Source organism: Littorina saxatilis, linkage group LG2 (assembly GCF_037325665.1).
Source record: "Littorina saxatilis isolate snail1 linkage group LG2, US_GU_Lsax_2.0, whole genome shotgun sequence".
NCBI classification, from domain to species: Eukaryota; Metazoa; Mollusca; class Gastropoda; order Littorinimorpha; family Littorinidae; genus Littorina; species Littorina saxatilis.
The window spans coordinates 38141531-38278444 of NC_090246.1; the positions used below are offsets into that span (position 1 = coordinate 38141531).

Sequence of the window (136914 nt, forward strand, 5' to 3'; positions counted from 1 at the left end):
GGGGAAGCTAGCTAGGTCTCGAGTGTATATCTAGTTGAGCAAGAAGAGGAAGGAGATAATAATTATGGGCAATCATATTCTGGCTGGAAACCCTGCAAATCTGAGAGCACTTCCCTGCACAGGAAGACGAGGAAAAAACCGAAAGCGAGGGCAAAATCCTAACAGTAAAAGGCCCAGTCTGCCTCAAATGGTTTACAGAACGATTTAAATCTTCTCACGAAAAAAGCAGTTCTAACCTTATAGAACACGCTTGCGATAGCGTTTAACAGCATTAAATAACACAGTTCGTTTTAATGGCTATTTAGCTTGCGTAAATCACACACCAGATTTCGTGGTTTATTTTACCCTTGAGCCATCGTGAACCCGTGTCACACACTTTCCTTTTTTCTCACAATTTCGTCGTCAGTTTGTGATTTCAATGCGACTCGATGTATCTGCAATAGCACATAATTGTGTACCTCTGAATCTAAAACACAACAAACGGCTGCGAGTTACACGAACTTATCGGCGGCGGGTGACTTCAAAGAAGCAAGCGATATGCAGAAAATTCGTCTGTTTGGGGAAACACGACCTAGCGTGATTTGCTTCCGGGCTCCCTTTTTTAAAACTTTTAAAACTTCGAGTTGTACTGATCTTGTCTTAATGAAAAAAGAAACCTTTTATGATTTAAGAATGTTTGTGTTACAAGCTGTCACTTTATTATTTAGATTTTAAAAGTTAGTTCCAGCGCCAAAACGAGGCGTCCGATTGTGGTACTAGACAATCCGGCTGGCCACTCAAAAATAAATACTGTAAAAAATGCTCGCTCTTTACAGAGGGTAGATTCTACCTAGGATGTTCTCAAGCGGTGAGTGCTTAAACAAAAGGGTGTTTTTACTATGTATAAAAGCCTGACAGTGTCTGTGACCAGAAATTGATGGTGTACGTGAAGGTGAGTGTGCCTTTAACGTTCAGGCAAGCAAGAAGAAAGAAAAGGGCAAATAATCAATAACACACACACGCACGTACCCACACACACACACACACACACACACACACACACACACACACACACACACACACACACACACACACACACACAAAATACGAAGATCCTGCAAAAGATCATGAACAGACAAAAATTAATTACAAATTAAACCCGTTTTCTTGCCTGCTCATTCGACCGAATTACTGTGAATAGTTCTGCATCCTTAATCCTAAATTAACGTTCAGGCAAGCAAGAGGTATTTGTGAAGGAAAGGGAAAATCAATAACACACACACACACACACAACAACAACAACAACAACAACAACAACAACAACAACAACAACAACAACAACAACAACATCAACCCGAGACAAAGAAGGAGAAAGAGAAATAAGTAATCAAATGCTATGAAAAATGTCGCGAAGCTTACGAAGAAAGGAAGGGAGTGGGGTTGGGGTAGGGGGGGGGGGGGGGGGGGGGGGGGGGTGGAGGGGTGGGGGGGTGGGGAAGGGGGTGGGGGATGGTCGGTGTGGAGGTAACTTGAGAGGGTGTTGATGAGGTCAAAAACAACGGACGAGGGGAGAACGTACTCTACATCTATACTCGCACACTCAACACATAACCACTGTAGCACGTCTATCGGCCAGGCAACACCTAATGCGAAAAGACCATGAATCAACTAGTACTTGAAATGTGCATCCCCGTTTATCCGGTACATTTTGCACCGGTCAACCCCATGTCGCTTTATTGGTTATTGGAACCAAACACGTTTTTAAAATGTGAAAAGAGGTCAGATTTTTTGGCAACATTATTGATATATTCTAACAAACAAATTGAGTTCTGTAACATTTTAAGATAAATATGCATATCGGTGCCGGAGAGAGGGCAGGCAAAGCGACACAGTTACCTTTATTCACACACACACCCACACACACACACACACACACACACACACACACACACACACACACACACACAGATAGGTTGGCAAATGTCATCCCAAAGACAGAGATCTCTCCTGATTAAAAAACCCATTTAAACGTACTTCTTGAGAACGGGTAAAAAGGAAATCTAAGAAAGAAGACTCCTCAGGCGTGTCACCAAACAGGCTTTGTTTCCTGTTTTAACGCTCATTTTCTGTTATTTCCTCGAGATAAGAACCTGAAAGTGGCTAGATAATTGTCCAAAGATGACGTCCTTCCCGTGTAAAACCATCACCTCCACCGCCACTGATCCGCCACCGATCCTCCAGGCTTTTACATGTTACAAGAGCCTCCAGGCTTTTACATGTTACAAGAGCCTACAGGTTTTTACAGGTTACAAGAGCCTCCAGGCTTTTACAGATTACAAGAGCCGACAGGCTTTTACAAATTACAAGAGCCTTCAGACGTTTACAGGTTACAAGAGCCACCAGGCTTTTACAGGTTACAAGAGACTACAGGCTTGTACATGTTACAAGAGCCTACAGGCTTTTACAGGTTACAAGAGCCTACAGGCTTTGACAGGTTACAAGAGCCTCCAGGCTTTTACAGGTTACAAAAGCCTACATGCTTTTACAGGTTACAAGAGCCTACACGCCTTTACAGGTTACAAGAGCCTACAGGCTTGTACAGGTTAAAAGAGCCTCCAGGCTTTTACAGGTTACAAGAGCCTACAGGCTTTAACAGGTTACAAGAGCCTACAGGCTTTGACAGGTTACAAGATCCTACATGCTTTGACAGGTTACAAGAGCCTACAGGCTTTGACAGGTTACAAGAGCCCACAGGCTTTTACAGGTTACAAGAGCCTACAGGCTTTACAGGTTACAAAAGCCTACAGGCTTTTACAGGTTACAAGAGCCCACAGGCTTTGACATGTTACAAGAGCCTACAGGCTTTGACAGGTTACAAGAGCCTACAGGCTTTAACAGGTTACAAGAGCCTACAGGCTTTGACAGGTTACAAGAGCCTACAGGCTTTGACAGGTTACAAGAGCCTACAGGCTTTGACAGGTTACAAGAGCCTACAGGCTTTAACAGGTTACAAGAGCCTACAGGCTTTAACAGGTTACAAGAGCCTACAGGCTTTAACAGGTTACAAGAGCCTACAGGCTTTAACAGGTTACAAGAGCCTACAGGCTTTAACAGGTTACAAGAGCCTACAGGCTTGTACAGGTTACAAGAGCCAGGTTACAAGAGCCTACAGGCTTTGACAGGTTACAAGAGCCTCCAGGCTTTTACAGATTACAAGAGCCTACAGGCTTTGACATGTTACAAGAGCCTCCAGGCTTTTACAGGTTACAAGAGCCTACAGGTTTTGACAGGTTACAAGAGCCTACAGGCTTTAACATGTTACAAGAGCCTACAGGCTTGTACAGGTTACAAGAGCCTACAGGCTTTTACAGGTTACAAGAGCCTACAGGCTTTAACAGGTTACAAGAGCCTACAGGCTTTGACAGGTTACAAGAGCCTACAGGCTTTAACAGGTTACAAGAGCCTACAGGCTTTTACATGTTACAAGAGCCTACAGGCTTTTACAGGTTACAAGAGCCTACAGGCTTTGACAGGTTACAAGAGCCTACAGGCTTTGACAGGTTACAAGAGCCTACAGGCTTTGACAGGTTACAAGAGCCTACAGGCTTTAACATGTTACAAGAGCCTACAGGCTTGTACAGGTTACAAGAGCCTCTGTGCACATGGACACATACAAATAATCTACAGCCTGCACTGTTAACTCAAGTGTAACACCTTTGAACACTCTTTTTTGTAACCAGTTGTGAACACTGTGTGACGAAATACATAATTCTACTCGAAAAAGTAGATCACATGGAAAACACTATTAAGTGTGTTCAAAAGTGGAACACTTCAGTTTACAGTGTAGTAGGTGTGTGGGAGGAGGGCGGAGGTGGGGGTGATGGTGGGAGTGAGATGGGGGGACCTGTATAGCTGATGTTGCCCTCGCTTTACCTCGGCCGCTTCGGAAAGCCCCAGGACAGACAAGATCCTTCGGCAAATGTCATCCCAAAGACTAAGTTCTCTCCTGATTAAAAAACAATTAGACTTCTCGAGAAAGGGAAAAAAGGAAACCACAGAAAGAAGAGTCTTCAGGCGTGTCATCAAACAGGCTTTGCTTTCTGTTCAATGGTCTTTGTTCGTGTTTGTACTTGGGACAATTGTCTGATAATTGGCCAAAAAACGAGTAAATTTTATCCTTGGAATCGGTCTCGCATGACCCCCCCCCCCCCCCCCCCCCCGCCAAGGTTCTCGAAACACGCGAAGCTACGAAAAACAACAAGTCGCGTAAAGCAAAATTAATACATTTAATCAATCTGTCGAACTCACATAACGAAACTGAAAAATCAAAGAGTGCTCTTTCTTTGCCTATTTTACAACATTGAATTAAGCTATTAAAACGCTTACTTTTGCGAAGTAAAGGCAGTCCTCCTGCGCGATAGCATTAATTGTAACGCAGAATCTTATGTTATAACGTTGGAAGCGATCTGAGGGCCTCAATTTATGGAATACCCAATTCCACACATCCGTTCTAGGTCCCGTTCCCGTAGCGACCAAGGAACGGCACGGGAACGGGAGGGATCGGGAGGGGACCTTAATGGAACGCCAATGGACGTTAACGGAACTCATTTGAACGGTAGGAACGGGTGAGTTCGGGCTGCATGTTCAAAATGTTAGCCATTCCCCGCCCGTTCCAAATGAACGGTAATGGAACCTTAACACATCGGCAACGGAACTCATGGATCGTTAATGGAACTTAACGCAATGGTAACGCAACGCTAGCGCTTACACACACTGCGTTCCCATTCCACACATCCGTTCTAGCTTTGGCGTTCCCAGCCGTCCTGAGGACGGCTGCCTCTACGGTCAGACGCTGCTCAAAGATGTCAAAAACGGCCGTTTGAGCAGCGTCTCATTGTTGTGGCAGCCTTCCTCAGGACGGCTGGGAACGGAAGCTAGAACGGATGTGTGGAATGGGGGTATTAGGTATTATCCCTTTTAACCGTTACTTCAACCGACATGGCAATGCGTGACCGATGCAAGTCCGTTTTCTTTCTCAGTTCACGCGGTAGTTTCCGTGTCTGAAACTATATTTACATTTGGGTCTTAGAACAGGAACCTCCCCCTCCCCCTTATGTCCGTGTGGCAAGAATCAGACAGCAGAGCACATCCTGCAGGCTTGTCCATACCACAGTGCTCTGAGGGACACCATCTGCGCAGAGGAGACAGCGCTACAAAAGAAGCTATACGGCCCCAGAGTGGACTTGGAGAAGACAGCACGTTTCGTCCTGCAATCCGGACTGACGATCTAACAGCGAACGACAAGAAGTAGAAGTCAGAACAGGAACAAATACTTTATTGTCTGTCTTTACAACACAGAAACTTGCCTCACAATTACAAAACGTCATTGCACAAGAAAATACAATGATAAAAAGTAGATTAAACTTCGCGTAACATAATTCAATATAGTCTGCGCGCGCACACAAACACACACACACACACACACACACACACACACACACACACACACACACACATACACACACACACACACACACACACACACACACACACACACACACACACACACACACACACACACACACACACACACACACACACACACACACACACACACACACACACACACACACACACAAACACACACACTTTCATTGTAGAATGAAAAAGGTTATACAAAATGCATATCTTTTCACACTTTTTACTTAACAGCTTGTTAAAAATCTTGATCTCTCACTTAGCAAAGCATTTATATATGAGCGTCTTATTACTGGGACACATACTAAAAATCTACTGCGCGGCGACTTTCTGTGCAGTACGAAATGTTTACGCTAAATTGACTGGGTGGCCGAGTGGTAACACACTTGCGCTCGGAAGCAAGAGGTGGCGAGTTCGACCCTGGGTCAGGGCGTCAGCAATTTTCTCCCCCCTTTCCTAACCTAGGTGGTGGGTTCAAGTGCTAGTCTTTCGGATGAGACGAAAAACCGAGGCCCCGTCGTGTACACTCCATGGGGGTGTGCACGTTAAAGATCCCACGATTGACAAAAGGGTCTTTCCTGGCAAAATTGTATAGGCATAGATAAAAATATCCACCAAAATACCCGTGTGACTTGGAATAATAGGCCGTGAAAAGTAGGATATGCGCCGAAATGGCTGCGATCTGCTGGCCGATGTGAATGCGTGATGTATTGTGTAAAAGAATTCCATCTCACACGGTATAAATAAATCCCTGCGCATTGAATATGTGCGCGATATAAAGTGCATAAATTTTTTTTTTTAAAAACCCTGCGCTTAGAACAGTACTGTACCCGCGGAATACGCGCGATATAAGCCTCATATTGATTGATATTGATTGATTGATTGATGTTGTGACTGACACCAATGTCAATCGGCAAAATTAATTCAGTGAAAAATCATTAATTCCAGCTCTGTACAGAAACCAGCTAGGCTGTTGAAGTGTAGTATGCATCCTAATGGAAGAAATACCATTATCCCATGTAAAATTCCGGATAGGTGCGTGATGAACGTGAAACTAATCAAAGTGTTTATGTGTGTGGGATCGGTAGGGGCTGACTAATAACTGATATATTGTTCTTTATGACTTCGCTTGGGCGGGGATGTAGCTCAGTCGGTAGCGCGCTGGATTTGTATCCAGTTGGCCGCTGTCAGCGTGAGTTCGTCCCCACGTTCGGCGAGAGATTTATTTCTCAGAGTCAACTTTGTGTGCAGACTCTCCTCGGTGTCCGAACACCCCCAAGACCAAGTGCGCACGAAAAAGATCCTGTAATCCATGTCAGAGTTCGGTGGGTTATAGAAACACGAAAATACCCAGCATGCTTCCTCCGAAAACGGCGTATGGCTGCCTAAATGGCGGGGTAAAAAACGGTCATACACGTAAAATTCCACTCGTGCAAAAAAAACACGAGTGTACGTGGGAGTTTCAGCCCACGAACGCAGAAGAAGAAGAAGAAGATGACTTCGCTTGACCTCGACCACTTCGGAAAGCCAAAGAACTGAAAAAATATGTCAACAAAGTTCATCCCAACAACACAATTTTCCGATTCCCGAGAAAAGAACAACATAGATCAGAAAAAAGACTACAATCTGAATACCACCAAGTCTCATTCTCTATTATCAACTCGGAATAATTGCACGAGAATTAGCCAAATTGGGTTCAAACTCGTTCAAATATATAACACCACCACCAAGTCTCATTCTCTATTATCAACTCGGAATAATTGCACGAGAATTAGCCAAATTGGGTTCAAACTCGTTCAAATATATATATAACACCTAAAACACACACACACACACACATACACACACACACACACACACACACACACACACACACACTGACACACACACACACACACACACACACACTGACACACACGCCCGCACGTACACACACACACACACACACACACACACATACACACACACGGCAAGATACATCTCAACGACACAGTTCTCCCTTCATTTTAAAGAGAGAAAAAAATACTTCTAGAAAAAGGGAAAACATAAATCAAAGAAAAATCTGCAGTCTGAATATCATCAAACCATCTCTTTGTCTACTCTCACTCGAAATAATGGCACGAAAATTAGCCAAATTACACGTTCAAATATATGACACTGTAAAAACCTGTCAGCATAGACCGGAAAGCTTTGTCTGAGTAGCCCCAATCAAGCCAATGACGAACAAAACCACACTTCATCAAATGCGTTCGATAACATGGAAAGTACAAGCATCTACGCGTTGAGTGTAAATTTCATCCTCGGCTTTTTGCACGGAATGGATATTGGTAAACATGGTCTACTTTATTCATAATCGCTATGTCTGTTTATAGCATCAAATAATATGGGCTAATAATCGGTGGGGTGAATCAGGTGTATGTATTAATATCACTTGCAGAAATTCCATCGACAAAAGTATCGCTCGGATTATCTTGCGATTACAAAACATGATCGAAAAACAAAGAAAAACAAACAGGACAAACCCCCCAGAACCCCCACACAAACGGCGATCACGAACAGTATGGATCATCTGATCAGGGAGAGCGCGCGCGCGAGACAGAGACAAAGACAGAGAGAGAGAGAGAGAGAGAGAGAGAGAGAGGGGGAGAGAGAGAGAGAGGGAGAGAGAGAGGGGGAGAGAGAGAGAGAGAGAGAGAGAGAGAGAGAGAGAGAGAGAGAGAGAGAGAGAGAGAGAGAGAGAGAGAGAGAGAGAGAGAGAGAGAGAGAAAGGCGCAGACGTAGATGGTTTGTTCATTAGGCCATTGCCCCTTGTGAAGGGGTGTGAACAAAAAGTTAACATTGCATATATATAATTGCAACAAGAGAGAGAGAGAGAGAGATCAAATCAAATCAAATCAAATCAAATCAAATTTTATTTTACGAGGGTTGTGGCATAAGGAATATAAACGAGCTTCTTTTCAACCAGCCCTCGCCCAGAGAGAGGGGGATTGAATTGAATTGAAATTTATTTTACGAGGGTGACAGAATAAGCAATCTATACATGCTTCTTTTCATCCGGCCCTCGCCCATTGAGGGGTAACAAATAAGAAGAAATAAAACATAAGTTTAACAATAGTACAAATGACATATTTACCATAATTAACATGTCAAGCAACCAATAAGACATTTTAAGATGCATTAGGATTCTTTAGCTATGTTTGAAAATTATATATAACAGAGAAATATGTGTTTGTATCAACAACAACAACAAAAAACAAAACAAACAAAAAATCCTTCATGAATTATATTATAATCATGTTTTTCAATATAATCAGAGAGTACAGTTATATGTTGCCAGCTGCTTGATAATAGTTTTTATAAGTTTTGTAAAAGAAACAGCATGTAATATTCCTTGAATGATGTTTCATGAATTCGTAATTTAATTATATTTGGAATGGCGTTCCACATAATTGCTCCAGAATATGATAGACTCGACTTGTACAGGTCAATTCTTGGAGTTGGTGTAATTAATTTGTTACATTTTCTATAATGATTTATTTTGAAATTTGAGGCAATGAGTGTAGGGGCATTCCCTGACATAATTCTATGCATCATCACACCCTTGTTATATGCAAATCTATCTTTGATAGGAAGAACTTGCAATCGTTTATAATCAGTCATGGAAAGAGATGTATTTTTAAAAATAATTAATTTAACAGCTCTTCTATGTAAACTGCCCAAGTGTTTCAATGTATTTGCACTTGCAGAGTCCCAGACTGTGGAAGCATAGTCAATAGCTGACTGAATATGTGCCTAAAAAAAAGTTTTCTTGTGCGAAGGTCTAGAAAGTGTTTGATTTTTGATAACTGAAATATTTTCTTGGATGTGTTTTTACAAAGTGTATCTACATGTTTTGACCAAGACAGGTTATTGTCAATAATTATTCCCAAGACTTTATGGCTATCAACTTCGGTAATATCTTTTTTTTTTTTTTTTTTTTTTTTTCTTCTTTTTTTTTTTAAAATCTCAGTTGCATGCAGGCTGCTTCAACCCTTTCTTTTTTGCCTTTTTTTGTTTTGTTTGTTTGTTTTTGTTTTGTTGTTGTTGGCGGGGAGCATCCTTCTTCATTGATTTTTATTTTTTTAATTTTTTTTTTTAAGTAATGTTTTTACTATAACATTAACATTACTATATCTAAATGTATTTTAAGTAACTTTTCTATATAACAATTCCCTCTCAAAAATGCATACAATATCCAGAGGGGAGCCATATCTATAAATACCAACACACATTTTGGCTATCACAATCAAATAATTCACATAACTTATTAGTGCCTTGGAACTTTGTGAATTTTCAAATACGCCCAAAAAAACTTCCTTTACGGTAATTTTAATAATCATATTATATTTACAATTCACTTTATCCTCAACGCATTTCCAAATGGACATAATTTTCGGGCAAAAGTAAAAAAAATGTTCAATATAATCAATTTCGTTCTCACAGTGAGTACAGCAATTACTCACGGAAATGCCTATTTTATACAATAAAATATTTGTGGGGTAAATATTGTGCAATATTTTCCAATGCAACATTCGCAATCTTGTTTCAGTGGTTACTTTGTTTACCATTAACCATTGCTCTTTTCCCGGCCTGAAATCAAATTTATGTTCCCAAAATTTAACTACAACCGGCTCCACATATTTTTCCTTTATAATTAATTTGCGAAATTGACAAGGCTTACTCAGGTTCTTTAAATCGTTGAATCCACATACATTTCCATTTGCAGAGCGTAGTGTTGCTGCTTTAACTGCTGTACAAATCACCCTATATTCAAAGAATCTTGTGGGCTTACATCCAACCTTCTGCTGCATAATATTAAAGGGCACAATCTCATTACCAACATATACATCCTTTACTCGACAAACGCCTGCTTTAATCCAGTCGCTAAAAAACAGGGTTTGGCCGCAATAGATTATATCCTTGCTGTTCCATAAACACGTATCTCTTAATAACATGTCTCCACCTACTGCTCTCTGAATCATGTCCTTATTTTTCAACCAACAAATTAAAACTTGTTTCCAAAATACATTTTTAATTAATCCCAATCCTTTAAAATTTTTTACCGTGGTGTTAGATTGGAAGCAACACAACCTTTCACCAAGCTTCGAGAACATATGTATCGGTATTTGTTTCCAACTTTCCTGCTTTTCTTTCAATAAATTTGCCGCCCAGGACAACAAACAAGAGGACTGCATATCAATGACATCAATCATTTTTAAACCCCCATCAGGAAACTCTTGACACATCACTTTTCTTTTAACTTTCTCAAATGCCTTAGTGTTTGAAAATCGTTTTTTCCAAATAAATCTGTAAAACATAGTATTTATCTCAGTCAATACCTTTTCGGGTATTACCAGTGCTTGCAACGGATAAATAATCTGCGATAACAAAAGAGATTTCACAATGCATATTTTCCCCATGATACTACAATTTCGTTTAAACCATTTTACAATGTTGCGTCGTATATTTTCAATACGGCTTGTCCAGTTTTCTTCAATCTCAGAGACCGATGAGGAGCTACTGAAATAAATTCCCAAAATCTTCACTTTTGTAGTCCACCTTAACCCGCACTCATTTTCATTACCATATTTATTACTGCCCAAGGCCATGATTTCAGTTTTTTGTCTATTCATTGCCAAACCAGAGAATTTGGAAAAATAGGTAACAAGGGTTAATGCGTTTTTTAACTCATCCATATCGTTCAGAAATAGGGTCACATCATCAGCATATAATAATATCTTAAAGAACATATCATAATTATCATTAGTTTCTTTTGGCAGAGGCAGACCCTTAATTGAACCATCATTTCGAATTTTCAAGGCCAACAATTCTAATGCAAGGATGAAGGCCATCGGTGAAAAAGAACAGCCCTGTCTGATACCTGCGTTTAATTCAATACATTCCGATAACCAGCCCATAAAATTGATACAACTTTCCGATTTATACAATAGAATCTCTACCCATCTTACAAAGACGGCACCAAAATTAAATCGTTTAAATGCATACACAATATACTCTTTGGAAATCGTGTCAAATGCAGCTTTATAGTCCAGTGCTACAAGGAACCCAGGTTTATTATATTCGTTTACATACGATACTAAATCGTCTATTTGCCGGATCGCTGAACTAATGGTTCGACCCTTCAAAAAACCATACTGATCTTCACCAATAATATCTAAAATAACTTTAGATAGGCGAACTGAAAGAGTCTTCGCCAATATTTTATAATCAGTGTTTAATAGTGAAATCGGTCGCCAATTATTAAGGTCGTCCCTTGGTAATTGTTTACCCTTATGAATTAATATCATTATTGCCCGTTTTTGTGTGACGGTTAATTCTCCCTTTAAAAAAGATGCATGAAAGGAATTCAATACCATGTGTTTTATTTTACACCAGAAGAACTTCATAAAGGAGGTTGTAATACCATCACATCCAGGGGAGGAACCGTTTTTCATATTTTTTAAGGAAGTCGACAATTCTGTTAAAGTGATCGGACTATCAATTCCAGTCTTCTGCTGTTCTGTTAATTGAGGAACTTCAACACCATCCAAAAACTGTTCAACCAAATTTTCATCAAACTCAATATTTTTTTCGTATCTCCTTCTAAAAAACTGGACTTGTTCAGTCAAAATATCATCCTGATTTGTTATCACCTGACCATCTGCTTTAGCAAGACGATCCATAATTTTCGCGTTCGAGTGTGTTTTTTCCATATTGAGAAAATACTTTGTATTTTTTTCTCCTTCTTCAATAAATTTAATTCGGGACCTAGTTTGGGCTCCCTTAGCTTCCTGTATTGAATAAATTTCCAGTTCAGCTTTTACTTTATCTTTTTCCATCAACAATTCGTTATTATCTTGATCTAAAACAAGGGCTTTGTCAATCCTATTCATATTTTCCAACAATTCCCCATGTCTATTAAACTTACATCTATTTTTTCCTTACTGTACCGAATACAAAATTCTCTTATTTTAATCTTACACAAGTCCCATTTTACGTGATCCTCCCTTATTTCATCTTGTATCTCAAATTCTTCCAACATCAAATTCAATTCATCAACAAAGATATGATCCTTTAACAAACTATCATTAAATTTCCAATATGATGGACCACGCTGAAATGAACATAATTTATATGTTATGTTAACCGACCTATGGTCGGATTGTGCAACGGAACATATATTACAGTCTCGGTAATATCTTGATTTCGTATTAGCAATGTCGAAAATTTAGATGTTAGATTTAGGGAGAGAGAGAGAGAGAGAGAGAGAGAGAGAGAGAGAGAGAGAGAGAGAGAGAGAGAGAGAGAGAGAGAGAGAGAGAGAGAGAGAGAGAGAGAGAGAGAGAGAGAGAGAGAGAGACAGAGACAGAGACAGAGAGAGACAGAGAGAGTGAGACAGACAGACAGACAGACAGACAGGCAGGCAGGCAGGCGGATAAACAAACAGGATCAAGAAGACCACATTGACGCAGAGAGATATATTCATTACACAAACACTCAGAGTGCACATTTGAAAGCAGACTGGCAAGCTATAATCACTTCGTTCGACACGACAAAAGGAAAGGGGTTGATTTTCTTGTCAATGTAATTTCATTTCCCCTGTAACCTGTCAAGAAATGGACGAGCGATTTCATAACGATTGATAAGGGTGTTCATTCAGAGACTATACAGTCTCTGGTTCAGTTTCCAAAATTGATTTTCTGGCTTTGCACAAAGTACATGCACGTAACGAGCACCATACTGTATACAAGTCACTAATCAGAAGTATAATTATGATCATCAAAATGAATCGTTCTGGTGGAGCTGGAGGGTTTATCCGCATTTGTCTATAGCCTAGATTCCTTCATAGTCGACGAAAGTGTGCAAATTTGAAGAGCGGTTGCATGGGCGAAATCGGAAAGGAAAAGGCTTTTAACAGAATGCAAAATGCATAATACAGAGTATTGATTGCACATTGAAGTCAAGAATTAAAATGAAGACGGGTTAGTGTGTGATACAAATCATATGTATTCACAGTACTAGAAATAGTTAGTAATTTGTCTCTTCATGATAATTTGTCGGTTCGTTGTATTCTCTTTCTGTGTGTGTGTGTCAGTGTGTGTGTGTGTGTGTGTGTGTGTGTGGTGGTGTGTGTGTGTGGTGTGTATGTGTACCCCCGTTTCCACAGGTTTGGTTGCCTAAATCACCATAACGCAACCATCCACACGTGGATGGCAACCTAAACTCTGGATGGCAACCATAAATGTGTGGATGGTCGCTTCATTTAACACCGTTAAATTGACTTTTTTGACGGAAAGAATGTCATAACAATGTTCAAAATGACATTCTTTCCGTCCTCTATAGGCGACGAAATAGGTCAAATTTTGTGCATTTTTTAGTGCAAAATTCTTCGATGCCGGAGCGAGTACTGCACCCAGTGCTGTTGTAGTGCAAGTGCACTAGAAAGGCACTGCACCCAGTGCCGCCTCTTAGGTAACCATCCACACTTTAGGTGCGTGTGTGTGTGTGTATGTGTGTGTGTGTACATTGTGTATGTGTGTGGGTGTGTGTGTGAGTGTGTGTGTGTGTCAGTGTGTGTGTGTGTGTGCGCGTGCGGTGCGTGAGTGCGTGCGTGCGTATGTGCAGGCGAACGTGCGTGCGAACGTGCGTGCGTGTGTGTGTGTCAGTGTGTGTGTGTGTGTGTGCGTGTGTGTGCGCGCGCAGGAGCGCTTTGCTATTGCGGACACAGAAAACAGTTATTTATTTTCTACAACCAAAGACGCAGACAGTGTGCAAATTTAAGGAGCGGTTGCCAACCAGATAGAGAGAGATGGGTGGACAAGAGAAAAAGTGATATCAGCCAGGACTAATGAGATTTCTACAGATACACAAACACTGCAAGACAGCTAGACAATTGAACACCCCACCACACATAATGATAAACGTATTTTGACCATCAAAAAAGGCACACGTAAGAGAGAGAGAGAATTGAACTTTATTTAACAAGGATTAAGATTTAAGGCTACGCCTTTTCTTACAATCTGTCCTTGGGACGCACAGACACACAATGATAACATTGAAAAATTAAAAATTAAAAAGTTAAAAAGTCCGAAAACTTCAGCTCGTGATGATAAAGATGACGATGATGATGATGATGATGATGATGATGATGATGATGATGATGATGATGATGATTATGATGAAGATGAGGCATGAAGAGCATACATATGTGGTTATTCATAAAATCAAATGCATACTATGCAAGTAATTATAAGTACAAGCTGGTAGCAATCGAACATGTAGCAATAGTACAACAAAAATATGTTCAGAATATACAATGGACAGCATATCTTTGGCGTAGAGAGAGAGAGAGAGAGAGAGAGAGAGAGAGAGAGAGAGAGAGAGAGAGAGAGAGAGAGACAGAGACAGAGAGAGACAGAGAGAGACAGACAGAGAAAGATACAGACAGACAGAGACAGAGAGACAGAGAGACAGACAGACAGACAGACAGACAGACAGACAGACAGACAGACAGAGACAGTCAGACAAACACACATACAGACAGAGACTGTGAGAAAGAGAGAGTGAGAGAGAGACAGAGACAGACAGACACATACACACACACCGACAGACAGACAGGCAGACATAGAGGGAGAAAGAGACAGACAGACACACTAGTACACACACGCCGACAGACAGACATAATTTATGATATAATATATTTGGCATCACAAACAGCACAAGAAACAATTGACAAGTGGCTCTATCCCATCACCCCCCTTCCCTCCGTCGCGATATAACCTTGAACGGTTGAAAACGACGTTAAACACCAAACAAAGAAAGAAAGCACAAGTAACAGACAGACCTGATGACCGACCATCTAACCGACTGGTCAAAAGAGAGACACGCAGGCAGACACGCGGACAGAAAAACACACACACGCTAAAAAAATGTTGCTTCTTCAAAGATGTCAGGTAGAAAAAAAATATAAATTCGGGAAAGCTACATGACTATCTTTTCACTCTTTTCTTAGTTCGATCACTATAATACTCCAAGTTCCTCCAGTGCTATTTTGTCCCGATAATTTTCATTTTGAAGACCTGTAGTTTCACAGGAATTGCCCCAAAACCATGGAGACCGCCACAGTCCAGTAAACTCCACCCTGGGACAAAAGCAACAATTATTTAGTCTGCTTCGAGCTTCGTTCTTTTGACTTCAAAGAATAGACCATTGTCCGTGGCGGCTGCGCCTAAAGTGCATTAACTTGTTCTAGAAACTTTAAATTCAATTTACTGATCCGTCAGTTCACTTTTAGCGTCCAACCGTAACAGCCAGCAGATTTTCCGGTTCCATGACACTTTATCGAAAGACAATTTATCGAATGGACATTTGATCGAATAGACAATTACTCGTATGAACGCTTGACCGAATAACACATTATCATAAGACTTTTGAACATTGATCGAATGTATATTTTCTTGGCATGAACCCTTCATTGGTTGGACCATCCGCGACAGAGTTCATTCAATCTTGTGTGCATTCGATCAAGTGTCTGACTTCAAAGAGTCGGGCAAACGATTCTCCCTTTGACTGCACGAAACAAGCCGATTAGAAAAGTTACAGATTGCAGCACTTGTTGCTCTTAAATGGGAATCGAGGATTTATCGTCCAAAATTAAAAAGACATTTCAACTGAGTCTCTCAATGAACATAGACTGAGAAGAGCTGGAGGAAAGAGAGAGAGAGAGAGAGAGAGAGAGAGAGAGAGAGAGAGAGAGAGAGAGAGAGAGAGAGACAGAGACAGAGAGAGAGACAGAGAGAGAGACTCAGACTCAGAGAGAGAGAGAGAGACTAGATAGAGAGAGAGAGAGAGAGAGAGAGTTGGATAGATAGATAGATAGATAGATAGATAGATAGATAGATAGAGAGAGAGAGAGAGAGAGAGAGAGAGAGAGAAAGAAGAGAGAGGGAGAGAGAGAGAGAGAGAGAGAGAGAGAGAGAGAGAGAGAGAGAGAGAGAGAGAGAGAGAGAGAGAGAGAGAGAGAGAGAGAGAGGTGTGTCGAGCACGTGTAGAAAAAAACATTTTTTTAAGATAAATTATCATAATATGCTTAAATATGCTGTCTGCATGGATAAGTCTTGAGTTTGGGTTCTCTTTTGGCTTTGACTGGTCATGTAACCTCCCCCCCCTTCCCACCCCACCCCCTCCTAATGTCTTCTATTTGTAGGTCTGTCTGTCAGTCTGCCTGTACCTTTGTCTGTGTCTGTGCTTGTTAGTGTCTTTGTATTCTCTTTTTGTCTCCACAGCCGGTAAAAGCTTCTTTATACGCTGGGAGCTCAAAATGTCCCATAACTGAAACACTAGAACCTACAAAGAAAATCGAAAAAGAGACAATGGCCCACTTCTTCAGTCTTAAGGCCAAAAAAAAAAATAGGTCTGTTTACGGTAACCCGACCGACCCTAGTTTTTTCGCGCGACCCTAGACTTCTTTTTTGGCATTTGGGGAAAAAAAAAAATCTCGTTTTTTTTGGCAAAATAACGTAAAATATGTTTTTTTGGGAAAAAAAAATTAAAAAAATAAAAAATCCCGACCTACCGACCCTATTTTTTTGGCCTATGTTACCGTAAACAGACCTATTTTTTTTTTTTGGCCTAAAGTAACGACCAAAATTTCTCTTTCTCGGACTGTCTCCAAGTATCAACAGCACTGTCCAAGCAAAAGTCAGATGTGGCCCAAGAGAAATGTAAATCATCAATCTCAATCGGCCCTTCGGGGGGACGGAGACTGTACAGTGGTAAATGCGTGCGGGAGACTACAGTAGATAGAGTGCAAGGCGTCTACCAATAATTAACCCTGCCCCCAGGCGATCAGACAGAAAGCGGCGTTAATTGCTTTGCAGCTAGTTAAAGTACCACCCTACCCTGTGTGAACTTTCCCGGATACAGAGTGTACTTTTACGCGGACTCTCTTCGGTGTCCAAACACATCCGCGCGCACACATGCACACGACAAGGATATCATGCTTACAGTAAAAGTCAGAGCGTGGAAAACACGAACTGAGACTTTCACTGTTTAGCTTGATGTTTGGACACAGAAGAGAGTCTGCACAAAAGTATCCCCAGCAATAGTGAAAACACGCTCCGATGGCCCACTCGTTTCCATGAGTGCATTCGGGTGTTGACGTTGATCGCTACAGAAACCAATCTTTCTTTCTTTTCTTTATTTGGTGTTTAACGTCGTTTTCAACCACGAAGGTTATATCGCGACGAGGGAAAGGGGGGAGATGGGATAGGGGAAAGGGGGGAGATGGGATAGAGCCACTTGTTAAGTGTTTCTTGTTCACAAAAGCACTAATCAAAAAATTGCTCCAGGGGCTTGCAACGTAGTACAATATATGCTTACTGGGAGAATGCAAGTTTCCAGTACAAAGGACTAAACATTTCTTACATACTGCTTGACTAAAATCTTTACAAACATTGACTATATTCTATACAAGAACCACTTAACAAGGGTTAAAGGAGAAACAGAATCCGTTAGTCGCCTCATACGACATGCGGGGTGCAGAGAAATAAGGATGTGGAAAAGAAGACTTTTGGTAAGTGAAATAGGCTAAAGGTGATGGATCCAGTCAGGTAGAAATAAGACAACAAGAAAAGAATTGGAAAACTGCAGGGAATAGTAGGGAGAGTTTTCTTGGAAGGAAATATAGGTGAAAGGACTGGTAAGGCAGAAATAAGACAAAAGAAGAGAAGAAACAGAACCGTTAGTCGCCTCTTACGACATGCTGGGTAGCATCGGGTAAATTCTTTCTAGTCCCAACCAATATGGGACTCCCCCTAACCCGCGGGGGGTACAGAAACCAATAAAAACACAAACAAGCTGGCCTAAATATGTCAACCATCTTCTGCAGTAATTTGTTTTGAGAACGTCGGCACTGTCAGAATTCAGTCAATTCTGCATCAACAAGTGATTACTGCCTCACCTTAGCAGTTCAGTTAGTTTTACTCTTTGTAATGTGCCGTGAAAATCCAGTCGTGCTCAGAAGTTCATGATGCTATAGCTTAACATTTCACTTTTTAGTGAATAATGACTCACAGACATGATGTTATTTCCATGGTATATTTTCTGCGCAATAACGGTTGAAGCCAATTAGTAGTGTATAGGTTTTGCAAGGCTTACATAACCCGACATAATAAAATGTTCACCCAAGGGAAGTAATTAACATACAATTAGGTTACATGTATGGCCACGGTTTCCACAGGCCAACATAAACACAATTCTTACTCACAAGGGAGGTAATTTACTGATGGAAATGTGGTCATCCAATTATGCTTAGTGTGGATGAATACTGTCTCTATACTCAATATAGTCCTTAGCGTCTTGTACGTAGTGAATCAGCGCGTTTGTTTTTGTCCATTCTGAATAAAGTGTGTAATACTTTTACAACAAAAGTGTTGTTAAGATGTTCACATAATGCGTGAAGGGTTGTGCATTTTAATGTAAATCAACATGTGACTGGTCAGCAAATTAAGTGCATTATCAAAGCATGAAACTTCACACAATCCCCAAACATCATGCTCTCCGCAGACACATAATTTCACTTAGGTGAAAACAATGACGTGAACACCATTCGGTGCAACATGGTGTGTGTTACATGAACAAGCTGCAAGCCTAACACCACCAAAACATAATGTTAATATGCATTTAAGCATGCTGTAACACCAACATAAAATGGGGTGCTGCATGTTTTACTAGCAATAACATTATGTTAACATATATATCCAAGTATCTCTTAGTACGACTTTTAATTAGATGACCGAGAGTGTGCGGGGGATGGGAGGGTGGCGACATACTGTACATAAAGGGAAAGTTTATGTGCGCGCCTGTGTGTGCTTTTAATCTAAGACACATGTCGCCAATGTTTTCACAGAGCGTTAAATAAACGATTTTAAGATAATTAACAGCATTACAGGCAAGCTGCAGCACCACCAAAACAAGGAATTTGTAAGTTTAGTCTGTATTAACATGGAGTTACTTTGCGTTAAAAGAAAGCTTTAACACCATCATAACTTGACGTGTTGCATGTCTTTAACATGGTTTAACTGGACATTTAGACTGTCGCACATTTTCAAAGCAAGATCGCAGCGACAACTACAACAAAATCCAATCAAACTGTGGCATAATAGTAAGCTCACAATGGGATAAACGCATTGAAATTTGAAGTTTTGTTAGGTTCTGGAGTAATTTATTTTAAGTTGCAATACGCCAATTTTTCCCCAGTGTAGCATATCAAAAAAATATATAAACAATAAAACAGCATTTTAAAATTTGACAGAATGTTAAAAATCATTCCTCTGTTATTCATAGAAAGCCTGCCTGTTAATGTGTGGAGAAATCCTTTCTCGCGAAAACGCACACAAAAAGTAAGCAGATTGAATGCTGAGTTTTTGACTGTGACGGCACTGGTGCTTAAAAACAAATAAATGATAACATGAAGAACATTATTATGAAAAACCATAAAACACTATACAAATAACTGCCCGTATTTACTACATCATGCCTTTGTGCTAGCTGCATGTCAACGTATAAAATGAATGAATTGCATGATCCGCATTAATAAAATGAAAGATAAAACGATGTCAAGGTTCCTTCGTGAAACCAGGAGGACAAAAAATATCACTAAGAGTACTGTTACATAGCACAGCCTTGAACAGCTACAAACAAATGAAATAGGGAAAAAACAGCAATCGGTGAACTTCTTTTTCTACTTCTTCGTTCATGGGCTAGACTCCCACGTTCACTCATGTTTTTGCATGAGTGGGTTTGTACGTGTATGACCGTTTTTTACCCCGCTATCCAGGCAGCCATACGCCGCTTTCGGGGGAGTCATGCTGGGTATTTTCGTGTTTTTATAACCCACCGAACTCGTACATGGATTACTTGCCGTGCGCACTTGGTCATGTGCTTGCGTGTACACACGTAGGTGAACAAAGCACACACTGAAAAACACACATTACAGACACGTCGTCTCTAACCTTCGTGGTAGTCGTCAGAGTGGGAGATGTCGTGCAGGTTCTGGGGCAGGACCACGGAGGACAGCAGCAGGTCGCTGACAGCGATGTTACAGATGAGGACGTTGGTGGGGTTGCGCAGCTTGGGCGTCACGCCCACCACCACCATCACCAAGATGTTGCACACCACGGCACTCAACAGGACCAGCCCCACAATCACGATGAACGCCCACTCCGCGCCCGACAGCTCCGCCATCTTTAACCAGAGCCACCGCTTGTGAAGACAGAGCCACCTCTGGTGAAGACAGAGCCACCGCTTGCGAAGTAAGACGTCGTCCGTCTGCTGAGCAGAAAGAGAGATTTCTCCCTCCCCAACGTTTTTGTTTAGAGGCAGAATTTCAGCTAGATTCACGGCCAAGAAAGAGAGAATCTCATCCCAAATTTTTTTTCGGAGGCAAATTTTCAGCTAGATTCACCCGCGTAGAAATAGAGAATCTCACTGCTGCATTTGTTAAGGCAGAAAAAACCCACTTTATAACTCCTAGCTGCTGTTTCACAGATCTAAAGATTTTCACCCAAAATGAGAACATGAATTGATGAATAGACGGAAGACAACTGTAGATTTGCCATTCCAAATTTCTCTCCCGCTTTGGAACAGAGAATCTCAATGTTGCAGATGTTTGGAAGGCAGATCAACCGCGCGGAAAGAGAGAACTTAGCTGCTGTTGACAGTTTTGGGATGCAAAAAATCGATTATGTTGATCTTTAGCGTTGTAAATGCAGGGACGCTTTTCTGCTGCAATCTAAGCCTCTGAATTTTCAGAACTTAATCTTGTTAGCATTAAAGGTCATTTTAAAGAACGAAAGGGAGACAAATATAAGGGCAGAAAGTATGCGTTTTCTGCAAAGGGAGACAAATCTGGTGCCTCGTTTTGCTCGAGCAAACACACAACAAAATAATGGCCAAGTAATGCTCAATTTTTAAGCTCATTCCGTGAATTGATTTCACGAAAATTATTATTTGCTTTGAAAAAAGTGACTTATATCAAGTATACACTGTAACTCAATAATGCCACTGGATTGTGATCATTGAATTTACATCGCTAAAGTTAAAAATTACCAGAAAAACACACGCGCTAGGAATTGTTCACAACACTGGCTCCTGTTCACAGCTCTGACGTTTTAGAGCATGCTCTGTTCGCGACGGGCGATGCACACTGTTTTCATCATAGTCTTAGGATTGCCGTAGGGCATACTCACTGCCAGCGAGACCGCGCGACGCACGATGTCGTGGTAGCGCGTGACGTCTCTATTACAGAAGAGGGAAAATGGTTCGTTTACCTTTAATCAGATAGTTAATTTGAAACTGCAGCTATTCTTACAAAGCACTTTTAAAAGTGTAATATATAAGGAACTTGAAAAGTTTAAAAGAAGACTGAAGAGCTATCTTGTGGGGCAGCCGTAGCGTATTAACGAAGCATATGTCACTAGTTTGCCGATGCTTCGTCGTCTGGGGAAGCATAATCGTGTAATCTGGTATCGCCGAAGAAAGCTGCTTCGACAAACTGTGGTTTGCGAAGTGGGCGAGGATACTTTTGATGATCTACGAAGTAAACGTCAGCGTTGTCAGATTTCGGGAACTGGAAGCTGTGAGTAATCTTTGCTTCGGCAAACTCCTTTGAAAACCTGACAACCTTAATCCTTTTCTTTGTGGACTTGTTCAAGTTTCTGGGGTAAATTCTGCAAACAAAGAGATGGCAATCATTATGCTAATCAAAAGATGAATTTTTTTGAAGAATAAACCAGGAACAAAATGTATTTTTGTATATTCAGGCAAAATGAATATAAAGTTAAAAGACACACACATATGACTTGCATATTTAAAAATATTAAAATCATTTAAAAAAACCAAAGAGACACAAACACACGCACGCACGCACGCACGCACGCACGCACACATAGCTGGCATAGCTCTCCGGGTTATCGAGATACTCAAGCCCCCACCCCACGACAAGGAGTAGACCGTGTGGGGGCTGATCTTCTTATGCGTAATTATAATTGGTTGCGGCCTCCTACGTACACTCTTAGGCACGAGTATGTTTTTACGTATTTGGCCGGTTTTTTTCTCATACAATTTAGGCAGTCATTTTCCCATTCCAGGGTATGCATGCTGGGATTTGTTTGTGTTTGTGTATAACCTACCGAATAGAACTCTGGCACGGATTACAGGATCTTTTTCGTACGTATTTGATCTTGTGAACACCCGACCTTCGACGCGTAAGACCGACGTCCTACCCACAGGGCTACGCGCCCGTCATCTGTAATTCTTTAACCAGTCTTGTCAGTTTGGATACCCATGTAACATTAGACCTGATGTGAGTTCTGTGTATGTCTGTATCTTTTTTAAACTTTTTTTTTAATTTGAAAAAAAAGAAGTTTTTAATATATACAAATATTGATATTCTGAAAATTATAGTGTTGTTTGCTGCAGGAGGGGATGAAAAGGGAGAGATTGCATAATCTTTTCGCTTTCAATCCATAAACATCTTTTCGTTTCTGATCTAAACACAAAGGAGCGCTGAGGGGGGCGATGCTTTATCACGTGCACCGGGAATAGGCTGTTTGGACGTAACGTGCAAGGGAATGGGGAAATTCTCGTAGCGTGCACCGTGCACAGAGGTCCGGCGTGCACCGTGCATGGAGCTTTTTTGTAACGTGCACCGTGGATCACCGTGCATGGCACTTTTGGCCTCAACGTGCACGTGCACAGACCCCCCCCCCCCCCCATGGTGACCCTCATTTTGGATTTTTTTTCTCTCTCTCTCTCTCTCTCTCTCTCTCTCTCTCTCTCTCTCTCTCTCTCTCTCTACTTTGTCCAGCAGTGTAATCAATAATTCCAACCATTCTACTTTGTCTCCCTCTAGTGGCACTCTGACGGTAAGATGTAGAGGTCGACGCTTAATCTCTCTCTCTCTACTTTGTCCAGCAGTGTAATCAATAATTCCAACCATTCTACTTTGTCTCCCTCTAGTGGCACTCTGTCGGTAAGATGTAGAGGTCGACGCTTAATTGTAATCTGATGGGATACAGTGCAACCCCCTTTTAAGACCCCCTGATTTAAAGATGTCGTGCCGGAGTCACAGCATGGAGAGCAAAGATTTGGCTTTTTATCCCAGATTACGACATAAACAGCCAAAAGCTTCTCACAACTATCTCACAAATACCTTTAGTGTTGCCAGCCAAACGAAACTTCATGCGGTTTGTCAGTTCGCATCTCCCGCCAAATGATATTTAACATTTCCCGTGATGTTGTTCTGAGTCTGAAGGCTGTGTGCGGTATGTCAAAATAGACCCACATACCATCTTTTAAAATGTTCTTACGTAATCAAACACAATGTCTTGACGTACACTCTCCAAAATAGAAAGATATATCCCTCTCGCCGAAACTAATAGACTTTCATGTGGCCTTTTTATATAATTAGCTCACGTGCAGGAGCTGATGTGAGCCTGGTCGAGGGCGACTCTTCCCTGCCCGGAGACAGACCAGAATATTTATTGTAAAAAAAAAAAAAATTCAGTTTGTGACTCCTTGCGTGAAAGTCGATAAAACTTGGTAATTTGTCAAACGGAGATCTGCCTGTGGTATGACTGAAAGCCCTAGGGGCTCCGTGCACCAGAACGGTACAGGTTCAGTATTAAATACTTCTCCCCTTAGAAGACCTCCCTTTTGCACACGTTCTGTTCATAACGTCTGTAAACTTTACCTCCATTTTAAAGATACTGAACTTGTCAAATCCAGGTGCACGGAGCCCCTGGGGCTTTTAGTCATACCTCAGGCAGCTATCCGTTAGAAGAACTACCAAGTTTCATTGACTTGCACCCAAAGAGTCAAGAACTGCGATTTTTTTACGAATTAATTTTCGTAAGTCTTTGCCGCTTTATTTGATTTGCCCTATGTATCGGTAAGTGCACACCCAGTTAATTTTATTGACATTATATTTCACAGATATTGACATTTTGCATTCAATGTGAAATGAATAGTTCTCCAGTGTCTTTAATGTTTTGTTCGATTGCCCCCCCCCCTCTCTCTCTCTCTCTCTTCTCTCTCTCTCTCTCTCTCTCTCTCTCTCTCTCTCTCTCTCTCTCTCTCTCTCTCTCTCTCTCTCTCTCTCTCTTCCTTTTTTGTGTGTCGTCTATTTAAAAAAAAAAACCTGATCTTAACAGTCTAAAAGGCGATGAGACCTTCCTAAAGTTGACTTCTATGATTTTCAGTTGTATACGACATGTGCAACAATAGTGGGTGAGAGTTATACGGAACCAATCTCCTGGCACCTGAGATAATAACAATCATTGAAATGAACAGAGATTCCCTTCCTCAAAAAATAGATTTTTGTTTTGCTTATTGCAATGTTTGTTATTCTCGCGTGTGTCACGAGATTTGGATCCACATAACTCTCCCTTACTAATGGGTGCACACATCTAATACATTTCAGAGCGCTAATACCTATCTGATGTTATCACAGCGCTCTGCCTGGTTTGCTTGATTGTTGTCAATTCAGTAGAGAAGTAGATTTTTAAAAAAACACTGAAAATGCAGAACACAGATTCCATAGTCACCCTCTCTCCTTCCTTTTAAAGACACTATATGTTTCATTCCTTATACATGGCACATTTCGTTCTCACTTAGTCTGAACATGTTAATATTTTTGACGCCTTGTTTTGTTTAAAAAAAAATCTTTTACACGTTTCAGTAGATACATGTACCTAATTAATTTCATGACATGACTTCTGTAACGATGCTACATTGTTATTACTTGCAACGTAGTTGTTCCATTGATTCCTCAGTTCACGGAATTTTTCTTCTCTCGAAGTTGCACACGTTTTTGCTTGCTTGAAACAGTTTTCATTATGCCCTTGACAATAATATGTTCGTTTGTATGTATATTTTTGTTTGTTTGTTTCGTCTGTTAATCGTTTGTTTGTTCGTTTATTTTTATTTTTTATTACTTCTTTGATTGATATTCTAACATTTTTAAAACGTATTATCATTAGATTAAACCCTCCCATGGGCGAGGGCTGGATATAAAAAAAGCAGCTGTTTGCTTATGCCATTACCCTCGTTAATAAAGAATTTGTCTTGTCTTGTCTTGTCTTCCTCCTAACAATATTCACTCGTTCAACCGTGATCTCTTTTGAAAGTCGGTTGGCAGCACGATGAAGTGGAAAAAGCACTATTTTGTTTTGGACAGGAGTCAATTTGAAACTCTTTTAAGAATCCATAACAGCTGTTTTTCTCTTTACATTTGTGTTTTTTCTTTGAAATGATGGCGCACTTATCGTACGGTACCCCTTTCAAAATTTCAATCAACTAGTTTTATTAGACCTCGCTAAGGCTAAGCTTTATCAAAGTAATGGATAAAAGGACACGGACAACATACAGGTAAGAAGGCGGGGAGACAGACAGACAGACAGACAGACAGACAGAAAGGCAGGCCGACAGGTAGACGGACAGGCAGACAAAAAAAACACCCACCCACCATCTTGAAACTATCTAGCATTAGAATTAGTTTGTAAACGAGAAACAAACTCCGATTGACAACTTGACTCCCACAGCAGGCAAAGTTACATCACAAAACAACAGCAACAACAACAACAACAACAACAACAACAGCAACAACAACAACAACATAAACAACATAAAATACAACATAAACAACAACAAAAACATAAACAACAACATAAACAACAGAGGTGGAAACACGGCCATCGTTCAATAAGTTCACTCGAACCCTTTTCGCCGAAAGACGTCAAAAGTGAAACTGAATACTTTAACTGGGGTCATGCCAATACGTCCCAGTACCATTGTGTCCCAGTACCATTGCGTCCCCAAAAAATGCCGTCTCATTGCGTCCCATTAAGCAATCCAATTGCGTCCCGTACCATTGCGTCCCAACAAAATTGCGTGTCGATAGGTCCCAAGAAAATTGCATCTCGATACGTCCCATAAAGGAATTCCATTACGTCCCCGTACCAATACGTCCCAACACAATTGGGCAGTGTGTGTGTGTGTGTGTGTGTGTGTGTGTGTGTGTGTGTGTGTGTGTGTGTGTGTGTGCGTGCGTGTGTGTGTGTGTGTGTGTGTCTGTGTGTGTGGCATGGATATTGTACGACAGAGTAGGTCAGCGAAAGGATGAAAATGAACAGTGGATTTTATAAGTACGGAGTATCTTACCTTATATTATCCGAGTAATTTCAAGCTTCAAGATTGCATAAATTTACGTAGCAATAATGTTGAAGCCTGTATATGCACTTACTTGACACATTTATTTTTTTCTCTTTTCTATTGTGTTTTGTAAAAAAAAAAAAATGTTGTTGGTTGTTGTTGTTGATGTTGATGATGATGATGATGATGACCGGCACGGTTGGCCTAGTGGTAAGGCGTCTGCCCCGTGATCGGGAGGTCGTGGGTTCGAACCCCGTCCGGGTCATACCTAAGACTTTAAAATTGGCAATCTAGTGGCTGCTCCGCCTGGCGTCTGGCATTATGGGGTTAGTGCTAGGACTGGTTGCTCCGGTGTTAGAATAATGTGACTGGGTGAGACATGAAGCCTGTGCTGCAGTCCTATTCATAAAAATAAATTTTCAAGTATTGTGTATTGCTTTACTTATAAATTGTATATCAACAAGATGATTGAATGTAATTATTTATGTTTTATTGAAAAAAACCTTAAATGAGATTGGTCTCTCTGGCCTTTGGACTTTTCAAGAAAATATTCAATACTCAAGCGCATGGTTTAAAACGAAAGTAAAAAGAAGATTGTATGATCAGTATATCCATAAATGGTTTACAGAAATTGGAACAAAAAATATGTTTTGGAATTATCGAATGTTTAAAGATATTTTTGCATGTGAAGACTATGTCACACACCTGCCATATCAGCAATGTGTTTCAATGATGAAGTTTAGAACATTAAATAACAATTTGCCTGTACAGAAAGAACGTTATCTTAACATCCCGAGGTCAGAAAGAACTTGCACCAAATGTGTATCACAAGATATAGGTGATGAATTCCATTATTTATTTGTCTGTGATTTTTTCAAAGAAGAAAGAGCTGAGTTGTTACCACCTTACTATTGGAAAAAACCTAATGCACTTAAATTTAAAAAGTTGTTTGCTACTAAGAAAAAGAAATTGCTAAAGAATATCTTGGACTTTATTAATAGAATTTGTAACAGTTTTTCATAATTTTTTCATTTTTTTCATTTACTATATTAGTATATATTATGATTGTATTGATTGTATTTATTGTTCAAAATGCCCCCAGGGGTTATGGACTAATAAAACTTGAACTTGAACTTGTGAGCCAATTATGCTTATTTGTCGAGGCTCAGGACAGCAACCTTTCTGGTTGTCAAGAATATGCATTATCATTATGGTCTGTGGCCGAAATGATGTTTCTCAATTACTTTCTACTCTTCTTTCACCTTCTAAGGTCACCCCCCCTCCCCCCCCTCCCCTCTACTTTGCCTTTCTTTGTCTATGTCTCCTTCTCACGAAATCTGCTGCCCGGACAAACTGATACCAGGTTGGTGGTATTTGTATCTTGAATCGTGTTTTTTTCCCTCCGGCTGTTGATGAAATATCGATCGTATACCCTGCACGTCAAAGTTTAGCTACAACTTGAAACTGTTTGACCCATTTTGTGTGGACAAATAAGGAACAATTCGGTACGAAAGAGGACACAAAAAGAGTAGTGCAAGGCAGCGTGTACAGGGCCGGACTAGGCGAAGAGGAGGGGGGGGGTTGCCAGTGACCAGGGGGATGTCCCCCCTGGCGGCAGAGGCGGATCAGTTCATTTTATGACTGTTTTTTTTCAAAAGTATATTGTGAAGATATGGGTGTGAAGCGCCGAGCCGACGGTGCGAAGCGCCTAGCTTGCTAGGGGGGTCCGGGGGCATGCCCCCCCGGAAAATTTTGAAAAAAAGGATGCAAAATGGTGCAATCTGGTGCATTCTGAGGATGATCATTACCAGTTTCAGGCAGCAGATTTTGTCACTGATTAATACCCCAAAAATTGAAACTCAATGTAAAATAAAGAAATGCATACCTCATTCAATATTTTTATTTTTTGGCTGGGGGGGGGTCCGGAAACCCTAGAACCCACACCCACCCCCCCTCGTTGTGGGGGTCAGGGGGCGAAGCCCCCTGAAGCTGACGGGTAGGTCATATTCTGAGATAGGAAAATGGTCGCTCCTTGCATGAAACGGCATAAAATAAGCAATAATAAAAAAAAATTAAATAAGTAAGGTACATGTTTAGGCTAGGGGGGGGGGGGGGTTGCGCAACCCCCATAACCCCCCCGGTAGTCCGGCCCTGGTGTAAATTACAGAGAGAGAGAGAGAGAGAGAGAGAGAGAGAGAGAGAGAGAGAGAGAGAGAGAGAGAGAGAGAGAGAGAGAGAGAGAGAGAGGGGGTTGGGGAGACAGATACATATATATATGTATATATATACATCATTTAAAGAGAGAGAGAGAGAGTGAGAGAGACAGAGAGAGAGAGAGACACACAGAGAGAGACAGACAGACAGTCAGAGAGGGACGAGAGAGATAAAGAGAGAGAGACGGACAGAGAGAGAGAGAGAGACAGACAGACAGAGAGAGAGTGAGAGTGAGAGTGAGAGAGAAAGACAAGACAGACAGACAGACAGACAGACAGACTGGCTTGCAGACAGACAGAGACAATGACAAGAGAGGTGGAAGAAATCTATAAAAAAAATAAAAAAATTGAAGGAAAAGATAGAGGATGGAGTCATGTACTTTCTCGAAGCAGCTGGCATAAAATACATCTGACATCTGCAGCGCGGAGTTGAACAAGTTGGAACAAGGTCAACAGTTTTATTTTTCTTCGTGTTTATCTGTTAGAAAATAATGTGCAGAAAGAATAAGAAGGGGCGACGGGAGAAAGGAACGGCAAAGGGAGTATTTTGGGGATGGGGCAAGGGGAGGGGGGGGGGGGGGTCTTCGTCTATTTCACGGCCTACTACGTGCTTTTATTTCTACTTGCCTGCCTTATTCGGCTCGTTGATAGATTATTCTACATTTCCGTACACAGTTTTTGTTTATTTCGTGAAATAGGCTCACTTTAATGCAAAGGACAGGTCTGCTAATTTTATTTGATCACTGATTTCATTTAAAAAAAAACACCAGACACTGTTGGTTTTCTTTTGTGTGTGGGAAGGTTGTGGGAGAAAAAGAGAGACGAGGGAGAGAGAGAGAGAGAGAGAGAGAGAGAGAGAGAGAGAGAGAGGGAGAGAGAGGAGAGAGAGAGGGAGAGAGAGAGAGAGAGAGAGGGAGAGAGAGAGGGAGAGAGAGAGAGAGAGAGAGAGAGAGAGAGGAGAGAGAGAGAGAGGAGAGAGAGAGAGAGAGAGAGAGAGAGAGAGAGAGAGAGAGAGAGAGAGAGAGAGACTTGACTAAATGTAAAAAGAGAAAAAGCCTAACGGTTTTGAGATTTCTGTTTCTGCAACTGTTTTGACATGTGCAAGTTATCCAGAGAGGGTGAATACAGCGAATAAAACTTTTTTGAGCGCTCTAGCGCCGTTAGTTTGTCAGAACAAAAGGTGGTCCATATTAGGAGCCGGTCCATATTAGGAGCCCTTCCACTACGTTATCTATTTAAAACACATACAGCAAGACGTCTCTTTTTGGCTATCTCTGTTGAAATGAAATCTCTGACGTCAAAACCCAAACAAAATTCGAAAAGATGTCATAACGTGAATAATGGCTTCACGTAAAAGTTTTGTCATAGTGGGGCTCGTATGTTGCAGACGCACTAATCAATCATTCACATCTTGCAACAAACATCATACTTTGTGATATTGTTCCTTATAATTATTTAAGGGATTTCAGATACAGAGCCACTTCAGAAATCTTTGTTTTTGTTTTTGATAGGGAATAAAAGGCTGCATTTACAGCAGACGAAGTTTGTACCAAAAGCGCTCAGCAGTAAATATTCCCAACTCAGCAAATGTAAAATTCAATGGTTTACCATGCACCAGAAGTTGTCTGCTGATAACACATGCATGACATAAATACTCTTATGGGTATTTTTGTGTTCTGGTATTTAATTTGATCGTTTTTTAGAATTTTATATAGGCTATCCGCAGCATGAACATTCAAGATGGCGGCCTCCGCAACATTGCGTGTTTTGATTTGAGCGAAAACAACGTTTCTGAAGGTAAGTTTTCAAGAATACGCATCCATTCACCAATGTCACATCATTTTACTGTTTAATTCTCCCCTGGGGTCTGTTATTCATCGGGTGAAGCGCTGAAATGCAGAGATTTTGTTTAATCTTGCAATAGCTCATTAGCTGGATTGTGATGCTGATAGATCTAAATCTATCTGTTGATTACAAGAAAGGAAATCGCCACGCTGGTGATTTTAAACAGATTAAACGAACTTTGAATAAAAGGCGAGGAGAAAGAGATTGTTCATGGTATGATAATTAGTCCTGCCTACGTTAAGGACTTCCATAAGTCTCTAAACGGCTGAGGTGGGGAGGAGTAGAGTCAAAAACTGAGTGAGGGCCAGATAGTAGGATGACCAGCTGGAGATAAAAACACTCCAATCCCCATGTCTTTGCTGTGTTGTGATCAAACTTTCAAAGACGGTAGGTAACACTAACAGACAAAAGCATACAGTGTATGCTAATGAAATGAGATAAGTGGTTTTGAAAAATGAAGAGGTATCGCTCTTTGAGTTTTACAATTTTGGTTTGTTGCTTGTTTCTCATCCCAGGGCCGGACCCAGGGGGGGGGGTTCCAGGGGTTCCGGAACCCCACCCCTGGAAAAAGCATGTACCTTGCTTTGTTTGAGTGGGTTTTTTTTTTTTTACTAGTTTTAGCACCAAAACAATGCTGCTCTTAACCCTCAAAACAAGGCCCAGAATGCACCAGATTGCACAGATTTTAACCGTTTTTCAAAAATTTTCCGGGGGAGCATGCCCCGGACCCCCCTAGTTCGCACGCCTGCTTTTCAGGCGCGCGCTTGTGGCTTTGCCACTTCGCTGATTTTCCCCCCCAAAAAAGGAGGAACCCCCTCCTTACAACTCATTTGGTCCGGCCCTGCATCCTTTTGCTTATTTTAAGTTGACCGTGCATTGGTGTGAATCTTATTTTTACAGGATATATATATACAAGAGTTACACCACATGCCGGTTCCTGGGAACAAGCGTTCTGCAATTATTGCGGTGCCACAGAAGGGAGCTGATTTCACTAGTACTACTGTATCAAGGTTTGTTACCTAATACATCATGTCTAGCTTAACAGTAAACTTTTTTTGAATTTTCATTAACTGGAACATGTTTGCACATAGTTTGTAAGAGACCTCTGTGAATTTGGTGGGTTTACCGTATCCTCACTATGGTCAACATTCTGTGAGCAACTGTTTGAAGCTAATAAATGTAGCGGTCAGAAAGATTCCAGAATCATTTGGCTCACTGGAAACTTTTTTAAATATTTTTTAACCTGAAACAGTAAGAATTATACGAATTCATGAAATAAAATTTTCTTTCATTTTGGTCTGTTGTGTGAAGGCTTGCTACCCCGGCTTTGACCGACTCTCTGAGAAAGTAAACATTATTCAAATACATTCAAATAAAAATGTCACTTTTCATCTTTTGTGTGAAGGGTACCCCAGGCTGATTTCCTGCACCATGGATGTAGAGGAGGCCAGACAGTCTGCTTCTAATTCCAGCTGTGTTGCGTTTTTATATTTAGTCAAGTTTTGACTAAATATTTTAACATCGAGTGGGAATCGAAACGAGGGTCGTGGTGTATGTGCGTGTGTGTGTGCGTGTGTGCGTGTGTGTGTGTGTGTGTGTGTGTGTGTGTGTAGAGCGATTCAGACTAAACTACTGGACCGATCTTTATGAAATTTGACATGAGAGTTCCTGGGTATGAAATCCCCGAACGTTGTTTTCATTTTTTTGATAAATGTCTTTGATGACGTCATATCCGGCTTTTTGTGAAAGTTGAGGCGGCACTGTCACGCCCTCATTTTTCAACCAAATTGGTTGAAATTTTGGTCAAGTAATCTTCGACGAAGCCCGGGGTTCGGTATTGCATTTCAGCTTGGTGGCTTAAAAATTAATTAATGACTTTGGTCATTAAAAATCTGAAAATTGTAAAAAAAAATAACAATTTATAAAACGATCCAAATTTACGTTTATCTTATTTTCCATCATTTGCTGATTCCAAAAACATATAAATATGTTATATTCGGATTAAAAACAAGCTCTGAAAATTAAATATATAAAAATTATTATCAAAATTTTTTTTTCGAAATCAATTTAAAAACACTTTCATCTTATTCCTTGTCGGTTCCTGATTCCAAAAATATATAGATATGATATGTTTGGATTAAAAACACGCTCAGAAAGTTAAAACGAAGAGAGGTACAGAAAAGCGTGCTATCCTTCTCAGCGCAACGAATACCCCGCTCTTCTTGTCAATTCCACGGGCACTGCCTTTGCCACGGGCGGTGGAGTGACGATGCTACGAGTATACGGTCTTGCTGCGTTGCGTTGCGTTCAGTTTCATTCTGTGAGTTCGACAGCTACTTGACTAAATATTGTATTTTCGCCTTACGCGACTTGTTTTCTGCTCGTGAAGTGTATTGCCACATTGCCAAAGCCATTGGCCAAGAGAAGTCACCCTGTCTGCCCATTTTGCATAGCCTTACAGGCTGTGACACTATGTCGTTCTTCAATGGTATTGGGGAAACAGAAGGCTTGGGAAGTATGGCAAGCATTTGAAGACGTCACTCAAACTTTCTTCAGGTTGTCTGCTCCTCTTTGTAAGCTGAGTACCACTGACAGGGCAGCACAAGAGCTTTTTGGTGTACATTTGTAGGACAAAACCAGCAACGTACTGGGTGTAAACAGTGCTAGACGGTACCTCTTCAGTAAACAGAGCTGCCAAATTGACCATAATCCCCTTACAAGTGAGGTGCTGCTGCAGGACATGAGATTGAGAAGAGCCATCTACCTATTAGACTTCCCAACTCTGTGGGCTGGCAGTTCAAGGCTGGAAAGTGGGAGTCATTCTGGACGAGCTTTCAAGAGGTATCCAGCGTGTGCCGAGAACTCATGAGGTGTGCCTGCAAGAAGAGCTGAACAACAAAACGCTGCAAATGCTGCTAAGAAGGACTGCAGAGCACAGCTCCCTGCAAATGTGCTTGCATGCCTGTAAAAACTGTCAGCATCTAAATTGTGCAAAAATATTATTGCACCCATTTTCATACCCCAACTCAAACATTTATTCCTGTGTCATTTTATTCAAACTGTCTATGCCATTAAAGGCTCGCATCTTCGCTGTCTGGCACTTTTTTTTTACATCATCATTTACGCCGTCAAAATAAGGATAGTCATACCCTTGACGTGACAAAGAGATGTGACAAAAACTTCGGGTACCTTTTAAAAAGCCGACGACAATTCCTGAGGCACAACTGGGTCACTGTTGTATACGAAGAGAAAGTCAACTTGATTATCCATCCAGAACAGGTTGTTTTATTTCGCCATCTTGCATATTTCTAGTGTTGTGCCATTGTACCTACTGATGTATGTGTCGATCTCACGGATGAGATGTTTATGTGTCAAATTTGAGGGATACCCAAGTCAACTAAAATCCATGTATTTTAGCAATGACCAAGTGGGTTGCGTTGAAACTTTCAGGAATGTGTGTCTACACACGAGGCGTAGTTCAACCGTTTGAGTACACTTTCAAATCTTCACGAAATAATATTTTAAAAACTGCCACAGGTTTGTTGACTTACATCCCACATATTTTTGACTTCGCATGTATATATATGACAGATGGTTGTTTCAAGTACTGCCAAAGTTTCTTTTGAGTATAGACACTTGCGGAATGTGCTAGTTGTGTAAACACATGAGAACAAACAACGTTTTCGAAATACAGCGATTATGAATTTTAGTCGACTTTTGAGTTGATACATTACATTTTTATCAGTTTTATTTTGGGGGTACCCTTATTTGGGCGGCGGTCAAATAACCCATGTAAAGGCCACCTTTTATCTTAAAAGTGTTCCAGTTAGCCAAGTTGAGTGCCCTCAATAGCATACATTGAATACAACAGCACAGGCATGAATGTTTTCGTTTTGTTTTGGTATGAAAATTGGTGCAATATATTATTTTTGCACAGTTTAGGTAATCCTTAAATTCTTCAACCCTGCCACCCACACCGTCCAATCATTCTCTGCACCAACAATACATGTTTCTATTGCAAGAGAATGTCTTGTAGCATAAAAAATGCCTAAATTATACCCTTTTATTGTCGGCCATTTTGAAAATTGTTAAAAAAAACTACTGATTTCTTAATTTTTTCACGGTGGCTCTGTATCAGGTTTTGTTAAGCAAAAGCAAATGTCCATTTACGCCAAATTTGCTGTTAATCACATGAAGTGAAATATGCCTAACATACCCAACCGTTTACACTGGCGGCCATTTTGAAAAATTGTTTAAAAACTACCCATTTTTTAATTTTTCGCGGTGGCTCTGTATCAGGTTTTGTTAAGCACATAAAACTCTTCATATTTGCTAAATTTGGTGTTTGTTGCATGATTTGAATGATTTTGCAACATAGGAGCCCCACTATCCTCTCTCTGAATGTCTCCCGAGGAAGTGACATAGCGAATACTAGGGGAAGGGCCCCTAATATGGACCACTTTTTGTTTATTGCTGATAACTAGCTTGTTTTCTTGCGAAGAAGTTTCATTTTGTGGTTGGTAGTCCTTCTCTCTTAGTTTAACAGTTAGGCCTAATTAGAGTGAAATAGATTTGATAGACCTTCAGCAAAAATTAAATACAGAAAAAATCACAAATGGTCCATATTAGGAGCCTGGGCGCCCAATATGGACCAGTGAAGCGGCCTATACTTCAAAATAATATGACAAAACGTATAGTGTGCAAGTCAGACTCATTCAAATATGCTTTATATATATATATATCTATTTCGGTTTGACGAGAACGTTATTTGAAGTACAACAGGAAACTAAAGAAACTGATCAAAAACAGAGAGACAATAAATGAAATTATCAACTTCCACAAAAAGAAGACTATTTGTTATATTTTTTGAAATCTCGAGGGCTAGTTATAGGTTATTTTCAGCAAGCTTCTTAATGAATTAATTAAAATTGCCTTTAGTTTTTATTTTCTTCGATTTGTTGAAGGTGGTCCATATTAGGGGACTCACACATACTTTGAGGTTTTGCTATTATTTTTTGTTTGCAGTAGAAACTCGGGGTACACACTGTTAAAATGTAACAAATACTGTCTTAGCTGTCATATATAGCCATTTTTGTGTTATGAAAGCTTTGGCTGTGGACAGAAACGAGTCCGTTTTAGGCGGCAAATTTAGAGTGAACGCTGCCAAAAGTGAAAAAAAGCGAAAAAGCCTAACGGTTTTGAGGTTTGTGTTTCTACAACTGTTTTGACATGTGCAACTTATCCAGAGAGGGTGAATAAAGCGAATGAAATTGTTTTGAGCGCTCTAGCGCCGTTAGTTTGTCAGAACAGGAGGTGGTCCATATTAGGAGCCGGTCCATATTAGGAGCCTTTCCCCTACATGGCTTGCTGTGTCGTACCAGACTTACACGATTTTTTTTGATTTTTTAAATATTGAACTGCGAGCAAAAGCTTTCTGTCATCTTATGTCCGACATCATAATTGAAAGTGTCATCTTCCATCTGTCTGGGGCACGTAGCCGAATATCAGCGTTCTCTTGAGTTCGTGTCCCTATTGTTTTCCATTTTATCATTGTAACATCACACACACACACACACACACACACACACACACACGCACGCGCGCGCGCTCGCACGCCCGCACGCACGCACGCACAAAAACATAATAGCGACACAGGCACAGACACATAGATAGAGAGATAGACACGCAGACAGAAGGACAAACCAACCGACCGACAAACAACGTCACAGACAGCCACCCAGCCAGCCAGCCAGACTGGCAATGACATGCAGACAGACAGACGCACAGAAACACAGCCAGCCAGCCAGCCAGCCAGCCAGCCAGCCACACACACACACACACACACACACACACACACACACACACACACACACACACACACAATCACACAAATATACAATTTGATAAATGCTGCTGATGTAAAACCATCCATGACACATGCAGTTTTAAAAATGCTGGAAATTGAGATGTTAGCATAGTATTATCTTCGAAGTGTGATTTTATTTAATTTTATTTCTCACTATTCAATTTTGTTCTGCGTGCAAAATGAGCATGCTTGTCGACACAAAACAAATGTCATGGGGAGAAAAAACATGCAGTCGCTGTTTTTGTCACCATGGTCTAGGGGGGAAGGAGGAGGGGTGGGGGTGGGGGGTGGGGGGGGGATAGACAGCAAACAAGAAAGCACCATAGAAAAAAAGAAAAGAAAGGACAGGCAGACATACAGACAGGCAGACATACAGACCGACAAACCCACACACCAATAGACGGACGGACAGTTGGACGGAAGAACGGGCAGAGATGAATACAGGCACACACAGACCCACAGACCAAGAGGCAGACAGACAGAAGGAAGGACGGGCGGACGGACAGACATACAAAAGGACAGACAGACACACAGTACAGGCAAATATAAAGGTGAAGACATGTATATAACAAGGAACATTAGTCATTGTTGTGCGAAAACTCTCCCTTTTCAGCTTTCATCGCTTCGGCGGAAAATTCAGTTTGGGACAACAGAACAAAATCAATCAAATGCTTTCATCGTATACATTCTGGATTATCCACTTGAGAATTGCAGATGAATTATTCATTAATGGCGGCTCTTAAAGGGATACTATTGATCTGACCGTTTGTACCACCGAACCTTTGTCCAGACGTACATGGTATGGTTTGCTCGAACTCGCATCCCTGAATCTTATTATGATAGACGCACACATAATTATTTGCTCGAACACGCACCACTGAACCTTGATCTAGACGCACACGATAATTATGATATGTTCGAAAACGCACCACCGAACTTTAATCTAGACGCAAACGATATGATTTGCTCGAACACGCACCACTGAACCTCAGTCTAGACGTACACGGCATAATTTGAACGAACACGCGCCACTGAACCTTAATCTCGACGCACACGGTGTGATTTGAACGTACGCGCGCCACTGAAACTTAATCTGGACACATACGGTATGATTTACTCGAACACGCACCACAACCACCGAACCTTGATCTAGACGCACACATAATAGCCTATTATAATTTGCTCGAACACGCGCCGCTGAACCTTATTCTGGACGCACACATAATAGCCTATTATAATTTGCTCGAACACGCGCCACTAAAACTTGATCTAGACGCACCAGACACGACATAAATGCGCACCAGACACGCACACATTATGATTTGCTCGAACACGCATCGCTGAAACTTGATCTAGACGCACCAGACACGACATAATTTGCTTGTAACAAAAGCGGTTTCTTTCCACGGACAACTTTTGGACGATTTTACCTAAAAAGGTTCATCGACCACTCCACAACAAAAGTGGGTTTAAAGCTGATCGAAATTTATTCGTATAAACAGCACTTCGCTTCAAAAAGAAAATTTCTCCCCCGAAATCGGCGTATGCTGCCTGAATGGCGGGGTAAAAACGGTCATTCACGTACAATTCCACTCGTGCTAAAAACATGAGTGAACGTGGGAGCCTAAGCCCATGAACGAAGAAGAAGAAGAAGAAGAAGAAAAGAAAATTTCAAGCACAAAGAATGTGGATGTGAAAGGCTGAAGATTCATGATTAAAACGTAACAAATGGCATGTCAGCAGTTGCGCACAGAATACGGTACTGGGGTCACGTTTCCACGCAACCCACGTTATTTTGCTTATTTATTGTTACATTAAAAACAAATAATAAAACAGAAAGATAAAATGTTCTCCTCTTGTTGTTTTCAGCGTGCACAAGTAAAAGATAATGTTTTGATAATCAAGTTTAAGGCAGGCTATAAGGAGCAACTAGTTTTGTCGTGTATATACACATACATCATTCTTCTCTTCTTCTTCTTCGTTCATGGGCTTAGACTCCCACGTTCACTCATGTTTTCAGCACGAGTGGATTTTTACGTGTATGACCGTTTTTTACCCCGCCATTCAGGCAGCCATACGCCGATTTCGGGGGAATACACATACATGAAACGTTAAACCGTCTCTCTCTCGAATATAAGACGTACTTATAAAGCTCATAGTTTTGCAGTTCACATCTAATTATATAGTACCTAAACCATGGGATGGCAGGTTTAGACGTCAAACCGGCGTTTCATAACTCTCCGTCTACAGATTCGCGTACTTTCCTGAACCAATTTGAAGTTCGGACCGTCTTTCGGTCCTGTTTTACAACTCTTAAGGTCTTTGAATGTACAACGAAGTACGGGAATTAAACAACGTACCCCGCGTAAACACAACATTACCTTACACTAATGTTAAGTCTGAACCGTCGTCTACCCCCATAAACGGAGTATGGCAGCCTTCATGGCGAAGTAAAGCAGACGGCCATACACGTAAAAGCGTACATACTCATAAAAACTCGAGTCGAGTTCGCCTGCGAACGCAGAAGAAGATGAAGAATAGGTTGGTGCGTGTCCCCAAGAAACTCTGTTGTAAACATATGTCAACCTTTACTGATTTACTGAAGAAATTCGAGAAGAAGGAAAAGAAGTAGAAGAAGAGAAAGAAGAAGAAGACTTACGAAGAAGAAGACGCAGAAGAAGCGTCTTTTTAAATTTATCCAAAGTAAAAAATGAACTTAAAATTTGTTTACGAGTTTCCATGGTACAGCTAAGCGTACTTCTGACTCTCTTAGTACAGCTAAGTATACTAGAAACAATGACTATAGATTTGTGTATCAACATATATCAACGCATGTCAAACTTTAAACAGGTTCACCCCGTTCCGGTCATCCGTTCCTGCAATACACTCTTGCAAATCAATTTTCTGCTCAGGGATTATAACTCAATGATACAATTAGTTGAATGCAGAATAATACAAAAACGCCCTTTTAATGTTTTGCCGACGTTGTATGCATGTCTTATGGGGAAATGTCAAGGTTTAAAGTAATCAAGGTTCTGTTGTGTGGACATCTCTGTTTCTTTGTCTGTCTCTGTCTTGTGCCTCCCCTGTCTCCGCCTCAATGTATCTGCCGACCACCCCGCCTACCACCTCCATAACTCTCTGCACGTTTTGTACATGTATGGAAACCATCTTTTCCATTGAAAACCAAACCATGCCAAACACAACACGACTACACAACGCAACACAACACAACACAACACAACACAACCACAGCACAGCACAACAAACCGTACCGTGCCGCACCACACCGCACCACTCAACACCACGCCACACCACACCATACCACAACAAACCAAACCACACCAAACCACACAACACAACATTACACATTGCCTGAACGTTTCAGTTTGTTTTTTAGCATCCATGTAATCAATTTTGAGTTCCGACTGTCTGAGAAAGCTTCTTAACTGGCGATTCCTGCTTCGGGAATTCCGAAGTCCTGCCTTTGTGTTTTGTCTCTTTCTCTTTCAAAACTGGCAAAAGCAGCAGATGCAATACAAACATTCTGTTTGCGTTGGAGAGTGCCAAGAGCGCCTAGCGCTTAGGGAAAATCTGACGTTTTACATCACGTTTGGACTAATAGACTGGAAATCGAGAAGAGGGTGATGGTGTGTGTATGTATGTATGTCTGTATGTCTGTATGTATGTATGATATGTCTGTCTGTATGTCTGTATATCGGTCTGTCGGTCGGCCCGCGAGGCTGTCTGTCTGTCTGTCTGTCTGTCTGTCTGTTTGTGTGCGTGGGTGCGTGCTTCCATTCATGCATGTATGTATTTTTGTACGTATAATGTATGTTTGAGAGAGATTCCGGGAAAACTGCTGTACATATCTCAGAAACTTTGCAAGTATATTTTTTTCCAAATGATATTCCTCAGTTGTTTTCTCTCCCTAAATGTCTTTGATGACGTCATACCCGGCTAAGTTAAGAAAAGTTATGGCAGCGCTGTGGTGATCGCATTTTTTAAGCAAATTGATTGTAACTTTAGTCAAACATGTAATATGGAATTCAGCCCAAACCATGGGTTTGCATTTCAACTCGGAAGCGGCTTAAAGATTAATGACAGTCAGCCTCCCGGCCATCACATATACTGTCAGGCTTTGACACACAGTACAAACACCCTTTCGTTTAAACACACACCGCTTGAGCTAGAACATCCTAGGTGCCCTATGTAAAGAGCGAGCAATTTTCAAAGAATTTATTTTCGTGGACGGCTCTGATCAGCAAGTCAGGCGCCTAGTTTTGGCGCAACTCGAACTAACCTTTAAAATCGAGATAATAAATTGACAGCTTGTTACACAAACATTCTTAAATCATAAAAGAATTCTTTTTTCATCAAGACAAGATCAGTACAATTCGAAGTTTTGAAAGTTTGAAAAAAGAAAAGCCCGGAAACGTGTCACGCAAACCGTCTTTCTCGTAGCAGACGACGGTTACAACTGGCCTTGATACGGAACGATTCAAGGGGGGCAATCTCAGTCATCTGAAAGAGGGAAATCCAAACGCAATCCGCCTTGTTCGATTTTATGGGCTTGGACGATAGAGAAAAATAAGAAAAGCAAAAGCTGGAGTCCAGTCTGGACGAAACTGCTATCAAGAACGCAGAATTGATTTTTTCTGAGGTTTTTTTTTAGCCGTAAGCGCCATTTCTCATTTCGAATTTCTCATAACTGCTGGCGGCCGCAGTGAAACCAACAAAGGGGCCTCACTCTGGAAGAGTTTCCTGCTCTTACGGCTAAAAAAAACAACTCAGAAAAAATCAATTCTGCGTTCTTGATAGCAGTTTCGTCCAGACTGGACTCCAGCTTTTGCTTTTCTTATTTTTCTCTATCGTCCAAGCCCATAAAATCGAACAAGGCGGATTGCGTTTGGATTTCCCTCTCTCAGATGACTGAGATTGCCCCCCTTGAATCGTTCGGTATCAAGGCCAGTTGTACTGGCCGTGTGTTCAAGATGTCAACTGTCAGATCGCTCTAGTTCGTGTGAACCCGCGCCAGCCGGCGTTTGTTGCGTTTAGATTCAGAGATACACAATAACGTGCTATTGCAGATCAGCTTACAGCGAGCCGCATTGGAAATCACAAACTGACGACTACAATCATTGTGAAACAAGAGGCGAAGCCTTCAAGGCTCCCGTAAGAAATCGACAAACAGTAACATAACACAAACTCACTCACTCCGTAACACACACACACACACACACACACACACACACACACACACACACACACACACACACACACACACACACACACACACACAGTTAAAACTAACGCATCATATCAACTCCATGTATAATTTTCAAAAGAAGGCAAACAGATAAAATGACTAGGGTAATAGGTTAGGTACCTGCCATGTGGGCACTTTTTCCACTGCTGTCCTCAGTCCTATACTTTTCATCAAGACTTGTCACCATGCCGAGTAGATCTAAATTCGGAAGTCTTCATGTGGCTGAGGCATATATCTGACATAGCGTCGATCTTGTTGTAGGTTAACCTCCTTTCTGAAACAAATGGCAAAATGCGATTAGTTATGATGACTACAACCTACACAAATATAAACAGTGTTTTGAAACAGAATAGTCAGGTTATACAAGCCACTTTACCTATGCAGCATGGTAACCCTACAATATGCGAAACATGTCGACTGCAGCAGCCTGGTTCTTAAAATAATTCTGACGGTCAACACAGCCAGAAATGCCAACAAAGACAAGAAAGCTGTGGCAAGGTAAGCTTACCAAACGTTACATAGCGAATCATATGATAGTGCGTAAACAGCAAACAGTAGATCTACAATCAAAGAGAGGATCGAGTCTGGAATGAAACGCGATACAGATCTAGCATTCAAAAACTGTCTTTCACGTTCAAGGAAGTTGTTGCAAAGTACTTAAGACTTACTAAATTGTACAGACAAAACCATGACAGTGCATGTTTTGAATCTGAGGAAAAAATCGTGATCATTTTGACTTTGAGAACAGATTCATTCCGTTTCCTTATATCTGCATGTTCAAGTAAATGGTGGACAGTTTTTTTCGGGCAGAATAAACTTAACCTTTGCCGGATGCCGCTTTTGACTACACACTCCCGACGATGCGGGTTTGTCTGAACCCATACATTTGAAAGAGGGTTTTTACCGTTTATTCCTCTAACGACGATGCGGGTTTGTCTGAACCCATACATTTGAAAGAGGGTTTTTACCGTTTATTTCTCTAACGACGGGGTGGGTTCAGGGAAACCCACAGCGCTACTTCAGTGGTTGCATCGAGTTTCTCCCTTCACCGACCTCTTGCAGGGGAGGGAGAGGGGGAGGGAGAGGGGGGGGGAGAGACTGAGAGAGACTGAGAGACTAAGAAAGAGAGAGAGAGAGAGAGAGACTAAGAAAGAGAGAGAGAGAGACTAAGAAAGAGAGAGAGAGAGTCTAAGAAAGAGAGTGAGAGACTAAGAAAGAGAGAGAGAGAGACTAAGAAAGGGAGAGAGGGAGACTAAGAAAGAGAGAGAGAGAGAGACTAAGAAAGAGAGAGAGACTAAGAAAGAGAGAGAGAGACTAAGAAAGAGAGAGAGACTAAGAAAGAGAGAGAGACTAAGAAAGAGAGAGAGAGAGACTAAGAAAGAGAGAGAGAGATACTAAGAAAGAGAGAGAGAGAGACTAAGAAAGATAGAGAGAGAGAGACAAATAAAGAGAGAGAGAGAGACAAATAAAGAGAGAGAGAGAGACTAAGAAAGAGAGAGAGAGAGACTAAGAAAGAGAGAGAGAGACTAAGAAAGAGAGAGAGAGAGACTAAGAAAGAGAGAGAGAGACTAAGAAAGAGAGAGAGGGAGACTTAGAAAGAGAGAGAGACTAAGAAAGAGAGAGAGAGAGACAAAGAAAGAGAGAGAGAGACTAAGAAAGAGAGAGAGAGAGAGACTAAGAAAGAGAGAGAGAGAGACTAAGAAAGAGAGAGAGAGAGAGACTAAGAAAGAGAGAGAGACTAAGAAAGAGAGAGAGAGAGACTAAAAAAGAGAGAGAGAGACTAAGAAAGAGAGAGAGAGAGAGAGAGACTAAGAGAGAGAAAGAGAGACTAAGAAAGAGAGAGAGAGAGAGAGAGAGAGAGAGAGACTAAGAAAGAGAGAGAGACTAAGAGAGAGAGAGAGACTAAGAAAGAGAGAGAGAGAGAGAGAGACTAAGAAAGAGAGAGAGAGAGAGACTAAAAAAAAGAGAGAGAGACTAAGAAAGAGAGAGAGAGACTAAGAGAGAGAAAGAGAGACTAAGAAAGAGAGAGAGACTAAGAAAGAGAGAGAGAGACTAAGAGTAAGAAAGAGAGAGAGAGACTAAGAAAGAGAGAGAGAGACTAAGAAAGAGAGAGAGAGACTAAGAAAGAGAGAGAGAGAGACCAAGAAAGAGAGAGAGAGAGACTAAGAAAGAGAGAGAGAGAGACTAAGAAAGAGAGAGAGACTAAGAAAGAGAGAGAGAGACTAAGAAAGAGAGAGAGAGAGACTAAGAAAGAGAGAGAGAGACTAAGAAAGAGAGAGAGAGAGAGACAAAGAAAGACAGAGAGAGACTAAGAAAGAGAGAGAGAGAGACTAAGAAAGAGCTAGAGAGAGAGAGAGACTAAGAAAGAGAGAGAGAGACTAAGAAAGAGAGAGAGACTAAGAAAGAGAGAGAGAGAGAGAGACTAAAAAAGAGAGAGAGATACTAAGAAAGAGAGAGACAGAGAGAGAATAAGAAAGAGAGAGAGAAAGAGAGACTAAGAAAGAGAGAGAGACTAAGAGAGAGAGAGAGAGACTAAGAAAGAGAGAGAGAGAGACTAAGAAAAAGAGAGAGAGAGACTAAGAAAGAGAGAGAGCGAGAGACTAAGAAAGAGAGAGAGACTAAAAGAGAGAGAGACTAAGAAAGAGAGAGAGAGAGACTAAGAAAGAGAAAGAGAGAGAGACTAAGAAAGAGAGACAGAGAGAGAGAGAGACTAAGAGAGAGAGAGAGACAGAGATAGAGACTAAGAGAGAGAGACAGAGAGAGAGAGAGACAGAGAGAGAGACAGACAGAGAGAGAGACAGACAGAGAGACAGAGAGAGAGAGAGACAGACAGTCAGATAGACAGACAGTCAGATAGACGGATAGACAGACAGACAGACAGAGCAACTGACAACAGACATACAGACAGAGAGATACGGACAGACAAACAGAGAGACAGACAGTCTCTTGGAGACAAACAGGCAGACAGACACTGTTCCGCCGCTTTGGTAATTATGGGTGTAGCAGAACCCGCGCCGTCGGCAGAGGGATAGTTACAATCACTACTACTCTTTAAAAGTATGGGTATGTGTGAACCCGCGCCATCGGTAGTGTTTATGTAAATTATCATAATCAATTAATTCTGATGTTTTGTCATGTACACACTAAAAATTTGCAGACAGAGAGCAAATTAGGTGTGTGAGAGATACTTAAAATTTCAAAACGATACCTTTAATGGTTCCAGAGTTACAATGATTTTAGTGTGTCTCTGGGTACAGGTGAACCCAGGAAGCACGGCAAAGTGAGACTCTACTGCAAGTCTTGAAATTCACATAAATCGAACCACGAGCAAAGACATCCAAACATTACAGGCACTTTAGATCAACTCATTTCACTAGAGGTGACTGCCTAGCACTGTGTTTGACATCCGTGTCTGCTGAAATAAAAAGAAATTAAAACAGTAGGTGACACGTTAGGCCAACAAAAAAAAAATTGTCTGTTTCTGGTCACCCGACCGACCCTAAATTTCGGCGCCGACCCTAAACTTTTTTTTTCCAAATTCAATTTTTTTTGTGTTTTTTTGGTGGTAAAGGACAGGGTGAGAAAATGAACAACAAAAACGTGTGAAAACGAAAGTCCGCTGACGATTTGTAAATGTGTTGAGTGTCTTGTCTCTATGTATAGTGAATCCAGTCTCTTTGCGCGATTTTTAAAGTTAGTTTTATTGGTCTACATTTGGGGTTAAAAAAAATAAAAAAATAAAAATAAAAAAAATCCCGACCTACCGACCCTATTTTTTTTAGCCATGTTACCAGAAACAGACAATTTTTTTTTTTTGGCCTTATCAGAGTGGGAGACACTAGATCTGTCTCTGAACTCAGGGGCGGACGAGGGGGGGGTTTCTGGGGTTTCCGGAAACCCCCCCCCCAGCCAAAAAATAAAAATATTTTTGTGTGTTTTTTTGGGTTGAGTTTCAATTTTGTGGGTATTAATCAGTGACAAAATCTGCTGCCTGGAACTGGTAATGATCATCCTCAGAATGCACCAGCTTGCACCATTTTGCATCCTTTTTTTCAAAATTTTCCGGGGGGGCATGCCCCCGGACCCCCCTAGCAAGCTAGGCGCTTCGCGCCGTCGGCTCGGCGCTTCGCGCCGTCGGCTCGGCGCTTCGCGCCGTCGGCTCGGCGCTTCGCGCCATCACACCCATATCTTCACAATATACTTTCGGAAACCCCCCCCATAAAATGAACTGATCCGCCCCTGGAACTTACCGGGATACGGCTGCAAGATCGACACTGACTGCCGCGCTTTCGACAGCTCTTCCTCGCGTGGACATTGGAAACACGCTGTGCAGATCAAATTGTAGGAAATCTCCCTTTGGTATCTTCTTTATTTACTTTTCTGGAGCTTAGAAACCGAACAACATGAAATCGTCTTCCCCGGCGAATCGGCGAGGTGAGAACTGGACCACAATCCTTCGCGCGACCCCTGACCTGATCTTGACACCTGACCTGCCGTCTACATGCCAAACACGACACAAATCAGTCAACTGCTTGTACCCCTTCAAAACCCCCCACCACCCGTTTTCTTTGGATACACGCTTTAACTACACACATGCCGACACAATGTTGATCATTGCTTCAATAATTTGAAGATGGTGCTTGAAAATTAACCACGTGAAATGAGTATTTCGGTGTTTAGCCAAAAATGTTAAAGTTTCTACCACAGACATACACACATACATACGCACGCACGCACGCACAGACAGACAAAGTTTACCATCGCATAGGCTACACTTACGTGAGCCAAAAAGGAAACTGGATCACTGGATCACACGGGTTCGCGATGGTTCAGGGGTAAGATACTAAGATAAACCACGCAAAAAGTAAATTCTTTGAAAATTGCTCGCTCTTTACGGAGGGCACCTAGGATGTTCAAAAGTGGCGAGTGTGTAAATGAAAGGGTGTTTGTACTGTGTGTAAAAGCTTGACAGTATTACATGAACATTCTTTATTTTGAGGTTGAGCCTGCGTTCTTAGATCAATGCGAACATGGTCGGACGCTGAACCACGATGCTTTCACTTTCGCTCGATAGCTCGTCGCAAAATACATCATAACTCCCTTATTTTTTATTTCTGTGACTTGAAACTTGGTATAAAGTCAGATAATGTTGTGAAGATAATATATATAAAAAGTACATGTACATGCTTTAGTTTGGTAGCGTAAGGCCGCGTGCGGCCGCGTGCGGTCGCGTAGTATTTAGTCAGACCGGCATTTTCGAAAGGGAAATAACCATAGATGTGTCTGTTGCGACCCATCTCGTCATCGGCGCTTTTCCGGAAATGACCCGCGCGTTGTTAGAATTCCAACAATGGCCGCCATTGTAGGAATTCCAACTTTGCGCTACGCGATTTTAGAAATGTACCGCGCGCATAGTGAAGATTCTGCTCTTTCTTAAAATGCGATGTAAAATGATACAAGTCATGATGGCCCATGATGATCCTTGTGTTTTAAAGTGATCAATGCTTAGTCTTGAAAAAGCAGATGCATTGTATAACGCACCAAACCAACCGAATTACAAAAAGCAAAAAACACTTTTGATAACTTCGGCGGGCTGTAACAACACAGTTCAACGACCCATCCCACTCGACCAAAACGCACCAATTTTACGTAATTTTTAACGTTTCAGATCTTACATTTTACAACAACAAAAACACAACAAGAGTGTTCCGATATAACTTTTCACTGGTAACTATCGATTGTAATAATTTTTTACTCGGTCTTAACTGATTATATATTAAACTCACACAGTCTCTCTGGGCTGTAGAGATCGACAGCATTACGTCCCTTTACTGAGTAGGCTCTTGTCACTGCATGGTAATCTAGGCTCTTGAAACGTAATGTGCAACTTGAGAGTCAGTCTGTGCGCTATATTGATGTGATTCAGTGATTGTTGCAAAATGTTGATTCAAATTAAAGATGATTTCAGCCTGTTGTAACAAACTAACACTCTACTCTGAGAAGAAAAAAAATCATTGTGTTCAAAATAGATCGAGACAGCAGCGGCAACTAGCTAGCTGCATGCGCTGAGTGTCACTAGTGAGAGAATTGTTACACAGTGTACCCCCACACCCCCAATTCAAGACTTCCCCTGTATAAGACCTTGATTTTTTATAAACCTTATTCATGACCTGTGAATTGGGTATACTTTTTTGTGCCAGTCGAAGGGTTGCCATTTCTAGAACGAGGCAGCTCGTTTCCGGAAATGCGGCGCTTTGTTGGAAATCAAATGAGGTTTCGGGAAATCCCGATTATTCCAACTCTGCCCCGGATTCTTACTTTGCGCCCAACATGTATAAAATAACCCACCGTCACAGTAGAATTTTCTGGTTCGTCAACACGCAAAAAGAGCGTACCGTGGAAAAACAACAACAGTTTTGACGCACTTCAGGCGTGACCTTCTTGTCTGCTGTGATATTCGACATTTCGATACACAAAACTTTTAACAGAGACAGAGGTAATATATATTGCGGAGCAGATCTGTGCATGTTGTAACAGTGTTTTGCATGATGTAACATTTTGATCTTGAAAAGATGACAGTTGTGCACAGGTTCTGTTTCAGTGTTTGCAGTGTTGATTGCTAGTACTAGTTTGATTATACTTTTAGAATTATTTACACGTTAGGTGTGTTGGATTTTTAGAAAATTGTGTTTAGCTACACATTTAACTAAGGATCGTGTCTGTCGAGAGTCAAAAGCTTGGGAATAGGAGAGAATGCATTTGATGATTTGTCGATTTGATTTGTCTTTGGTCTATAGTTTGCCCTTTCTGATGTAATCCATGAACCCCCCCCCCCCCCCCAAAAAAAAAACAAAAAAAAAAACAACAAGTCTCGTGAAGCGATAAAAAACATTTAGTCAATGACAATTAAGCTGTCGGCATCAAATTTAAAGATTAAGTTATTAACACCAAAGAACAGTCAAGAGACTATATTAGGATAGTCTCGACTAGCCACAACCAAAGACCAAGACGGGTCGCTTATGTCTCCGCCCGTAGCAGCGAATGCAGTAGTTGCTTAACCTATTTTCTGTAATTCTGAGCACATTTTTAATTTTAGAGTAAACGTGACCATATATTTAATTTATGTATACATGTTTTTGAATTCAGGAGAAATTGAGGAATACAAATTTCGCAGTGTCTACACTTACGCCGCCCGTAACTTTTCCCTTCTTTGCTTTGATTACGCCACAAAGCATTTTCCCGCCAGGGCCGCGCTCTATACTTCCAGTTTGATCCGGTTTGGGCGGCCATTTTAAAGCATGGGTCGAGTGAGGACAGACGTGTTCAACAGTTCGTTAGTAGTGGTTGTGCGTTTCTACCCGTATGCAGGCCGATTTACTTTAGTCATGGATAGCGGACTTCACAGCGAAGCAGTTTTGACAGTAGGAAGTACGTTCGAGTACTTCAACAGGTTGCAAAAAGTTATCTCGGACTTTGAAACGAACGCGTTTGTCCAGCTCTACGTTCGGTCGTCGCGAACCCTGCAGGTGCAGCGCAAACGAGCCCCCAGAAAGACTTTCAACGAAGCATTGCAGTTTGGCGAGTTGGACTATGCCTGCATCAATGGAGGACGAAACCATCTGATGCAAACAAACAACCACTACATTTTCCCTCCAATTAACCTGTACGCATAGGACACATACGTGGAAAATATAACCCAACATTCAGTACAGTACATCCTAGTACACACCATGGAGGAAATTCCACCACAAATCATACACAAATGATTCAATCCTTGTTTGGAGAAATAAAATAACGGGATGGGTTGAACAAACAACTACTTCACTCCCCACATTCTGCCCATTAGTACAGATAATTCCAAAAATACGGAATAAACCCGTTAAAGGCATATGTACGCGCTCCCGTGTTTACAAAGTGTAGTTTGCCCATAATCGATGTCAAACGCACCATAAGACCATATAATGACGATATGTCACCATGCGCGGACCATAATACATGCATTACAGCTTGTTCTAGCCTCTGAAAAAGTGAGGATGTCAACAAAGCCGCAGTGTTAGCTCCCTTGCATCAACGTTACATGTGTTGCCAAATCTATAAATAGGACGATCCAGATCAAAATGAAAATTAACATATCTCAACATTGAAGGGGTCCTAGACCACAATATTTTGCAGGGAACTTAATTTAGCATGTCTCCAGCTGTTGGTAAAGCAATTAGCGTGTATAGTCATCGAGTACATATGCCTTTAAAGGAACAGTGAAATCTATAATCACTGAGCCTCATATAAGCCTCAATCACTGAGAGGATATCTGGAATATCAACCACCAGTACATACAAGTATGTCCTAACAAGGGACATGAATAATAGTGAGCGTGTTACGACAGTAAAATGGCGTCATGTCGTAACTAGAGAATGTCCGTAACAATAAATGAATAACAACACAATAACATTTAATTGTACAACATAAAAAGAAACACAATCAAAATAAAACAACTCAACATCTACTGTAGAGCATCACAACATCAAGGTACGGGATAACCTTTAAGACATGAACTCATGTGTAGACTATCACAGTTGTGTGCTTTTTTTCAGATCAAAATGATGTTGGCACAGGCTGCACGGTGCAGCACCCTCCCCCTGACAGCCTTTGTCACAACGTTGGGAAGAACCAGCGTCCCAGCTCTTCTCCCCAAGCAGCCTTGTCTGGCCACGCGCCTGCAGACCTATGCCTCAGAGTCACGCCACGCACTCAGAAGGGCCACAAAGACCAGAACATGGAAAGACACCATCATGGCCCCTGCTGGAGATACTGGTATGAATAATAGTACCTAAAAAAGTATTTCTTTTTTTGTTTGTTATGCTCTTTTGTTGGGGGGGGGGGGGGGGGGGGGTGAATGTTATGATAGTTAGAGAATATTCATTCTGCATTTTATTGGTACTGTGAACACATATGCTTTAATGATGTTGCAGTTTTTACAACTTGCTTGCAGTACACATGTATACAGAATATGGTTATTTTTGACAATCAGATACCTTGATTAGTTTTCTTACAGGACCAGTAATTGATTCTGAGATTGGTTTAAAGTTTTTTTACTGTTGCTTGCATCATTGTGACTGTGAGTCGTAGAAGTGTGAATATATATATATATATAAATTATGTTCATCTTAGCTGTGACATATTTTTTCGTTGAATTGTTGGCTCTGTAAGTAACCTGCACTACCTTAGTTATGAAGATCCTTTTATTTTCAATACTCTGAGTGAACCATTCTGTGCTATCGTGTTATGCTATGGAAGATGTTTTGAAGGCATAGCAAAACCATATCGGTTCCTGTTTGACAGAGATTAGCATGGTCATCTTGAAAGGTGTCTGCAGTGTGGCTTGCATTTGTCCTGTTTAGCTTTCAACCTTGGCAAAGGACTGGTGGCAGGTGCGTCCTTGGTGGGCATAGGTGCTCTGTGTTTCTATGGCCTGGGTCTCTCCAATGAAGTCGGTGCCATCGATAGATCAGTGTAAGGCCTTATCAATTTCATAAGACACAGTCATACAGACAGACATAGCAAACTTTATTATCTCAAATGAGAAATTCATTGTGGCACATTGACCAGCATATATATTTCACATTTAAACAAAAGAAATGAAAGAAAGAAGATGAGGTACCATACATAATGGATAGACATATGTATGTTTTATGATTACACAATTTACTGCCCAGTTTCTCAGTGAGCATTCTTGTTTTACATGCACTGTGTTAATTTTGATTGAAGTGCATTTTCTGCTTGCTTGTGGAAGAAGGTGTGAGCGTCAGGTCAAGCAAATGAATGAATAAGAAGGGGGGGAGGGGGGGGCGGCGGGGGGTGCAGTGTCACACGTGAGAGTGCTAAAAGGAGTGTATGCGTTTCTTGGGTCAGACAGAGAGCCTGCTTGCTTGTGTCAGCTTTAGATTCAAAGAATGGATTTCGAGTGAAATGAGAGAAAGAGGGTTGTCTGAGAAGATGCTAAAATTAGTGGAGTATGTATGAAGTCTTGGGTCAAAGAGTAAGTCGTACAGTACGACTGTTATAATTTATTTAATTATAACTATCATGTCTTTTATTGCCTTGGTTTTAATTTGTCTGTATTCAGAATGTGGTCCCCTGAAGTGCGGCAGCGTATCCGTGACACATACATGTACTTTGGCGGGGGCCTGGGCATCACCGCTGCGTCTGCACTGGCAATCAGTCGTAACCCTAGACTTCTCAGCATGATGATGAGGAACTCTTGGCTGGTAATTTGTCTTGTTTAAACAACATTTTATTCACAATACATGACATGTTGCAATTAACAATATACAGCCAGGACACAAACTCAAACTCCACACTTCGTCAGTTTTGTTTGTGTGGTTTTTTTTTTTTTTTTAATATATAAAAAAAGAGTTTTTATGCCATAGTTTGGTCAAATCCTGATCTCACTTGTAGCTCAAGGGAGAAAAGCAAGAAGAAAGAAACATAAAGCTTTTGGGTACTCCCAGCCTGTACTGGTCACAGAAAGACATACTGTTGCTAAAGGGAGGCAACCATGCAATAAACTTTCAAACCATCAACCCTCAGTAAAGAAACGGCCTACTCGAGATACAGCCCCATGGAAGTGATGTCAGGGACTGGGTGGCCGAGTGGTAACGCACTTGCGCTCGGAAGCGAGAGGTTGCGAGTTCGACCCTGGGTCAGGGCGTTAGCAATTTTCTCCCACCTTTCCTAACCTAGGTGGTGGGTTCAAGTGCTAGTCTTTCGGATGAGACGAAAAACCGAGGTCCCTTCGTGTACACTACATTGGGGTGGGCATGTTAAAGATCCCACGATTGACAAAAGGGTCTTTCCTGGCAAAATTGTATAGGCATAGATAAAAATGTCCACCAAAATACCCGTGTGACTTGGAATAATAGGCCGTGAAAAGTAGGATATGCGCCGAAATGGCTGCAATCTGCTGGCCGATGTGAATGCGTGATGTATTGTGTAAAAAAATTCCATCTCACACGGCATAAATAAATCCCTGCGCCTTGAATATGTGCGCGATATAAATTGCATAAAATTTAAAAAAATAAAAATAAAAAAAAAATCCCTGCGCTTAGAACTGTACCCACGGAATACGCGCGATAGAAGCCTCATATTGATTGATATTGATTGATTGATATGCTGAGAGAAGAGCGACATTTTTTTAAGATTAATTTAGTGAGGGGACAAAGCTCGCACTGGGCTAACTGGATATTGCCAAAGGTTATAACTGCACATGCAACGTATGTGTCTTATGTCCTTCTGTCTTTTGGAATGTCCTAATAGATCTTATAACAATGTGTATTTTTATAATCATTGACAGTCAGGTTTATAGACATGTCGAATAAAAAATTCCATTTCCATGGGCCAGTGCACTGTTTTTTTTTAATTTGAATGTTTTATTTTGTTTGAATGTTATTTTATGAAAGTAATGAATAAATAATGATAAATGATAGTCACTTTTTGTATTTTGGGTTGCTGCTGTTTGTTTTACATACATCACAAAAACAGTCAAAAACAGACAAAACTGGAGTACAGGGGGAAAATAATATTTCAGCAGATATGATTGTCACACTTCTAATTATTGTTATATTTTATCTTTCTGGGTATGCTCTAGGGGATTACGAAGCAGATTTTGATTATTATATTTATATTTGGAGTTAGGGACATTTCTTTGTTACAACCATCAAACTTTAGGGTAACCCCTGCAAAATTTTTGTTTGAAATAACCTGGTTATGACTGCAATACAATGGCAACAAAATCCTTTCGTAATCCCCCAGAATGTGATATTCTGCACAAACTGCACAAAAAATTATTGCTCTAGCTAAATTACAGCCAGAGAAATCGCAACACCACAGATGCAACTGCCGCAAAAATGGCCGACATGAGAAAAACGACGTTGAAGATAAACTATTCAAATATTGTCTTTATTGACACATAAATATGACACTTTAGACAAAAACACAGACACACATGCATTTTAGGTATGTTATGAGACCATTATCTGCAAAAAAATTTAAAACAGGGTTTTGATCAATTTGTCCATTTTGCACTGGCCCACCTCCCCTTAATTGTTGTTATTGTTATTCTTATTGTACCTAATTCTTCTCTGCAGGCTATTGGAGCAACGTTTGCAGCCATGATTGGATCTGGCATGGTGGCGCGATCACTACCGTACAAGGAGGGCTTTGGCACGAAACAGATGGCGTGGATGGTGCATGCCGGAATCATGGGTGCAGTGGTGGCACCAATGTGTCTGCTGGGAGGACCCCTCCTCACCAGGGCTGCATGGTACACTGCCGGTGTTGTTGGAGGTAAGTTTTGTGTGGAAGTTGTGACTGATAAATTGTCTTTGAGAGAGGGGCGTCTGCTAATTTGCACGGGTGCTAATTTTCTGGTTTATTCCTGATTCACGGTTTGGTAACAATGTTAAAACATTCATTTATGATTTGACGCTCAATCAGAGAATTGTGTAGTACGGTTTTCAGCTATGCAAGTTATTTTCTGGTTTGGGGCTCCCAGGATGTTGTCAGGTTTAGGGCTCCGAGGATGTTCAGTTTGGTCGTAACGTGCTTAATCACCCATATATTTGTCCCACCATTCCTGGTTCCAGTGAAAGGTTGTCAAAAACGTTTGCTATGAGTGTATACAGTCGAAGCTATCTATAACGACCATCCAAGGGAACAATCAAACGGGTTGTTATAGACAGAGTTGCCGTTATTAACAGGTTGTTGGCGGGCAGTTGCAAGGGCTGGTTTGACTGTACCCCTGTTTGAGTTTGTTGCACTGTGTCAAATCCAATCCTCTTGTTCAACATTTTATGTTCAAACTTTTGTGCACACCAGAAAATTGTTGCCTATGTTATTGAAGGCGGAGCTTGATATTCTCTTTCTTGTATACAAGTAACGGTTATTAGTTTTCACAGATTACTCAATCTGACTGAGGTTTGTGGCACAATAGATGTGGAGCAGAAATTAATGTCTTAATTTCCTCACAGAGAGCCTAATTGGTGTAATTTGTAATAGAAGGAAAACCGAACTCAATTTGTGCGTTCTCTGTGAGATGTTTGTGATAGCAGTCTTTGATTTGAAGAGACTTGACAGAAGTTGTTGTACTTGGTTGTTAACAAGTAATTGTTTGTGTGTGCAGGTCTGTCAACAGTTGCAATGTGTGCACCCAGTGATAAGTTTCTCTACATGGGGGGACCTCTGGCCATTGGTCTGGGCATTGTTTTCGCTTCCTCTATCGGTGAGTTGGGTTTAATTTGTTAATTTTGTTGGAGTCAAAACCAGTATTTGAGGATGAAAGTCGCTTGTTCTCTTGAATGCTTGTTATTCTCTCAATTTCCAGGAGACCGATTCAGCATAACTCTCTCTTGTTCTATTACCCAAGCCTTGTGCATTTAGATTGCTTACTTCCCTTTGTTTATCAATATCAGGTCAAAGAGAGTAGCTACATGATGAGCAGCAGTTCTGTAATTAGTGTAAATCAGCAATTGATTCAGAGCAGTTTTTAGGGATGTGTGTCACTGAGTGTGTGTGTGTCTGTGTAAGGTTGACAGATAATGTGTAGAAGTATGGTTGCTTGCTTGTGTATAACTTTGTGGAATTATGTGTGTAACTTCTTGGACCTGTGTGTGTGAGTATGATGTGTGTGTGTGTGTGTGTGTGAGAGAGAAAGAGAGAGAGAGTTCTTACACAGGTGGGCTTATGTGCAATACTTTCTTTCATCTTTATTAGCCCGTTTTGCAGCATTTTTCAAGCATTAAAGGTCAAAATAGAATTAAATCTTGTATGTATAACTATGCAACACCTAACGGCAGTCTCAGGGCGCTTTACAAAATACATTGGACTTTGAAATTCAACAATCAACAGAACCTCCAGAGAATCCTGAGAATCCAACTTTTCACACATGCAAAATATTTCATGCAAATACCATCACTGATCACACGTTCCCCTTATCCTTGCAGGCACCATGTTCCTACCCCCAAGCACAGCGCTGGGTGCTGGCCTGTACTCTATCTCCATCTACGGCGGCCTGGTGCTGTTCGGCCTCTTCCTGCTCTACGACACGCAGCGAATCATCAAGGTGGCTGAGAACTACCCCTCCTACGCTGCTCAGCCTTACGACCCTGTGAACATGTGAGTTACACATTGGTTCAGTTGTTCAATAGTTTATGCCATCAATATGGCTGAGAACTACCCCTCCTATAGCCTTACAACATCACCAACATGTGAGTAACAGATTGGTTCAGTTGTTCAAATTTATTTCATCAATATGGCTGAGAACTACCCCTCCTATAGCCTTACAACATCACCAACATGTGAGTAACAGATTGGTTCAGTTGTTCAATAGTTTATGTCATCAAGATGGCTGAGAACTACCCCTCCAAAAGCCTTACGACATCACCAACATGTGAGTTACACATTGGTTCAGTTGTTCAATAGTTTATGTCATCAAGATGGCTGAGAACTACCCCTCCTATAGCCTTACGACATCACCAACATGTGAGTAACAGATTGGTTCAGTGTTCAATCGTTTATGTTCCTGCTGTACGACACACAGCTGGTCATCAAGGTGGCTGGGGACTACCCGGCCTATGCTGCTCAGCTTTACTACCCTGTCAACATGCGAGTTACAGATTGGTTCAGTTGTTCAATAGTTTATGTTCCTGCTGTACGAAATGCAGTGAATTATGAAGGTGGCTGGGAACTATACCCTTGCGAAACTGCTCAGCCTTACTACTTCGTCAATATGTGAGTTACACATAGGATCAGTTATTCAATAGTCTATGCAGACCTGTTTACCAGTACGATTTGGGCGTATTTTGTACGCCAAATTATTATCGGTACGACAATACGCGACACACGCACAAAATACGACTAAGAAAAAGTCTAGAATACGTTTTCCGGTGTTGGTGTGCTGATTACGGGATGGTACAACTGATACCGGTTTTGGTCTAAGGGAGATAACTCTGACAGCGAGTCTTCAGCTGTGGAAACCTCGTTCAGTTGTTGGCACGTGCGATCGTCTGGACAATCATGGCAAAATGAAGCGGAAAAATTTGCCAGTTTCGGATGACTGTACCAAGTCTAAACAGCAGAAGCAGCAGATTTTCTTGGAGAACTATAAGAAAGAGCCAGGAATTGTGGAGTCTACTGTGGGAAAAAGTCATGCACACTGCAATTATTGTAAATCAGATTTCTCCGTTGCCCATGCTGGGAAATATGACATCGAACGACACTGCAGTTCCAAAACTGCCAAGGAATTCAATCAATCAATCAATAGGACGCTTATATCGCGCATATTCCGTGGGTACAGTTCTAGGCGCTCTGCAATGATGCCGTGTGAGATGAAATTTTATACGGCCAGTAGATTGCAGCCATTTCGGCGCATATTTACCTTTCACGGCCTATTATTCCAAGTCACACGGGTATAGGTAGACAATTATTAACTGTGCCTAAGCAATTTTGCCAGGAAAGACCCTTTTGTCAATCGTGGGATCTTTAACGTGCACACCCCAATGTAGTGTACACGGGGGATGTTCGGACACCGAAGAGAGTCTGCACACAAAGTTGACTCTGAGAAAATAAATTTCCGCCGAACGTGGGTTTGAACTCACGCTGACTCACGCTGACAGCGGCCAACTGAATACAAATCCAGCGCGCTACCAACTGAGCTATGTCCCCGAATTATGAAGTTCATTCCCGCAAAGCAAATCCTGCCAGAAGAAAAGGCTGTAGTCCGTGCTGAAGCAATGTTTTCTGAGATGATTGTAAAAATGAACTTGCCACTGTCAACCGCAGATGTTATTTCACGAACTTCATCTTTTCATTATCAATCTGTTTGGAAGACACTGGTTATTATGCTACAAACTGACAGGTAAATAAAATTGTTTTATCCCTGTTGTATTGGAAGGAGTTAAATTCTGAAGGTGTTCACAAGACATGCTATTCTTACACAAACACGTTTGCACCCACGCGTACATTTTCCCTAGCCCATATGGCTTTGCTTGCAAAGTACACCAACTTTTTGAAAAATACACTCAACTTTTTGGGAAAGTACTTTTGGCTCAGGTTTAGGCTAAACAGGTCTGTGTATGTCATCAAGGTTGCAGAGAACTACCCCTCCTGCACTGCTTAGCCTTACGACCCCACCAACATGCCAGTTACAGATTGCTTCAGTTGTTCAATAGTTTAATAGTGAATGTTCCTGCTTTATGGCAAGCAGCAAGTCATCAAGGTGGCAGAGATCTACCCCTAGTATGCTGCTCAGCCGTACCACCCTGTCAACATGACGGCCTGGTTAGATGCTAAACAAATCACCTGTGGAAGGTAACTCTGTCACATGACAAACTCCGAACAGCAGGTCGCTTCACTTCTTCGATAATGAAAGTCATACATCTCCCTGCATAAATCAATGCATGCATGGGCATAACCACTTGCTATGCAACCACTAGGGGAATAATCAGACAAAAAGCATGAAATCAGGCCCACTAAGTACATTTACTGCTAGCACACATATATTATGTACAAGTTAAAGCATCCCCTTTTATTGGCTCTGTCGATGCCCGTTTTTAACCGCTTGCTTCCCTTTATATAATAAACTGGCCATAGAGCATCGTCGTCCCGAACTAAATCTTCCAAGTCTCATAATCCATGGAAATTCTGGGTAGGGAAATCCTTTCATGCAATGACGTCAGCACCTTTCGGCGATTGGTCAATGCATTTCGGAGGCAGACTACAACATAAATGTCGGTCACACTTGAAATTAACGCTGCTTGAGATTGCTTTCCAAACTTGGATGAAATGAACAGGAGCATGAGGTCAGTTATCAACTTATTTTTCCTGGAACAGTGAGATCGAAAGAACGTACAATACACAATTACGAACGGAGAAACCCATAGACTGACGAGTTGACACATGCTCTAGAACTCGCGTGTAATGCATGTTTGAAGTTCAACTGTCTATTTTCACCCCGGAGAACAGTGTGCCGGGTTGGCTGATTGGTAGAGCGCTCGCCCTCTGACCCGGCGGTCACGGTCAAGTGCAAGAATTTGTGTAAAAAAAAATTCAATTTTTTTTCTGAGATCCTTATTCTTGCATTTTATTCCTTTTATTTCATTCCAAAGGTTTTGAGTCATGTATTGAAAATCGAATTTAGCACGCAAGTGCTTTTGAACAGTTGTCCCACCATCCTGTATTCTATTTTTAGTTCGGGATAACCCCCGTCTATTTGTAGAAAAGGTCAAAGGGCATATGTATCACAGCGCGTCGACTGAAGGTAATGGTGGTTGGGGGCTTGTGAGATCATGTGCTTGTGCTGCAAGTGAAAGACTATTCAAGCAAAAGATTGATGATGAAAGCATGCAAGCAAGCAAGCTGCCAACCTATCGTGAAGTAAATTAAGTGAAACAGACCAAGATTAGTAAGAAACACAGAAACGCAACAGGTGGTTGAAATAAAAAAAGTTAAATAAAAAAAGTTATAGTGTGACACTAGTTTGATGACAGAGCTGGAAGCATAAGAGGATAGGAGGTAACTGAGCCATGAGATGTGTGCACTACTTTTCTGATTTTGTTCTTCCTGTGTGTGTCCTTACCGACCCACGCTGTCTTCCGTGTGTAGTCAAAGACTCAGTCTGGGGAAGATTAACTTAATCCTTGTTTATGCATCAGTAACCTGAATTTAATAACAAGAATCCCTGACCTTCATGAATTGATTTTGCCCGTTGTGTTTCATAGGAGCATTGGCATCTACCTGGACACCGTGAACATCTTCATCCGCATCGCCATGATCCTGTCCGGAGGGGGTGGACGCCGAAAGTAAACTGTCTCAAAAACTGTTTGCTTTGCTGTTGTGATGTTTTTGCTGTTTATTTTGTGCACGTCTTCTGATCTTGTTGTGTATGATTATGAATGTACGGATAAGATGTGTGAGAAAAGACCAGATGAAGTGGTTTTGTGTGTGTGTGGATGTACGCATGTGCCTAAGTAAGATTTCTCCCAGGAAAGAATTTGAATTGCGTATACAGTACAACATAATATCCACTTTATTTTTTGCCAAGTACTTGTGATTTTATTTGTAATGCTTCATTTAACAATTAAGGAACTTTCTTGTTAAGCTTTTGATGCCTTGTATGCTTCTTTTTCAGTTTGCAGTCTGTCTTATAATATTTGCCATTGCAGATTTTCTAACATTTTGTGTATGAGATACAGACAACTGCAAATATGTACCAAATTTAACTGGAATTATTTATATTCTTACAAGAGATAAAATGCTGAGTTACGAAACTGTTAGTATCTAACCTCTTTATCAATCTATTTTGCCTTTTGTAAATTGTGAAAATGAGCTTTTCTTTGCTCATAACAGTTTCATAGAGTAGGCAAACCAGTTTTGGTTCACAGATTTTGTTTAAAATAAAGCACAGTTCTATGTTTATTTAGTATTAGTCTGTACAACGTATAACAACGTTACTAATCCTGTAGATTTTTTTCTGGGTCCTCCTCCCCCCCCTCCCCCCAACACACACACATGCTTTTGTTGTTGTTATTTGCTTGAAGTATAGATGTAACAGAGCAGTCGTTTTCTGAGAAGTTATTGTAACATCTGCTTTGTAATAGACATTTTCAAGTAATAAATTTGTCAGGAATTTTAAGAGTGCCTGATATTAATGCAAGCTTTTCAGAGCAGGGGGAAGCAACTAGCTCGCTGCTATATAACTTGCTTTAACCTGCTATAATGAAAAACAACTAACTCTGATGTTACACCCATGCATCTTACAAGCAGGCGCATTTCTGGCTTGAAAAACTGATATCCCAGGTTTGTTGTTGTTATTAAAGCCATTAGAATCCTGCTCAGTTGTTAATGTTCTACATATAAGACCTAGTAACCGGATATCAAAACTTAGTCTAGCTTGAATTATCTTTGTTGGAAAAGTAGTTTATGCATGACTGTTCAGGTGTAAAATTCCAGTTGGCTTTAATTAAGTCTTCTTACTGCTCACTGCTGTACAAAATGTATGCTTGGCAATTTGTGAAATATTTTATTTTTGATCACTCGTTTTCTGTAACTGATTTCTAAGTAAATACAACTATCAGACACAAACAGTGTTGTGAAGGCATATGATATATACTTTGCACAGTCACAGATTTGTAGTGGTACAGGAAAACAGTGTAGCAAGAGTCTAGGTCTATGTGTGTTTATGAGACAGGTGTACACAGTTTGTCCATAGAAAGAAAACAAATCTGTAGTTAAAACGGCATACTTTTTCTTTTATGATTTGTGTATACCTGTCAGACTGTGTTTGTAAATGTAAATGTCTTGCCATGAAGCCTTTTTTTCTTCTGTTTGACATCCCCAAGAACAGATTAAGGACAAGGAAATATCATCATTTTGTAGAACTTTGCAGCAGTTGTTTTCAATGGGGTTGTCAAAGGGGTTTAATTGTCACACATCCAGAAATAACATAGAGCGTGAGATCATTATTTGTTGCTGGTTTTTTTATTTGCAGGAAAGACTAGCAAGTTTAAAGAAGCTTTGGATGTGTTACAGGGAATAGTCAAGGTGCCCACATAAGACCAGGGAGCTACATGTATTTGTAGTTTGGCTTTAACACTGAGAGGTTTATTACAGATCTGCAAGAGAGATGACTGTGTTAACACAAATTCAGAAATGATGGGACATCAAGTTTTTGAGACACTCAGGGTTAAGTTCATTGCTGCAGGGATCTCCAACAGTGAAAGAGCTGAGGTTACTACTAAATGTTGTTGAAATGTGCACTTTGAGGCATTTTTAAAAATAGTAAAAAGATATTTGTATAAAAACACACTTTTGACAATTGTGAAAACTTTATTCAGGCACTCTTCATACTCTTTTTTCTCTGTGAGCAATTTTGGACCTGAAAACTGCATGATTTTGTTTACTGAAGTAGTGTCCCCTTTAAAACATATAGCTGCACAAATTATATTAAAAGGTACATAATTATTATTTGATCTGCATGTCAGGATTTTGTTTTGTGCATTTGCAAGTAGACCAAGCTTGATTGCAGTGTAAATATACTTGTAGAAAAAAGAACAGAGAGGAAATACAAACTTTGAGATGTTGAAAGTGAACAATGCCTGGTTGTTCGTGATTGTGTGTGTGTGTGTGTGTGAGTATGTATGTGCCTGTGCTTTGGTTTGGAATTGTCTGAACGTGACTTTATTTCTATACTTGAATCAAAGAAATGTTTGCGTACAAAAAACCCTGCAGCATAACCTGTTACAGCTCTGATCGAGTCGTCTAACTGCAGTTCCACTGATACCGGTTGAGTTGTAGCCATGGCAGTTCTCTGTCTGCTTCTTTATTCTGGGCTCTGCAGTCAGTTACATCATGACATTATGGAGGCCGTATCATGGCTGCTTGGAAAGAAAGAAAGAACAAGTTGCGTAAGGCGAAATTACTGCATTTAGTCAAGCTGTCGAACTCACAGAATAAAACTGAACGCACTGCATTTTTTCACCAAGACCGCATACTCGTAGTTTCGTCAGTCCACCGCTCGTGGCAAAGGCAGTGAAATCGACAAGCCAGAATAGTGCGGTAATGGTCGCGCTGAGCGGGATAGCACGCTTTTCTGTACCTCTCTTCGTTTTAACTCTCTGAGCGTGTTTTTAATCCGAACATATCATATCTATATGTTTTTTGAATGAGAAACCGACGAGGAATAAGATGAAATTGTTTTTAAATCGATTTCGGAAATTTTATTTTAATATTTTTTATATTTTTAATTTTCAGAGCTTGTTTTTAATCTGAATATAACATATTTATATGTTTTTGGAATCAGAAAATGATCAAGAATAAGATGAACCTAATTTTGGATCGTTTTATAAAAAAATAGTTTTAAATACAATTTTCAGATTTTTAATGACCAAAGTCATTAATTAATTTTTAAGCCTCCAACCTGAAATGCAATACCAAAGTCTGGCCTTCGTCGAAGATTGCTTGGCCAAAATTCCAATCAATTTTATTTAAAAATAAGGGTGTGACAGTGCCGCCTCAACTTTTACAAAAAGCCGGATATGACGTCATCAAAGACATTAATCCAAAAAATGAAAAAAACGTCTGGGGATATCATACCCAGGAACTCTCATGTAAAATTTCAAAAAGATCGGTCCAGTAGTTTACTCTGAATCGCTCTACACACACACACACACAGACACACATTCACCACGACCCTCGTCTCGATTCCCCCTCAATGTTAAAACATTTAGTCAAAACTTGACTAAATGTAAAAACAAAGATAACCGCACGCAGACACAGAAAGACACACACACACACGCACGTATTAATTGGTATATCTTAATACTGGCGCTTTTATTGCACAACCATCATCTACTCTTCTCTCATCCTGAACTCAGGTAAAATGAGTTACTTCCCTTCGGGTCTCATTTATCCCGGCGATACGACATAGACCGATGATGATCAGAATGCAAGAGAGCACCAGCCAGGCATAGTCGACTCTTTGTCCCTATCGCAGCGATAGCATCTGATGCGTTGAAAAAATGTTAACTGGTACCGTTTATATACGCTGGCCTACATCAACACTTCACCCAAATCGATCTTTTCTCGCAACAAACCTCATGCACGAAAGACAAACCAGATTTAATGACATCAACTAACATCATCGTAATCTGTTCGACCGGCGCAGTCCAGAAAAATGCGTGATATCTCGTCACACACACGATCGACGAGCAACTCCGCAGAATCGGATCAGAAAATAATGCTGAACATGTTGCGATTTTATCGTGCCCTTAGTGCTATCGAGCAGCTGTCAGTTCCGATTGTTGGAAACAGGCCTCACGATTCGCTGTGCTCGCGCATCATTTTCTCCGTGTGTACGTGCAGTGGTCACGTTGTATGGGCACGTGCAGACAGGACAATCGATGTGTCCTATATTTCCGTAAACAAGTGTTTTTTTCTGTATTATTTTTTCTTTTGAAAGTGATGTTTCAGTGAGGGCTTTTTCATGGGTTAAGCTTTCAATGTTTGCTTTTACACGTTTGTGATTTTTTTTAACGATGTTTGTCATGTTTTAACTGGGTAGCTCAGTTTCTTCAGATAAAGCACTAAAATTATTGCCCCCACCCCCTTGTTCTATTTCTACTGCTCAGTTTATCACATGAGTCAGGTTTTGGCACTGATTTTGAAAAAAAAGGCAAATTATGTTTATGATATTCCAGCCCTCTTTGTTTCATGTGTCAGCGCGTTTCGACAATTTTAAGATTTGAACTGAGAAAACTCCACAATCGTAACGCCGAGCCCCGCTTTTCTCCCTGGTACACTGTTTGATTAACACATCCAACAACCTTTCTTATCTAAGACTGCTATACTTATTCCTGCAAGGATTGAACCAACCAGACTTTCAGGAATGCTTTCAGTTTTGCTGTCTGACGTTGAAGAGGAAAAGAGCTGATTCCAAGCCCAAACCGCCAAATTGTGACAACAGTAAATTAAAGGCACAGTAAGCCTCCCGTAAACCATCACAGATACTGTCAGGCTTTTACACACAGTACAAACACCCTTCCATTTGAACGCTCACCAAACGGGAACATCCTAGGTGCCCTACGTAAAGAGCGAGCAATTTTCAAAGAATTTATTTTTGCGTGGTTTATCTTACCCTTGAGCCATCGTGAACCCGTGTGATCCAGTTTCCCTTTTTCACAATGCAGTCGTCAGTTTGTAATTTGAATGGGGCTCGCTGTGAGCTTATCTGCAATAGCACGTTATGTACCTCTGACTTTTCACGAAAAAAACGAATGCGATTCATAAGAACTCTAGCGATGGCTTTTGACTGCCTATAAACCGTCGTCTGCTACGAAAATCACGACCTTGCGTGACCCTGCTTTCAGGCTTTTCAAACTTTCAAAACTTCAAATTGTACTGATCTTGTCTTGATGAAAAAAGAATTCTTTTATGATTTAAGAATGTTTGTGTAACAAGCTGAGAATTTATTATTTAGATTTTAAAAGTTAGGTCTAGCGCCAAAACGCACCACGGTCCGAATCATTCTGATAATCATCGCTCCACGGCTATCGCCAGTTGAAGGGAAGTAACTCATTTTTGACCTGAGTTCAGGATGGGTCCGATTGAGATGGAGACAATCCGAAAAATTATTTCTTTGAAAATTGCTCGCTCTTTACGTAGGGCACCTAGGATGTTCCCGTTCGGTGAGTGTTCAAATGGAAGCGTGTTTGTACTGTGTGTAAAAGCCTGACAGTATCTGTGATGGTTTACGGGAGGCTTACTGTCCGGGCGTGATTTCCGGTATCATAACAGCCGTCCAGCACCAAAACGAGGCGCCATTGTTGTAGCAGCCCAAGTCCACGAAAATAAATTCTTTGAAAATTTCTCACGCTCGACAGAAAGCAGCCAGGATGTTCCCGTTCGGTGAGCGTTCAAATGGAAGTAAGCTTGTACTGTTTGTAGACGCTCGGGGAGCTCTGTGATGGTTTACGGGAGGCTTACTGTGCCTTTAATAACTTATATATCGAAGTTTGTATCTAAGTCTGGAGCTTCGATCGGCCCGTGAGCCTTAGTACTCTGTCTTGCTCGCCCGGCTTCTGTGATTGAAACAAGCAACTGTTTAAGAAGATAATCATTTTACGGTGTCAGCGAGACTCGGTGAACGTTCATGATTTTGTATTCATCATGAACACAGAAGTTCGATTGATTCAGCTATTGAACGGTAATTATAGCCTTAGTTTGAGTGTGAATGTTGACATGCCCAACGCGTCTTACTCTTAGAGTAGGCTATCTTTGAACTCACGACATGATGCTCGCTGAAAGCTGCCATCAATTAATCAAGAGGTTAGGCCAGAAACAGCACCGGATAATTACATTAATTTGTCAGAACATCAATTGGCTCCTTTCAACCATTCTGATCAGTCATCGCTCAACGGCTATCGCCAGTTATCTTTCTGACCGGACGCTACAGTCCTACGCGAATCTATCAAAACAAAAATACAGAGTTATCTCCCATATGTTTTTTGCGAGCACTGATCAAAATTTGAGATCAGTGTTCGCGAGACGAAAATGATTGCAGATTGGCCGACTTCGACAGTTATCTCCGTTATGTTCTTCACAGTTATGATAAAGACATCGTTCTAAGGTCAAAACAAAGGTCGAAATTTTGGGACTGCTGCCGGAAGGAGACCGTAATATATGGTTTCATCACTGTCAACTGGTTACAGAAAAAATCGTCTGCTCCAGTGAGCGCCGAAACCAAACGGTTGATTATCACGTGACACTTTTGCCATATTTAGAGTTGTTTGCACAGTAAATACAGCCGCGAAAAATAGCTCGCTTGAAACTGTCTTACATATCAATTCCTGTGTAATTAAAAAAATTATACAAAACACCATGAAAAATCATTATCGACGATCGCGAATCTGCATGCTTATATCAATGATACATTACAAAAAGCTCTAAATATGTAAAAAAAAATAAAAAAAAAATCGGTTTCCTTGGAATTGCCAGACAAGGAAACTCAAGGCATCCTGTCAGGGAGAGAATGAGCCGAACTCATTTTGACCTGAGGTCAGGATGCCTTTCAACATGCTTGGGTCAGTCTTTTTCACTCGTTACATACACGTCGGAAGTTGACCGAACCCCCAAGATGATCGGCTACTTTGAATTTTGACATGTCAGCAGTTTAGCAAAAATCTGCAGGTGCTCTTCTCTCCCTCCCCCCCCCCCCCCCCCCCCCCCCCCATAAAAGGCTTGCTCATCACTAGACAGTTTGGAACTGCATTTAGTGCACTAGAAGAATTGTCAGAAGAGGGGTACACTCACTCACCAGAGTGATTGTCTTTGTTCAGACACGATCGGGTGGATTTAGGGTGACATTTTGTAGAGCAGGGTACTGCTGCTCGCTTGCACTTGCATTTAGCGGTGTTATATTTTCCTCTGCACGTGCACACGGAGGCCCCCTTTGCCCAGTTGGTGACTTGTCTTGACGCTGATGTCTTCTAAACTCTCAATGTCGACGTCCAGGAGAGTGTCAAATTGCACATTTCTCAGATCGATCAAATCTGCCTGTTTAAAGGTGTTCTTCAGCTTTCCTTTGTTTGTGAAAAGCTTGTAGACAATTTCAGACCCATTTTCAGTAGTCTTTTTCTCTACAGTCTGGACTTTGCAGGGGAGAAGTTTAGGATCTGTGTTTGTTCTGTCCACCTCATGAATGCGTATCCCAACTGTATCGTTTTCATTGTAAGAAATCGGATCTTGCTGTGACGGTTCTCGACAGATTCAACGGGAACGACGTGTATTTTTTCCCAGATCGTGTATTGACCCTGGTTTAGGGGCTCACTAAACGGGTTGTTGGTTCTCGGGATAAACTCAGGATCTACGACTTGGGTTATCTCAAACACCGATTGACTTTCTGTGTCAACGGCTTGTCCGTGGACGGTCTCTCTGCCAAGGATCTCCGTTGCAACTGCCACGACTCCCGTCTCGTTTAACAGATTGTATTCACGACCACGTTTATATCGGTTGGTTGTGGCACGAGTGTTGTCGAGCACATCTGCTGGCGTCACAGCTGTGTTATCCCAGATCGTGTATTGACCCTTGTTTAGGGGCTCACTAAACGGGTTGTTGGTTCTCGGGATAAACTCTGGATCTACGACTTGGGTTATCTCAAACACCGATTGACTTTCTTTGTCAACAACTTGTCCGTGGACGATGTCTCTGTTGGTGATCTCCGTCGCTATTGCCACAATGCCGGAATCGCTTAAAAGATGGTACTTGTTGTTGTGACGATCATTGGATGAAGTGATTGGTGTTTGCAGCGGCTCCAAAAGCTCCGAAACTGTGGCATGAGTGGTCTCTGGTTGTGAGGGATCATCTTGAAACATGTCCGATATTTATTTATTGTATTTATTTATTTATTTATTTACGAGGATTTATATCGCGCACGTATCTCACCACACAAGGCGACTCAAGGCGCATGTTACCTATTAATGCCGTGTGAGATGGAATTTTTTCATGGTTATCTTCTTCAAGCAAGACGCCTTGTTTAGCCAGGATTTCCAGTGTGCTGCAGTGAGTCCTGGGCGGTTGTCCGAAGACCACCTCATACGGCGATTTCCCTGTTGTTTCGCTGACAGAGGTGTTGATGGCGTATGTGATGTGTAGCAGACCTTGGGTCCACCCTTTGTCTTCGTTTGCCTCCATCCATTTTCCCAGCTTTAGTTGCAAATCTCCATTCCCCCTTTCAACACAGCCGCTTGGGACTGTGGGTGGCGTGGACGTCCATTAATGGTAATCATTCCTTCCCAGATCTTCACCAGCTCCAAAATAACCCCTGCTACAAATTCCTTGCCGTTGTCAGATTGTAGAATCTTTGGCGCACCGAATAAGTAGAACGTCTTCAAGACATTTTCGGCCACTTCGACTGCGCGCTTGGATGTCATTGGGTGGACCCAGCTGAATTTTGAGTAGTGGTCTCTCAAGTGTATGATCCATGAGAAGTCGCCATCGGGTCTTGTTCTCATGTCGATCAGATCCATTTGAACTCGCGTCAGAAACCCTAACGAAATAATTGGTTTCCCAACTGTAATCGAGTCTCTTTTTGTTGAATCAAGGCTATCAATGTGAAGCCTTAACAATTTGTAGAACTCTTCTTTTTGTTCCATTGTCAACAATCTTAGCAACAATTAAAATAGCCGGCTATAAGAATGTTGAAGGTCTGTGGAATACTGTTTTCGGAAGTCAAACTAACAGAGATATTTCACGAATTGTGTTCACTCTGAAGGAAAAAAAAAGTTGTGATTGCTGTCTTCGTCTGGTCAGTGAAGGCAGTTGTAGTAGGTGAACAATATTTGCTGACATTCTCAATACATTTCCCACAAATGCACGTGCTCTGTAAACAACGTTAAAAATGAGTTCATTCCGGTAAGATAGAACTGTGTTCATAATTGACAAAATCACCTACATTGCACACACACACACAAACGTTTTAATCCGATCGTCGTTTCTACCGGTAGAAACGACGATCGTCGTCTCTACTGGTAGAAACGTCGTTTCTACCAACGAGGATCGTCGTTTCTACCGGTAGAAACGACGATCCTCGTCTCTACCGGTAGAAACGACGTTTCTACCAGATCTTCATCTCTACCGTGACATATATATGGTTGTTATATCACGCCATATCAAAGCGCACATAATTGAGGAGCTTTTCACTTGCGCTAATACTGGATCTCAGAGTCCACAGCTTAGCATCCACGGACTCAAGTAATACATTGATTTCTCAGCATTTCTCTTCGGTTATCCGCTCTTGCACGAAATTGGCAGGCAAAAATTACAGTGACAGTTATTCAAGACAAAGAAGAGATGTAAGCATGTATATATATTTGTTGCCAGAAGTGTTGATATGAAGCACGTGTAGTGTCCTAACTTAATTATGTTTTTCCCTATAGTACGGTTTCGCTGTCCGCTCCCCACAGTGCATTTTGAATACCCTAGCCAACTACAACTAGATGGCTTTGGGTGTCCTAAATGCCAACAGTGCCATGACAGTCACTGTGGTGATCGCCGTGGTCGAATGACACAAGACAATCGATCTTATCTTAATTTTACGATTAATAATTTAAAGAACTTGATCTATCGCAAAGATTCTGGACCATGGGGATATGTAGAGACAAAACAGTCATTGTGATGAAACAATATTTCTGATGCCTCAGTGGATAAAAAAATAAGCCCTAGCTGACGTGTGTCCGTTTTCTTTCCCAACTTTCACATTAGATCTTGAGAGTCAGATAATTATCATGGTCACATCTGGGTCTTTCTAGACCATGCCATGGCCAGCAGCTTTCTGGAGACTGGACGCAGTGCCAAAGAACTTCATCCGGGATGTGTCACATGGTAACATTATTGTAGATCTATGGAATCAGTAAGGTCTGTTAAATTCAAGTCCTGAGAGACAAACTGTGAAGAAAAGCAAAAGTACGATCGACTGAGATGATCACTGCGACTATGTAGGCAATATACCTACCAGTGTGTGTGTGTGTGTGTGTGTGTGTGTGTGTGTGTGTGTGTGTGTGTGTGTGTGTGTGTATGCGTGTATGTCAGCGTGTTTGTGTGTGTGCGGCATGCGCGCGCGCGTGTGTATGTGTGTTTGTGTGTGCGTGTGTGTGTTCTATGCAACTGTTTGGGTGCGCTGTATTTAAGAGCGTCGGTTACTGTGATATGTAACTAATTATTTAAATGCTTATAGTTATGTAAAAGTTGATCTTAGTAGTGTATTTGTGTACGATTAATCTGTTGATCGTTGTCTTTGTGTTATAAGCAAATTTCCATGTTTATGTACAATGAAAATGGACATTACAATTTTTCTTATCTTATCTTATCGTATACATCTGGACTGCCTATACCCACCCAACAATAGTACTTTGTTAACAAGGGCAGAGGGTGTACTGGTTGCCATTGTTTAATGCCACAGTACGAAGCAACACAAAGAAACAAACAAACAAAAAAAGTATTTCCATGGTAGCAAAGAGGTTCATGATTTGTTGACACGACATGTAAATATCATTAATACATCTAAAATGACAGTCATTCATGTCCTTCACAAAGGATGCGATTAACAGGCTGCGTAATCTTTTCGCATGCAGGGAGTGATAATGATGGGCTGACGGCAAAATCAGACAATGACAAAGATTCAGCCGTGACTAACAATCTCAACCAGCACGATATCGCTTCTCAACAAAGCTCATTTCGGTACATTGCGTGACACAGAGAAGAGAACAGCCTAGAACCAGCATGCCAATTAGCACTGGGTTCAATCACTTTCAACCGGGGAGTGAGGCAGGGCGTCGCGGTGTAGCAGCAAATGCTGGCGAAGCTGACGACATTTGGGGACACAGTACTGAGCAGACGACATCTTTCGCGGGAACGGCAGACGCCGGATGGGAGTGCGTGAGACAGATTGACTGAACTAACGGCAAGGTAATATTCACAAGGTAAGTGATCAGTGCTCACAATGATCAGATATGGCAGTGTTTATTCATAATGTGCATTTTGCATTGAGCTTCTCGTGGAGTTATGTATGTATGTATGTATGTATGTATGGGGCGATTTATATAGCGCTTGACGTTCTCTAAGCGCTTTACATATTAATTTCTGCCGTGTGAGATGGAATTTTTTACTCAATATATCACGCATTCACATCGGCCAGTAAATCTCAAGCCAATTAAGGCGAATATTTACTTTTCACGGCCTATTATTCCAAGTCAGACGGGTATTTGGTGGACATTTGTATCTATGCCTATACAATTTTGCCAGGAAAGACCCTTTTGTCAATCGTGGGATCTTTAACGTGCACACCCCAATGTAGTGTAATAATAATAAATAATAATAATAAAGTGTATTTATATTGCGCCTATCCCTTACCCCCCAAAAAAAAAATTTGGCTTTAAGCGCATTACAACATGTGTAGGGACTTGGTACAATCAAGTCTGACAAATACAATAACACAATATACAGTCGGTGTACACGAAGGGACCTCGGTTTTTCGTCTCATCCGAAAGACTATAGCACTTGAACCCACCACCTAGGTTAGGAAAGGGGGGAGAAAATTGCTAACGCCCTGACCCAGGGTCGAACTCGCAACCTCTCGCTTCCGAGGCAAGTGCGTTTACCACTCGGCCACCCAGTCCTTTTATAATGGAGTTATAATTCACTTAGTGCAGAAAATAGACAGTCGTAGCGTTACTGAATCATTTAGAAAGATTTTAAATCCTAGCTCTGTGTGAAGTTTAATTAAAGCCTACATTCTATATCTGCCATAAAACACCCAGCATGCTCTCCTCAGAGAATAACATCTATTAGTTCAGAGACAAGATGTTTTACACGAAGCTATACATGCTGTTTTAAGCTCTATGGACACAACGCCTGATAGAGAATTTGAATGATCCTTTAGGTTGGTGCCATAAGTGATGCATATCTGATCACGTAAACTGAGAGCGGTATATTTCGATGATCGCCCCAAAGAAAAATTGACAAACAATTGTTTACTTGCCTCTGGGCTTTGTAAGTGCCGGACGTTCGTAGGCCTATACTGTTACCTGAACCGTTTCATTGACAGTTTTGTATTCCGTGCAGGGAGAACTAAATCTGAACCCTTTAACATGGTCGAGTATCTGACGCATATGTTATCGATCAACAGTTTACTTAATTTGTTACACTTGCCAAAACCCGAATTAGGATACACGATTTATGAACCTTTAGCTGGTTTGCGTATGGACTAAAGCGTAGGGCCGGTATAGGAGTCAAACAAGTCGCGTAAGGCGAAAATACAATATTTAGTCAAGTAGCTGTCGAACTCACAGAATGAAACTGAACGCAACGCAACGCAGCAAGACCGTATACTCGTAGCATCGTCACTCCACCGCCCGTGGCAAAGGCAGTGCCCGTGGAATTGACAAGAAGAGCGGGGTATTCGTTGCGCTAAGAAGGATAGCACGCTTTTCTGTACCTCTCTTCGTTTTAACTTTCTGAGCGTGTTTTTAATCCAAACATATCATATCTATATATTTTTGGAATCAGGAACCGACAAGGAATAAGATGAAAGTGTTTTTGAATTCATTTCGAAAAAAAAATTTTGATAATAATTTTTATATATTTAATTTTCAGAGCTTGTTTTTAATCCGAATATAACATATTTACATGTTTTTGGAATCAGCAAATGATGGAGAATAAGATAAACGTAAATTTGGATCGTTTTATAAATTTTTATTTTTTTTTACAATTTTCCGATTTTTAATGACCAAAGTCATTAATTAATTTTTAAGCCACCAAGCTGAAATGCAATACCGAACCCCGGGCTTCGTCGAAGATTACTTGACCAAAATTTCAACCAATTTGGTTGAAAAATGAGGGCGTGACAGTGCCGCCTCAACTTTCACGAAAAGCCGGATATGACGTCATCAAAGACATTTATCAAAAAAATGAAGAAAACGTTCGGGGATTTCATACCCAGGAACTCTCATGTCAAATTTCATAAAGATCGGTCCAGTAGTTTAGTCTGAATCGCTCTACACACACACACACACACAGACAGACAGACAGACGCACATACACCACGACCCTCGTTTCGATTCCCCCTCGATGTTAAAATATTTAGTCAAAACTTGACTAAATATAAAAAGGGTTCCAGAGAAAAAATACTGAAAGTGCATATTTACTTGGAAGTGAATACCTATGTCTTCAACGGAAAAAGAGTAAAAGTAAAAGGTTTGGCCATTATGTATGAGAGAGAGAGAGAGAGAGAGAGAGAGAGAGAGAGAGAGAGAGAGAGGGAGAGAGAGAGGGAGAGAGAGAGAGAGAGAGAGAGAGAGAGAGAGAGAGAGAGAGAGAGAGAGAGAGAGAGAGAGATCCCAGTAAACAAACACGACAGTACTTTTGATTATTGACGCAGATATTTTTGTTCTTGCCTACTGCATGCTATGATTTGAAGTATTTCCCAGAAGAGAGAATGGTAGAAGCAGAAGAGGGAAGTAATCACATTAATAACGTCCTCTGAGGCCGACACTCAGGTTTATGTCTTTGCTGCGTCTATTGTTATGGAACCAGACTGGCCGTCAGTGATCAACAACAGACACTCGAAATATGTCACGAATTCATTCTGAGTGAAGAGAGACTGTGAGAGAGAGAGAGAGAGAGAGAGAGAGAGAGAGAGAGAGAGAGAGAGAGAGAGAGAGAGAGAGAGAGAGAGAGAGAGAGAGAGAGAGAGAGAGAGAGAGAGAGCCGACCATCCGTGGAAACACGCCACTCGCTACTGATTGGCTTGCAATGTCACGTGGATTTGTTTGCCGCTTCCACAACCCATAAAAACCCGACAGATTGTTTTCTCCGGAAATCGTCTAGATGTATTTTCTAGGGCAAATGAGCTGAAATGGTCACCAACGTTTAGGGAGTTTTCCGAATTGTTTAGCAGTTGTGACCTTAATTTACGCTCCCATTGTGAAAAAGTTTAGCAATTGTGCCGGAATGACGGCCAAGGTTTCGACGATTCCAATAATCTTCAGCGTGTCGCCGACTGCTGACGCCGAACGGCATCCCTGATTTTGTAACTTTTCGAGGAAATTGGAGAAAAAAATCGTTTGTAGTTAAAATCCCTTTAAACATCAAATTGTATGTGCCTATGAACCAGACCACGTGGCCAGCGCAGTCTTCAGTAAAAGATCGATCGAACGATCTCTGCAAACGGAAGCAGATGTTATTATTCGCAGATGCCCATGGTTTTGCTCTCCCTGTCACAGTGTGTTAGTTTTCGTACTTACCTCTGTACCTGTAAGCAAAGCGGAGTTATTGTCCCGGCCCAGGGGTGTCTTTCACGCCAGCATGTGAGTTGGTTCTTTCAGAGATATGGATGTCAGCGTGTGTAAGGATTCTTTATGGTAGTGTTTGCATTGTGATGCAGACAATGACAATGACAATGACAATGACAATTCATTACTTTCCGAGGGTAACAAGAAGAAGCATAGGCTAGATCTGTTTTGTTTGCATCAGGCCCTCTCGTCCGAAAGAGGGACTAATCTACTACTACAAATACTAATATGCAGAGGGGCGAGAGAGAGAGAGAGAGAGAGAGAGAGAGAGAGAGAGAGAGAGAGAGAGAGACACACACACACAGAGACAGAGAGACACAGAGAGACACAGAGAGATCACGACTGGATTCGTATTTTTTTTAGTTTTATTGCTTGTTTGTTTGTTTGTTTGTTTTTGTTTGTTTGTTTATTTCGTAGTCTTCTCAGGAAAAGAAGAAAAAAACACGTATTCACAAATAACCCGAACCAGGCGTTGAATACTATTTTCACTAATTTCTATGATAATGCTCATTGCCTGACCTTACCTCACCTCATTGGCCCATAGAGTTACCACATGGAACGCTCTATCAGTGTCTGTGTCAAAACGATGTGCAAATATACAGGTGTTGTATACTGTGCCCCGGCGTGCACTGAGAAAGATGGGTGTTGCTAAAGAAGCACCAACAACAACAGTAACACTACAAGAAAGCGCACTGTCCAAAAGACGATGTTCGGAAATACGTCAGAATTTCCAAGCGTTGTGGAAAAGTTGAACTGACGTTGTGGAAGAGTTGAAGAGTTAAAATCTGAACATCGGAGCCTCGATTCACTGGTGATGATGGCCTGCAGTGATCGTGGTGCTTGCAAGTTTCCTAAACTCACGTGATCTCAAATGAAACTCATGTGAACTCAGGCAAAATACGTTGTCTGCGATCACCGGGGGCAAGCGGTCATTGTCGCAACAAATCTTAAACTCCGAAGTGTATATTTTCAAAAGAAATGGGGTCACATTGAGCGGACGCTGCATAGCATACACCTCGGAGTCAGTTATTTGCTGCGATTGCTGGTTTTAACTGGTCGGCCACGTGTTATTGTTTGACTCACGTTCTGGGGCGCAACTCTTTCACAACGCTTGAAAATACCGACAGAGTTATTTCCAGAAAACGTCTATTATTTGTCTGTTAGTGTCGGTGTCACTGATAAATGTTTCTCAGTATAGAGGTGTTGTTTCCTGTGTGTGCAGAGAGATATGGGTGTCGCCGAGGAAGCACCTCAGACAGTGCTGGGGCATGGAGCCACTGCTGAGTTCTTCAGGTTTGAACACGTCACTGTCGGCTCACTCTACATGCTGTTTTGTAAGTTTAGTTTTTTTTTTAGCAGCACGGAGTATGTTATTGTATGTTGTTTCAGCAGCACTGACAGATTGCGCTATTCCATGTACACTCAACAACGCGCATATGAATAGTTCCAAAGCCTCACATTAATTAGGCGAAGTCTTCTTCACAAAGCTGGTTTCACGATGCTTTGACACTGAATGTTTGGTGAAAAGACTTCTCGAAGTCTTCGCGAAGTCGACTTTGTGCTCAATTGAAGTCTGTCATTGATTGGGCGAAGTCTACTTCACGAAGTTGGCCACATAAAGCTTTCATTAGCACTGGATTTTCGGTAAAAAGACTTCGAGAAGTATTCGTGAAGTCGACTTCGGACAACCTTAAAGGACGGTCTTTGCAAGTACGCCATTACCAATGTTGGAAACGGCACCAGCTAAAACATTATTCCTGTCCGTGTGAACGATCATGTCAACTATCACAGACCTGTCCTGACTTTTACACGGAATAAGAGTATTTTACCACTTTTGCATATATATTCAACATTTCAAGAGCATGGCTTTGTGCTGAGTGGGACTTTTTTCCCCTAAATTAATTTCGTAACTGACAGCTATGGAAACCTGCGAAATAACTTAAGCAAAACATGCTCACTGTGCACGGGAAGCACCCAGGCTTATTGGTACTGTCCTAGTGGTGGTATGTTTCTGCCCCATGTCAAAGCCTGGGCAGATCTGAGGTGGCCTGCAGAACCGCTTGCGCGGTAAGGACACGTTCTAAGCCTTGTACGACAGAAAAGGGCCGAGACTGTTTTAATTATGTCAAGTTGCTTTCTTCATTTGGAGCTCTGAAGATATTAAATCTCACAGTATTTTACATTCAATTGAGACTCATGTAAGTAAATGAGCAAAATGTTGATTTTTCTTCTCCATTTTCAGGCATTGGAGGCGTGGTGAGCAACTTGCTGCTGATTGTGACTCTCCTGAAAGACAAAAAGCTGCTTCGCGGAACCACATCCTGGCTCCACGTCGGCCTCGCTGTGGCCAACATTGGTGTGGTGGCGCCCTCTCCCTTCCCAGCATCCTCACATTTTAGTGGCAAGTAAGTATGACGACGAAAAAAAAAGAAGGGAAATGATCAACAAGGTTTTGCTATCTGAATGTGTATTGATTATAATTTCAAGAACGTGTCCATAAGCAATCTGCTTGTTAACGTTCTTAATGTTGTTATTGTTTAAAACGTGTGTATGAGAATTTGAATAAACACGCTTAAACCAACAAGGTTAAGGCTTCTTTATGTCTCTAACAATGCAACTATGGTTCGTTACATTCATAGTTCTTCTTTCTGTTGTCTCGTCTGTCTTCTTCTTTTTGTTCCCTTTGGTAATGTGCCTGAAATAGACCTCAGACTCGAAACGTCGCCTAGCTATCATTTGTTTCATCGTCTTCGTTCGCGCGTGAATACAAAATGTTTTGTTTAAAAAAATAAAATTAAAAAAAAAGGCAATTAGAGTCGTGCATCCTTCTTGCGTATATGTCCCTGTTCACCGACACAGACCCGTTCAGGCTCTTATACACGGGCTGAGAGCATCCTTATACTTAACCTAGTTTAAAAAACAACAACCTTGACTAAAATAATGTAAAAAGAAGGTACGTCAAGAGCCTGGCTGCTTCCTGTGCAAAACTGAACAATTTCATTTGAAACATGGGTGTCAATCTGCTCATTACATTCCCACTGTGCACAGGATGCAACCAGGCTGTGGATGTTTTGGAATATGTGCCCAAGTGAAAGGATGCTCTTCTTACACGTGACCGCCAGGACAAATGTGACCCTCCACCACGGAATGAGTCACATGTCACCTTTGCATGATCGTCATATTTTTACATTTTCCTAAAGAGTTTTTTTTATGCTCTATCCAGTGGTGAAAACCGTTTCAGAAAAGAGCGAAAACTGTTTGAGTTATAAGCCTGTGACTAAGGTGACCCTCACACTGTTACCAGACACTCCCCGGACTTATATTAAGCCTGGCGCAGAACCGCGCGAGGTGACATGCGACTCATTTCGTGGTGGAGGGTCACAAATATGTGGCGATGAACAAGATCACGTATGCGTGAAAAATGCATATTTAGAGGCTCGTGTACGGAGCACCCCTTTCAGCTCACTCAGGTCAGACGGTTCTTTACCAACAAATCGAAAGCATTGAAATGATCTCAAATTCTCGTTAAAAAAAGAGCTTTGTATTAACGACAATTCCTATATTGGATAACATCAAACATCTTTATTCTAAGTGTAAGGATATTGAAGCTATCAAAATGTCTCAGTGCCATCGTGCTTTAAGCCTTAATTATCACAAACCGTCAGAAATTAAAGGAACGCAGTTGGCCCTTAATTTTGGACAGCAGCTTTGATTTTTTTAAAAACTCAGCCTAAAGCTTGGCTACATTTGTTTGCCACAGGTTGACTTGCTTTATTTCTTACTTTTTGAGTAAAATTGTGCGTCGTTTGTCGGAAACCATGTGAGATAGCCATTTTGGAAAGCTTTTGTTTGTTTGTTTGTTCGTTCATGGGCTGAAACTCCCACGGCTTTTACGTGTATGACCGTTTTTACCCCGCCATTTAGGCAGCCATACGCCGCTTTCGGAGGAAGCATGCTGGGTATTTTCGTGTTTCTATAACCCACCGAACTCTGAGATGGATTACAGGATCTTTTTCGTGCGCACTTGGTCTTGTGCTTGCGTGTACACACGGGGGTGTTCGGACACCGAGGAGAGTCTGCACACAAAGTTGACTCTGAGAAATAAATCTCTCGCCGAACGTGGGGACGAACTCACGCTGACAGCGGCCAACTGGCTACAAATCCAGCGCGCTACCGACTGAGCTACATCCCCGCCCTGTTTTTTGGAAAGCAAGAATATGCTGCCGTGTTGGCAGAAGGCAGTAAGTCCAAATTTGGTCAAAATGAGATTATCGTATTATATTGCATGGAAAACAAAGGCGCATCTTTTGTCAAAAGTATTATTGATTTTTCAAAGAAGTAAGTCCACTAAAACAAAATTAATCAAAAGAAAAAATTGGCAAATATAGAAGCAAGTCCATGGACTCCTCGGTTTTCAGCTTTGCACTGGACTTACTTCCTTGCCAGCATCATTACGTGAATGCATGTTTCCTTGCTCTCTGTTCTCGCTATTTCTCACTTGAAAACCTTGGTCTAGTTCTAGAAATTGAATACGTTGTTGTCAAATCATGCCTCTTATTGAGTCACTTGAGAAAAAGTGACTCTATGTAATCGGTCAGTGTTAGTCTGTCCGGCCGGCCGTCCGGCCGGCCGTCCGGCCGGCCGGCCGTCCGTAGACACCACCTTAACGTTGGACTTTTCTCGGAAACTATCAAAGCGATCGGGCTCATATTTTGTTTAGTCGTGACCTCCAATGACCTCTACACTTTAACGATGGTTTCGTTGACCTTTGACCTTTTTCAAGGTCACAGGTCAGCGTCAAAGGAAAAATTAGACATTTTATATCTTTGACAAAGTTCATCGGATGTGATTGAAACTTTGTAGGATTATTCTTTACATCAAAGTATTTACATCTGTAGCCTTTTACGAACGTTATCAGAAAAACAAGGGAGATAACTAGCCTTTTCTGTTCGGCAACACACAACTTAACGTTGGGCTTTTCTCGGAAACTATAAAAGTGACCGGGCTCAAATTTTATGTGAACGTGACTCATTGTGTTGTGAATAGCAATTTCTTCCTGTCCATCTGATGCCTCATATAATATTCAGAACTGCGAAAGTGACTCGATCGAGCGTTTGCTCTTCTTGTTTCTTATAAAAGTAAGAGAGAGAGAGAGAGAGAGAGAGAGAGAGAGAGAGAGAGAGACTCAGAGAGAGAGAGAGAGACCGACAGAGAGAGAGCGAGTGTGTGTGTGTGTGTGTGTGTGTGTGTGTGTGCGAAAACGTGTTCCCCAAATTTGCATTTTCTCAGATAATAGAAAGCAGTAAGTCCTCTTCCTGCTTTATGCCTTTTCCTGAGCCAGACCAAAATAAAATGGCAGAAAGCAGTAACTAAGTCCATTGCTGCTTTTGACATTTTTTTTTAAACAAGATTTAAGTTGGGACATAATTTGGCAGAAAGCAGTATGTCCTGTTCCTGCCTTTTACCATTATTTTTAAGTGAATGAGTTTTGTGTATTAACTTGGCAAAAGGTAGCAAGTCCATAAAAAATCATTATTTCCAAGTGATGTATCAAATGTGGGTTTTGATATTCATAACAGAAACGCAAAATACTGCCCTGCATTTCACCAGTAAAACAAAGATATTATTTAAAGCTTGGCATTCCAATACATAGATGCAAACAGAAAAAGTCGCTTTTCTCGAAACTATTTTTCATGGACTTGCTTCCTTCTGCCTTTACACGGCAGTATGGTCTAGATCTGCTTCATCAGATTTTGTCAACCCTGTCAATTGGGGTGGCTTTAATGCTAACCCAGTGTGACAAATTGTCGGTTGACACATTTCGAAATCGTCACAATTATCAGGTCGTCAGACCTTGCGAGGTACGCTAGTTAGCCCAGTTTCCTCGGCAGCTGTTGCGTAGTTGTCACACACAGTCTTGGTGAAGAAAAAAATACATCCTGGTTACTGTAAAACAACCATTCCTGTATTTTACTGCCAAACCTGTTTTAAACTTGTCATCTCAACTGTCAAAAACAAGCAAACAAATATCCCCACCGAGAGAGAGAGAGAGAGAGAGAGAGAGAGAGAGAGAGAGAGAGAGAGAGAGAGAGAGAGAGAGAGAGAGAGAGAGAGAGTCATCTCAACTGTCAAAAACAAGCAAACAATATCCCCACCGAGAGAGAGAGAGAGAGAGAGAGAGAGAGAGAGAGAGAGAGAGAGAGAGAGAGAGAGAGAGAGAGAGAGAGAGAGAGAGAGAGAGAGAGAGAGAGAAGGTAGCAGATTTTCTCTCAATTAGTGACAAATTTAGAATTTTCCGTATTTGTGCAGATGGCTGTACGGAGACAAGATGTGCCAGGCCTACGCCTTTGAGGGCATGTTTGTTGGATTGGTGGCCATTGGCTTTGTCATCTCGCTTTGCATAGAACGCTACATTGTCAGCGCACGGAAAGAAGCCAGTAGGTCACAGATACTATGATACTTTTTCATCTCAACTGGAGAAAGTCAGTGATGTTGTGGCTGGCAGCAAGACAATAGAGAGAGAGAGAGAGAGAGATAGAGGGAGGGGGAGAGAGAGAGAGAGAGAGAGAGAGAGAGAGAGAGAGAGAGAGAGAGACAGACAGACAGACAGACAGACAGACAGACAGACACAGACGGAGACAGACACAGAGAGAGAGAAATAGTGAAAGAGAGAGATAGGGGTGGGGTGGGGTGGGGTAAAGGGGGAGAAGGCGTGAGAGTATCTGCCTTTGGCCCCTAGTTCGTGATCAAGAATATAGTGTGTGTGTCAGTGTGTGCGTATTTGCAAGCATGTGTGAGTGAGTGTGCATGTGTACGTGTGTGTGCATTTGACTGACTGACTAATTTGAGGCTTAACGTCCTCTCAGGTATCTATGACCTATATTGTGACATGATGGGGTTATTCGATGGTAAGATGGTGTGTGAAGTTGCGCGTGCTTGCGGTCTTGCATGTGCGTTTGCGCCTACGGTCCCTGGTGTGTATACATGCGTTCGTGTGTGCAATTGTGTATGCTTACATACGCTGGCGTGTGCATGCACGTATATATATGTTCACCTAAAACTGCTATTAAATGCGTCCTTGTCTGCAGAAACGTGTTAAAATTAAGTGTTATGTACATACGTTACGGCTGTAATGTCAGAAAGCAAAGGGAAGAAAGCCCTCTAAAATGCATACGAAATATGCTTACGTCCCTTTGTTTCTCAGATTTTAAAATAGCATTTAGGCTTATTATGTCAGTGTACACTTTCTTCGTTTGTTTCAGTGCAAGAGAATCCGTCAGCCTTCTACTGGGTGGCCACAGTTCTCATCGTGGGGAACGCAACATTCTGGGCCGTCATGCCTGTACTTGGCTGGAGCAGGTTGGTGTTGCTTTCAGACACGCGTACACACTGACACACACACACACACACACACACACACACACACACACACACACACACACACACACACACGCATAAACATGTATGCTCGCAGGTAAGAAATGCAATCTTCGAGAGCCGTTTCAATTTGGTCAAACTAAAAAGATTTGAATCTGGAGGTTTGGTGTCAATTTTTAGAGGGGTTAGCAGGACAAAATGCACTCCCTTTCCGCAGCCAATTCCGCAGTCAAAAGAAACGTCTGTTTTGTCATATAAAGTTTGTGTAAAATGACGCGGGTATGAACAGATTCGTTGAGGTTTGGTGCAATCTTTTTTTGGACCGAGACTTGTAACGAAATACCCTTTTGTTGGTACAGCCACACATTATTGTGAATCTCTTTGCCCTTTCATCTAACCAGACTGATGAACAGGTGTTAATCTAACGGCTCGAATGACCAGTCTGCTGTCTGACTGCCACATAAACCGACGGTGATGTAGAGTTACTGATTAAAAAGAAGACCTTTGGACAAATTGTCTCTGCTGACTGAACAACAAATCGATTGAGTTCGAGACCGAGTGACCCGTTCAATATGTCATTAAGAGTATCCCCAGCAAACACACAACGTGAATACGACGTTGCGAAAATGTGAATTTTTCGTCTCATTAACTACGTTGCGAACTTTACGTGAAATTTACGTTGAGCCAACCAAAAAACACAACGTAAAAGCAACGTTGTGTTATTGTGAGATTTTGGTGTTCTTTCGACGTTTGCACACAACGTACATTTTACGTGAATTTCACGTTGCATTTTGGTGTCTTACAAATGTTGCGAAGATTACGTGAAATTTACGTGGATCCACCCAAAAAAACACAACGTAAAAGCAACGTTACGTTATTGCGAATTTTTGGTGCGTATATAGAGAATATATATATACTACATAGCTTGCTGTGTCGTACCAAATTTACACGAGGTTTTTTTTTAAATATTGAACTGCGAGCGAAAGCGAGCTGTTCACTATTTGAAAAAGCAACGAGTGTAAATCTGGTACGACACAGCAAGCCATGTAGTATTCTGTTTATCCTACATACTGTACTTACGTGTATTTTACTGAAAATGTCCTGAAGTCGAGGCAGCTAAATTGAAGACGCTTGTTTTGGAACCTCCATCTCTTCTAAAGCCTCCTGCAATCTATTACGTCAAAGCAAACAAACGTCACTCTGAAAGTGTGGCGTGACGTGTTAGTTCTAAAGATTCATCGAGGGTAGTTAGCGAGCGCAATTTTTGTTTCTATAATGACGTTTGTCTCGGTGACTTTGGCATCATAAGCCGTGGAAAAACAGGTCCCTGCCAGACTTGCTTGGCATGACCTCATTTACATGATATACACACGTGTGATTTGAACGATTATTATCTCACGGGTGTCTCTCTCACGTATGTAGGATAAAACTACGTTTGTATACTACGTAAACTTTACGTGAATATGATGTTGCATGAATTTATGAAAATCACAATTATCGGGAGGAGTTTTAGTCAAAGTATCCCTACATGTGTGTGTGTGTGTGTGTGTGTGTGTGTGTGTGTGTGTGTGTGTGTGTGTGTGTGTATGCGTGCCTGCCTGCCTGCCTGCGTGCGTGCGTGTGCTTATTCCTGTGTGTGTGTGTGTGTGTGTGTGTGTGTGTGTGTGTGTGTGTGTGTGTGTGAGTGCATGTGTGCGCACGCGCGCGTGCATGCGTGTGTATGTACATATTTTGCTGGGGCGTCTGATGACTTTACCACCCAGCTAATTAACAGCCTTGTGGTCTAAGGCACGAGCAACCTGTCTGAGGTGACAGCTGGCTGCCTAAATAACCGCCGAGTCACGGATGAAGGAGGTTGGTTGTCCAATAATCCTTATTGATGTACGAGATAGTAGAAATCTCTGCTTCTGGCAATGCTAACTCTCAGAGGGCTGTGCCCGGACACCTACCTTGATGCCTTCACCTTCAAAACCAAAACGTGGGGTCAAATTAATAGGCATTGGTGCGGACCCTTTCTGAGTTAGACAGGTGCTCCAAACACTGCGCCAGTCCGGCTCTGGCTCACAGATGTGTGACCTTGCCAGTCTGACTAACTGACCAAATTACTGACTGGTTTACTGGCTGAATCACTGACCAACCCAGTCACTGACTAACTGACTGACTTGCTAATTGACTGACTGAATGACTGACTGACCAGCCCAGTCACTGACTGACTGACTGACTGATCCAAACACTGAATGTCGTATTGACTGACTGACTGACTTACTGACTGACTGACCCACTGACCCACTGACCCAGTCACTAACTGACTGACTGACTGACCCAATCAGTGACTGACCTACTGATTGGTTGTCGTACTGACTGACTGATTTACTGGCTGACTGACTGACCAACCCAGTCACTGCCTGACTGGCCCATTCACTGACTGTCGTACTGACTGACTGACCGAATGACTGACTGACCAAATGATTGACTGACCAACCCAGTCACTGACTGACTGACTGAGTGACGGACTGACCCAGTCAATATCTGGCTGAATGACTGTCTGAGTGAGTGACTGACTGACTGACCCAATCAGTGACTGCCCAACTGACTGACTAACTCTCTAACTGGCTGAACCAACCACTGACCGATTGACTGTCTGATTGACCATTTCTGCTACTGGTTTGACTGACTGACTGACCGGCTGACGGAGAGGTTGAACGTCGAAGGGCCGTATATTATTGAACAGAATAACATGTTTACAGAGTGTATTAGGCAACAGATTGACTAACACGTACACCGGCTAACCGACTATAGTTGCTTAACCGATTGATGTTTTTGATGCTGAATCACTCTATGGCTAAATTCCTGACATTATGTAACCGAGTGCCGTAACACTACGATCACCTCGGGAGGCGAAGTGCAATCAAACAGGATTGAAAATGTTAGGGCTAATTTCTTAGCCCTATAAAAACTGTTATGCAAACCCGAAGGTTTCGATGAAAATACAGACAATCGGAAACCACCAGACCCCATCACAAACAGAATTCCACAATACACCGGTGTTGACTTAAAGGCCAACAACTCGGGTGCAGAGTCTGCTGTGAAAGGAGCGGTAGCCTCCCCTGTCACAATAGATTGCTTTTAGACGTCAATTAACTTATTAAGCCCAAGTAACAACAGGGATGTTAAGTCGATCAGAACGAAGGATTACTATGATGAGTATGCTTACGTGACAGTGTGACGTCTCCAGCGTAAATTTAAGACTAATGTGATAACCTTGATGCCCGCCTTGTAAATCATCTTCCTGATTTCCCGAGGGAGGTAGTTACCGATCGTACGCACCAGGCAGAGCGAAAATAGCCTTTTGTTCAACACCGCGCAGTCTGTCGAAAAGCACGGGGTGGTGATGAACACTGAGCTATTTTTAAGTTGTCTGTTGTAACACTAAACAAGTCCCGAAGAGCGGTGTCAGAGTGTAGAGCGATGCCAAAACATTTTGTGAACCTGTTGGCCAAAAAAGAACTGAACTCACTGGATGTTAGTTTCACCAAGACTAGCAAGTCCTGGGCTGGCTGAAACCCTACGACCGAGCTAGACACTACTGACTCAGTAGTCTTGGTAACTGAGGCTGACATTATAAAACGAATTTTCTTTATTTTTGAGCGCAATGTAAATTCAAATACAACACATGTATATAGTTTCATTCCAAATGAGATAAATAATGCAAAGCAACCATTTGTTCAATCTGCGGCTACAGTATACATCTATAGTATAATTTTAATTAGTAAATTGGTTTATTATTTCTTAAAGGCTCAGTGCGCCTCCCGTAAACCATCACAGATACTGTCAGGCTTTCACACACAGTACAAACACCCTTCCATTTGAATGCTCACCAAACGGGAACATCATAGGTGCCCCACGTAAAGAGCGAGCAGTTTTCAAAGAATTAATTTTGCGGATTGTGTCAGAGACAATCGGACCGTGGTGCGTTTTGGTGCTAGACCTAACTTTTAAAATCTAAATAATAAATGGACAGCTTGTTACACAAACATTCTTAAATCATAAAAGAATTCTTTTTTCATCAAGACAAGATCAGTGCAATTCGAAGTTTTGAAAGTTTTGAAAAAAGAAACGCCCGGAAGCAGGGTCACGCAAGGTCGTGGTTCTCGTAGCAGACGACGGTTTAGGTCTATCGCCAGTTCCTCTGAACAGTCAAAAGCCATCGCTAGAGTTCTTGTGAACCACAGCCGTTTGTTTCGTGCATTGTCAGAGGTACATAATAACGTGCTATTGCAGATAAGCTCACAGCGAGTCGCATTCAAAGTACTAACTGACGACTGCATTGTGAAAAAGGGAAATTGGATCACACGGGTTCACGATGGCTCAGGGGTAAGATACACCACGCAAAAATAAATTCTTTGAAAATTGCTCGCTCTTTATGGAGGGCACTTAGGATGTTCTCAAGCGGTGAGTGTTTAAATGAAAGGGTGTTTGTACTGTGTGTAAAGGCCTGACAGTATCTGTGATGGTTTACGGGAGGCTTACTGTGCCTTTAAGCTTTCAAGCTGATATGCAGTTCCATAGTCCGGATCAGCCAAAGATTGTGCAACACAAAGGGCAATGAATTATTCTTTAGTTATTCTTGCATCCAATAATATATAAATATGTTATGTTTTGATTTATGTGATGCTCAAAAAAAAGGAAAAGGACAATCCGTGTAATGCAAATTATACAGGTTAATTCCCTGTGTGTACATCGCTGTCTCGGTCCACGGGTTTCGGACTGGGTCTCGTTGAAGATTAGTTTAGTTCTGTTGTGATGTTCAGGCAGACAAATTGACCAAATGTTTTAGTATCCCTTCACGCGATTCGTTTTTCAGACAGTGGGTTGGCGCAGGGCCTACTTCTGCGGTGCTGTTAACTTTATTCAGTTTACTAATTGACCACGTGACAGGAAAAGAATGAACCAAAGGAGTTACAAAAACGGTTATGTTGACTGCGACAACAGAAACGTGAGCGACAGACCATAGACACATTATTGTCAATTCTGCCCCGGGTTTACGTTACATAATCAGTATGTTTCTCTGCCTTTGAGATATATGGGAGTCAATGCTTGTTTTGTAAGTTCTTATGACACAGTTGCTCACCTCTTGTCCCTATCTCTGTCTCTCTCTGTGTCTGTCTCTGTCTCTCTCTCTGTCTGTCTCTCCCTCTGTCTTTCTCTCTCTCTGTCTGTCTGTCTGTATCTCTCTTTGTCTGTCTCTCTGTCTCTGTCTCTCTCTCTCTCTCTCCGTCCCTCTCTCTCTGTCTTTCTGTGTGTGTATGTGTGTGTCTCTCTCTGTCTCTCTCTCTATCTCTCTCTTTCTCTTTGTCTATTTCTCTCTGTGTTTTGTCTCTCTTTCTCTTTGTCTGTCTGTCTGTCTGTCTCTCTCTCTGTCTGTCTCTCCCTCTGTCTCACTCTCTCTCTCTGTCTCTGTCACTGTCTCTCTTCCTCTCTGTCTGTCTCTGTCTCTCTGTCTTTGTCTCTCTCTGTGTCTAAGTCTGTCTCTGTCTCTCCGTCCCTCTCTCTCTGTCTTTCTGTGTGTGTGTCTGTGTCTCTCTCTCTGTCTCTCTCTCTATCTCTCTCTTTCTCTTTGTCTATTTCTCTCTGTGTTTTGTCTCTCTTTCTCTTTGTCTGTCTGTCTGTCTCTCTCTCTCTGTCTGTCTCTCCCTCTGTCTCACTCTCTCTCTCTCTGTCACTGTCACTCTCCCTGTCTCTGTTTCTCTATCTCTGTCTCTCTCTCTCTCTCTCTTTGTCATGTTGAATTATACACAAAGAGGTGCGCAGTTGACGTACTGCACTTCGAATACATCACAACACGAGAACGTTCAAGAAGTACCGGGTTTCCCAAATAAACACTCTCCGTCAATAGTCCATGTAGTTATGTCACGTCAATAGTCCATGTAGTTATGTCACGTCAATAGTCCATGTAGATATGTCACTTCAATAGTCCATGTAGTTATGTCACGTCAATAGTCCATGTAGATATGTCACTTCAATAGTCCATGTAGTTATGTCACGTCAATAGTCCATGTAGTTATGTCACGTCAATAGTCCATGTAGTTATGTCACGTCAATAGTCCATGTAGTTATGTCACTTCAACATGAAGTTAAGGTCTGCGGAATTAAGCGACATTACAATTCGAATGATAGCCTTTTACCACAATTTACCTCATTGTACCTCAAGGATATTTTCATCTGCAAAGTTTGGTATCTTGAAAGAGCTTCCTTGAATTGTTGCATGTTTTTCACATTGCCTCTTATTGGCCACTAAATTGTAACTCTGTTAAAGATTTCGAGATTTCAAGATGTTATGTTCAGAGCTTGTTATAAGTACTTATGTTTTTCTCTGTCCAGATACAGCATTGATCATACGGGCGCTACCTGCGCCATCGACTGGGAGAACCCGGATGAGGGGTATATGTCCTACATGACAGTGCTCTCCGTTTTCTCCTTCGGCCTCCCCATGCTGACCGCCATTCTGTGTCTCTACAAGTCCGTCCCTGATCCCGCCCCAGTAGGCAGTGCAGCTTCCGGTTCCGGTCAGCAGCAAGGTACTTCCGGCGGCCAGGATGAAGGGACCTCCAGCTTCACCGAGTCGCAACTGAGATGGGTGAGTTGGTGTTCAATTTTGTTTCCACAGGACAAAATGTCAGCTGGACCTGGATTGAAAAATAAATGTATAGGTCCCAGTTTCCTGGGTTTGTCCGCTTGGTAGTAAAATTGATGGTTAGAAGGCCTCCTACACGTCACAACTATCAAACGGTCGACCGGCCAGGGGTCAGACCCCTGCGTCAGATGAAACAAGTCGCGTAAGGCGAAATTACTACATTTAGTCAAGCTGTGGAACTCACAGAATGAAACTGAATGCACTGCATTTTTTCATAATGACCGTAGTCCGCCGCTTGTGCATAACGGAGTGAAACTGACGAGCCTGTTCAGCGCGGTAGTGGTTTCGCTGTGCTGCATAGCACGCTTTTCTGTACCTCTCTTCGTTTTAACTTTCTGAGCGTGTTTTTAATCCAAAAATATCATATCTATATGTTTTTGGAATCAGGAACCGACAAGGAATAAGATGAAATTGTTTTTAAATCGATTTCGGAAAGTTAATTTTGATCATAATTTTTATATTTTTAATTTTCAGAGCTTGTTTTTAATCCAAATATAACATATTTAAATGTTTTTGGAATCAGGAAATGATGTAGAATAAGATGAACGTAAATTTGGTTCGTTTTATATAAAAAAAACAAATTTATTACAATTTTCAGATTTTTAATGGCCAAAGTCATTAATTAATTTTTAAGCCACCAAGCTGAAATGCAATACCGAAGTCCGGCCGTCGTCGAAGATTACTTTACAAAAATTTCAATCAATTTAATTCAAAAATGAGGGTGTGACAGTGCCGCCTCAACTTTTACAAAAAGCCGGATATGACGTCATCAAAAGTATTTATGGAAAAAAATCAAAACAAATCCGGGGATATCATTCCCAGAAACTCTCATGTCAAATTTCATAAAGATCGGTCCAGTAGTTTGGTCTGAATCGCTCTACACATACACACGCACAGACACACACACACACCACGACCCTCGTCTCGATTCCCCCTCTACGAATTCTCTCTCTGTCTCTGTCTCCCCCCCCCCCCCCCCCCCGTTTTTCTCTGTCTGTCTGTCACTCTCTCTCTCTCTCTCTCTCTCTCTCTCTCTCTCTCTCTCTCTCTCTCTCTCTCTCTCTCTCTCTCTCTCTCTCTCTCTCTCAACTATTTCTTTTAAGTCCTCAATTTAAATTCTTCAAGCGAAATTTTCCGATCGGGAGGGAATATTAACAGATGTTGGTTTGACCCGCATCTCTCCGTGCGCGCGCGTTTTGAAGGAAAATAAAACGTAGTGGGCGTAAATTGATCTGCCCCTGATACGTAGCCAGGGTTTGAAAATCAAATCCGGGGTATAACGAAAGAGAAAAAAATGATATACGATGACGTTGGGTAAACTTATCTTCAAGATAATTAAACAATTGACAGATAATAAAATAAAACATAAAAACAGATTTAATTTTTTGCATTGAATTGAGATAAAACATTTTCCTTTGCTAGAATACGCCTGTCCAGATTTAAGTTCCTTGATCATAAAGGTCACACTGACAGAATATCAAAGGAAGGTTATTTGAGAATACATAAGCTTCTCCTCACATATTGCCGGTACACGAGAAAAATATGCAAGTGGGTTGGGGGTGAGTTGATGTGTCGCTGGTGAACTTCCTTTGTGTGTGTGTGTGTGTGTGTGTGTGTGTGTGTGTGTGTGTGTGTGTGTGAGTGTGTGTGTGTGTGCGTGCGTGCGTGCGTGTGTGAGTGAGTGAGTGTGTGTATGTGTGTGTCACTGTGTATGTGTGTGTCACTGTGTGTGTGTGTGTGTGTGCGTGTGTGTGTGTGTGTGTGTGTGTGTGTGTGTGTGTGTGTGTGTGCTAAGACTTTTTTAGGCTACAAAGAGCAGACTGTCTTTTTTTTCAAAAAAGGGGAGGGGAAGGTTTGACACAGTATGTCATATTTATTTTGAACGCTTCACCGCGAATTTTCATTTCCTCTTTTTATCTTTTGTAAAAGTAACTATTCTTCATCATTAAGCTCTTTATACTGTGATAATTTCCTTCCTTTTCATCAAACCCATCAGAAAGAACCCGCCCGCAGACGTTAATCAATGGCGTTGGCCATCCCATATTTCTTCAAGCGGAAATGGCGTGATAATATCCAGGAAGTGAAAGGGGGGGGGGGGGGGTGTTGGCCCGCATGGACCTGAAAATGTGTTCGTTCATGCAACGCCAAGAGCCCTCAGTGGGGGACTGTTCAGTATTGACTTGAGTTTGGTCACTTCGATTTTTCATACTTCGAATCAGTTTTGCTTCATCGGTACAAACTAAGAGAAGAACAAGTCGCGTAAGGCGAAATTACTACATTTAGTCAAGCTGTGGAACTCACAGAATGAAACTGAACGTAGTCCGCCGCTAGTGCAAAAGGCAGTGAAAGTGACGAGCCTGTTTGGCGCGGTAGCGGTTGCGCTGTGCTTCATAGCACGCTTTACTGTACCTCTCTTCGTTTTAACTTTCTGAGCGTGTTTTTAATCCAAACATATCATATCTATATGTTTTTAGAATCAGGAACCGACAAGGAATAAGATGAAATTGTTTTTAAATCGATTTCGGAAAGTTAATTTTGATCATAATTTTTATATTTTTAATTTTCAGAGCTTGTTTTTAATCCAAATATAACATATTTATATGTTTTTGGAATCAGAACATGATGAAGAATAAGATGAACGTAAATTTGGATCGTTTTATAAAATGTTTTATTTTTTTACAATTTTCAAGGTAACAGCCTGGGCAGATCTAGAGAGTACAAGATGGTCAACATGGACTGGAGGAATAACCTTTTATTCAGCCTGCTGTCTGTACATATTGCCAACATGTGTTAACATAAGTCATTATCAGTTCACTCCGACTATAAGTCGGATCAAGCCTTGATTGATTTCAGGCCAAGTCGAGCAAAAATAGGCAGTTCTAAGCCTGTCTCTTTTTTACATTCTGATTTTCCCAAATCTTTTTAAAGCCCCAGTTTGCCTCGAATGGTTTACAGAACGATTTGAATCTTCTCACGAAAAAAGCAGTTCTAACCTTATTGAACACACTTGCAATAGCATTTAACAGCATTAAATGACACAGTTAGTTTGAATGGCTATTTAGCTTGTGTAAACCACACGACAGATTTCGTGGTTTATTTTACCCCTGAGCCATCGTCGACCCGTGTCACCAACTTTCCTTTTTTCACAATGTAGTCGTCAGTTTGTGATTTCAATGCAACTTGCTGTATCTGCAATAGCACGGTATTGTGTACCTCTGAATCTAAAATGCAACAAACGACTGCGAGTCACACTAACTTATCGGCGGCGGTTGGTTTTAAAGAAGCAAGCGATATGCAGAAAATTCGTCTGCTTTGGAAAACACGACTTTGCGTGACTTCTTCCGGGCTCCCTTTTTTCAAACTTTCAAAACTTCGAATCGTACTGATCTTGAGGAAAAAATAATTCTCTTATGATTTAAGAACGTTTGTGTAACAAGCTGTCAATTTATTATTTAGATTTTAAAAGTTAGTTCTAGCGCCAAAACGAGGCGTCCGAAAATCTGTCTGGCCACGCAAAAATAAATTCTTTGAAAAATGCTCGCTCTTTACAGAGGGCACCTAGATGTTCTCAAGCGGTGAGTGTTTAAACGAAAGGGTTTTTGTACTGTGTGTAAAAGCCTGACAGTGTCTGTGACCAGAAACTGATGGTTTACGTGAAGCTGAGTGTGCCTTTAAGTAACGATCGTACACGATCCGTGATGATATACGGCTAATTGTGACCAAAGGTAGCAAATCTTCAGTAATTGTGTGTCCAATAATGAGGTATCACCAAGTCACGAAAAAGTTAGCGTTATAACAGGCAATGTTCGAAACCTTTCGTGAAAAAAGGTGCGGTGCTTTGTTTCTCCAATGGGACCTGCTTGATTGGTTCTCGTGGAAACCACGCATGGCTTGTACGCTCGCTAATTATTTCCTCTCATTGGACAGCTCCGAGAAGAATTCCTATCAGAATCTAGCTGTGAGTCATTGCTACGACCATCTTGGGGACATTATAAGACAAGTCACTGAATAATTTTATTTTTTGTGTCTACAGTGTCTCTTGTTTGTCACCTTAAAGGCCGTCAAGTCGAGGTTCCAAAAAGTAACCTTTCTTTCTTTTTATATTTAGTCAAGTTTTGACTAAATATTTTAACATCGTACTAAATATAAAAAGAAAGAAAGGTTACTTTTTGGAACCTCGACTTGACGGCCTTTTTCTTTCTTTATTTGGTGTTTAACGTCGTTTTCAACCGTTCAAGGTTATATCGCGACGGATTATGATTGAATGATGGAACCTTATTCTTTGTGATTTTCCGAAATAAGAATGATAAAGATATAAAAACAAATTAAATTTAAAAAAAAATGTCCTCAAAACGATTATTTGCAAATTAGGTTCAATACTTCGTTGAGACCTGGTCAACTCGTCTCGTTGTACCGTTTTCGGCCAATCCAGAACTAACAAAAAGCTTTGAAAACAGTGCAGTTTTTCATTCTTTTAGGCCGATATATTGACTTATTGTTTTGGCATCGCTTTAAGCGGCTTGCTTACGCTTTTTTAAAAGCATTTTATAAAATGTCAAAGACACAATATTCCTGACACTGGACACCAGTCGACCATGATCCAGATCAGTTCGATGTACGCATTTCATTATTAGCTGTCTATTCACGTCTTGTTCTCCATGTCCGTGTTTTGTAACTCGCAGTTATTTTCAGAACAAAAGCCGAAGGCCGTTGCTGTGAAAGTTGACATTTTTGGGTTGGTACCGTATAAGTACAATATGCGTTTCAGCCTTGGGGTGCACACTGCCTGCATTGCGCGTCGGCGCGCGTGTACACACACACACAACACAGACACACACACATATACTTACACATACACACACACACACACACAAACACATGTACACACACACTAACACACACACACACACAAATGTGCACGCACGCATACACACACACACACATACACACTCACACACACACACACACACACACACACACACATACACACACACACACACACATGTACACACACACTAACACACACACACACACAAATGTGCACGCACGCATACACACACACACACATACACACTCACACACACACACACACACACACACACACACACACACACACACACACACACACACACATTAACTTAACGTACCTACACAGATACGGAAACACACACACACACACACACACACACACACACACACACACACATACACACACACATACACACACACACACACACACACACACACACACACACACACACACACACTGACACGCACGGACGCACGCAGAGAGAGAGACAGAGACAGAGAGAGGGTGGAGAGAGAGAGAGAGAGGGGGGGGGGGAGGGAGGGAGGGAGGGAGGAGGGAGGAGAGAGAGAGAGAGAGAGAGAGAGAGAGAGAGAGAGAGAGAGAGAGAGAGAGGAGAGAAGAAGAGAGAGAGAGAGAGAGAGAGAGAGAGAGAGAGAGAGAGAGAGAGAGAGAGAGAGAGAGAGAGGCAAAAGGCGCAAGTTAATCATCCACATGGGAGTAAGGTTACAATATCTTTCAGCATGTTGGAACTCAAGAGTTCTTGTTGATTCCAACAGAATAAGATTGAATGACGCATCTGATTCACTTTTGTGTGGATTTTATTCATAGTGGTTTGTTTCCTTCTTGTTTACCTTCCAGAAGCTACCTGCAGTGGAGGGTTTTAGTTGTGTTTTTAATATTGTAAGTATTTTAATGACAGATTGCTTTTGGTAAAACGAGCAATTCATTTTCAGGCGGTTCCTACTCAGCCAGACTTATTTTGAAGCATAGACGGTTTGTAAAATCGGATTGTTATTTTCTTATGTTTAAAAAAAAAGATGTTTTTAGTGAAAACCAAATTTGATATTCTGCGAATCGTGCAGCTATCAGACAATGTGTGAATAGGTTCTTTTTCATGACACTGTCCTAAAAGGTACATAAATTTGGTCTTCGACGGAAAAGATACGATCTTATTGCCTTTGTATCTGTTTTTTTCCCCCCCTCTCTCGTCAAAAAAGTGACGGGCGTATTTCTATATTCCATTAAGACCAACAAAAGTAAACTGAGATGAGAGAAAATAGCATTTTTCCCCCTCTATACAATCTCTCCTATTTTCGTTGCCGTTGGTTTTGTAACGGTGGAGAACAAGATCGCCAGTAACATTAACAGCAGAAGCGTTTTTGCCAGCCATTGACGTACTTTGTATAGAACGTAACAATGAGACAGCAACATCCATTTTTGCTCTCTCCTGAACGTTATTCTTTTTCCAGCATCAATATCACGTACTCGAATGAAATGGATGGCGAAGTGTGCAAGTACGGTCTTTCTTTTTACATTTAGTCAAGTTTTGACAAAATGTTTTAACATAGAGGGGGAATCGAAACGAGGGTCGTGGTATGTGTGTGTGTGTGTGTGTGTGTGTGAGTGTGTGTGTGTGTGTGTGTGCGTGTGTGTGTGCGTGTAGAGCGATTCAGACCAAACTACTGAACCGATCTTTATGAAATTTTACATGAGAGTTCCTAGGAATGATGTCCCCGGACGTTTTTTTCTTTTTTCGATAAATACCTTTGTTGACGTCATATCCGGCGTTTTGTAAAAGTTGAGGCGGCACTGTCACACCCTCATTTTTCAATCAAATTGATTGACATTTTGGCCAAGCAATCTTCGACGAAAGCCGGACTTTGGTATTGCATTTCAGCTTGGTGGCTTAAAAATTAATTAATGACTTTGGTAATTAAATATCTGAAAATTGTAAAAAAAAATCATTTTTTTATAAAACGATCCAAATTTACGTTCATCTTATTCTTCATCATTTTCTGATTTCAAAAACATATAAATATGTTATATTCGGATTAAAAACAAGCTCTGAAAATTAAAAATATAAAAATTATGATCAAAATTAAATTTTTGAAATCAACTTAAAAACACTTTCATCTTATTCCTTGTCGGTTTCTGATTCCAAAAACATATAGATATGATATGTTTGGATAAAAAAACACGCTCAGAAAGTTAAAACGAAGAGAGGTACAGAAAAGCGTGCTATCCTTCTCAGCGCAACTAGTCTACTACCCCGCTCTTCTTGTCAATTTCACTGCCTTTGCCACGAGCGGTGGACTGACGATGCTACGAGTATACGGTCTAGCTGAAAAATTGCATTGCGTTTAGTTTCATTCTGTGAGTTCGACAGCTTGACTAAATGTTGTATTTTCGCCTTACGCGACTTGTTTCTTTTTCTCTCTTCATTATCGCTGTTTACTTTTGTTGGTTTTGAATGGTTTTTACATTTAGTCAAGGTTTGACTAAATGTTTTAACATAGAGGGGGAATGGAGACGAGGGTCGTGGTGTATGTATGTGTGTGTGTGTGTGTGTGTGTGTGTGTGTGTGGGGGTGTGTGTGTGTGTGTGTGTGTGTGTGTGTGTGTGTCTGTGTGTCTGTGTGTGTCTGTGTGTGTGTCTGTGCGTGTGTGTGTGTGTGTAGAGCGATTCAGACTAAACTACTGGACCAATCTTTATGAAATTTTACATGAGAGTTCCTGGGTAGTAAATCCCCAGACGTTTTGTTTATTTGTTCGATAAATGTCTTTTATGACGTCATATCCGGCTTTTTGTAAAAGTTGAGGCGGCACTGTCACAACTTCATTTTTCAATCAAATTGATTGACATTTTGGCCGGACATCGGTATTGCATTTCAGCATGGAGGCTTAAAAATTGATTAATGACTTTGGTAATTAAAAATCTGAAAATTGTAATTAAAATTATTTTTTTATAAAACGATCCAAAATTACTTTTATTTTATTCTTCATCATGTTCTGATTAAAAAAACATATAAATATGTTATATTCGGATTAAAAACAAGCTCTGAAAATTAAAAATATAAAACTTATGATTAAAATTAAATTTCCAAAATCGTTTTAAAAACAATTTCATCTTATTCCTTGTCGGTTCCTGATTCCAAAAACATATAGATATGATATGTTTGGATTAAAAACACGCTCAGAAAGTTAAAACGAAGAGAGGTACAGTAAAGCGTGCTATGCAGCACAGCGCAACCGCTACCGCGCTGAACAGGCTCGTAACTTTCACTGCCTTTTGCACTAGCGGCGGACTACGGTCATTGTGAAAAAATGCAGTGCGTTCAGTTTCATTCTGTGAGTTCGACAGCTTGACTAAATGTAGTAATTTCGCCTAACGCGACTTCTTTCCATTTACTCAAGTTTTGGCGAAATGTTTTGACATAGACTGGTAATCGAGACGAGGGTGGTGGTGGTGGTGTGTGTGTGTGTGTGTGTGTGTGTGTGTGTGTATGCGGGGGGGGGGGGGGGGGTTACTGGACCGACCTTCATGAAACTTTACATACAAAATCTTCCAGATGATATCCCCAGACAATTTTGTTCCTTTTTTCCATTTCCGGATTTTAGTGGAAGTTGAGGCGGCACTGTCACGCCCTCATTCCTCGTTATGGCCTAGTGGATAAGACGCCGGCCTCCCCAAAGGAAGGTCGATGGTTCGAATTCCGACCGCGCCTGGCGGGTCAAGGATGGAGATTTTTCCGATCTCACAGGTCAAGTAATGAGCAGACCTGCTAGTACCTTATCGCACTTTCGTGTGAACACGCAAGCACTATATAAAGTGCGCCCGGTAAAGATCCTGTAATCCTTGTCGGAGTTCGGTGGGTTATAGAAACACGAATGAACTAAGCATGCATCCCCCGAAAGCGGCGTATAGCTGCCTAAATGGCGGGTTTAAAACCGATATACGTGATCGACAAGAAGAAGAAGAAGAAACCGATATACACGTGAAAACGTGGGAGTTTCAGCCCATGAACGAAGAAGGAAGGTACCCTCGTATCTTTCTTGACGAGATTTAAATGATCAAAACATGTTTTGCTATTTTCAGTGTCAATTTCTTTTTCTCTCTTGAACTTTATTGTGAAACGTGCTGCCTTTGCAACCTACAATCTGTTCTCTTCTGCTACATTATTTCGACATTTGTTTTACGGTTGTGGAGGAGTAAAGAGCAAAGTTCTATTAGTATTTGATATATCAACAAACAAAAGTAGCTACAACAGTTCTATTTCCACTATTAATTTTATTTCCTCCCCTGATCTTTATTGCGGAATCTGCGAAAGTGTGTAACGCACGATCTTTGTTTTTGTTATCCACATTATCTCTTCTATTTTTGTGTGTGCTGGTTCTGAAGATGTCAATGACACATCGCTGCTAGTTCCAGTGTCGTTTTTGGCAAGTTCTTTAGACATGAGTTCCGCAAAGTGCATGCTTTGTTCTTCTTCCTCTACGTGATGTCCTCTATTGTTTGCTGGTTTTGACAGGTTTAAGGACACATTGTTGTTAGTTTTAATATCGCACTTAGCAAGTTCTTGATATTGTGTTGGAACGTGAAGCTTGGAAACAAAAAATGCATTTTAAGAGTCCATTGTGCTATCAATGATGTCTTGAATGCATCTCTTACTCACAGTCCAAACAAAGACACTTTTTTCTTGGAACATATATAACATAAGTGTTCACTACAATACACGAAGAAGCTGTGAGCACAGTTTTTTTGTCACACAACAAAGAAACAAGTCGCGTAAGGCGAAATTACTACATTTAGTCAAGCTGTGGAACTCACAGAATGAAACTGAACGCACTGCATTTTTTCACAATGACCGTAGTCCGCCGCTTGTGCAAAACGGAGTGAAACTGACGAGCCTGTTCAGCGCGGTAGTGGTTTCGCTGTGCTGCATAGCACGCTTTTCTGTACCTCTCTTCGTTTTAACTTTCTGAGCGTGTTTTTAATCCAAACATATCATTTCTATATGTTTTTGGAATTAGGAACCGACCAGGAATAAGATGAAATTGTTTTTAAATCGATTTCGGAAATTTATTTTTGATCATAATTTTTATATTTTTAATTTTCAGAGCTTGTTTTTAATTTGAATATAACATATTTATATGTTTTTGGAATTAGGAAATGATGTAGAATAAGATGAACGTAAATTTGGATCGTTTTATATTAAAAAAAAAGTTATTACAATTTTCAGATTTTTAATGACCAAAGTCATTGATTACTTTTTAAGCAACCAAGCTGAAATGCAATACCAAAGTCCGGCCTTCGTCGAAGATTGCTTTATAAAAATTTCAATCAATTTGATTGAAAAATGAGGGTGTGACAGTGCCGCCTCAACTTTTACAAAAAGCCGGATATGACGTCATCAAAAGTATTTATCGAAAAAAGAAAAAAACATCCGGGGATATCATTCCCAGGAACTCTCATGTCAAATTTCATAAAGATCTGTTCAGTAGTTTGGTCTGAATCGCTCTACACACACACACGCACAGACACACACAGACACACACAGACACACACACAGACACACACACACACACACACACACACACACACACACACACACACACACACACACACACACACACACACACACACACACCACGACCCTCGTCTCGATTCCCCCTCTATGTTAAAACATTTAGTCAAAACTTGACTAAATGTAAAAAACAGGACAGAAGAACACACACACACACACGCACGCACGCACGCACGCACGCCCAAACAAACACACACACACACACACACACACACACACACACACACACACACACACGCGCGCGCATGCAGGCACGCACACACACGCACGCACGAACATACACTAGTGATAACAGGGTGGGATCCCTTTGTCCCACTGTCTTAGTGACACTAATGTATTTGTTCCCGATAAGAGAGATATGTTGTACTAGAGGAATACCCGGCTTCGCCGGGAGTTTGTGCCCGGGGTCCACCTGAATATGCCCACCAAATTTGATGCAGAATATTTAGGATATCACAAACAGAACTCTACAATCCACAGGTGTTGCCTTGCGAGCTATAAATAGCTCACAACTTCTAAGGCGAACAACTCTGCAGAGTCTGCTGTGAAGGGCGACGGTAGTCTCCCTGTCACACCCGCCCCCGTTTGAATGAACTTTGTCGTTGCGAACCATGGACCCGCCAAGCTTAGGTCCCTCCCAGATTCGTGGAATGGGAACAGCACGAAAATGAATCAGTGGCCATAATGCCATTTCTGAACATATCATGAGTCCCATCCCTGTCGACGACGCCGAATGTAACCGAGTGCCGACACACCACAATCACCTTTGGAGTCCATTCAAAGAGGATTGAGAAATTTAGAGCTTATCTCTAAGCCCTATAATAACTGATATGGTTTCTCAAAGTTAGGCCAGAACATACTGACACACCAAAGCCGCCAGACCACATCACAAACAGAACTCTACAATCCACAGGTGTTGCCCACACACACACACACATACACACACACACAGAGAAGCCGTATATATATATATATATGTATATCTATATCTATAAATATATAGAGATTGATGACAGTGTATTTTTCGCATGGCTATAAATTGATTCGACCTTTGCACTTTTACAGTGAGAACAACTTACGGGTGCAAGCAAAGCGTTCTGGGCAGTGCAGTGACCTTCTAAAAATAGTAACGTGCAGTGACATTCTAAAAATAGTAACGGGAATATGGATTGACGCCACACGAAGGAAGGGAGATAAACGCGCAAAACACTGGAGAAGATAAGGAAGAGTTACTGGGAATGGATGTAGTGGATCTACAGAAAAACCAAAATCGGTTCAGCGCTGCGCGCTGAGAGCACGTGTTGAAAATTCTCATCGACCAGGTTCTGTGCGGGGTCTACCTGAATATGCCCACCAAATTTGAAGCAGATCCATCGAGAACTTTGGCCGCGCATCGCGGACACACACACACACACACACACACACACACACACACACACACACACACACACACACACACACAAACACACACCTACACACACACAGACAGACAGACAGACAGACAGACACAAGTCGTATATATATATAGAAGACACTTCAGTCTGACCGCTATAGGCCCATTGCAGAAACTCAAGTTAACAACAGCATTTCTACTCGGCGCGCGCGGTATGAGAATCACGGGTCGTAACTCTCTGGAATTGGTCATCCGCCGCCATGTTGGATGCCTTGCACGATCTCTGACAGTGCTTGAGCGTTGGGTGGCGACTCGACAAAAGTGAAAATGACACGTTGTGTGGCCAAAAACTGCAGTCAGCAGGCACACTTTAGGATCCCTAAAGTTGTTTACCATCAGGGTGACAACTGGAAGGAAGTTACTGAGCGGAGAAGACGATTATAACTGGTTATTTTTTGCTGTGTGCAGTGCGCTAATCAACAATTGTCCATCGGTTGTGCCTTTAGAGTGAACACTGTGATAGGATGCTTTGAAAATTATACTTTGCAGTAGTTACCTGAGCTGCATTGTACCTCATTTGCCTGTCTTGAGAGCTTTATCAGTCTTGTGAATTTTGGTGCACTGTCTGCATGGTAATTTGAGATAAAGAATAAATAAATGAATATAATAATGTATTCTTGCTTTACTTTTTATATTTAGTCAAGTTTTGACTAAATATTTTAACATCGAGGGGGAATCGAAACGAGGGTCGTGGTGTATGTGCGTGTGTCTGTCTGTCTGTCTGTCTGTGTGTGTGTGTAGAGCGATTCAGACTAAACTACTGGACCGATCTTTATGAAATTTGACATGAGAGTTCCTGGGTATGAAATCCCCGAACGTTTTTTTCATTTTTTTGATAAATGTCTTTGATGACGTCATATCCGGCTTTTCGTGAAAGTTGAGGCGGCACTGTCACGCCCTCATTTTTCAACCTAATTGGTTGAAATTTTGGTCAAGTAATCTTCCACGAAGCCCGGACTTCGGTATTGCATTTCAGCTTGGTGGCTTAAAAATTAATTAATGACTTTGGTCATTAAAAATCGGAAAATTGTAAAAAAAAAATAAAAATTTATAAAACGATCCAAATTTACGTTTATCTTATTCTCCATCATTTGCTGATTCCAAAAACATATAAATATGTTATATTCGGATTACAAACAAGCTCTGAAAATTAAATATATAAAAATTATTATCAAACTTTTTTTTTCGAAATCAATTTAAAAACACTTTCATCTTATTCCTTGTCGGTTCCTGATTCCAAAAATATATAGATATGATATGTTTGGATTAAAAACACGCTCAGAAAGTTAAAACGAAGAGAGGTACAGAAAAGCGTGCTATCCTTCTCAGCGCAACGAATACCCCGCTCTTCTTGTCAATTCCACGGACACTGCTTTTGCCACGGGCGGTGGAGTGACGATGCTACGAGTATACGGTCTTGCTGCGTTGCGTTGCGTTCAGTTTCATTCTGTGAGTTCGACAGCTACTTGACTAAATATTGTATTTTCGCCTTACGCGACTTGTTACATTTAGTCAAGTTTTGACTAAATGTTTTAACGTTGAGGGGGGAATCGAGACGAGGGTCGTGGTGTATGTGCGTGTGTGTGTCTGTGTGTGTGTGTGTGTGTGTGTAGAGCGATTCAGACTAAACTACTGGACCGATCTTTGTGAAATTTGACATGAGAGTTCCTGGGTATGAAATCCCCGAACGTTTTTTTCATTTTTTTTATAAATGCCTTTGATGACGTCATATCCGGCTTTTCGTGAAAGTTGAGGCGGCACTGTCACGCCCTCATTTTTCAACCAAATTGGTTGAAATTTTGGTCAAGTAATCTTCGACGAAGCCCGGACTTCGGTATTGCATTTCAGCGTGGTGGCTTAAAAATTAATTAATGACTTTGGTCATTAAATATCTGAAAATTGTAAAAAAAAAATAAAAAATTTATAAAACGATCCAAATTTACGTTCATCTTATTTTCCATCATTTTCTGATTCCAAAAACATATAAATATGTTATATTTGGATTAAAAACAAGCTCTGAAAATTAAATATATAAAAATTGTTATCAAAATTAAATTGTCGAAATCAATTTAAAAACACTTTCATCTTATTCCTTGTCGGTTCCTGATTCCAAAAACATATAGATATGATATGTTTGGATTAAAAACACGCTCAGAAAGTTAAAACAAAGAGAGGTACAGAAAAGCCGCGTGCTATCTTTCTTAGCGCAACTACTACCCCGCTCTTCTTGTCAATTCCACTGCCTTTGCCATGAGCGGTGGACTGACGATGCTACGAGTATACGGTCTTGCTGAAAAATGGCATTGCGTTCAGTTTCATTCTGTGAGTTCGACAGCTACTTGACTAAATGTTGTATTTTCGCCTTACGCGACTTGTTATGTTGTGCTGTTGTGTTAAAAAGGCAGATCCCCTTTGGACTCATGCATGCACAGTTTTCTTCATTTTGTCTGCATACACAGTGAAATACGCAAAAAGAACAAGAGTGCAATGAAGAAAACTAACAAAGACGGCATCCAATATGGCGTCGCGAAGAGAGTATGAGCGGAGTTGTGCCCCTTAGGGCTAAAGCTAGCCGATCCATTTGATAACGTCACGCCGAGTAAGAAGAATGAATTGGACCTATACGAGTCACTGAGACGTATCTGTTTTGCTTAGCATTTAACCACGTTATGTCCCAAATAGACCATAGGTCTGGGGACACAAACACTAAGTTAGTCACTATCTGTTTCTTCCCTTTGAAATCTTACACTTTTTGTGTGTGTGTGTGTGTGTGTGTGTGTGTGTGTGTGTGTCTGTTGCAGCTGTGCCTGACGTTCGTGGCGCTGGTGCTGGCAGGATGGGGTCCCTTCGCCTTGCTGTGCATATGGGCCATGGTGGGCAACACTGGGGGAGTGTCCATGCTCGCTGCCTGCATCCCCCCGCTGTCCTGCAAGTTTGTGACCATGCTCTACCCCCTTGCTTACAACGTGGCCAACAACCGATGCAGGGCTGGATACTTCTCCGTCATTGGCGCTGGGGCTGAAGGCACCTCTGAGAAAGCAGAGTGACGAGGCCGTAAAACAAAGAAAATATTGAAAGAGGAAAATCAAAGAGAGGAGAAGGACAAAGCAAAATAAAGAACCTCCTTCCATCCCCCACTCTACACACTCCTAACCTTGGGAAAGCTCTTTCAAAAAAGCCCGGAGAGATTTAGATGAAACAGAAAGGAAGCGAAAATTACAGAAGAAGAACAAGAAGAAAAGTTTGTTTCAACGCAAAATATGCACCCGCCTCTACTTCTCCCAAGGAAAGCTCTTTCTGAAAATGAAAAGAAAGTAAAAGCTCTGTGCAGAAAATGGCGAGATTAGGTTGAAAAAGAAGTAAAGGAATACAAGGCAGAAAGACAAGACGAACAGAGCTATATATTTATTAACAATTTCTCACTAAAGTTAAAAAAGAAAAAAAGAAGGCTGTTTCATTAAAAAAGAAAAGAAAAAGTTGTAGGCGAATACAAAGATCGGCCGCCATCAGGGTAGATTGTGTTGAGTAGAAAACCTTACATCAGTACCACAATGGCTGACATGTTTGCTCGCATGGTCTTGTGGTTTTACACCTGCTTCTTGGAGACACAGTTTATCTCCACATTCTTAAACTGAAAGAAAACGTATATTTTTGACTGCAGTGTTGTACTCATATCTTTCCAGTTAAAAAAGAACGGAACACTGTGGATGTTTTGTCTACTCGTCACGAATAGTAATCATTATATACCATAATTATTTAGATAGCCATTATATGTCCAGATGCTCACTTTTTGCATCATTAGCACGAGCATTTTACATTCGGACGCTTCATTAACGAACTGTGTTTGTGTCCAACATGTATATTTGCATGTGCACAACAGTATCAGAAGCACAAACATCTGTTGTTCTTACGATTCAAAGCTGAAAGCTGTTGGCAATATCCGTCAAAGCGGAGATGTCCGAATCCATGTCTGATACGAACACGATCTCTTCTAATTGTCTTCATCACACCTTGATGTACTACACTCCTATTAGTGAAGCTACCTTTGTCATGCTGATATATAGCCATCTGCAGTAGGCCGCTCCTTTCACTTACTTTCAATTCACCCACCCACTACCAAGTCTTTTAAAGATATTGTCCTTTGCTTTTTACATGGAATGATCTATCCTTCCTAACATCGGATTAGAGCATCGGTACTTTCAATCATTTAACATAGGGTAAGAGGATTGACCCTATTACTTGTTTACATGATAGGATAAGAGCACCGGTCCTTCAACATTTTAACATACAATGTAGCGTTAGAGGTTCGACTCAATCACTTGTTTACATAGGATGAGAGTATCGATCATATAACTTGTTTACACAGATCGATAGCCACGATCCTCTAACTAACTTACATAGGATAAGAGTACGAGTATCGATCCTATATCTTTTTAACAAAGAAAAAGAGTTTCGATCCTCTAACTTGTTTGAATAGGATAAAAGCACCGATCTTTTCACTTGTTTGAATAGGATAAGAGCATCGATCCTTGCACTTGTTTGAATAGGATAAGAGCACTGAACCTTTCACTTGTTTGAATAGGATAAGAGCACCGATCCTTTCACTTGTTTGAATAGGATAAGAGCATCGATCCTTTCACTTGTTTGCATAGGATAAGAGCACCGATCCTTTTACTTGTTTGAATAGGATAAGAGCACTGATCCTTGCACTTGTTTGAATAGGATAAGAGCACCTATCCTTTCACTTATTTGAATAGGATAAGAGCATCGATCCTTTCACTTGTTTGAATAGGATAAGAGCATCGATCCTTTCACTTGTTTGCATAGGATAAGAGCACCGATCCTTTTACTTGTTTGAATAGGATAAGAGCATCGATCCTTGCACTTGTTTGAATAGGATAAGAGCACCTATCCTTTCACTTATTTGAATAGGATAAGAGCACCGATCCTTTTACTTGTTTGAATAGGATAAGAGCATCGATCCTTGCACTTGTTTGAATAGGATAAGAGCATCGATCTTTTCACTTGTTTGAATAGGATAAGAGCACCGATTCGTTCACTTGTTTGAATAGGATAAGAGCATCGATCCTTTCACTTATTTGAATAAGATAAGAGCATCGATCCTTTAAGTTGGACAGGTCTTATAAAAAAAACATCTACAGGCTGACTGCTTTATGTGTAGATTGGGAATTGTTTTGTATTGATGTTAAAACATCTATGTGAATCTGCGAAATTAATCGATAATAGGCGACTTGCCCTATCGGCCTGCGCCGCCAAATCGCGCGATAAATCTGCGTTAACTTGCGTGGCCTTGCGAGATCTGCCGCAAAATGCGGGCATGTCCGGATAGCTCTGTGAGAGGTTGCGTTTCAATGCGGACACTTCGCCTTGAAAATTGTGAATTTTCAATGTGAACAGTGTGCTGCAGCAATGATAGCCGCGAGAATAATCCTAAAGTTCGTTCAAAGTACCCAAGCATGGCCCGTGCACAAAGGAAAGGCGATCGAGGTTTAATTTTTTATTTTTTTACACAAACCAGAGAACCGCACCAGCGCTTGTGAGAGCAAAACGTTTGCCCGCAGGGAAGTAACCTTCCTTATCTTTCGCACCGTCGAGCTATTCAAGCGGGGTATTGTGCAAGTTGGCTATTAATGTCTACTATGTACAGAAAGCAGGTACAGTCTATTCGAAAATTTTATTGTAAATTTTCATTTAATAAATATACCTACCCGAATCACATGTAGCAGTTTACTCAGTCTAAAGTGCTAGGTCTGAAAAGGCTACCCGTCTAAGGGGAGCAACCCCAACTAAAAAAGTGTAAACGTAGCCATGGTAATGACGACGCACCCAGGGAGTTACCTCCCCTCATGCGTACCGCGTCACTACTGCTACTGACCACGTGACCCCTATCATTCGACTCGAAGAATAACATCTCCAAATCATAAGCGGGGTAGGTGGGAGGGACTACGATATGTGATTCGGGTAGGTATATTTATTAAATGAAAATTTACAATAAAATTTTCGATTAAATTACATATTCCTACTCCGAATCACATGTAGCAGATTACTACAACAAGGCGGTGGGAAAGAAAAAGTTCAAACTCACTCTCAAATCCTTGTCAAGAGCTGACCACCTGCCACCATGGCAGGTAAAGCTCTAGATCCATCCTGGCGAAGAGCCGAGATGTCACGCAGGTAAAAATTCATGAAGACATCCTCGGAACGCCAGTATGCGGTGTGTAGCACCTCCTCCAGTCTTCTTGATCGTAACACGGCCAAGGAAGACGCCCAAGCTCGCGTCTCGTGAGCCCGAGCTGATTCCAGAGGAAGGACAGGCTGTGTCCCTCCTTCGTTATGGCGGCTCCACTCGTAAGCATGCTTAATGAGCGCCGACACCCACCGGGCCAGAGTCGTCTTAGTTATATCCTTATGTCTCTCCGTATTGAGAGAAATAAACAAGAGCTTTTGAGCTGCGGATCTAAGTGACTGAGAACGGGCAAGGTAGATGTGAAGAGCTCTAACAGGGCAATTTACTAAGTCTGGGTCATTCGGAGCCAGAATAGTGGACAACGGCCTGACATGGACCAAAGGAGAAGCTCGCTCGGGAGCCTGGTTTTTCGCAAGAAACTCAGGTCGAAACCGCAAAGTAACGGACCCATCTGATTCAAAGGAAATGTCGTCCGAATTACCGGAAAGAGCGTGGATCTCACTGCCCCTTCGTGCCGATGCGAGCAGCAAAAGGAAAAGGGCCTTACGTGTAAGATTCGCAAAACTGGCATCTCTGAGAGGTTCAAAATCCGCTGAGCGCAGAAACTCCATGACCAATAAGAGATCCCACTTAGGAACGGGCGTACGAGTCTTGACGTCAGAAAGGGAAGCGCCCTTGATGACTCCAGCAATCACGCCACTAACATCTATAGAGCGACCTAACTGGCGTAGGGTCGCCGAGATGGCCGATCTTCTTACTTTCAACGAGGCAGCTGAAGCTCCCTGCGAGGACATGAAAGCAAGATGGTTCGCCACGTGCATCGTGCGGGGCGCCGTAGCATCCAGCTGATGCTCGTGACACCAGGAAACCCAGGCCCTCCAATGTGACTCATATACGGACGAGGTAGATGCTCTGTGCGAGCGTCCTACCAGGTCCATGGTCAGATCTGATGCCCCTTTGCGCCTCAGAGAAGACCGCACAACCTCCACGCGTGAAGATTCAGCATCTGAGGCTCTGCGTGGAGGCTGCCGGTGTGAGGCTGTACCAGTTCTCCTCGCGTGAGTGCGAGAGGAATAGGAGGGCCCTGGGCGAGTCTCAGCAGGTCCGGGAACCACGGCTGAGACGGCCAAAGAGGAGCGATCAGCAGGAGGGACGGGCCCTCCTGCTCCGCCTTCCTGAGAACTCGCGTGAGCAACTGGAATGGCGGGAACGCGTAAGCCTCCAGGCCTGACCAGGAAATGTCCATCGCGTTCGTCTCCCACGCCTCGGGATCCGGGAATGGTGAGACGAACACTGGTAGTCTCTTCGAGAACCTGGTGGCAAAAAGGTCCACCTGAGGTTTCTGCACAAGAGACCAGAGACGATCCAGCGCTCCGTGAGTGATGGTCCACTCTGTTTGAAGCACTCTGTCGGAGCGGCTGAGCGCGTCCGCCAGAGTGTTCAAGCTTCCGGGCAGGTACCTGGCCGAAAGCCTGATTTGATGCTCTGAACACCAAATCAGGACCTCGCAGGCCCTGGCCGAAAGCGACGGAGACCGCGACCCTCCCTGCTTGTTGATGTAAGCTGCCACTGTCGTGTTGTCTGTAAACAGACGAACATGCTTGGCCTGAAGGGAGGGCCGGAACTTGTCCAGAGCTAGAGCCACGGCTTCTAGCTCCAGCAAGTTGATGTGCTGCATCCTCTGATCTGCCGACCACAGACCTGACGCAGTCAGCCGGTCTGTGTGAGCCCCCCACCCCACCAAGGACGCGTCCGTGAACAGGTCCAAGTCTGGGGCAGGAAGGGCTATCGGCACGCCCCTGCTTACCCACTCCGTGTCCAGCCACGGATGGGTAGCGGATTGGAACCATCCCTGGAGAGGGATGAGGGCATTCCAATCCACCGTGGGAGAGTCCACGAACGGCTTCAGCGCCAGCTGAAAAGGACGTTTGTGGACCCTCCCCAAGGGGACCAGGAGAGCCATGGACTCCATCTGCCCTAAGATGGAGGCCAAAGTCCGCAGGGAAGCCCTCGGGAGAGGCAAAGTGGAGCGTATGCACGCCTGGAGCTTGTCCACCCTCTTCTGAGAAGGTCGGACAGTCCAAGCCACCGTGTCGAAAGACATTCCCAAGTAGGTGAATGTCTGACACGGTGTGAGCTCCGACTTTGATCGGTTGATCGTGAAGCCAAACATGTTGGCCTCCCGAAGAACCGATTGGGTATCCTGCTCGCACCCCGCCTGACTCTGACTCAGGATGAGCCAGTCGTCTAGGTAGGCACGTAGCCGGACACCCCGCGACCTCACCAGCGCGCAGACCTGTCTCACGACCATGGTGAAGACCCAAGGGGCGAGAGACAGGCCAAAGGGGAGGGCGCGAAACTGGTAAACCTGACCTGCCCACCGGAAACGAAGCCATTTCCGGTCGGCTGGATGCATAAGAACATGAAAATATGCATCCGTCAGGTCGATGGAGGTCGCCCAATCCCCCGGGCGGAGAGAGTCCCTGACCGACGCTGGCGTCTCCATCTTGAACCGTATCTCCCTCAAAAAGGTATTGAGGAACGACAGGTCCAAGACAGGACGCCATGCCCCTGAGGCTTTGGGGACGGCGAAAAGCCGTCCGTAAAACCCGGGGGATCTGTGGTCGAGGACCCTCTCCACTGCGCCCTTCTGCACCAGGGAGTCTATTTCCGACCGAAGGACGGAAATGGCTTCCTGAGAGAAGGGAGGCCTGAACGCCGGCGGACGCCTGACCAGAGGAGCCTTGCCATCTTTCCAGAGAAGACGGAAGCCCGACCTCACGACCCCCACGACCCATTGACTCTGTACAGAGACCAGCCAATGGGAAAGAGCCCGAGAAGGGCCCCCCGCCATCACCAGAGTGGAGGGCGGGGTGGGGGGGAGATCGGGAGCACTTCATTGGGGGTGAGGCTTGCTTCCCGAGCCGCCTCTCCCCCTGCCGGAAGACGGTCGTCTTCTCGAGCCCCGAGAAGAAGAACGTCCACGACCCTTGTCTGCCGGTTTGGGAGGGCCAGCAACCTTAGCCTGCTTCGGCTGAGAAGGCTGAGACTGCTTGGATTGCTTAAGGCTGTGCAGGGAGAAGTCAGAAAACTGCTGGTCCCTGTTCGCCTGAATTTCCTGTCTCCGGGCGTCAAAAATGAGATGCCCGAAGAGGGAACCCTCCAAGACCGGTGAGGCACGCAAAGTGTCCTTGGTTGCCTGCTCCGAGAACTGTGAGTGTGCCAGAAAGAGATCCCGACGACACATGACAGAGTGTGCATAGTGCACGGCGGAAAGTCTCATCTGTTCTTCATTGACCCTCGCAAGAGCGGCCAACAAAGTGGAGACGTCATCCGCATCCTGATCCTCGCTGAGAGAGAAAGGATTCAGCGAATCAGTGAGGGCCCGAGAAAGAGCCCGAATAAGAGTCTCAGCAATGGAGGCAAGCTCCAGCTGCTGACGCCCTGCCTCTTCAGAAGCGATCAGCGTGTTCTCAGACAAGAGCACGCCATCATCCTTCTTGATAGGCTTGGCCAACAAGGCCATCATCTCCGGAGGAACAGTCAAAGATGAACGCGGGAGAGCGAACGAATCCAACAAGTTCCTGGTAGACTTCTGCAAAACCAAACGTCTATGGGAAGACAGTGCGAATGCAGAAGCCTGAGAAGGCGAAGCCATCCATTGCTGAGCAACCTCCGGAACTGAGCCGTGAGGCACTAGCAGTGGAACCGGAAGTGAAGGAATTCCGCTTCCGGAAGGAGAAGGCTTGGCCAAAACCTGGGAAAGCTGAAAAGCTATGGACGGAGACTCCATAAACCGGAAGTATGAGTCATCCTCCTTCCCAGAGCGAAAATCAGCCATCGCGGACGGAGCAGCCGAAGCGGCAGCCGAAGCGACCGAAGCCCCTTCCGCGAAATATCTCGAAGTGACCTCAGCAGCAGCCTCCAGGGCCACTTTGAGTCTCTCCGGATAACCAACACGTGCAACCTCACTGGCGACGGACTGAAAATCCGAAACATCCTGCGAAGGACCGAAGTCCACGTTGCTGGTAGAAGGGCGGTGAACACCGTAACCGGAAACCGGAAACCCGTCCACACCGACACCGTCCGAACTCATGCCCTGACTAGGGTAAGAGTAAGAGGACGGCATGCCCGCAGCCGCCGGAACCGGAACCGCAGTCGAAGCCGCAACCGAAGAGGGAAGCGCTGACTGCCCCGGCCAGGGCTGAGACAACACCTGCCCAAAGGGCTGGTGCTGCCCCCCCGCGACCGCCACCCGAGAGGAAGCGGAAGCGGAAGGAGCAGTAGATCCGGACTGAGCCGGAAAAGTATCAGACGCGACCGCGAAAAGCGGAAGCGCAGACACTGAGGACGGCGGCCGGAAGGCCGAATGCCCGGAGGGCCACGTCCGGTCGACCCCGGAAACGACCCCAGCGGGTGCGTACATCGGGGGACCTATGCTTCCGGCGAGTGCCGGAAGCGCAGCAGACGGAACTGGCTGGTCAACTCCGGAAACGACCCCAGCGGGTGCGTACGTCGGAGGACCTGCGCTTCCGGCGAGTGCCGGAAGCGGCGAAGCCTGAACCAAATGCCGCCATTGCTCATGAACACGATGGTCTTCCGCGAAGCCAAAGTGAGAATGAACAGGGGTTTGCGGGTCGTGAACCCGCCGAAAAGGGCTGTCTCCCAGCAGGGAGCGTCCAGCGGTCTCACGAGGACCTACGGACCAGCCCGACTTACTTGAGTCGCCAACCACAGCGGTAGAAGACGCAGAAGTAACAACCCCCGTCAAGGACAGCGTCACAGCCGGAAGCGGGAAGGAAGCCAACGACGGAACAACGGAAGTCGAAGGCTTAGAACGCACCATCTCTTCTCTCACCAACGTGCGAAGCTCGGGCACCAGCGAAGAAAGCAACGAGGAAACCAGAGACGCCGAATCTGCAAGCGGCAGAGAAGGCGAGCGAGAAGTAACGGTACATGTAGGTTGATTAGACTGCCCAGCAACCGACTGGTCATTCGGGGCAGAAATCGGAACCGTCAACACAGTATTGTTAGCCGCGTCGGAAACAACAACCAAAATAGGCTTAGGGACAGAAGAGGAAGACTTAGGTTTAATTTTTCCCTTCACATCAGCCTTGCCGCGCTTTTTATCCCCGTCAGACATGCTGACAAACAAAATGGCGACAAAATTCCAAAATGGCTACCAAAAAATACGTGACCACACGTGGCCGAAAATTTTCTAGTAGCTACTGAAAAATACGTTCAAACTAGTAAAAGGAACGAGCTCACCAACTACCAGTGCAGCGGGTGAAGAGACGGGTGTGTGGGTGCCGGTGGGTGTCTAAGCAAACACCAAACAGCGAACTTCCACTAGAGCCAAAAAATCCACGACCTGCTCTCAAGAAAGCTGAAGTGTCGAATGATAGGGGTCACGTGGTCAGTAGCAGTAGTGACGCGGTACGCATGAGGGGAGGTAACTCCCTGGGTGCGTCGTCATTACCATGGCTACGTTTACACTTTTTTAGTTGGGGTTGCTCCCCTTAGACGGGTAGCCTTTTCAGACCTAGCACTTTAGACTGAGTAAACTGCTACATGTGATTCGGAGTAGGAATATGTAATTTAATGGTGTTCAAGTGGATGGACGCTCGTGTCAAACGTTACATCCCGGGCAGATCGTTTTTGTAAATGTTTATCTGAGTGGGCCGTTCCTTTAACATCTCCCTCATCCACTCATGCTGTCACGTCCGTTATAAATCGAAGCGAATACGATGCTTGTCTATGTGTAGACATTTAACCACTCCTTAACGGTGGTTCTTATTGTGTTTTTTTGCACTTAGCAAAACGCCTCTGCACTTCACATGGTATTGTGAAAAAACGTGCAAGAACACGTGTTGTCTCGAGTTAAATGTGAAGCGAAAGTGTAAAGCGACGTCATCACGGAATTTTGGCGTAACTCATTTGGGACAGCTTTTCAGCAGAAGGCCAAAACTGATTATTTTTATAATAAAAATAGTGTTAATATTTGTACCTGATGTGGACAAAAAGATAAAAGAATGTTAAATCATGTATTGCCCATCGTATTTTTAGAGAATATTTCTCATGGAGAATGATTTACTTAGTCTTAAACCCAAAAACATCACAATCGCCAAGAATCGAGTTACACCAAAAGTCCAGGACGACGACGAAAGGTAACTTCCTTTCTGTGTAGCCAAATTATCATGTAAACAACAGCAGATCTGGTCAGGTTTTTGCTTGAAATAAGAGCAGCCACCGACTTGAACTAATACCAAACATCAATCGCCTTCGATCAAGAGTGTTGTTGCTTATTTTTCATTATTCAATATTTTAGATTGACAAAGATGTCAGCTACAAAATTAATTCAACCCCCCCCCCTCCTTCCAAAATAATAGATAAATCAAAACATAAACAACAACACACACACAAACAAACACACACACACACACACACACACACACACACACACACACACACACACACACACACACAAAACATAACAGCAACATACCAAAACCCAAAACCAAACAAATAACATACTTAAAAATAAAAATAAACATTATTGCTCCAAGAATTCCGCTCTGCACAGATACTAAACCAGAGTGTTATTTTTACCGGGTGTCAAAGTGGAATGATGTTCAGATCTTGATAGGCTTGTATACGGGATAAGAACATACCTCCACTCAGACACATACCAAAAACGCATCATCCTGGCTGCTTCCTGTACAGAGTGAGAATTTCTTTACGGATCGATTTCACAAAAAGTCGTTAAAAGAGTAATTTACTGGAAAAATTTACACGCTACCGAGAGAGCTCCAAGCGTGTACATTTATGGTATGTGTCCAATTGGAAGGATGCTCTTATCGCACGTAAAGACTTGACAGGTCCACTGTAGTTGACAAGACTGTTGGACGGGAAGGAAGAAATCTTTAAAGTTATGTACTGTGATGTACTGTAATGCTTTCAATGCACAGCCATAACCGTGAAAACTCTTCTGCTCAGTATCTCCCAGGTTTTTGAATAGGATAAGACCATCCCACATTTTGACAAATACTAAAAATCAACAGCCTGCATGTGTGCTTCCTGTGCAAAGTTGGAATTTTTTGTTTTGCAAAATGGTGGTTTGTAAGAAATGAGTTCATTAAAAAAAATCCAACACTGCACGAGAAGCATTCTGGCTATTAGGCTTACTTGTTGGCGTGTGTCATATGGAGGAGAGGGGGAGCAAAAGCTTAAACAGACATGAAAAGGGTCCGGAGCCAAATCGTTTATACTGGAAGGTGGTTGCAATGGCCTAGTGGATAAGACGCCGGCCTCCCAAGCGGAAGACCGTGGGTTCTAATCCCTGCCGCGCCTGGTGGGTTAAGCGTGGAGATTTGTTTCCGATCTTCCAGGTTGATTTATGTGCAGACCTGCTAATACCTTATCCCCCTTAGAGTGTACACGCAAGCACAAGACCAAGTGCGCAGGGACAAGATCCTGTACTTCATGTCAGAGTTCGGTGGGTTATAGAAATTTGAAAATACCAAGCATGCTTCTCCCCAAAGCGGTGTATGGTTGCCTAAATGGCTGGGTCAAAACGGTCATACACGTAAAAACCTAGGGAGTTTCAGCCCATGAACGAAGAAGAAGGTTATACGGGAAGGCCTGCCCCTTTAAGGCGAGAGCGAAGTACCTGTGACGTTTCACTCACCCACTCAGTCACTCACTACCAAGTCTTTGAACTGAAACGTATACAAAGCGTTCAACAACATTGCAACATTATAAGCGGCGTCTGCACGTGGCATTTAAAAAAAAAGCAACAACAAGAAAGCATGCAATGTCACGTTTGTCTTGAGTTATTTGTGAAGCAATAGTTAAAATGAGAAATTTATTTTGGGGTCCCACCTACACAAACTCACGCTCACGATCATCTTTATTATCTTCTTCATCGCATTCGGCTCATGCTGATAAATCATGTTCTCGACATGTCTGTTATCATTTCCTAGCAGTTAGCATATTAGAAACAAATAGTGTGCGTCACCAGGTGGTCCGTGAATAACATCCATAAATAAACATTTACCGGATAAGTGGAAAGATCGCGAATCGTGATGTGAAACTTATCCAGCGGCTACTTGTTCATCAGTCTCTTGTTTCCGTGTTGAAATATAGATTAACCATGTCTCATACAGCGGACTCTATGTCCGCACAGCCCCCGGTGACCAACAGGTGAGTCAGTCCCCGAAGGTGTTTGGGTGTGGCAGCTTTGCAAGGCTATCTATCCATCAAGCGGCAGCACTGGAAAACATTTTTACATCAGAACACTTTTTTTCATCAGTACTTAAATTGGAGTGTGCATCTTTAAACCTGTTGGGGTCTTTCGGCACAAAAACACAGCAGTAAACATTTATTAGGCTTAGTAAAGGAAAAAAGGAAAACTTTCGTAATATGCATACGAAAAGGACATTTTGAAGTAAAATACATGTACAAAATCCTACACGTAACATTACTTTCTGTAACTTATTAATCAAAGAGGTTACAATTACAATAAGAGCAATTTTGATGTTCACTAAAAATGAACACATTCAAAAACAAAACTTATCTTTGACACGGTCTTCGACAATGTTGCTTGTATTACAGTATTATCAATGCAGTGCAGGATTTATTACGACGTTTTGACGCAAAACGCAAAAGATTACAAGAACGTCCGCATGACTTACAGCTGACAATTAAGATTCTAATATTTTGTCAGACAGAATTGAAGTAACAACATATTTCGACCACTTTCGTGATAGTCTTAATAACTGTGTAAACTAATCATTTTGAGAGTAGTTATTATGTCATTTAAAAAAAACCACATTGGTACCTCCCGTTGCGACTTATTACTAAACTTAAGCACAAGACCAAGTGCGCACAGAAAAGATCCTGTAATCCATGTCAGAGTTCGGTGGGTTATAGAAACACGAAAATACCAAGCATGCTTCCCCCGAAATATAGAGTGCTGTCCCTTCTGCGCCAAGCGGCTGCATTTCAGGGCTCTCTCATATTTCGTACTGTGCGCCTTGAGTCGCCTTGTGGTGAGATATGTGCGCGATATAAATTCTCGTATAATAATAATAATAACTGTACCGGAGAAAAGGCCGGTGATTAACTACAGTAAAAGAAAGCTACTACTTTGCTCAAAATCTTGGAAATGCTTGTACTTCATTTGTAATATGATTCCCCTTTCCTACGTCTTCTATTCATGGCACTGGTTTCGAGGGGAGGGGGGGGGGGGGTATGTGTGTGTATGTGGGTGTGTGTGTGTGTGTGTGTGTGTGTGTGTGTGTGTGTGGTTGACTACTCTCCTCGCGCCTTACTAATGAAGTACAGTGGAACCCCTTTTTGAGGCTCCCCCGATTTCAGACCACAAGTTTCCCTTTTATCAACCAGATTTCTCAAATGTTCTCTTTGTTATTTCTTTTCAAATTATTGTAAACGTAGGCTACCTATATTTTAGGACTCCCTCCTATTTACGCCTTGATTCTTCCCAACTTATTGGCGATCATTAAAAGGGGAAACCACCGTGTAGAAATGCGTGAGGGGGAATTGTCAGGACCCCAGGTTACTACTCCCCAGACAAACAACACGTGCATGTGTGCTCAGTTCAATAATGATCTGTTTTGTTTTGAACATCGTGTGTCTCATCAGCTGTCAGATTGTATTTTGTTTTTAAATTTTGTAAATGGTGATATAGTTAAATATTTGTTCTGTCGTTATTTTTTGTCTTAACATTGCAGTTTTAATGTTTGTTCGCTTCGGTTTTGAATAAGGAATGCGAGATATATATTACAATAAGTTGAATATTTAAGCCCATATAGTTGGTGAAAGGTATTGTCAGTCGGTGTAGTGAACATGTCTAGGAAAGAATGCATTTAGCGTCACGTGTATCTATTGAATTTTAAATTTTTTTCCGCTTCGGTTTTGAATAAGGTATGCGAGATATATATTACAATAAGTTGAATATTTAAGCCCATATAGTTGGTGAAAGGTATTGTCAGTCGGTGTAGTAAACATGTCTAGGAAACAGAATTTATTTAGCTTTACGTGTATGTATTGAATTTTAAATTTTTTTCCGCTTCGGTTTTGAATAAGGTATGCGAGATATATATTACAATACGTTGAATATTTAAGCCCATATAGTTGGTGAAAGGTATTGTCATTCGGTGTAGTGAACATGTCTAGGAAACCGAATTTATTTAGCGTCACGTGTATCTATTGAATTTTAAATTTTTTTCCGCTTCGGTTTTGAATAAGGTATGCGAGATATATATTACAATACGTTGAATATTTAAGCCCATACAGTTGGTGAAAGGTATTGTCATTCGGTGTAGTGAACATGTCTAGGAAACAGAATTTATTTAGCTTCACGTGTATCTATTGAATTTTTAATTTTTTTCCGCTTCGGTTTTGAATAAGGAATGCGAGATATATATTACAATAAGTTGAATGTTTAAGCCCATAATTATAGTTGGTGAAAGGTATTGTCAGTCGGTGTAGTGAACATGTCTAGGAAACAGAATTTATTTAGCTTTACGTGTATCTGTTGAATGTGGTGCATATTGTTTAGATACAGAGTGTCCTACATTTGGTCTCTTTCTTGTGGTGCATATTGTTTACATTTTTGTTGTAGTGTTGTCGAGAGTGTACTGCAATTACCATGCATTTTGTTTTGACAGATATTTTAACGTGTCAAGATGTATCAAAGACAAAGTCTGTGAATGTGATTGCAATAAAATCAAGTGTAACATTAGAAGTAATAGGAATAATGCGTGTGTGTGTGCGTGTATGTATGTTTTTGTGCATAGTATAGAAAACTGTCTTCGTTCATGTCATATCAAAAACATCTCTGTGCTGTTAATTTTACAGTTACTACAAGCGAAACTAATTCTCAATAATTAGCAGACAACCTGTACCTTTGACGGTGGTCGATGTTCTGTGCTTGCTTCGTTGTTGGAACAACATCAACACGGAAAGATGTTCTGAGGTTAAAGTTAAATACCTTCTCGTGTAAGCGATCATGATCACCGCCACCGATCTGTTCGGGCTTTTACGAAGAATAAAACCATCCCTACACTGTACATTAAAGTGTTCCAATTTTGAACATACTTTTTGTAACCAGTTGTGAACACTGTGGGACGAACTTTATAATTCTACTTGCAAAAGTAGCTCACCTGATAGACAGTATTTAGTGTTATCATGTGTGCTACTTTTGCCAGTGGAACTATAGAGTAATTCAAACAATGTTCACAACTGGTTACAAAAATATGGAACACTTGAGTGTACAGCTGGACACGCACATACACAACATTAACAGACTGACTGTTTTCTCTGCACAGTGAGATATTTTCGGTTGTTTAATACATTTTGTAAGTTTTGTCTGTGTGTCAAACGGCTAAATTAATTCAGCAAAATATTCCCACTTTTCACAGGTAGTACCTACTAGGATGTTGAATTTTGATATTTGTCCAAGTGGAAGGATTCTTTTAACAGATCCCATGTAAAAGCCCAAACAGATGTACGAGCCAAAAGACACATGTCTGTAATAATAATAATAATAATAATAATAATAATAATAATAATAATAATAAAACATTCTTTTATAGCGCTGTTCACCGCCGAATGGCAGTCTCATGGCGCTTTACATTAGATATTAAAATTTAACATTTTACATAAAAAGTTTTCTCGAAAGAAAAAACATACAAGCATTAAAAACAATTCATAGACAACGACCACTTATAGTTATAAAATATACCACATTCAGATTTAATTAAGACAGTTGCATTGATTGAATATTGAATTGAATTAAAGATCTAATGCGGTAACCCCGATCCTCAAATTGGTAGCATGGTTATATATATTCACAGTCCTCCGTGAAACGGTTTGGCGCACAATTCCAGGTCTCTCAATTTTGTTTGTACACATACCAAAAATCAACATCCGACTTTTCACAGAAAACACCCAGGTTATTGACTGTTGGTGTGTGTCCAGGTGCAGTGATGGCTTAATCCCATGGAATCGCCTGGCAATCTGAGATCTGGGGTAGGGAGCAAAACCATTTTTACGGGAAGGATTGTGCCTTTTTACATTTAGTCAAGTTTTGACTAAATGTTTTAACATAGAGGGGGAATCGAAACGAGGGTCGTGGTGTATGTGTGTATGTGTGAGTGTGCGTGCGTGTAGAGCGGTTCAGACCAAACTACTGGACCGATCTTTATGAAATTTGACATGAGAGTTCCTGGGTATGATATCCTCAGATATTTTTTTCATTTTTTTGATAAATGTCTTTGATGACGTCATATCCGGCTTTTCGTGAAAGTTGAGGCGGCACTGTCACGCTCTCATTTTTCAACCAAATTGGTTGAAATTTTGGTCAAGTAATCTCCGACGAAGCCCGGACTTCGGTATTGTATTTCAGCTTGGTGGCTTAAAAATTAATTAATGACTTTGGTCATTAAAAATCTGAAAATTGTAAAAAAAAAATTTTTTTATAAAATGATCCAAATTTACGTTCATCTTATTCTCCATCATTTTCTGATTCCAAAAACATATACATATGTTATATTTGGATTAAAAACAAGCTCTGAAAATTAAAACTATAAAAATTATGATCAAAATTAAATTTTTGAAATCAATTTAAAAACACTTTCATCTTATTCCTTGTCGATTCCTGATTCCAAAAACATATAGATATGATATGTTTGGATTGAAAACACGCTCAGAAAGTTAAAACGAAGCTATAGAGAGGTACAGAAAAGCGTGCTATCCTTCTCAGCGCAACTACTACCCCGCTCTTCTTGTCAATTTCACTGCCTTTGCCATGAGCGGTGGACTGACGATGCTACGAGTGTACGGTCTTGCTGCGTTGCATTGCGTTCAGTTTCATTCTGTGAGTTCGACAGCTACTTGACTAAATGTTGTATTTTCGCCTTACGCGACTTGTTTTTTTCTCCAGTGGATCAATTTCCTGTTTACGGAGGAGTAAGGCTGGCATTTCAGGAAGTGGAGGTAATTAACACATTTGCGTTTGTCGTCTGCTGATGTCATGGCGATTACAGTGCTTGGTGCCCCAGCTGGCTGTTTCAGACGGAAGAGGCCTTTTGTGACAAACACTGACAGTAAACAAAATCTCAAAAACATCATCTTCCAGTAACAGATAAAAAAAAATAACAAAAAATGTTTTGATCATTTTTGTAAATCTTTCTTTTACACCTCCTGCTTGGTTTAAATAGCTGTTATTTGTAATACGCATTTGTCTTGAACAACACGTGTTGTGTAAACTGCAGTTGATCCACTGCGTTATTTCTTGACCTTTTTAAAAACAAATCCTAGAAGCTTTATCTATATCTTGGACAACTTTCAATGTTTTTTTGAAATTTCGTATGTTTACAAGCCAGAGAAAGGCTGTTAAACCAATACATTATTGTCCCAGCACGATTTTTGTTTTCATTCGAAGGATCAGAATGTTAGTATGTGTGTGTGTGTGTGTGTGTGTGTGTGTGTGTGTGTGTGTGTGTGTGTGTGTGTGTGTGTGTGTGTGTGTGTGTGTGAGTGATATTTTTTGTCCTCAGTTGTGGACAGTCTTTTTCGTGAAGATAAAAGAGCGTATATTTCCAGACTGCCAGCCAGACAGACTGACGGACTACACACGCACATACCAACACACACACACACACACACACACACATACACACACACACACTAACACACACATACACACTAACACACACTAACACACACACACACACTAACACACACATACACACGCAAGCACACACGACCACGATGATGACCTCGACAACGACGACTACGACGCCAACGCAACCCCTACTTCCCCTTACAGAAGGGTATTTAATTGAACCAACAGCCTTTATCCATTCGTAAACCCTGGAAAAAATCTATGAGATATTAGTACGAATTACAACGCATAGGTAGCACTGTTGTTTACATTATCTCTGACCAACTGAAATCCCTAACCAGTCATTTCTTGGCCTGAAGGGGTTCATCAAAAGAAACTGACCGAGATTCACATCATACGAATCATTACCTTCCTGGGCCAGAATCAGACAAATTCCTTGAATGGCAAATAAAATGACTCGTTTGACCATATAAGGAACAGAAATTGCAGTCAAAGAGTGTATACAAGCCCAGTGCAGAACGGGAACTTTTCCCAGTGTATCTTTGGTGTATCGTTTAAAAACGACCGGAAAACATGAGTCCGCCTTGACAATCACAGACATAGATCAGAGTCAGCGACAGAACACATCGGATTAAGCGTGAAAGTATTACTAAATCAGTTCCACTAAAAGGTGGCGACAAGCAGTCTATGGTTTACCATTCACGGCTTTGATGGAAAGGGTACAGGTTGGTGTCATAAGTGATATATATTGGAAAGCGTGAAATGTGTGTGGTACATTTGGATCGCCCCAAAGAAAACTCGATACAAAATAGTTGACTTCCCTCAGGCCTTGTAAAAATGTCCATACACGTAAAAAAAAAAAGAAAAAAAAAAGGGGGGTGTTTCAGCCCATGAACAAAGTAGAAGGAGATCCGCTCGAAAAAGTGATAACGATTTTGTTTGAATGAATTTTTCTAGAGGCAAGAAATAGCAAAATAAGTGGGGGCTAAACATATCGACTGAAACTTGACTATAGGATATCAGACGTTTCCACAAAACCACTATTGCTGAAATGTCTAAGATTCTATTGTGGATATATAAAAACAAAACAACAAACAAAAACACAATAAAAAGATCACACCAGAAGAGTGGTAGAGGAACAATAGTGAACACACAACACAATTACGCTGATGGTAAATTGGAGAAAAAAAGAGACAACTTTGTAGAAAATTCTGAAACGAAAATTCAAGCATGAAACACAAACAGACACGAAATTAAACGGGTAAAGCATTGTCTTCGTCAAATGCAGTGCGTTCGGTATTATTCTGTGAGATTGACTAAATGTATTAATTTCGCTTCACGCGACTTGTTGAATACACCATCCTTTTACCAGGGTTGGTTGAAACTATCATCTCTGTGTACTCGCTCCTAATTTTTGGGGGGCCCGGGTAGCTCAGGTGGTAGAGCACTGGACTTGTGATCGAAAGGTCGCTGGTTCGAATCCGGGCCGGGACGGACACAGGTCAACTTTATGTGCAGACCCAGAGACGGTATCCATCTCCCACCCCCGTGTCACCACAGTGGCACGTAAAAGACCTCGGTCATTCTGCCATAAGTGCAGATCGATGGCTGATACCACATAAACACGCATACACTTGTGTGTCTCATCTAAAGTCGGATTAAAACCCGGGAACATGCCCCTAATGGCTTTGCCGTGAGGGCGTAAAACTTGAATTTCTCTCTCCTAATTTTTCAACTGGAGTAAACATTGCATCCAGCTGTAGTTCGGTTCGGGTCGTACTTTATGGACATTCAAACAACAACAACAACAACAGCACCACCACCACCAACAATAACAACACCAGTAGCAGCAAGTCAACATCAAAAACAACAGAGAAGGTGTTGACAATCACCAGCACACATACAAACACGCATATTATCAGACATTGTCTTCCTGGGTTTTTTCCCCCACGAGATTAACATCCGTTGCCATTAGCTTCCAAACACAGCAACACCTCCTGATACAAAGACCGAGGAAATAGCAGCTAATCTGCGAATACAATTTCCCAAAGGATAAAACCAGCCACCGACGGCTTCAGAAAATATAGCTCATCCTTGGACACATTCTGGGAGAGAGAGAGAGATAAAATCTTCGGAACTCAAAAGGGAGACGACATTTTTATCCCTCCCTAGCACGAACCGAATGTAACTAGCAGACGCGGTATTCAAGGGACCTAATCATCTCTGAAGACACCGGACATGACCTAAATATGGTTGACGCGTCTCTGAGAGGTCTTGGTTTCCAAGACTGTAGGACACGAAAGCATTGCGCTGAGATGGTACTTGTGACTGACTTCTGCAGAATGAGGCAAATGGGCAGAATGACATTGGTGGATGGTACTTGTCAGGGAAAACTGCAGAATGAGAGAGATCGGCAGAATGGCAGATTGTTTTATGCGTATTCCCACTAAGCTTCAATGGGCATGTCAGTTACTGATCAATCGGTAATGGACTTCGGTCCAAAAATGCAGTACTTGAAAGAGCAAAACGGGTGACGGCAGATACACATTTCGAAGATCCATGGACGTTTGATAGCTCTGAAACTCAAGCTGACTCAAGCTAGACTGATTATTTCTCTTTCTTCAAGCTGGGTTACTGAAAAAGATAAGTAAGTAAATAGACGAGCAGCTAGATGCATACCATCCACACCATATCATTGAGCTGACATGGCACTGACAAAAACTACAGAGTAAAAAAAAGGGGAAGAATGGCCCGCATCGATCATTAGCTTTTTTGCGTGTTCCCAATACAAGCTTCTAGAAGCTTATCATTGACTTGTGTTAACGGGATTGAATTCTGTCTGAAAATGCGAGACTGGAAAGTGACTCCATCAGCCCCAAAAACCACGTAGCCATGATTGTGTTGTTGTTGTTGTTGTTCTTGTGGTTGTGGTTGTCGTTGTAGTTGTTGTTGTTGTTATTGTTGTTGTTGTTGTTGTTGCTTTAAGCTCGCTAGCTGAAACTGACTGATTATGTCCCTTGTTTCGACGTGCTTTACTGTTTTCCTCAAATGCATTAATGAATGAAAACATAAATGAATAATAATACAAATAATGATACAAATAATGATAAAAAGGTCGACAAATACATCGATGAAAGAAACAAACCTAATGCAAATTCTTCATAAACTTGCCTGGTATGCAAGGGCATCAGTCGTGTTATAGACATAGTAGTTCGCCCTCTAGCTGTAGTTCACAGGTCAATGCTTCGGCGTGATCTTTTCGCAAGCGGCCATTAACAGTTCTTTCCCCTGAAATAAAGAAATCATTAAGAAAGAGAGTGAGATAGAGAGAGAGAGAGAGAGAGAGAGAGAGAGAGAGAGAGAGAGAGAGAGAGAGAGAGAGAGAGAGAGAAAGAGAGAGAGATAGTGGAGAGAGAGATAAAGAGAGAAAGAGAGAGAGAGAGATAGAGAGAGAGATAGAGAGAGAGAGAGAGAGAGAGAGAGAGAGAGAGAGAGAGAGAGAGAGAGAGAGAGAGATAAAAACTCCCAAGAACTCCCAGGGAAGAGCTACAGGCAATCGACATTTTTGTCTCATTTGATGCGGATAGTGATTCTGATCCGAGGATTCAGCGACACCTCCACACGTTTTATGCCCGAAGTCTTTTGTCTATTGCACCGATAGGCTTAATCCTTAACTCACGGATAACGCCCAGCCTTTCAGCACATCGAATAGGATTAAAAGGGCGGTACGTTAGGCTGTTTTGACTAAATGTTTTAACATATTATATAGACGGGGAATCGAGACGAGGGTGGTGGTGAATATATATATATTTCTTTCACAATTTCTGATGTTTTATATATATATATATCTATATATCTATATACGACTTATGTGTGTGTGTGTGTGTGTGTGTGTGTGTGTGTGTGTGTGTGTGTGTGTGTGTGTGTGTGTGTGTGTGTGTGTCCGCGATGCACGGCCAAAGTTCTCGATGGATCTCTTTCAAATTTGGTGGCCATATTCAGGTACACCCCGGACACAACCTGGTCAATGAGATATTTCAACACGTGCTCTCAGTGCGCAGCGCTGAACCGATTTTGGTTTTTCTCTGGATCCATTCCCAGTAACTCTTCCTTATCTTCTCCAGTGTTTTCAGCGTTATCTCCCTTCCTTCGTGTGGCGTCAATCCATATTCCCGTTACTACGTTACTATTTTTAGAATGTCACTGCACTGTCCAGAACGCTTTCCTTGCACCCGTAAGTTGTCCTTACTGTAAAAGTGAAAAGGTCGAATCAATTTATAGCCACGCGAAAAATACACTGTCATCTATCTCTATATATTTATAGATATAGATATCTATACATATAATAAAAGAGAGTGTCTGTCTGTGTGTGTGTGTGTCTGTGGTCGCCATACCTCTGAGATGGCAAGAGGCAGGAACAAGATAGTGTGCACGTACACTCCCTAGGTGCCGCAGATGTGCACCTGGGTTTTAGTTTCTTGATTCATTGTTTCCTTTCTCAGATTATGGACCTCCCATTTATTGAATACAGCCTATATGGTGCAAGACCAGTTCAGTGCCTACTGTTCACCTGTAGCAAGCACATCATGCCAGTGATATTAGAGACTCGCTGTTGCTCCTATGAGGGGAAGAAAGGAAGAATGAAAAATTAACTGGACAGTTCCGGAAATTTCTAGAAGGTAAGGGAGATAACTGTTCACCTGTAGCAAGCACATCATGATGCCAGTGATATTAGAGACTCGCTATTGCTCCTATGAGGGGAAGAAATGAAGAATGAAAAATTAACTGGACAGTTCCGGAAATTTCTAGAAGGTAAGGGAGATAATTCTTTTTTGTCTGTGGTCGCCATACCTCTGAGATGGCAAGAGGCAGGAACAAGATAGTGTGCACGTACACTCCCTAGGTGCCGCAGATGTGCACCTGGGTTTTAGTTTCTTGATTCATTGTTTCCTTTCTCAGATTATGGACCTCCCATTTATTGAATACAGCCTATATGGTGCAAGACCAGTTCAGTGCCTACTGTTCACCTGTAGCAAGCACATCATCATCATGCCAGTGATATTAGAGACTCGCTATTGCTCCTATGAGGGGAAGAAATGAAGAATGAAAAATTAACTGGACAGTTCCGGAAATTTCTAGAAGGTAAGGGAGATAACTCTTTTTTGTCTGTGGTCGCCATACCTCTGAGATGGCAAGAAGCAGGAACGAGATAGTGTGCACGTACACTCCCTAGGTGCCGCAGATGTGCACCTGGGTTTTAGTTTCTTGATTCATTGTTTCCTTTCTCAGATTATGGACCTACCATTTATTGAATACAGCTATATGGTGCAAGACCAGTTCAGTGCCTACTGTTCACCTGTAGCAAGCACATCATGCCAGTGATATTAGAGACTCGCTATTGCTCCTATGAGGGGAAGAAATGAAGAAAGAAAAATTAACTAGACAGTTCCGGAAATTTCTAGAAGGTAAGGGAGATAACTCTTTTTTTGTATCCAAACAAAGGAGGTAAAGCTAATGATAATGGGATAGCGAGCGTCTTAAATTGCTACAGGGCTCCGCTTACTCCCGGGCGAAGCCGGGCTTAACTGCTAGTACATATATATATATACGGCTTCTGTGTGTGTGTGTGTGTGTGTGTGTGTGTGTGTGTGTGTGTGTGTGTGTGTGTGTGTGTGTGTGTGTGTGTGTGTGTGTGTGGGCACACCTGTGGATTGTAGAGTTCTGTTTGTGATGTGGTCTGGCGGCATTGGTGTGTCTGTATGTTCAGGCCTTCCTTTGAGAAGCCATAACAGTTATTCTCAATCCCGTTTGAGTGGACTTCGCCTTCAAAGGTGATTGTGGTGTTTCGGCACTCGGTTACATTTGGCGTCGTCGACAGCGATGGGACTCGACATGAAATGTTCAGGCCACTGAATCATTTTCGTGCTGTTACCATTCCACCTGGGAGGGACCTAAGCTTGGCGGGTCCATGGTTCGGAACTTTGGGGACAAAGTTCATTCAAAGGGGGTCGAGTGTGACAGGGAGACTACCGTCGCCCTTCACAGCAGACTCTGCAGAGTTGTTCGCCTTAGAAGTTGTGGGCTTTCCTTGCATGTACCCGTAAGTTGTCCTCACTGTAAAAGTGCAAAGGTCGAATCTATTTATCGAAAAATCCACTGTCATCTATCTCTATATATTGATATACACTATATTGATATACACTATATATATAGTGTATATAGTGTGTGTGTGTGTGTGTGTGTGTTTGCGCGTTCGTGCGTGCGTGCGTTCGTGCGTGCGTGCCTGAGAATGTGAGCGCTTGCGTGTACGTGTGCGTGTGTGTGTGTTTGTGTGTGTGTGTGTGTGTGTGTGTGTCTGTCTGTCTGTCTGTCTGTCTGTAGAGCGATTCAGAGAAAACTACTGGACCGATCTTCAGGAAACTTTACATGAGAGTTCCTGACAACAACAACAACAACAACAACAACGGTGTAAGAAAAAGACAAGCAAGTCGTTTAAAGTGAAATCAGATAGTAAAGCTTTTTCTGTGCGGTCAATCTTCTTTCTCACCTTTTGCCTCGTTTGTTCTTTGAAAAAAATCCTCCATGGGTTTTCTATGGAACGTTTGATCAATGAAAACAACACATTTGGTTTAAACAATGTTTTATTAAATCAAACATGATACAAAAATACAACGATAAACAATAGGGACACGAACTCAAGCAAACGCTTATATTACGCGCCCTACGTAGTAGGAAAATAACGCAAATATGATGTCGGACAAGCATTACTTATCAATTGTTAAACTATCTACAAGAAGAGCATAGTTAAAGTAAATCAGAAAGAATAAGAAAAAGCTAGCAGGAGGAAGAGGGGGAGGGTGGAGGAGGGAGGACAAAACGGTAGGTACATATAAAAGATGAAGTTGGCAGCGCATACAAATAAGAATATACATAGTACATTACAAACCATAGATTAGTCCTGTGGCAAGTAAGCAGTAGCTCGCTAAATATACATTTGAAAAACACAAAACATTTACAGCACTTTCACCGAAAGATCTTACAGATCGACGAAAAAAATTATAATGAGAAAATTAAGACAAAGCTTGGGCAATGCTTAACTTGTTCTCCCCAAAAAAGGTTGCGGCAAATCCAATTTTTTTCTTAGTCAAATCTTTTTGTTTTGTATTTGTTTTGTTCAAGCGGCGTCACGACAGATACAAGCTAAAAGGAACAGTTGTGTTCCAGTATTCTGTTGTGCACGCTAAATTTACACGCTCCTCGGACTATATTACGTATCGAATGTACGGTATCTAATGGGGGCCCAGTAGCTCAGTTGGAAGAGCACTGGACTTAATAATATGATCCTATAGTCGAAGGTTTGATTCCGGGCCGGGCCGGGACAGACACGGTTCATCTTATGTGCAGACTCCAAATTCCACCCCCGTGTCACCACTGTGGCACGTAAAAGATCTCGGTCATTCTGCTATCAGTGCAGGTGGCTGATTACACCGGCCTAATCACGCACACACCTGGGTAATGAAAATCAAAACTGAAAAGGACCTCTATTAACACAACATAATCCATTTAGCAGATGGGCCGAACTGTGTCATAATAACGCCAGGAGCAGACTCGGAACACAAAGGGCAGAAGGAAGAGGGGAAGGTATGACGGACTACTAGTGCCAAACCCTGGGATTACCATTATCACGTGGAACTTAGTAATTAACACTGTAATTTAGCGTTTTCACGTGAAAATGACTAATTTTCAGTTTTGGCTCCAGCAATCCGTCAGGAAGCGAGCCATAATAAAAATTAGTAATATTCACGTGAAAATGAGTAATTAACACCTGAAAATTAGTTTTTTCACGACATAATTGTAATTTTCTCTTGAAAATTAGTAATTTCACGTGATCATTACAATTGTGTAGTTGTGGCACTAGTAAGCCATCATAAGCAGCTGGACACATTCAGACAGGACAGTCCTGAGTAGATAGAGTCCGATGGAAACGTGTCGCGATGGCTTATGGTCCTCTGGAGAAACGGGCACCATGCCTAGTCAGTATGTAATTAAGTCGGTCAGTCATTTATTTAGTCAGTCAGTGCGTCAATCAGTCATTCAGTAAACAAGTACATAAGTAAGCAAGTAAATACGTAAGTGAGTGAGTGAGTGAGATGGTGAGTGAGTGAGTGAGTGAGTGAGTGAGTAAATAAGTAAGTTATTACGAGGTGACATGTTTCCTCAATGTAAACAAGCAAAAAAACACTCTAAGAAGCAGATTATCAAACAGCCGAATAAACACACAATTCAGGAAATGGCCCATATTTGCTCGCGAGAGAAAGAGAGAGAGAGAGAGAGAGAGAGAGAGAGAGAGAGAGAGAGAGAGAGAGAGAGAGAGAGAGAGAGAGAGAGAGAGAGAGAGAGAGAGAGAGAGAGAGAGAGAGAATTGAAATGAATTGAATCTAATTGAATTGAATTGAACGGATGAAATTCAGTTGAATTCTATTGAACTTTATTTTTCGAGCGTGACGGACTAAGCAATGCAAACATGTCTTTTTTTCATCCGGCTCTCACCCATTGAGGGATCACTCGATGATAAGCAGAAATAGAAGTTAAGTTAACTGAAGTTCAAATTACATAATTAACATGTCCAGCAATCAATAAGACATTTATAGATAGATCTATTATAATTTACAAGCTTGGTTCTTTCAGAGAGTTTCTTGGACAATTTAAAAGATAAGTTTGTTATCTAGATCATATGTACATATGTCTGCACGCTTAAAAGACCGCTGTGTCGACCTAAAGTAAATGTAACGTTTTATTTTGTCATAAATTTAACTTTTCAATAACATACCATTCAGGGTTTTTTAATTCTGAATTTTGGAACGTTGGCAGTCTCTCTGTATTTGGAGTTAAAAAAGATAAATGGAAATGAATACTCTACCATAGACACAAATTACATGCAAAATGCTCACAAGATCTATAACCTGGAGACGGGTGTGGTGCTTTAAATGTTAACCATGTAACGCAAAACTGACAAATCGCTGTCCGTGTATTTCCACATGAAATTTATTTGTTGCCGTTACGACTGTTATAATTGGGTTTCTATGAAACTCTTTGTGTACCAGATCAAAATCTAGTCCTTGACCTTTCCAACGATGTATAATAAGCGGGGGTTATGCAAATGATCAGTTTGGCAATGTGGCCTCGTGTGGTCTTTATTTACAAGAAAGAGACTCTTCGGATCGACAGTAGGTATCAATATAATCAAGTTAAACACATTTTTAGGATGATTTTGACTAAATGCAGGCAGTATAAGGTAAATGAAGCATAGTTTTCTCCGAAACAGCAAAAAAGGTAATTTCAACCATATTGACCCTCACCACCTTATTCTGTTCGCTGAGCAGCTGGCCGCCAGTGACTTATCTATCATTTTGTGAGAACGGGTCACATTAAGTTGTGAAGAAATTGGTTGATGGACTGGTGATTTCATAAGTGAGGCTTGAAGGCTTTGCCTCTTATTGCCTTCATTGTGCTTCAATGCAACGCACACATGTATTGCTGTATGCATCGCTCGCTCTTGCTACGCCTGAAAGGTCGCTTACATACAACGGTTGATCCGTCTTTTGGCAGGACACTCATACTGAACATGCCACAGTGGTGCGTAAGAAGGTTATGTACAACATTCTTAAATTGTAATTTATTCACACTGTCCCCAAACAGGGCAATGGCCTCTCCAAAATAGCAACCCCGCAACACGGACCAGGAATTGCTTAGCTCTAGTATTCAGTATATTTAGTTTCTTTAATTGACAAATACGGTGCATAAGCGCTGTCGTGGTTTCAGGTTTACATCAGGCACGCGCAATAAAATACTTTCTAGCAGAAGGAGAAATCGAAAGAGAGAAGAACACACAGTTGTACCTTTCTTCTTGTCTAATGGTTGAATAGGGGAAGGTTGCATAATATGGATCACTGCCTAATATGGACCATCTCCAATTCTGACAAACTAACGGTGCTAGAGCGCTCAAAACAATTTTATTCGATGTATTCATCCTCTCTGGGTAAATTCCACATGGCAAAACAGTTGCAGAAATACAAACCTCAAAACCGTTAGGCTTTTTCTCTTTTTTGCACTTTTGGCCGCGTTCATTCTAAATTTGAAGCCTAAAACGGACTAGTTTCTGTCCACAACCAAAGCTGTTATCACACAAATATTGCTATATATAACGGCTAAGACTGTATTTGTTTCATGTTAGCAGTGTTGACCCCGAGTTTCTTCTGCAAACAAAGTATGATAGCAAAATCTCAAAGTACGTGTGTATCGCCTAATATGGACCACCTTCAACAAATCGAAGAAAATAAAAGCTAAAGGCTTTACAGAACATTGGTGACTGCGCGTGAGAGCGAGAAATAAAAAGACCAAAGTAATTTCAAAAGAAAAATCAATTCATGACGTTTAACAGTTTCCGTTCACAGGAAACTGACAGCACATTTAATACAAAATGTAAGCCCCGCATAATTTAAAGAAAATGGAGGCGTTTACGCTCTACAAGAATAACTGTCTCGAACGCGATACTCCAATGTTTCTACAATGGTGACTACCGTAAGTATACGAGACAAAGAGTAATCGGATTGCTTATTTCCTGGCGCTTGGAGCATATAGGCTAGGTGGCCGAGGTGACTGTAAGTTGTCGCCGGCGCACCGACGTGTGAAAGGTTATTTAGTAAACCATCAAACGCAAAGTCAATGACTTAGTTGAAGGCGCTAAAACTGCTTTCTTCTCTGCCCAGATTATAGGTAGTAGAACATGCAAAGAAATTTTTCAAAATTTCAATTCTCTGCTTGGCATGACAGACGGTTTCCAGCCTCCCCACCACCCATGACTCTAAGGACCTGCCAACTGTATTTTCTGACTACTTTACTGAGAAGATCGAAACCATCAGAAATAGCTTTCCTCCACCAGTGGCTTCGCCTCCGGCTTCACAATTCTCTGGTTCTTTGTTGGATAGCTTCACTCCTGTATCTGAGCAGTTTGTTTTGAAGATCTTGAAGAACACAGTGCCAAAGTCTTGTGAGCTAGACCCCATCCCCACCAACTTGTTTTATGAAAACCTTGACCTTTTTCTTCCCATCATAACCAACATAATCAACTCTTCTCTCACTTCTGGCACTGTGCCAATGGACTTGAAAACTGCAGTAGTTAAACCTTTGATCAAGAAACCATCTCTGGATAAAAATCAGTTGAAAAACTATAGGCCTGTCTCCAACTTGCCATTCATTTCTAAAATTCTGTAAAAAGTGGTGCTTAGTCAGCTTCTCTCCCACCTTGAAACCAACAACCTCTGCAACCCTCTTCAGTCAGCCTATAGGGCACCGAGACTGTTTTGCTTCGTGTTGTGAATGACATTCTTTCTGCTCTGGATAATGATGACCTATCAGTTCTGCTTCTCTTGGATAACTCAGCTGCGTTCGATACGATCGATCACTCTGTTCTGCTCTCTCGTCTCGAATCTGTTTTTGGCATTCACTCTACCGCTCTTCACTGGTTTAGTTCATATCTACAGGGCCGTAGTGTGTCTGTCAATAATCTCTCATCTCCTCCATCTCCTCTCTGTTTCGGCGTTCCCCAGGGATCAGTTCTAGGCCCAGTTTTATTTGTACTATACACCACTCCTCTCTCTGCCGTCATCAAGCAACACGCAGTCAATCACTACCTCTTTGCAGACGACACACAACTCCAACAAGCATGCAAGCCTACAGAAATCCAAGCGGTGACGCACACTCTCCAAAACTGCACTTCAGATATTAAATCATGGATGACAAACAATATGCTCAAGTTAAATGATGACAAGACTGAATTTCTTCTTTTCTCTGGAGCTTCCTCTTCGACCACTTCCCTTCCAGCCTCCATTACAGTAGGTTCTAGTGACATTTCTCTCTCTGATAGTGTTAGGAATCTTGGGTTCATCATGGACTCCCACCTCTCATTGAAACAACACATCAAAAAAGTCTGTCAGACATGCTTCTTTGAGATCAGAAGAATAGGTTCCATAAGAAAATTTCTCACTGTTGATGCCACTAAAACTCTCGTTACATCCTGCATTCTGTCCAGATTAGATTACTGCAACTCCCTTCTCATAGGCTGCCCTGACTCCACTCTCCAAGCCTTGCAAAAAGTACAACACTCTGCTGCACGTCTCATTTTCAGAGCACAGCATCGACAACCCTGCACTCCTCTCATGAAAGAACTTCACTGGCTTCCTGTATCTGAACGTATTAGGTATAAAGCTGCTTGCTTCTGCTACAATATCATCTCTGAATCGGCACCTGCCTATCTTTCTGAACTGGTCTCCCTCTACACTCCCTCTCGCACCCTTCGTTCTTCTGATGATGCTCGACTTCTCCGTCAAGGTCGCTTTAAACGCAAGGCTCATGGCTTCCGCACGTTTTCGTACTATGGACCTCAGTTATGGAATTCACTCCCCTTTCAGTTACGTCACTCTCCATCCATTTCATCTTTTAAGTGCAATTTGAAAACTCATCACTTGTTCCAACAACACTACGGATAGTTCCGTAGTATAGAGTCTGGGGATGTGAGATGTGCATGATGTGTTGTTTGAATCTGACAGTGATTGTATGATTTTTGTATACATGTATTGTTGTCACGCGCTTTGAACTTCTGATAAGGCGCTTTATAAATGCCCGTTATTATTATTATTATTATAAATACAAGGGTCATTCCAAAATCTTTCTTTTGAAAACTATATTGTCTAAGGGTAGCAGTATTATTGATTCATATGGCCTTGTCTTACCGCTAGTTCTTGCATATTTACTGAGCGTACAAGCAAAATAAAGGTAGAGCACTGACAATACATCCTTAAAGGCACAGTAAGCCTCCCGTAAACCATCACAGATACTGTCAGGCTTTTACACACAGTTCAAACACCCTTCCATTTGAACGCTCACCGAACGGGAACATCCGAGGTGCTAGCAATTTTCAAAGAATTAATTTTGCGGATTGTCTGTCAGACAATCGGACGGTGCTTTTTTGCGTTTCTGACCTAACTTTTGAAATCTAAATAATAAATTGACAGCTTGTTACACAAACATTCTTAAATGATAAAAGAAGTCTTTTTTCATCAAGACAAGATCAGAACAATACGAAGTTTTGAAAGTTTAAAAAAAGATAGCCCGGAGGCAGGGTCACGCAAGGTCGTGGTTCTCGTAGCAGACGACGCTGCCTGGCGCCAGGTCCTCTGAACCGTTAACCTCCACTGCTCTAGTTCGTAGCCGTTTCAATGTTGCATTTCAGATTCAAAGGTACACAATAACGTGCTATTGCAGAGAAGCTTACAGAGATTTGCATTGAAATGACAAACTGGCGGCTAAATTGTGAAAAAAAGGGAAACTGGATTACACGGGTTCACAATGGCTCAGAGGTAAGATAAACCATGCAAAAATAAATTCTTTGAAAATTGCTCGCTCTTTACGGAGGGCACCTAGAATGTTCTCAAGCGGTGAGTGTTTAAATGAAATGGTGTTTGTACTGTGTGTAAAAGCCTGACAGTATCTGTGATGGTTTACGGGAGGCTTACTGTGCCTTTAATGAAGACAGAAACAATAAGAAATCAGTTCTTTTGCGATGGACTTTGTATTCTTAAAGGCACACTCCTTTCCTTGAACACAGTTCGGTTCACCGTCTGGACTGGCGATAGATTGTCAAACGTTTTCAGGGGGGGGGGGGGGGGGTAAGGGGGAGGGGAGGGGAGGGGGAGTGGGGCTGGGGGAGGAGAAAGCGTCAAGGGAAATTGGATTTTCATGTTGAAATCACAGACACGTTTTCCTGCATAACTTGATTCGAGGTTATCACGTAGCCAGGCCTTTGCATTCATGTTGGGGTGAAAGCGAGGGAGGGGGGAGGGGGGGGGCAGTAGGGAATGTGTGTGTGTGTGTGTGTGTGTGTGTGTTTGTGTGTGTGTGTGTGTGTGTGTGTGTGTGTGTGTGTGTGTATACATATATTGTTTTGGAATGAAAACCAAGGTCAAAAATCAAAGAATTATTTGTGCAAATTAGGTTCAATTAGATTGTGTTACCCTGACAGCTCTGTCTTGGCCGCAGGATTTCGACATGTTCCCTGATGTGACCACGACGTTAGATGGTTTAAAATTACAAGCGGGGTATAAAGCAAATCTCAGCAGCTTTGACCTGTGTCAACTCTACACTCTTGTCAGGCTATGTATACGTACTAATCTCAAGCAGGCACGGGTGACACTACTCCTGATATAACAGGGCTGGATCAAACTTGCTTGAAGAACAACTGACAGGTCTCTAATCTGTCATTTGTGGCCAAAACTCTCAACAAGGTTTTCTAGAGGTAAAAAAAATAAAAACCGCAGTCTCTTAGTAAACTATCTGACCTCCTTGACCTTGAGGGCCAGCAGTCTGCGTGTCGTAGCAATCACAACACGGATACTGCTCTCCGTTATGTCACTAAGGCCTGGCGCTCACCTATGTAGCCTAACTTCAGCAGGACAGACGACGCACTGCAGATTATCCCAGCCCGCTACACGTTGCGTGAAAGAAAAACAGGCCACTCGTCATAATCCCTATTGCAGCATAAATAATATGCAGTGCGTCGTCTGTGCCGCTAAAACTGCGCAGGTATATTCTGCCCTTAATGCTTTGCTTGATGACGCACACAACTGTTTGACGCACAGACACACATACAGAAGCAGAGTCATTTCCGGAGACATTTCCAACAATTACCTACCCGATAACAAAATCCAAACTAACTAACTAACTAACTAACTAACTAACTAACTAACTAACTAACTAACTAACTAACGCACTCAGTCACTCACTCACGCATTTACTCACACACCCACGTACTTAAGCATTCATTCTCTCACTCATTCACTCACTCACTCAGTCACGGACTAACGAACTAACTAACAAACAAGCAAACCAACATGTTCAAGCGATTGGCCCACAAGCACGGAGAGCTGCAGCATTAGCGATCTCATTAACACCACAGACAAGAACAACCCCCTTGCCACCTCATACAAAGGCACTTGCCACCATGAATTATCAACGACGCGCACGTGCCGCGGACACACCAGTCCCCCAACACTCACCCAGCTGTCTTCTTTTCTCCAACTCTTGCCCACCGCAGTTAAAGTTTGTGCTCGCGGTGATGATCGCTGACGGTGATAGTGCGCGACGCTTGTGATGCGGGTGGTGGTAGTGGTCGAGGAGAGGGAGAGAGGGAGAAACACAGCGAAGCGGCTAATAACGGCCTTGGAATACTCGAAACACCCACCCACCCACCAGTAAGAAAAGAGAAGAAGAAACAAAAGTTGAGACATTCGCGAAGCACGGATAGAGTCGCGGTGGGATGCCTGTGCTGAACAAATGACGCGAGAGTGTGGGGCTTTTAGCCAGCCAAGCCTATTAGGGAGATATAGATATATACGTCTATATATATGTATATATCTGTGGGTCAGTTTCTTTCTTCTACTGTGGCTGTGTCCGTGCAGTGTCCGCGACTCACCCTTCGGAACTTCAGGTGGACGCTGTCCTTCTGACTTCGTGATTCAAGTAAGTACTATTCTTGAAATCTTTCTGAAATGTCTCAGTTTAACATAGTTCAGATCTTCCACACGGACAATGAAGACCCGCTGGTGAAAGCAAGCAAGAAGGTTTAAAATCGAAAATAAAAGAACGCATACAATACAAAAAGAAGAAAGCGAAGGAAGGAATAAAGTGACAAAAAACAAATGTACCTATTTCAAGGAAGATGGAAAGGGGAAAAAATGTATTTTGGAAAATAGTGGCTACAAAAAAAGGTTACATTTAGTCAAGTTTTGACTAAATGTTTTAACATAGAGGGGGGAATCGAGACGAGGGTCGTGGTGTATGTGTGTGTGTGTGTGTGTGTGTGTGTGTGTGTGTGTGTGTGTGTGTGTGTGTGTGTGTGTGTGTGTGTGTCTGTGTGTGTGTCTGTGTCTGTGTGTGTGTGTAGAGCGATTCAGACTAAACTACTGGGCCGATCTTTATGAAATTTGACATGAGAGTTCCTGGGTATGATATCCCCGGCCTTTTTTTTCTTTTTTTCGATAAATACCTTTGATGACGTCATATCCGGCTTTTTGTAAAAGTTGAGGCGGCACTGTCACACCCTCATTTTTCAATTAAATTGATTGAAATTTTGGCAAAGCAATCTTCGACGAAGGCCGGGGTTTGGTATTGCATTTCAGCTTGGTGGCTTAAAAACTAATGAGTGAGTTTGGTCATTAAAAATCGGAAACTTCTAATTAAAATTAATTTTTTATTAAACGATCCAAAAACAATTTCATCTTATTCTTCGTCATTTTCTGATTCCAAAAACATATACATATGTTATATTTGGATTAAAAACAAGCTCTGAAAATTAAATATATAAAAATTATGATCAAAATTAAATTTCCGAAATCGTTTATAAACTATTTCATCTTATTTCTTGTCGGTTTCTGATTCCAAAAACATATAGATATGATATGTTTGGATTAAAAACACGCTCAGAAAGTTAAAACGAAGAGAGGTACAGTAAAGCACAGCGCAATCGCTACCGCGCCGAACAGGCTCGTCACTTTCACTGCCTTTTGCACTAGCGGCGGACTACGTTCAGTTTCATTCTGTGAGTTCCACAGCTTGACTAAATGTAGTAATTTCGCCTTGCGCGACTTGTTTCATTTAAAAACAAAAACAAACTTTCAGCATGGCATCTGAGCTTCTCTGGTCTTAAGGAGTAAACTTGGTATTTTACTATCGACGAGACAAGAATCCACTCGCAACGAAAGACTACAGATTATTATTAGCTGTTGC

The 136914-nt window shown here is 41.8% G+C and overlaps 5 protein-coding genes across 5 annotated transcripts in view; 2 read left to right on the forward strand and 3 right to left on the reverse strand.

Moving 5' to 3' along the window:
* The window catches only part of LOC138956176 (QRFP-like peptide receptor), a 36475-nt gene extending 15207 nt beyond the window's left edge, over positions 1 to 21268 (reverse strand). The window contains exon 1 of the mRNA XM_070327611.1: positions 20511 to 21268. Coding sequence (XP_070183712.1) covers positions 20511 to 20742 — 232 coding nt within the window. The 5' untranslated portion in view covers positions 20743 to 21268. The remainder of the gene's footprint in view (positions 1 to 20510) is intronic.
* Positions 21269 to 48221: 26953 nt separating this feature from the next.
* On the forward strand, positions 48222 to 62046 carry LOC138958938 (growth hormone-inducible transmembrane protein-like). Its single transcript, XM_070330281.1, has 8 exons — positions 48222 to 48398; positions 50494 to 50713; positions 51301 to 51412; positions 52026 to 52167; positions 54046 to 54244; positions 55080 to 55178; positions 55900 to 56071; positions 59674 to 62046. The coding sequence occupies exons 2-8, from the start codon at positions 50500 to 50502 to the stop codon at positions 59756 to 59758; spliced, it is 1023 nt and encodes a 340-aa protein (XP_070186382.1). The 5' UTR covers positions 48222 to 48398; positions 50494 to 50499; the 3' UTR covers positions 59759 to 62046.
* Positions 62047 to 66862: 4816 nt separating this feature from the next.
* LOC138952887 (uncharacterized) lies at positions 66863 to 68140 on the reverse strand. Its single transcript, XM_070324641.1, has 3 exons — positions 67921 to 68140; positions 67551 to 67775; positions 66863 to 67161 (listed from the first exon to the last, which is right to left on the reverse strand). The coding sequence occupies exons 1-3, from the start codon at positions 68138 to 68140 to the stop codon at positions 66863 to 66865; spliced, it is 744 nt and encodes a 247-aa protein (XP_070180742.1).
* A 2636-nt stretch (positions 68141 to 70776) lies between these two features.
* On the forward strand, positions 70777 to 104474 carry LOC138958939 (retinochrome-like). The gene is made up of 7 exons (XM_070330282.1): positions 70777 to 70926; positions 75518 to 75629; positions 76538 to 76700; positions 80605 to 80732; positions 81558 to 81654; positions 88054 to 88309; positions 103015 to 104474. The coding sequence occupies exons 2-7, from the start codon at positions 75524 to 75526 to the stop codon at positions 103258 to 103260; spliced, it is 996 nt and encodes a 331-aa protein (XP_070186383.1). The 5' UTR covers positions 70777 to 70926; positions 75518 to 75523; the 3' UTR covers positions 103261 to 104474.
* Positions 104475 to 106321: 1847 nt separating this feature from the next.
* LOC138952898 (uncharacterized) lies at positions 106322 to 109275 on the reverse strand. Its single transcript, XM_070324650.1, has 2 exons — positions 108067 to 109275; positions 106322 to 107734 (listed from the first exon to the last, which is right to left on the reverse strand). The coding sequence occupies exons 1-2, from the start codon at positions 109273 to 109275 to the stop codon at positions 106322 to 106324; spliced, it is 2622 nt and encodes an 873-aa protein (XP_070180751.1).
* Between the last annotated feature and the right edge of the window lie 27639 nt (positions 109276 to 136914).

Excerpts from the sequence above, each read along its gene's own strand:
- LOC138958938 (XM_070330281.1), top strand. The coding sequence starts at position 50,500 with ATGATGTTGGCACAGGCTGCACGGTGCAGCACCCTCCCCCTGACAGCC. Across the intron at positions 51,413-52,025 it reads GGTGCCATCGATAGATCAGT|AATGTGGTCCCCTGAAGTGC; the intron begins GTAAGGCCTTAT and ends GTCTGTATTCAG. Across the intron at positions 55,179-55,899 it reads TGTTTTCGCTTCCTCTATCG|GCACCATGTTCCTACCCCCA; the intron begins GTGAGTTGGGTT and ends TTATCCTTGCAG.
- LOC138952887 (XM_070324641.1), bottom strand. The coding sequence starts at position 68,140 with ATGGAGGCAAACGAAGACAAAGGGTGGACCCAAGGTCTGCTACACATC. Across the intron at positions 67,776-67,920 it reads ATCTCACACGGCATTAATAG|TTTCGGAGCTTTTGGAGCCG; the intron begins GTAACATGCGCC and ends CTCATGCCACAG. Across the intron at positions 67,162-67,550 it reads GAGAACCAACAACCCGTTTA|TTGGGATACGCATTCATGAG; the intron begins GTGAGCCCCTAA and ends AAAACGATACAG.
- LOC138958939 (XM_070330282.1), top strand. The coding sequence starts at position 75,524 with ATGGGTGTCGCCGAGGAAGCACCTCAGACAGTGCTGGGGCATGGAGCC. Across the intron at positions 80,733-81,557 it reads CAGCGCACGGAAAGAAGCCA|TGCAAGAGAATCCGTCAGCC; the intron begins GTAGGTCACAGA and ends CGTTTGTTTCAG. Across the intron at positions 81,655-88,053 it reads CCTGTACTTGGCTGGAGCAG|ATACAGCATTGATCATACGG; the intron begins GTTGGTGTTGCT and ends TTCTCTGTCCAG.
- LOC138952898 (XM_070324650.1), bottom strand. The coding sequence starts at position 109,275 with ATGGCGGGGGGCCCTTCTCGGGCTCTTTCCCATTGGCTGGTCTCTGTA. Across the intron at positions 107,735-108,066 it reads ACTTGCTGGAGCTAGAAGCC|GTTCTCGAAGAGACTACCAG; the intron begins GTGGCTCTAGCT and ends TTTTGCCACCAG.